Source organism: Ornithorhynchus anatinus, chromosome X5 (assembly GCF_004115215.2).
Source record: "Ornithorhynchus anatinus isolate Pmale09 chromosome X5, mOrnAna1.pri.v4, whole genome shotgun sequence".
Taxonomy (NCBI): Eukaryota; Metazoa; Chordata; class Mammalia; order Monotremata; family Ornithorhynchidae; genus Ornithorhynchus; species Ornithorhynchus anatinus.
Window position 1 is genome coordinate 23361173 of NC_041753.1, and position 141569 is coordinate 23502741.

The following is a 141569-nucleotide window of genomic DNA, read 5'->3' on the forward strand; positions in this document are numbered from 1 at the left end:
CAGGGAACAAGGAATGCGAGCTGGAAATCTAGTAAGAAAAGATTGCATTCATTTCAGTGGCCCTACCAGACAAATTTTTCATTAACACTGTGTGTTTCTGAAATCTTTCTGCTTAGAGGAAAGCATCATCATCATGCTCTCATGTTCTGCAGGTCTGTTGTTGTGGTCCCATGGTTCTCAGTAATTTTCATACAGCACCAGAATATCTCACCCATCAGATGGGGTGGGTCGGTCAGTTCTCAAGACTGCTCAATTCAACCTTTTCATATCTTTTCCAGCAGGTTTGTGGGCTCAGAGTTGAGAAATAGTGTTTCAATCCATTCACTCATCCATAATCAAAAGGAACATGTTCATATCATATTGGAGTAATGCTATTTGTCTTGTTGCTATAGTCCACCACTGCCCAAATAGCATAATTTCCTTCACCTCTTAAATCATCTCAGTAGCTTTTAATGTTGTCTGAACTTACTACTGAATAAATTTCCTTCTGTCTATACTTTTTTAGTGGTATTTGTTAAGTCCTTACTATGTGTCAGGCACTGTTTTGAGTACTGGGGTAGGTACAAGTTAATCAGGCAGGACACAGTCCCTTTCTCACCTGGGGCTCACAGTCTAGGTAGGAGGGAGAGCAGGTATTGAGTTTCCATTTTGCAGTTGAGGAAACTGAGGCACAGAGAAGTTACATGAAGTTGAGGCAAGTGATGGAGCCGAGATTAGAACCGTCCTCTGATTCCCACCCTCATGCTTTATCCATTAGGCCACACCGCTTCTTCTTGAGACTATATACTTGTGATCATATTTAATATAAATAGTCCTTCGGCTCAGTCATCAACAAAAATCTGGAAGCTGGTAATTTTTTGTTAAGCTGATGTTGATAGGAACTGAATAATTATTATTTTGTATGTATCCTGTGAAGATTTGAAGCAGAGTAATCCTCTGTATTTGGAAAAGTATTGGAGTGAAATTGCTCAATTCATTAATTAGTTTCAACCTGACGCTGTAAAAATAGTGCTTCAGTTTTTTCAGTATGGGAATTATATAGATCAAAAGTGTTAGGTTTTATTATTATTATTACTAGCATTCATTAAAAGCAAGCACTTTTCTAATTACTCCTCTTCCAACTTTTTCATTTGTCTGATTGTTTCTCTTTATTGCAGCTTTCAAGTGATCTCTCTACTGATTGTTACTAATGTCTGGAGTTGCACATAACCGCCAGGAGATCTGTTAGGCCAATTCACAATTTTCCATAACAAATGGTATCATTCTGTCCCTACATATTCTCCCTAAATGTGACTAGATGCTAAAGGGGTGAGGAGTTTCTGATGGTGCATCTGTTTTCCTGCTTGGATTTCTAGGGTGAACCCTCTCCCCTGTCCTTAGAGTCCAGGCCAAGCCTATTCTCAGGATTAACACAAACCTGTTTGAAGTTGCAAAGTCGTCGGTATTGCTCACTCTTAAGGGGGATTTCCACTCCTAGAACCCCATGAGATTTTCAGTCACCATCACATATTGGTAAATTTATCTCATGAACAGGGTTCATTTTCTGGCTCTACCTCGTGGAGTGGCAGTGCTCGGCGGGGTTTTCTATCCCCTCCTCCAGGTATGTGGTCTAGAAAAGAAGGGGCTAACCTAGAGCCTAGAGCATCCCAGTATTCCAGCTTGTGGAAGAAAGGAGAGCAAATGCATAGGTAAAGCTAAGGAGAGGCACAAGGTTTAGGTGAAATCATCACCAGTAAGCCCCTTTCAACACATGTAAATCAGATAATGGGACAGCATCAGGACTAGGTCCCCAAAGCATAATATACTCTATTCTGAATCTGGCTTGGGTGGTTGCCCTTTTCACAGAAACACAATTAATGGCTCTGAATGAGCACCCCAGTCATAGTTCCAGCCCTGGATAGCTAAGTGGTTTGACACCAAAATGGGGCAACCCCTTCCTCTCCATCAACCTGTTCTAAAGCTCCTCACCATCCACATTTCAGATTTGGGGGTGCCTGGGTCTGTCTAATTCTGGGAAAGATGAAAACCCATATCACATGGCTACAAGGAGAGTGAGGGGGAAAGAGAACAAGAATTTTCCTACTAATTTCATTACCAGAAATCCCAGCTGAACCTGCTGCTGGCGGAGCAAGGGAGGGAAATTCCTGGGGAGAGATTCCAGGGAGAAATTCCAGGGGATACCTGAATCTCCTTCTTCCGTTAGACTGAAGCTTTCATTGAGTTGGGTGGCAAGAAGTGGGTTGGGTGGGAGAGGAGTTACTCAACTTCCTGAGGAAGGAGTGGGATTTAGGCACTCTGGAATCTTTGCTGATCAACACCAAGGGGCAGAAGGAAGGGTAACAAGCAGAAACAAAGGCTAAGATGTTCTGCAGATGGGCATCATACCCTCTCGTCACACCAAAGTAGAAGACGATGGTGCCATTCAACAAATAAAAACAAACAAAGCAGCTGACCAGGAGTAGGATGGTGTGGGTGGCTTGGATCTCTGGGGAGGCTGTGGAGGAGATGATGGTGCTGTGGATGTGCTGGACTTGTTTGTGGTGTCGGTAGAGCACGATCACCATATAGCCACTGGCCCAGCTCATGAGACCCACAAAGAGGAAATCGCGGAGAGTAATGGCATTGTAACACACAAGCATTAGTACATAACTACCACTAGGTAACATAGAACAGTGTTTTGAAATAAAAGTATATTTTGAGTCACTGACATTTCTGGTGGCTTGAGTGGATGAGATAATTCCCAAATACATCAACAAGTTGAGGATGCAGAAGAAGAGGAAGGAGGGGAGAATGTACTTGGGGGCTCTTGGTTTGAGTTGGGCCCATCGGGAGGTGCTGGGACTGATGGTGACAGCCTGGAACATGCTCAGGAGACATGTGATGCAGATGGAAAGGCCCCGGGACATTCTGTAAGTGAAAAATAACACTGTGCATCCAACCTCATCCACATTGATCCTCATGCCAAGAGATACCATCGCCATTGGGACCCCACGAGTCACAGCTGCCGTTACATTGACTAGAGTTAGGAGGGTGACAATCAGGTCTGTAGGCTTCTTCTTATGGGACTGATACAGAAAGACATTGACATAGACCATAAGCAACACTGAGTTCCCCAGGATTCCAACACCAGCCTGACAGAGGAACAAAACTCCGCAGATCAGGTCACTCCAAAGCATTGTCTTGATTGCTTTGAAACTGTAGTCGCCTAGGAATAAAAACGAAAAATCAAAAAGGGATTAGCAGTGGAATAAAGAGTAGGAAGAAATATGTGAAAATGATAAAAATGTGAAGAATAAGATAAGAAGACCAGGAAATAGAAAATAGAAAATGGGCAGGGCATGGCAGAATTTATTTGGACTGTGTCCAACCTGATTATCTTGTATCTACCCCAGCACTTAGAATAGTGCTTGACACAAAATAAACACATAAGAGGAAATGAAGAAAGAATAATAATACCACTTACAGTATTTGTTAAGGGCTTCCTATGTATCAAGCCCTGTACTAAGTGCTGGAGTAGATTCAGGATAATCAGGTGGGAGACAGTCCTTGTCCTACATGGTACTCAAAGTCTAAATAGGAGGGAGCTGGATTTAATCTCCATTTTATAAATGAGGAGACTGAGGCATGAAGAAGTTAAGTGAGTTACCCAAAGCTATACAGCAGGCAAGTGGCAGAGCTGGGATTAGAACCCAAGTCCTTTGACTCTCAGGCCTAGGCTCTTTCCACTAGGCAACTAGGAAATGTAAGAGATAGGAAAGGAGAGAGACCTTGAGACATAATTAAGTAGGAGAAATAGGGATAAGAAAGGAGAAGTCAGAAAAAAGGGTAACAAGAAAAAAATAGGTGTTAAGTGGGAAAATAGAAGAGATAGGTAAATCAGTCAATCAATTAATGATATTTATTGAGCACTTACTGTGTGCAAAGCACTGTAAAGACAGAGGCAAACAAAATGAAGAAAAAAAGCAGGAGAGGTGTCAAAAATGTGTTAGAGAGAAATGAGCATGTTACATATGAAGAAGAGAAAAGAATGAGCCATGGGAAGGAGGAGAAAGAGGGAAAAAGATTCAAAGGAACAGAAAACACAAAAAAGCAAAGGCTGAGTGGAGTAAGGAAAAGAAAAACTGAGTTAGAAGGTAAAAATTGGAGATAGGTAAAATAAGTTTTCAAGGAACATAGACTGTAGTGACTTGAGGACAGGCATCCTGTAGTCTACTTTTAGTATATGCTTCTGAAGGCTCAGTACAAAGACTCTGCACATGGTAAGAAGTGAATACGTGCTAATGCTGTGGTTGCTGCAGCTGATGATAATGATGATGATGATGGTGTAGAATCCCAAGGCCAGATGGAAAAAGGTTAAAGTCAAAATGAGAGAGAGAGAGAAAAATGAAAAAATGGAGAAGAGGGAGAGGGAAATGATGTGAAAGAACAGAGAAAATGGTAAAAATTCACGGTTCTAAAGACAGCCCTGTTGAAGTCATTGGCCTGTGCATTTTCCCCAACAGCCATAGATAAAGGCTCCATCTCCTAGAAGAGCAGAACCACCCAAAAAACCAGCTCTTCTTGGCCGCAGACCGAGATCTGGCAGAGCGGAGGGGGAGCATTCAGCTGGATCAGAGGGGATAGGGAGGAGGGGTTGCATGACACTTTCCATTAGAAGGGTAGAATTTGACTCAACCTTGAATCGAAAAAGGGAATAATCAGTTTGTAAAGCTTCCTCTAGAATGACTAACTCTCGGTCAATTTGTCCAACATGAGGATGGCTCTTGAGAAAGTCTGATCACCCATTTTGCTATCATTGGTACTAGGATGGGGAGGATTATTCTGGATGACTAGGAAATTGACTTTGTAGCTGTAATGACAGACAACCCAGTTGATGACTGAGCTTTCTGTTCTATATTTGTTATCACTCACATATAACTGCAGACTTGTTTTCCATATATCAGAGCTGTATGTGGGAGAGAAGTTCAACAGAAGCAAGAGAAGACAAGCAGCATTACCTAGTGGATAGAGCATAGGCCTGGAAGTCAGGACGCCGTGGGTTTGAATCCCAGCTCTTCCATTTGTATGCTCTGTGACCTTGGGCAGGTCACTTAACTCCTCTAGGTCTCAGTAACCTCACCTGTAAAGTGGGAGTTAAAACTTTGAACCCCATGTGGGACATGGACTGTGTCTAACCTGTTTAGCTTATATCTGCCCCAGCACTTAGTAATAATAATAATAATAATGTTGGTATTTGTTAAGCGCTTACTATGTGCAGAGCACTGTTCTAAGCGCTGGGGTAGACACAGGGGAATCAGGTTGTCCCACGTGGGGCTCACAGTCTTAATCCCCATTTTACAGATGAGGGAACTGAGGCACAGAGAAGTTAAGTGACTTGCCCACAGTCACACAGCTGACAAGTGGCAGAGCTGGGATTCGAACTCATGAGCCCTGACTCCAAAGCCCATGCTCTTTCCACTGTGCCACGGACAGTTCCAGGCCCATAGTAAGTGCTTAACAAATGCCATAAAAAAGAAGAGGAAAAGGCTTTAGGGAATAGAGGTGCTTTGTAGCTAGTATTTTATCAGCTTGACCAGTGGAAGGAACACAGGTGTGGGAGTTAGAAGACTTGGGTTCTAATGCTGGCTCTGACACTAGCCCTGTTGTGTGACCTTGAGCAAGTCAGTTAACTTCTCTGTGTCTCAATTTCCTCATCTGTAAATTAGAAATTCAATACCTGTACTCCCTCCTGCTTACATTGCGAGCCCATGATGGGCAAGGAATGGGTTAAACCTGATTATCTTGTCTTTACAACAGCACTTAGAGAAGCAGCGTGGCTCACTGGAAAGAGCACGGGCTTTGGAGTCAGAGGTCATGGGTTCGAACCCCGGCTCTGCCACTTGTCAGCTGTGTGACTTTGGGCAAGTCACTTAACTTCTTGGTGCCTCAGTTACCTCATCTGTAAAAAATGGGGATTAAGACTGTGAGCCCCACGTGGGATAACCTGATTCCCCTGTGTCTACCCCAGCGCTTAGAACAGTGCTCGGCACATAGTAAGCGCTTAACAAATACCAACATTATTAATAGTTCTTGGCTCACACTAAGCATTTAACTTAAACAATTATTGTCCTTGAAGAAAAACCTGGAACAGAGGATTTTATTCTTTGGTATTCTCTCTCTGTCCAGACTCCCATGGCCAGGTTTATGCCAGGCAGTGGGGTTAAGAGGAATGGAGGAAGAGAGACTGCAAATAGACTCCATACAAGGACCTTTCTCATCACATCACCCCGTTCCCAGAACCTAGAGTCCCTGAGCCAAGCCTTTGTCCCACACCTTTCTCCAGGAGGAATTTCTGACTTGTGTCCCCCTACAGATTCAGTGTCTAAATTATTGAGAGCCACTCACCGGTGCTGATCTGTGCTGTGCTGTGGAGTTAAGGGCCTGGTCTGTCTGCAGGGACCTCTCAAGGCCGCAGTTAAAGGGAAGAGGTAAGGTGAGCTCATCTCCCCCAGTGCAGCAATTATTGTGTCACTCCCTGCTGCTGTAACACTGTCTGGAGTGGGAGTTTTCTCCCCAGTGCAAAGCTGCCTTCTCTTCAAGGCACACTGATAGTTTAATGAAGTAAATGTCCATTTATTCTCTAAACTATTTAGGTGACAAGTTCCTGACTGGATGGAAAACTCTAAGAATTGATCAGAGCAATAGGGAAATCCTTCTTAGGGATGGTTGCTATTTGAGAATTATCAAGTGGAAAGGAACTTTAAGAAACTCAAGCCCCTGCTTTTTGGCCTGACAATGAAAGGCAGAGATAAATGAATTAAACTTCCTTCTCTTTCTCCTAGTCCCTCATCTTTTCCATTTCATTTCCTCATCCTCTTCCTCCTCCTCCACCCCCTTCCTTAATCTTCCTCCTGCTCCTTCTTTTCCTTCTCTCCTCTTCTTCCTCCTTCTCCTCCTTCTCCTGCTCCTCCTCCTCCTCCTCCATCTTCTCCCCTCATCTTCTTCCTTCTCCTTCTTCATTTTCATCTTCCTATTCCTCCTCCTCATCTTCCTTCTTCCTCTCACTCTCCTTCCTTCTTCTCCTTCTCATCTCAAGGAAAATACCTCCCAGAAGAAGTAGATTTTCCAGAGGACTTTGAAGCTGGGGAGAGCTTGTGTCTTGTGGACAAGGTCCAGGTGGGAAACTGAGACAAGAGGAAGGGTGTGAACAAGGAGTCAGAAGTGGCTTAGTGGATTCAGCACAGGCCTGGGAGTCAGAAGTCAAGTCACTTAACTTCTCTGGGCCTTAGTTACCTCATCCATAAAATGGGAATTAAGAGTGTGAGCCCCATGTGGGACAGGGATTGCATCTAACATGCATAACTTGTATCTATCCCAACACTTAGAATAGTGCTTGGCACATAGTAAGTGCTTAACAAGTGTTATTATTATTATTAAATGGTATAATCAAGGATGAAGCATAGTACAGTTAGAACCTGAGCTTGAATGGAAAAAGAAAGTGAACTGGGGTGAGTGGGGAAAGGTAGCAGTCATTTCAGCTGTTCTACCAGACACTTTATTTTTATCTACAGAGTATGGTTTTGGATTTTTTCTGCTTCAAGAAAGAGCTATATCATCAAGTTCTCATAGTCCACAATGTTGTTGTCATTGTTTTGTGATTTCTTTTAATTTTCATCCAGTACCAGAGTAAATACCTTGCCAAACATGATAGGTTGGTTGCTTCTCATAACTGTCCTAATCTAACCTAACTCTGTGTTTCTCCAGCATAGCTGTGGGTCTGTAGTTGAGAAATAATGTTTCAATCCATTCACTCACTGATAATTCAATTAATTTATTTATTAGATGCTTACTATTTGCAGAGCACTATTAAGCGTTTGGGAGTGTACAAAAAGTAGAATTTGTACACTCGTTGCTCATCAATAAATGGTATTTATTGTGTGCAGAATAATGTATTAAGGGCTTGGGAAAGTACAACAGTAGACATGTATGAAGGGGAAAAGAGTTGCAGGACTGAGGGAGGATGTGGGAAAGGGGTAAGTGACAGGATTTCAGCATCTGGGTTGCCGGTTCTTTTCCAAGGAATAGGATGGCTACGCATTTCATGTCAGTGATGTGAGCCGGTATCTTTGATGGTGTGCAGGCTTGTTAGAGTGAGTGATGATAACTGCTGTAATCAGCCACAGCCCCAAAGGATTTGAAACATCTACCCAAAAGGGTCAGTCTGCAAGACATAGACAAATAGCCAGTGGTCTGGACCTCATTTTCCCTAGATGAGATACTCTAACATTCATTCTATTTATTTCCTGTCTCTAGTTTTTTTTTTTTTTTCCACCAGGATTTGCTGCATCCCCTGTAGTCTAATGAGAAACATTAGATGAGTTATAGAGAAGCAGCATGGCCTAAAGGATAGAGCACAGGCTTGGAAATCAGAAGAAACTCGGGTCTAGTCCTAGGTCTGCAACTTGTCTTCTGTGTGACCTTGGACAGGTCACTTCACTTCTCTGTATCTCAGTTACCTTATCTGAAAAATAGGGATTAAGACTGTGATCCCCATGTGAGACAGGGACTGTGTCCAACCTGATTAGCTTGTATCTATCCTAATGCTTAGTTAATAATAGTAATAATAATAATGATAACTATGGGATTTGTTAAGCGCTTACTATGTACCAAGCAATGTTCTAAGCCCTGGGGTAGGTAAAAGGTTGTCTCACATGGGGTTTACAGTCTTAATCCCCATTTTACAGATTAAGTAACTGAGGCATAGAGAAGGTAAGTGGTTGCCCAAGGTCACACAGCAGATAAGTGGCAGAAGCTGGATCAGGACCAGAGTCGTCTGACTCCCAAGCCTGTACTCTTGCCACTAAGCCACGTCAGTGCCTGGCACATAGTAAGCACTCAACAAGTACCATTAAAAAAAGGAGAGACAAGTGAATATAGGACAGGATTATAGATAAAAACATGTTAGGAGGGAAGAAAAAAGGCAGGAATAAAATAAATGTGAAAAATCAGAAAGAAAAGAGAACAGGTGAAGGAAAATGAAGCAGAGGAAATGAGGAGACTAAAGGAGATTTAGAAAAAACGGATGGAAAAGGAAAACAGTAAGGGTGGAGGAAGAAATAGAACAGAGAGGTACTGACACAATGCCATAAAGGACACTGTTAGAGAAAATAGAATGAGTCTGGAGAGAAAAGATTGGGAAGTGAAGGACTGGATTTTGAATGAAAGAAAGGAGGGAACTACATATTTAGAAAACAGATATAAATGAGGAGAGCAGGATTCATAGGGAAATGAAGCACAGAAGAGAGGAGTTTGAGGTGAACAAGTCAAGGATAGAGAGTGAAACTGAGATAGAAGTAGGAATAAATACTTTACAGATTGGGAAACTGAGGCACAGAAAAATTAAGTGACTTGCCCAAGGTCACACAGCAGACAAGTGGTGGAACTGGGATTAGAACCCAGGTCCTCCGACTCCCAGACCCATGCTCTTTCCACTAAGCCATGCTGCTTCTCAAGAGTTTTCTCGAAAACTCTTAAGTTTTCATATATATATTCTCTATCTTTCTTTCTCAAATTTCCTGCTTCCACTTTCCTCCTTTTCTTTCATTCAATAGTACTTATTGAGCACTAACTATGTGCAGAACACTGTACTAAGGACTTGGAATGTGCAATTCAGCAACAGAGACAATCCTTGCCCTTGCCCTTGGTCTCGCCTATCCCGCCGTCGACCCCTGGGCCACGTCCTCCCGCGGTCCTGGAACGCCCTCCCTCCTCACCTCCGCCAAACTGATTCTCTTCCCCTCTTCAAAACCCTACTTAAAACTCACCTCCTCCAAGAGGCTTTCCCAGACTGAGCTCCTCTTCTCCCTCTACTCCCTCTGCCACCCCCCCTTTACCTCTCCGCAGCTAAACCCTCTTTTTCCCCTTTTCCCTCTGCTCCTCCACCTCTCCCTTCCCATCCCCACAGCACTGTACTCGTCCGCTCAACTGTATATATTTCCATTACCCTATTTATTTTGTTAATGAATTGTACATCGCCTTGATTCTATTTAGTTGCCATTGTTTTTACGAGATGTTCTTCCCCTTGACTCTATTTATTGCCATTGTTCTTGTCTGTCCATCCCCCCGATTAGACTGTAAGCCCGTCAAACGGCAGGGACTGTCTCTATCTGTTGCCGACTTGTTCATCCCAAGCGCTTAGTACAGTGCTCTGCACATAGTAAGCGCTCAATAAATACTATTGAATGAATGAATGAATTGAAGGGCTCACAGTCTAAATCTCCAGTTTTACTTCCCAAAGTCAACAACTTTCTCAGTCTTTAGTTTCTTTTGTTTATTCTTTTCCTCATATAACTCCTCAATTATATTTCTTTCATATTTATCTCTCCATCTGCTCAGTGACTCTCTCAATTTCCTTTTCCCTCTTTCTCTTTCTTTTATATTATCTTTCACTCCTTTTGCTGAACCCATGTATGACCTTTGCATTTTATCATCACTCTCACTGCTACCACTGAAGCCAGGTGTTTGTTCATGTGCAATTATAAATGTTTGTCCTTGTGTGGTTACAGCGCCCGTATCACTGTGGTTATACACTGGTGGGGAAATCAATCAGTCATATTTACTGAGTGCTTACTATTTGATGAGCACTATACTGGGTTCTTGGGAGAAAACAGCCCCCCAAGGAGATTGTAGTCAGCCAGGGAGGCTAATCAGTCAATCCATCCCTTGCCCAGCCAAATGGATAGAGCATGGGCCTGGAAGTTAGAATCCCGGATCCGCCACTTGTCTGCTGTGTGACCTTGGACAGGCCACTTCACTTCTCTGTGCCTTGGTTACGTTATCTGTAAAATAGGGATTAAGACTGAGCTGCATGTGGGACATGGACTATGTCTGACCTGATTAGCTTGTTTCTACCCAAGTGCTTAGAGCAGTGCCAGGCATAGAGTAAGCACTTTACAAATAACCCTAAATAATAAAAAAATACAATAGAGTATTCTATACGACAGATTTGGTAGACGTTCTTTGAACTCACAGTCTAGGGGGCAATATGTGTGATTGTATGAATATGCATATTTGGAGTATCTGGGGGAATGTGTACAGTTGATTTAGTATTTTTCCAAATGGGTGTCAGCACCGGCGTATTTTCACATGTGGTTAAAGGATTGTCTTTGACTTCGTGAGCATTTGCATGTGGTTAGATATGTGAATGGAGAGGGGTGCTCTACTCAGAGACTTCAAAAAATTCAGAAAGGAAAACCCCCAATTAAAAATCAGCAAGAGGTCTCTCTGAATGAGAAACCATGTCAGGTAACAGATTTAGTGCCCGTCCTCGCTCTGAACCCCAGACCATCCACAGCATAGTGGCTAGAGCAAGGGCTTGGGAGTCAGAAGGTCATGGGTTCTATTCCTAATTCTGTCACTTGACTGCTGTGTGACCTTGGGCAAGTCACTTCACTTCTCTATGCCTCAGTTACCCCAGATGTAAAGTGGAAATTGAGACTGTTAGCCCCATGTGGGGCAGAGACTGTATCCAACCCAGTTTGCTTGTATTCACCCCAGCGCTTAGTACAGTGCCTGGCATATAGTAAGCGCTTAACAAATACCATAATAATAATTACTATTACTTTCATTACCTGTGCATGTCTCTTGGTTTCTCCCACAGAGAGTCTGTTGGCCCGCAGAAGAATACATAGCCCTCTGATTAACCTGTGCTGCTCCCCTGTGTCCTGTCAGAGTGGTGCAGGGCTGAACTGAGCCTGGAGAGGGTGGACAGGGGTTGTGCCAGGAGCAGAAAGAGAAGGGAAAAGAATGGAGGAAGGGTGGGGCAGTCTCAGGACAGGCTGTGACACAGTCCCTGCTGATCACAAAATTGCCTATTTTTTGGCAGAATTCTTGCAACCCAAAATAAGGTGGGGAGATATTATTTGGGATTTAAGCCTAGGGGAGAACAAAATGGAGAAGAATAAAAAAAGGAGGGTAAAAGGATGAGAAGGAAGAGAAAGGCACAAGGGCACTAAAGACTAATGTTTTACTAGTTCCCTCTCCCAAGGCCGGCTTACACTAGACACTCAATGAATTGACTCACTCTAAAACCATTTCGTGTTGTGTGCTCACTCTTCTGCTTATAATTAGGTGGTACCAACAGTAGCTTATATTTCCTCTTCTAAATGAGGATGGAACAGTGATACAAGGAAATATGGTATTATCTCAGGCATCCTGACAGCAGGATCGAGGGCTCCCCTCTGATTGAGTCATTCTACGCAGTTCCAGCTGGCCTTTCCTGCACCAGACCCAAACATGCATCCTAATAGATATTGTCAGACCAAGAACAAGTGTGCAGATCTCTAGCCTGGACAGTAAACAGAAGCAAATCAGCGTTTAAAGCAAAATTGAAATACCAGAGAAGCAGCGTGGCCTAGTGGATAGAGGAATGTTTCAGGAATCAGAAGGATCTGGGTTCTAATTCTCGCTCTGCCACTAGTCTGCTGTGTGACCTTGGGTAAGTCACTTAACTTAGTACAGTGTCTGGCAAAGAGTAAGGGCATAATGAATAGCATAAAGAAAAAAGATTAATCTTTCAGACTTCCTCGGTACTCTCCTTTTTAGGGTATTTTTTTCCTATTTTCCCCTTCTCTTTTCCATGGCCCACACAGGTGGTATCATCTTCTTTTGCCCACATTCCAATAAGTCTAGGGTTGATATTAGAACCATCACTATCATCAATCTTGCTCCCCATCCCTAGTTTCAGTGGGGTTACTGACTTTAATGTTTCTGAGCCTAGCACTATAATGAAGCTGAACTGACAATCTGATCATTCAGGGTACCAAAGCTTCATGCTGCCCTCTGTTAGAACCCTGTGCATATACCCCATTTCCCTATATACTTTACTGAAAAAAAAGATGAGAAAATGCCCTGGAGGGATTAGGTGTTGAAAGTCTGGTGACAGGGGGATGGCCCGGATGAACTTTCCCAAACTCCCCCAGTTCTGGAAATGTATAATAATTACCTTCTTTAAGAAGGACTCCTGTATCGTGCTGTTGAAGCATCAGAGCACAAGACTAAACCTTCACAATCATTAAAAAATTGCTGCAATTAATTAAGTAATTAAGACACTGAAACAACCTGACTTGGGGAGTTCTGACTGGAAAAAATAATTTTTGCTTCTTTTAAGTCCCAGTGTACCATTATAGACAGTGTCACAAGTAATCACAGTCCAGGAGGGAGATGAGCTCACAAGACCTCGGCTTTATAACTGTGGTGCCTGGCTGGGTCTCTCGGCATAGGATGAATTAAGCTCTTCACTTCCCAGGACCGAGGCAGCAGAGCTAGGCCCAGGTGAGTTACTCTTATATGTTAGACTGTGAGATCAGGAACTGGAAGGAAGGGCAGAAGCAAGAGTTAAGTCTGGATTTGGGTCTCTGGAGTTCAGGGAAGTAGTGATGTAGGGGAGAAATTTCCTGAGTGGAATCTAGCAAAGGGTATGGTTTTTAGCATCTCTCCCCCCTTGCTTTAATAATAATTAATAATTGTGCTATTTGTTAAACACATACTCTGTTCCGAGTGCTGGGTTAAATGTGACAGAATCATGTCAAACATGGTACCTGTCTCCATGTGGAGCTCATAGTCTATTGGGGAGGAAAAACCGATATTTAATCCTCAATCTACAGTTAAGGAAGCTGAGGCACAGAATATGAGAATAGGAGGGTACCCAGAACTGAACCTTGAGAGACTCCCACATTTAGGGTGTGGGAGGCAGAGGAGGAGCTTGCAGAAGAGATAGTCCTTTGGATAGTCCAACTCTCTTTCTCCGTAAATCCTCACTCTCACACCAACAACCGGGAGGTTGAGGAGATAATTAATTCTTGGGAAAAGACCCTTACTCACAATTCATTAGAGCACAGAAGGTCTTCAGCTGCAGTGTAAAAGGGAAGTTTTCAATGAAAGTACCAGTCCATTCACATAAACTGAACATCCATGAAATCATTCGTAACACTGAATTACTACTTGGCAATACCATCAGCGTTTCCTGTTTCCTGTGTTTATTGATACTGTCTCTTGATCACCATTCTGACTTGCTTATCAAGTGAATTTACATCTTTTGTTTGTCAGGGACTTGTATTGGCCTCCCAGTTTGTTTCTGGTTGAACCTCTATTCACCCAAATAGTTTCTTTGAAATGTCTGAATCTCCACCAGTGTGCAAAAGAGGTTTCAGTAGCTGTCATTATTTGATTTCAAGTTTGAGTTGTATTATTTAATCCCAGTGATTTTATTCCAGTTTTGTAACCAAAGGTAAACTCATGCTCTATTTATACTAAAAATCTTAAAATAATGTCTGCATAAGAACCTGTCAGTGATTTAGCCTTGTTATTACAGTATCTAAGGTGGACATCCCTACCTTTGGATTTTCCTGCACATCTTAGAAAGTCACTGTTCATATTGTTGCTATTTTTATGAAAGAAGGTATTGGAGGATTGGGGCAGTTTTATGTTTCCCATTGTCTATGTTCCTTAGTGACAAGACTGATTCTGAGGAGTCCCACACACAGAATCTCCACCCAGGTGCCTTCCAGTATGGAAATGTATATATCTGTGGTGCTAAGGAAAGCAGAAATTAGGAAACGCAGGTGAATCCCACCTTTATCCAAACCATCTCACTATCATCACTGTCAACAGCATCTATCAAGCACCCACAGTCATGGGAGGGAAGGTGTGAGCATGGCTGAGACATCCTCAGGAAGCAGCTCTGACTAGTAGAAAGAGCCATGGCCTGAAAGTCAGAAGTCCTGGGTTCTAATCCCAGCTCTGCCAATTGATTGCTATGTGATCTTGGGAAAGTCACTAAACTTCTCTGTGCCTCAGTTTCCTCAACTGCAAAGTGGGGTATCTAAAGCTGTTCTCCCTCCTACTTGGACTATGAGCCCCATGTGAGATAGGTCAGTGTCCAACCTGATTAACTTGTATAAAGCCCAGTGCTTAGAGCAGTGCTTGACACAAGGTAATTGCTGAACAAAATACCACAAAGATTTGAGGTTCATCCTATACTTCTCATATTACCACTTTGCAGCATTTATCACTGAAAATCCCACTGGGAATAAGAAATGATGACAATGACTTTAAACAACTTTCTACTGGGGATTTTCTTCCTCTCTCAGTTTGGTATTGGGGTTCTTGGAAACTCAGTACTGTTCTTGGTGTATGTCAATGTCTTCATCTATCAGCCCAGTAAGAAGAAACCCACGGACCTGATCCTCATCAACCTGACCCTGGTCAACATGGCGATGCTTGTCATCTGTGGGGTTCAAGTGATACTGGTGAATTTTGGGATGAAGTATGTATTGGATGATGTTGGATGTAGAGGTGTTTTGTACATTAACAGAGTGGCGCGGGGCCTTTCTATCTGCACCACGTGTCTCCTGAGTGTGTTTCAGGCCGTCACCATCAGTCCCAGCACCTCTTGCTGGGCTCGGCTCAAACCCAGAGCCCCCAGCTACATTCTCCCTTCCTTACTCTTCTTCTGGATTCTCAACCTGATGCTCTACATTGGAATAATCACATCTGTTGAAGCCACCAAAAATGTCACTCTCCCAGGACACACATTTATTTCAAAAGGCTGTTCTACAGTACCTGGGTTCAATTATGCAATCGTTGTTATAACGTTAGTGACTTTCCGAGATCTCTTTTTTGTGTTTCTCATGAGCTGGGCCAGTGGCTACATGGTGATTGTGCTCTACCGACACCGTAAACAAGTTCAGCACATCCACAGCACCAACGTCTCTCCCAGATCCTCCGTGGAAAGCAGAGTCATCCAGACCAACCTGTTCCTGGTCAATTGCTTTGTTTTCTTTTATTGGCTCAACTGCTGCATCACCCTTTATATAAGTTATATAAAGGATTACGATTCTCCTCTACAGTACAGCACAACCTTTCTGGCAGCATGTTTTCCTTCCCTGTGCCCCTGGGTGCTGATCAGAAATGATGCTCGAGTTCCGAGGCCCCAGTTTGTCTTCAAGAAGTTGGGAAGCTCTACTCCAGTGGATTCCAGGGATGAGCGGTTTACCTCCACATCTTCTCTGCCTAGCATCCTCTGTGAGGACTCCAGCCTACGAGAATAAGCAAGGGCAGGGAATTCTCCCTCCATGAATTGTATACTCCAAATCATCTGGCAGAAAGCAGCTGGGATTTATGATGATCAAACTAGTTGGAAAACTTTGTACCACTTTATTCTCCCTCTGCTATCATCCTCTCCTATTCCTGAACTCATGTCATGTTTTCCTAAAGGAAAAGTTCTGGGAATATCGTAGGAGACAGGCACCAAGGAAAAGGATGGTATATCCTGAGAAAGAGTGTCCATGTAGATGCAGTTTAGGCGGTGAGCTAGATGTGGGACAGGGACTGCATCCAGCCTGATTATATTATCTCTATCCCAGCACTTAGTACAGTGCTTGGCACAAAGTGAGTGCTTAACAAATACCACAATTATTATTACTTATATAATGATTATTATCCTTGACCACCTGGTTTCCAAACAATCTCACTTTCTTGTATTCCCTTTTCTTTATCTTCAGTCTCTGCATTACTTTCATCCAATAATATGTGCTGTCTTTTTACAGATATCAGTCAATTCAGATTTAATCCCTCATGAGTCAACTTGTCAATACATCAGTGGTATTTACTGAGCACTCATGATGTCCAGAGTACTGTATTAAGCACTTGGGAGAGTACAATACAACAGAGTTGGTAGAAGTTCCCTGCCCACAAAGAGCTTGCAGTCTATGGATTTTCAGGCAAACCAGAAACAAAGGGTGGAAAATGGTACTTATGACAAAAACAATCTGGAAACCAGAAACAACAACAAATAGAAGGACACTTGCTTTTTTCCCCCTTTCTCTAACCTGCACTGTGAATCATTTTGCATATTCTATGCTCAGCATCAGATATTAAAGATGAAACAACGTAGTCCTTGAGGTAACATGGGAAAATAATTTTGTCCCAGGTGCATGGGTTCCACAAAAGGGACAAGGCTGGAGGAAGCGCACAGACACACATAGGGCCTGGGAGGGGAAAATAGACACACATGGAGCTGGGAAGGGGGCTACACAGACACACATGGGCATGGGAAGGGTGAAACAGACACACATGGAGCAGGGGAGGAGGGAACACAGACACACATGGGCTTGGGGAGGGGAAAACACAGAAACACATGTGGCTGGAGGGACACAGAGGGAAAGCAGTCGGGGCTTGAAAGGGAGCCTGGTCCTGGTTGGAGCGAGGTGGGCCCTGGAGGGCTTGTTCACCACTGAGGCCAGGAATAGGAGAAAGAGAGCTTTGGCCCAGAGCCCTGTCAGTCTCCAGCCAGCCTCCACCTTACTGCGAGGGGTGGGGGCAGGCCAGCTATGGAATGGCTTTGTTCCCATGGTCCCAATTCTGTGGGGGTGGTGGAACCCATCGTCTCCCCCTCCACCACCCCCCACCTCATCTCCAGATCTGGTGCCCCTTCCCAGGTAATTTTTTCTTCCATTTTGACTGGATTGTCCAATGTACCATCTGAGTGCAAGCTCTTTAAAGGAAGAGGCACATTTTGTTTTTCCTTTAGTCTCTGTGCTGACTAGGACAGATTTTGGAGGCAGAGAGACCTGGATGTACACCACCAGCTGCTGATAACCAGTTAAAGGGATTTGATGTCAGTAACTATCAACGTGGGTGAGTGTGGTTGCCAAAAGAGTGGTGAAAGATATTTTTTTGCAACCACTTGGGCTACTTGCAAAATTACAACCTGCTCGAAAATGAAAGGCTTTTGGTGGTCTTTGGCCACCTTTGGTCTCAGCTTCTTTCATTTCACAGCTTTGCTTTATGATCCACCAAAGGGATCCACCACTTCCTCCTCAGATTGGTTTCTCCAGACCTGATCTGATTGATGGATAAAGCTGCTTGTAAAGAACCCCCCATGCCTCATGATCTAATTAGTCCCAATTAGATCAAGAGTGGGATTGGTCCCACGCTTCTTGCCTTATCCTCAGCTCCACTCCAAATCCCAAGTCAGCAGAGGGGGTTTAACAGGCACTCAGCAGGCAGGTTGTCCAATCAATCAGATCCAGCACGGTGGAATCAATCAGAGGAGGGGCAACCAGTGACTTGGGGGTTGGAGTGGAGCTGAGGATAAGGCAAGAAGCGTGGGGAGTGGAGAGGAATGCTTATTTCCTCTCTAGCTGCTGGGAAAACAGCTGGACAATCAAGCTTCCTCATGGAAGCTTGACACCCACTGTGGAGCAAGCAGCGATGTGGCCTAATGGAAAGAACACAGGTCTGGGAGTCAGGGGATCCAGTCTTAATCCAAGTTCCATTCATTCATTCAATCATATTTATTGAGTGCTTATTCTGTGCAGAGCACTGTACTAAGCTCCACCACTTGCCTATGTGACCTTGGGTTAAATCACTTAATTCTCTGTGCCTCTCTGTTGCCGACTTGTACATTCCAAGCACTTAGTACAGTGCTCTGCACATAGTAAGTGCTCAATAAATACTATTGAATGAATGAATGCCTCAATTTCCTCATCTGTAAAATGGAGATTCAATTCCTGTTCTCCTTTCCTCTTAGACTGGGAGCCCCAGGTGGGATGGGGACTTAGTCTGACCTGATTATCTTGTATCTACCCTAGTAGAGTGTTTCACAAACATTATTATTCTTTTCTTGCTTCTCATGGCTGTTGACACTCTGGGATGAGTGCAATTTGCTTAGATGAGACCTCTTGACATTTTTCCAGGAATTCTGTATGGCTACAATGCTCTACCTCAGCAGACCCCTGGAAAAATGGACTGGCTGCAGGGAAGGAGGGAGGATATTGGTTGAAGAAGCCAGAAAATGCAATATCTAATCATGTTGTGGGTCCATGTATTTGTGCAATAATTATGACATTTATTAAGCACTTATTACAAGCTAGACTCCTTGTTTATGTTATAATAGGGCCTGCAATCTAAGAGGGAGAGGGGGAGGAAGAGAGGGGAGGGGAACAGGGAGGGAGGGAGAGGAGGTAAGTCAGTTAGGAAGTGAGGGGCAGAACTGGGCCTAGAACCCAGGTTTCTTGAATATCAGTCCTGTGCTCTTGCCAAAAACAAAAACTCTTGGGAAAGGGGTATTAGAAGCCTTTTATCAGGTTAAATAGAACAGCTGTAAAAATCTCGAGTTAGAAAATCAACTGACTAAATGAAAGCAAGAAAAAAAAGCAATTCTAGGTGATGATATTAATTTATCTGAAACTCTAGCCCTCTTCCAGGTCCTTCCCTCCTGACTACGCCAGTCCCCTTACTTCCCTTAGTCTCCCCTCTGAAAGTCCTTACCATCAGCTTTAAGGCACTCAGACACCTCTCCCCTTCCTACCTTACTTCGCTGAACTCCTACTACAACCCAACCTGTACACTTTGCTCCTCTAACACCAACTTACTCTCTGTACCTCAACCTCATCTTTCTTGCTGCTGACCCTTTGCCTGGAAATCCTTCCCCATTCACATCTGAAAGACCACAACTCTCCCCTACCTTGAAAGCCCTATTAAAATCACATGTCCTACAAGGGGTATTCTATGGCTAAGCTTTCATTTCCTCTATTTGCCCTCCCTTCTGGGTTATCAGCGCACTTAGATCTGTACTCCTCAAGTACTTGATATTTATACCACCCCCAGCCTGAGAACACTTTTTAAAAAAATGGCACTTGTTAAACACTTACTAGGTATCAGGTGCCAGTATTAAGCACTGGGATAAATACAAGATAATCAGGTTGGATAGAGTACCTGTTCCAGGTAAGGCTCATAGTCTTAATCTCTATTTTACAGATGAGGTAACTGAGGCACAGAGAAGTTAAGTGACTTGCCCATGATCACACAGCAGACAAGTGGTGGAGTCAGGATTAGAACCCACATCCTCTGATTCTCAGACCCATGCTCTTTCCACAAGGCCACACTGCATCTCAAATCCTTGTATTCTACCTTTTCCTTTATCTGTAATTTGTTTTTTGTTGTTTGTCTCCCCATCTAGACTCTAATACCCTTTTGCCCAGAAATTGTGTCAAGCAATTCTAGTACTGTAATCTTCAAAGCACTTGGAATCTTGCTCTATGCACAATAATCACTCAATAAATACCATTGATGGATTGATTGATCACCTTTTACTTGTCTGGTCCTTATTTGGAACTGACACTAGGCTCAAGCGACATCACATCTCTTCCAGAAGGCTTTCCCTGATTGATACTGAATCTTGGTCTTATATACCTCAACTGCCATTTCAGCACTTTGGTGTTACCTCAACATTTATATATTCAACTTCCTCATAGCACTAGTGTATATATTTATTATTTCCTCCTATCTGTAATTTACTTTAGTATCAGTCTCCCTGGCTAGATTGCTACTGTGGTAGCAAAGTCTGTGTCAAGTCAAGGACGATTCAGAGTTTCTGGGTCTAAGCACAATAATCATTTACTGGAGCCCCTGTTGTCATGTGGTTGTTGTCCACGTGGACAATGCCACATTGCCAAACCAGTACAGCTAGTACAGCTCTGTTGCTGTGCCCATATGAACACTTCATTGCTCAGGGCAGCACAGACAATGTCTCTCACCACCAAACTCTAGAGATGGGACGACCTGCTACCACCAACAGACTGACCCCGAATTGTTCTGCGTTCTGGTTCTGCCTTTCAAGCTCAATTTGCTTGGGTGATGCAGCATCCTTTACACTTCCCATTCTCCTCCCCAGGTGCTGCCCAGCTCTTGCCCCCAGCCTTGTCCCTATTTCCTGTTCTTCCATCTATGTGTCGATAGCGGCCTTAAAAGGATGATATAAATTCACTTTTGTAAATTTAATCTAGGTTGGCTTATCTTGTGTGTTTCTCTTTTAGACTGTTGCCCCGTGCTAGGCTTCTTTTTCTGAAGCCTGCCTATCAGAAAAGTCCAGTCCACAGTTTGCATTGCCCTGGAGACCTGAATTCTACAGGACTTGTGGCTATCTTCCCATGAGAAGCAGGAAGTCCTGAGGGGCCTGACTTTTTCAGAACCATCCTGAGCGATATATAGATCTTCCACAAGAAGAAGGAAGCCCTAGGGACACAACGGACCCCTCCAAATCCCAAAAAGGAATCCCCACAAAGCAGCAGACCACCTTCAAACCAGTACTTTGACCCTTATCCCTTACCTCCAACAAGTGAACTCTTTAGTGCAGGGATCTGGGAGTCAGAAGGACCTGAGTTCTAATCTCAGCTCTGCCACTTGTCAGCTGTGTGACCTTGGGCAACTCACTAAATTTCTCTGTGCTTCAGTTACCTCATCTATAAAATGGGGATTAAGACTGTGAGTCCCATGGGGACATAATTACCTTGTATCTACTCCATTGCTTAGAACAGTGCCTGGCACATAGGGTTTAACAAGTATCACTTTTTTTTGGTATTTGTTAAACACTTACTATGTGCCAGGCACTGTACTAAGTGCTGGAGTAGATACAAATTAATCAGATTGGACACAGTCCATGATACACATGGGGCTCACAGTCTCTTAATCCCCATTTCTGGATGAGGTAACTGAGACACAGAAAAGGTAAGTGCCTTGCCCAAGGTCACACAGCAGGCAAGTGGCAAAGCTGGGATTAGAACTCTGTGAGGCAGACATCATTTCTACTAATTTTACTGTCCTTTCTAAAAACCCACATGTTCTATTCCTAAAGGAAAAGGGCCACTTCAGCTTCATGCTGCTTCCTGATAGATCCTTGCTTCAGATTCTGTATTTTCACTGGAAGATGTTACATAAAGAGTAGACAAGAATCTTCCCTGGAGGGCTTGGGGTTAAGTGTCTGGTGGCAGAGGGCTGGAGCAGATGAACTTTCTAAAACTCCTCCAGGTCTGGCAAGTATCTGGTGAAAATTAACTTTCCCAAGGAGGATTTCATGTAGTACTGTTAAATATCCAAAGTTGAATTATAAAACCTAATTTGCATTTGATTAATTGGTGGATTAATTGCTTAAATTACTCAGTAATTAAGAAACTGAAGTAACTTGACATGGATGATTTCCAATGGGAGAAAAGTGTTTCTGCTTGTTCAGAGATGTTTCAGGCTTTCACTGGAGACTGTGTCAGAGCAAGAGCAAGTGAACAATAATCACAGTCCAGAAGGGATATAGCCTCACACTGCCTCATCCCTATAACTATCACTCCGGGTCGAATCCCCTTCATAGTTTGCATTAAACCCTTCCCTCTGCAGGACAGTGGCTGCCAGACTTGATCCAGGTGAGTGACACAATTAGAAGTTAGACTTTGTGATCAGGAGCAAGGTGGAGGAGCAGAAGTGGGAGTCTGAGCTTGAGGCTCTGGAGCTTGGAGGTCTGGTGATGCAGCAGGGATGACCTCTGAGTGTAATCTCAAGGAGTTGCTGGGTATCCGTTTCTCCCGTCCCCACCTTTTGACTTGCTGCTTGGGATAGCTCAAGACAGGAGCATATGGGCAGGGGAAGGATGCACAGGTATAGTTTTGGTGATCTTTTATTCCAGCGTCTTCTTTGAGCAGTGATCCATCTGCCCATCCCAGTGGCCTTTTCTTTTTTTCCTCCTCTCCCTCCTGAGGTTGACCTCTAGGCATCATCTTGCCTCTTCCTCTGCTTCCAGGCAATACCCTAATCTCTAATGGCCTCTCCTTTTCTTAAACATTATCAGTGAAATGGAAATTTCCTCCTTCTTAGAACCAATATTGTTGTGCCTTAAAACCTGATAATCTGAAATCAACCAATAATATTTGATGAACAGTTACTGTGTGCAGACCACTGTGTACCACACTTGGAAGAGTATACCAATTGCAAGAGTAATACTAATAGAGCTTAATTATAATGACTATGGTATTTGTTAAGGGCTAACTATGTGAGAAGCAGTGTACTAATGGGGTAGATATGAAATAATCAGGTTATCCCTTGTCCCTTTCCCAGGTATTTAATTACCATTTTTCAGATGAGGAAATGGAGGCGGAGAGAAGTTATGTGACTTATACAAGGCCACACAGAAGGCAAGTGGGAGAGCCTGGATTAGAATCCAGCTCCTCTGATTCCCAAACCAGTGTTCTTTTCAAGAGGTCAAGCACTGTACTCAACACTAAGGTAGATACAAGATAATAACCTTGTCCCCGTCCCTCATGGAATTCACAGGCTAAGTAGGAGGGAGAATAAGAATTGAACCTTCATTTTACAGATGAGGAAACTGAGGCATAGAGAAGCAGCGTGGCTCAGTGGAAAGAGTCCGGGCTTGGGAGTCAGAGGTCATGGGTTCTAATCCCGGCTCTGCCGCTTGCCAGCTGTGTGACTTGGGGCAAGTCACTTCACTTCTCTGTGCCTCAGTTACCTCATCTGTAAAATGGGGATTAAGACTGTGAGCCCCACGTGGGACAACCTGATCACCTTATAGACTCCCCAGTGCTTAGAACAGTGCTTTGTACATAGTAAGCACTTAACAAATATCACCATTATTATTATAAGGTAAGTGATTTGCCCGAAGTTGCAGAACATTCATTCATTCAATAGTATTTAGGCAAGTGATGTAGACAAAATTAGAACCCCAGTCCTCTTATTCTTAGGCTTGTGCTTGCTATCCTCTAAGCCACACTGCTTCTCAAAAAGCCCCAATATTTTAAGGAGCTTAAAGTATTTCTTAATTATGTTTAACCCAAATCTCTGATGTCCATCTCTGCTAGGCTAGTCCCTGGTGACCTTTACATCTTCATTGAGATGCCCGGGTCAGCCATAGAGTAGTGGCAGAAAGAAAGGTGCAGGGGCTTTGGAGGGCAGTGAGTAGGGTTCCCCAAAATCTGAGGTTAAAGAATGAGAAATAAAGAGAGCTTTAGGACCCAGAGGACGCTGACCAAAATCCAGACACTCCTAAAGTTACACAGGGGGCTCTTTTTTCGTGGATTCATGAGTGAAAACCCCAAGTAATGTCACCAGACACAGAAAAATCTCAACGATAACAACACAATGGACAATGTTTTTGTATATACAGTATGGCTAGGCTTATGGCCATACATGCATTCATAGGTGAATTTCACTATCAGTGGTATCTTCTTCAAATATGAAGGATAACTGCACACCCCCCCCCCCCATAATATGGTATGTACATAGAGGTATATGGCCCATATGGCCTCCTTTGAGGCTGGTGGTTCACCCATCTTGACTAGCCTGTGCTTTAACTCTTTGGTAGTAATAGTAGTTCAAAATTAATTCAAGTATGCTGCGTAAATAAAATGCTTTTTCATTCATTCATTCAACCATATTTATTGAGTGCTTACTGTGTGCAAAGCACTGTACTAAGCACTTGGGAGAGTACAGTATAACAACAAACTAGAAACTGCCCACAGTGAGCTCACAGTCTAGAGGGGGAGACAGACATTAATATAAACAAATAAATAAATAGATAAATTTTGGTGCCTGAATAATTCTTCAGCATGCGTGAGTTTCCACGAATACTCAATAGAGGTTTTATAGCTTCTCTCCCTTGTTTTCAGCTTGGAGCTATTTTTCTTAATTCCATTCTAGTCCTTTTGTTTCAGGATTACACCATCAGTGAGTGAAAGTATACTCTATTTCACATTAGAAATCTGACAAAAACTATCTGAAGGGGGATTTGTCACAGTAGTTGAGCCTGGTTATTGCAACAATTGAAGTGAGTTTCACATCTGAGTGAATGCTATTGCATTATTATTATTAATGTGATTTTGCCAAAGAGAGTATTGGAAGACTGGGGTTAGTGTTGTGTTGAGTTCATCATCTATGTTCCTTAGGGACATGACAGGAAATGGTCCCGAGTCTGTGACATCCCACAAATGAAAGCTCCCCCGGTTGCTTTTCATCATGAAAATGAGCACATCCATGGTCCTAAGGAAAGAAGCAGTTGGGAAAGCAGGTGAGCTCTGCCTCTTCCCTGACCATCTCACCGTCACCACTGTCAACAGCACCTTTCAAGTGCCTGCAGTCGTGGTCACGAGATAGTCCACCTAATGACTCGACATCATGGTAATTTGTCCTACAAGTGTGTCATGTCTAGATTTGCTGAGACCTGTCTTATATTTCTTAAATTCCATTCTGTCGGTATTTACTGTTTATAATCCCTGTGGGCTTTAGCTGAAGAAATGATAGCAATGACTTTAAGCGACCTGATACTGGGAACTTTCTTCATCTCTCAGGTTAGTGTTGGGGTCCTGGGGAACTCAGCATTGCTCTTGGTGTATTTCAATATCTTCATCTATCAGCCCGGTAAGAAGAAACCCACAGATCTGATCCTCTCCCACCTGACTATGGCCAACATGGCGATACTAGCTATCTGTGTGGTCCAAGTGATGGTGACTTTTGGGGTGAAGGATGTTCTGGATGATATTGGGTGTAAAAGTGCTTTGTACATTAATAGAGTGTCACGAGGCCTTTCCATCTGCACCACGTGTCTCCTGAGTGTGTTCCAGGCCATCACCATCAGTCCCAGCACCTCCCGCTGGGCCCGGCTCAAACCCAAGGCTACTGGTTACATCATCCCTTCTTTCCTCTTCTTTTGGCTCCTTAACATGGCACTATACACCGGATTGATTACATCTATTCAGGCCACCAAAAATGTTACCATCACAGGACACACTTTTCTTTCCAAAGGCTGTTCTACTATATCAAGCGTGAATTATGTGATTGTCACGGTAAGTTTCACATTTGTGACTTTTCGAGATGTCTTCTTTGTGCTCATCATGATGTGTGCCAGCGTCTACATGGTGACTGTGCTGTATCGACACCGTAAACAAGTTCAACACATCCACAGCACCAGCCTCTCCCCCAAATCCTCGGTGGAGATTCAAGCCATCAAAACCATCCTGCTCCTGGTCAGCTGCTTTGTTTTCTTTTATTGGATCAACTGCTGCATCACCCTCTATTTGAGTTTTACGAAGAACGATACCCAGCTACAGAGCACTACGGCCTTTCTGTCGGTCTGTTATCCCTCCCTCTGCCCCTGGGTACTGATCCGAAATGATGCTCGTGTTCCCGGGCCCCAGTATATCCTTGGGAAGTTGAGAAGCTCTTCTCCAATGGCTTCCAGGGATGAAGAGGAAACCTCCCAACCATCTTGTCCACCTGGGGTTCTCAGTGAAGACTCCAGCCTATGGAACTAATAGCTTCAGAGACAACAGAGCTTGGCCTAGTGTTCTTTCCACAGGACTGGGAGTCAGAGGACCTGGGTTCTAATCCCTGCTCTGCCACTTGTCTGTTGTGTGATCCCAGGCAAGCCACTTAACTTCTCTGTGCCTCAATTGCCTCATCTGTAAAATGGGGATTACGATTATGAGCCCTATGAGGGACAGGGACTGTGTTCAACCCGATTAGCTTGTATTTACCCCATCACTTACTACAGTGCCTGGCACATAGTAAGTACTTAACAAGAACCATTAAGAAAAGAAAAAAATTGCAGATAGGGGCAATAACAGAGAATGAGGATATCAATCAATCAATGGTATTTATTGAGTGCTTACTGTGTGCAGAGCACTGTACTAAGCACTTGGGAAAATATAATACAATAAAAAGAGAAGCAGCGTGACTCAGTGGAAAGAGCACGGGCTGGGGAGACAGAGGTCATGAGTTCAACTCCCTACTCTCCCGCTTGTCAGCTGTGTGACTTTGGGCAAGTCACTTAACCTCTCTGTGCCTCAGTTACCCCATCTGTATAATGGGCATTAAGACTGTGAGCCCCACGTGAGACAACCTGATCACCTTGTATCCTCCCAGTGCGTAGAACAGTGCTTTGCACATAGTAAGCACTTAACAAACGTCATCTTTTTTTTTTAAGGTGGTTATACATAATCTCTACCCACAAGGAGTTTACAGCCTAGAGGGGGTTGCAGACATTAAAATAAATTACAGATAGGGGGAGTAGCAGATAATGAAGATGTGTACCTAAGTCATCTGGGTTTGGGTTGGGGTGAGTATTCAAGGGCATAAGCGATACAGAAGGGAAGGCAAATAGGGTGGAGAAATGGGGGGTTAGTTGGGAAAGGCTTCTGGGTAGAGATATGATCTTAGTAGGGCTTTGAAGATGAGGAGAGTGGTGGTCTGTCAGATATGATGGCGGAGGGTGTTCCAGGCCAGAGGGAGGGCATAAAGGTATCAGCGGTGAGGGAGATGACACTGTGGCACGATTGATAGGTTGGTGCTACAGGGGCAAAGTGTGCAGGATGAGTTGTAGTAGAGAAGCAGCATGGCTCATTGGAAAGAGCACGGGCTTTGGAGTCAGAGGTCATGAGTTCGAATCCCAGCTCTGCCACGTGTCAGCTGTGTGACAGTGGGCAAGTCACTTAACTTCTCTGTGCCTCAGTTACCTCATCTGTAAAATGGGGATTAAGACTGTGAGCCCCACGTGGGACAACCTGATTCCCCTGTGTCCACCCCAGCACTTAGAACAGTGCTCTGCACATAGTAAGCACTTAACAAATACCAACATTATTATTATTATTATTATATTAATGGGGTTAGGTAGGAGAGGGAGAGCTGACTTAGTGTCTGAAAACCGATGGTGAGGAGTTTCCATTTGATGTGGAGGTGGATGGACAGCCAGTGGACTTTTGAGAGGTGGGGAGATATGGAATGAACACTTCTTTAGAAAAATGATCCGGGCAATAGATTTAAGTATGGACTGGGGTGGGGAGAGACTGGAGGAAGGGAAGGTGGTGAGGAGGCTGATGCAGTAGTGAAACAGGATATGATAAGTGCTTGAAATGGTATTGTAGAAGTTAGCATGGAAAAGAAAGGGCAGATTCTAGAGATGTTGTGAAGTTAATCCCTAATCCAGGCATAATTATCTATTTGAAGTCTCTCATTTCGCACTTGACTCCATTCCTAAAAAAACTCCAGTGGCTATCAGTATCTCTCCACATCAAGCAGGGGCTGGGGAGATAGATTTGTGGTCTTCCTCATAGTTGAAACTGTGGGAACAAATGAGCTCTCCAAAGAAGTGGGTATAGCTGGAGAACAGAGAATCAGCATGGCCAAGTGGAAAGAGCATGGGCCTGGGAGTCAAAGAACCTGAATTCTAATCTTGGCTCCATCGCTTGTTTGCTGGGTGACCTTGGGAAAGTCACTTAACTTACCTGTGCCTCAGTTACCTCATCTGTAAAATAGGATTATGACTCTGAGCCCCTTGTGGGACATGGACTGTGTCCAACCTAATTATCTGGTATCTATCCCAGAGTTTAGTACATTGTCTGGTACACAGTAAGTACTCAACAAATTACATTCAAAAAACTAAAACAAAACAGGAAAGGACAGTGTTAGTAAAGCCAAAATTAGATTGTGTTTTCAGGAAAAGGGGTGATCCACACTATCAGGAGCAGCTGAGAGGTGGAGGAGGATTAAGATGGAGAAGAGGTCTTTGGATTTGACAAGCAGGAAGTCTTTAGTGACCTAAGGGAAGGCAGTTTCTGAGGAGTGAAGGGGGCCGAAGCCAGATTGCAGGGAGTTAAGGGAAGAATGGAAGGAGAGGAAGTGGAGGCAGTGGGTGTAAACAGTTTACTCAAGGAGTTTGGAAAGGAATGGTAGGAGAGAGATAGGGAAATAACTGGAAGATGTCATGGGGTCAAGGGAGCTCTGCAAACTTATCTGCCCAAGCCTGAAGGAAGGGGAGCATGTCCAACAGACTGAGTTGGAATTACAATATAATTTAAAGAGAAGCCTCAAAACTTATACCGAACATCCATGGGCCATTCCATCTCACCCCTGTTCTCTTCACATAATGCTTGGAGAGGTGTTGATCCCAACAAGTGTGGTGGGAGGAAAGGGAAGGGGTCAAATGGGATAGCTCTCTGAAGTTCCTGCAGCCTGGGGAGGAGGGCCTGGGCTCCCTGAAGTTTGATGAGGCTGATGCTGGAGGAGGAGAAGGATAAAGATGCAACTTCTTCTGGGCCTTCTCCATTCCTCTATCCCTAGAGGACATGGGGCAGCATGCCTCACTGGTTTGGATCCTCTCACCCTGACCCCAGAGGTCTGCAAGGTAGAGGTGGTACAAAGTGAGTGGGGAAAGAGACCCTAGGTAATTAAGGGCTGGAAGGCAGGGATATTCCAGGGAGAATGAGATAGGAAATGGAGAGAGATACCAGGAACTGTGGGTGATATGTTTTCCGGGTTGGGGGTGGGGGGGTCAGTGTGTGAACTGAGATCTCAAAGCTCCTTATCAGTCTTCTTAGCTCTACCCCTCTTCCTTTACCCTAAAGATGATAACAATAATAATAAAATTATGGTATTTGTTAAATCCTGACAGCAAGGAGTGCAGGACATATGGCCCGGACCCTGCCATAATTAAAGTTGGCCCTCTATCATTTCAGGGGTACAGAGGGAGAGAGACAGGTAGAGTCCAGACTCAGAGCCACTCTAACACCGAGCTCAGATGTAAATAGAACCAAATCTTAATTTGAGTCTGGGTGAAAATTTGAGAGCTCAGTGGATGTATTCTCTGCTCTGCTGCCTGGGATAACCATGACCGGAGGAGCCTGAAATATGAGAGTAACAGAAACAGAAGCAAGAATTTCTCTATCGATGTCCGCTCAGAATTGCTCTACCAAATATTTTGAATCAATCAGTCATATTTATTGAGCACTTTCTGTGTGCAGAGCACTTTACTAAGCACCTGAGAGATGATGATAAAACATTATAACAGAAACGTTCCCTGCCCACAATGAGCTTACAGTCTAAAGGGGGAGAGAGACCTTGATATAAAGAAATAAATTACGGATAGGGATGCAAGTGCTGAGAGGCTGAGGGGGAGGAGGGTGAATAAAGGAATCAAATCAGGGCAATAGCAAAGGGAGTTGGAGAAAAGGTTATGAGGGCTTAGTTAGGGAAGACCTCTTGGAGGAAGTGTGCTTTCAATAAGACTTTGAAGGTGGGGAGAGTAAATGTCTGTAGGATATGAAGAGGGAGGGAGTTCAAGGCCAAAGGCAGGTTGTGGGTGAGAGGTCAGCGGCAAGAAAGTTGAGATCGAGGTGCAGCATTAAAGGAATGAAGTATGCAGGCTGGGTAGGAGAATAGAGAGGTGAGGTAGGAGGGGGTAATGCAACTGAGTGCTTTAAAGCCCATAGTAAGGGGTTTCTGTTTGATGCAGAAGTGGATGGGCAACCACCGTAGGTTCTTGAGGAGTGGGAAAACATGGACTAAATGTTTTGTTGAAAAATGATCTGGGAAACAGAGTGAAGTATGGACTAGAATGAGGAGAGTCAGGAGGAAGGGAAATCAGCAAGGAAGCTGATCCAAGGCGGGATAGGACAAACACTTGGATTAATGGGGTAGCAGTTTGGAAGGAAGGAGAAGGGCAGATTTTAGTGATATTATGAAGGTTGAACAGACAAGATTTAGTGATAGATAGAATATGTGCATTGAATAAGAAAGGATTCAAGGATAATGCCAAGGTTACAGGCTTGTGAGACAGGAAGGATGGTTGTGAAGCAGCGTGGCTCAGTGGAAAGAGCACGGGCTTTGGAGTCAGGGGTCATGAGTTCGAAACCCAGCTCTGCCACTTGTCAGCTGTGTGACTTAGGGCAAGTCACTTAACTTCTCTGTGTCTCAGTTACCTCATCTATAAAATGGGGATTAAGATTGTGAGCCCCATGTGAGACAACCTGATTCCCCTGTGTCTACCCCAGCGCTTAGAACAGTGCTCTGCACATAGTAAGCGCTTAACAAATACCAACATTATTGTGCTGTCTACAGTGATGGGAAAGTCAGGAAGAGGACAGGGTTTGTGTGGGAAGATAGAGAGCTCTGTTTTGGATTTGTTAAGTTTGAGGTAACAGCAAGACATCCCAGTAGAGATATCTTGAAAGTAGGAAGAAATGAGAGACTGCAGAGAGGGAGGGAGAGAGATCAGGGCTGGAGATGTAGATCCTCATTACAGGTGGTAGTTGAAGCTATGGAAGTAAATGAGTTTTCTAAGAGAGTGGGTGCACATGGAGAATAGAAGGGGATCCAGAAATGAGCCTTGAGAGAAACCCACAATTAAGGAGTGGGAGGCAGAGGAGGAGCCTGCAAAAGCGACTGAGAATGAGCTGCCAGAGAGATAGGAAGAGAACCAGGAAACCATGTCCTGGTCTCTTTGCTTGTTTATCCCTCTGCTGCCAGAAAGGACTGAATTTCAACCATCATAATTATCTAGATGTCCCATTCAATCAATCAATTGTATTTATTGAGAACTTACACTGTGCTAAGCACCTGGGAGAGAGTATAATACAATATAGCTGGTAGACAAGATTCCTGCAGGCAAGGAATTTACAGTCTAGAGAGGAACTTACAGTCTTGAGAAGACTTTCCCAAGTGCTTAGTATAATGCTCTGCACACAGTAAGCCCTCAGTAAATACCATTAATTGGTTGATTGATTGATTAATTGATATCCTCATTCTCTGCTATTTTCCCCTATTTGCAATTTATTTTAATATCTGCCTCCCCCTCTAGACTCTATGATCCTTGTGGGCAGGGAGTGTGTATAACAACACTTTTGTATTGTACTTTTCCAAGTGTTTAATACAGTGCTCTGCACACAGTAAGTGCTCAATAAATACTATTGATTGATTGACTCAGTTGCATCACTCCACTCACTAAGTGGCTGATTTGGAGAATTATGTTCTTGGATACAAGTTTCCCTCAGATTATAACTTCAAGGCCATGCTCATCAAGGCCATTCTCAGAATCTGTAATCTTCCTTTTGATTGGAGCCTTCCCAAGTGTACATGAGGCAGAGGATGGTACTGGGAAGGGACTGGTTCAATCACAGGACTGATGGGAGAAGAGCAGCTTCTAACCTTCTCTGTGACACATATGAAGATCATTGCTGATCAGTACAAGGGGGCAAAGGGCGGGATAGCAGCCTGAGAGAAAAACAGAGATGCTCTCCAGCTGAGGGTCTTTTTCAACTGCAAACACCAAATTCAAGGTAACAAAGGTGTTTATCCAGTAAAAACAAGCAAAGCAGGTGACCAGGAGCAGGATGGTCTTCGTGGCTCTGTTTTCTGCAGAGGACTTTGGGAAGTGGCTGGTGCTGTGGATGTGTTGAACTTGTCTGCGGTGTCGGTAGAGCACAATCACCATGTAGCCACTGGCCCAGCTCATGAGGAGCACAAAGAAGAGATCTCGGATGGTGATGGCAATAAGAAAGGTAACTGAGTGAATAACATTGCCATCAGGGACAGTGTAACATAATTTTGAAACGTATACTTCTTCTGAAATGTTGATATTTCTGATGGCTCGATTGCATGTAATCAATCTGATGTAGATCAGCATGTTGAGGATCCAGAAGAAGAGGAAGGAAGGGACAATACAGTTAGAGGCTCTGGTTTTGAACTGGGCCCAACGGGAGGTGCTGGGACTGATGGTGACAGCCTGGAACATGCTAAGAAGACACGTGGTGCAGATGGAAAGGCCACGGGACACACGGTTGATGTACATGAGACTCTGACACCCAACATCGTTTAGAATGTCCCTCATCCCGAAGGCCACCATCGTCTCTGGGATCCCACGGGTGAGAAGGGTCACTATGTTGGCCATGGTCAGGTGAGTGAGGATCAGGTCTGTGGGTTTCTTCTTCTGGGGTTGAGAGATGAAAATGCTCATGTACACTGCAAACATTATTGAGTTTCCTAGGAACCCAAAGACTGACTGATTGAGGAAGAAAATACCAAAGACAAAGTCACTTTCCTGCATCTTCAAATAGTCTTCTCCACCCCAAAACACAAAGATCCCTAAAGAGAAATGCAAAGTTTTGTTTTTTTATCAATAGTAGTCATGCTTTGATAGATGTGTGTGTATATATATATATATATGTGTGTGTGTGTATGTAATTTCCAAACCACCACTAGATACAAGTTATTCAAATAAAAACACAGTCCCTAACCACCTGGAGTTTGAAGTCTAAGCAAGGTATAATGGATAGAGCACAGCCTTGGGAGTTAGAAGGGTATGGGTTCTAATCCTGACTCTGTTGCTTGTCTAATGTGTGACCTTGGCCAAGTCACTTTATTTCTCTGGGCGTCAGTACCCTCATCTGTAAAATGGGGATTGAGACTGTGAGCCCTACATGGGACAGGGACTGGTTCCAACCTGATTTGCTTGTATCTACCCCAGTGTTTACTAAAGAGCCTGGCACATAGTAAGCACTTAAGTGCCATTATTATTATTATTATTATTATTATTAAGAAGGCAAACAAGTATTTAATCCCTATTTCACAGATGAGGAAACTGAAGCCCAGAGAATTTAAGTAACTTGCTTAAGTTGCTAAGACCTTAAGCAGAGAAGTAGCAGAGCTGAGATTAGAACCCAGTTCTTCTGACTCCCATGCTCATGCTCTTTCCACAAGTCCATACTGCTTCCCTTCACATCAATTATATGGAAATGGAATAGGAAAGATAACAAAAACAGGAGAATAGAGAAGACACTTTTATACGAGAAGAGTTTTAAAAAAATGAGTACTCTTCAGTCAAACCAGATTAAGGTTAATCAATCAGTCAGTCATATTTATTGAGCACTTACTAGGTGCATAGTATTGTACTATGGGACAGTACAATATAACAAAGTTGGTAGACATGTTCCCTGTCCTCAGCTGGCTTACAGTCTTGAGGGGGAGACAGACATCAATAATAATAATAATAATAGTTATGGTATTTAAGTGCTCACTATTTGCCAAGCACTGTTCTAAGCAATGGGGTGGATTCACGGTAATTAGGTTGACCCACGTGGGGCTCACAGTCTTAATCCCCATTTTCCAGATGAGGTAACTGAGGCACAGAGAAGTTAAGAGACTTGTCCAAGGTCACACAGCAGACAGGTGGCAGTCTGCGGATTAGAACTCCCATCCTTTGACTCCCAAGCCCGTGCTCTTTCCACTGGGCCATGATAAATCAATTACAGATATATACATAGTGCTCTGGGGTTGAGGGAGGGGTCAGTAAAGAAAAGGTGCAAAACCAATTGCAAGGATGAGGCAGAAGGGAGTGGGAGGAGAGGAAATGGCTTAATTGAGGAAGATCTCAGAGGAGATGTGCATTTAATAAGGCTTTGAAGGTGGGGAGAGTGATCGTCTGTCAGATATGAAGAGGCAGGACTTGAAATATAGTCATTCATTCATTCATTCAATAGTATTTATTGAGCGCTTACTATGTGCAGAGCACTGTACTAAGCGCTTGGGATGAACAAGTCGGCAACAGATAGAGACAGTCCCTGCCGTTTGACGGGCTTACAGTCTAATCGGGGGAGACGGACAGACAAGAACAATGGCAATAAATATGTACCATCCTTCCATCCTTAAGGAAACTGCTTCTCCTTCCATCCAACCTCAGTCAACTGCAAACTCTATTCTTGCCACTCCTAGGGTGAGAGTCCAGGGGTTGTCTACCAGGAAGTCAACACGGGTTGAGGTGACAGTGGTGGTGGTCGCCACAGTGGCTGCTAATTGGAAGGTTAGACAAAGGGCTGAAAAGTAACCAGAGAGCACAGCTCAGCAGCCAGGCAGCAGGGGGGAGGTGAGAAAGTGGCCAGGACTAGGGGAGGGAGAAGCAGGGCAGAGAGCGGGCAAGCAGTGGGAGCCCTCCCACCTAGCAGAGGCCATTCTGAGCAGTGGGGTTGCTTGACAGCAAAGAAAAGTCACTGAGCCACTGGGTAACTGTGAAATCTCAGTATTAGGGTGAGGACATTATGCCTCTTCTTTTTTAAAATTTGCTTTATGTTGAAAGCTGCATCTACCCTATTGCTTAGTACTTGGAACCAAATAAGCATTTAACAAGCACCACGATTATAATTACTTCTTATTTTGAATTTCTTTAATAAAGTTTAACAATAGCTCAGTGACCAATCAGTGATATTTATTGAGCACCTGTTATGTGCAGAACACTGTACTAAGCACTTGGGAGAGTCTCATACAACAGAGTTGGCAGACATGAACCCCTCCCATAAATGATGTTAAAAATTTCAGCATATAATGTGGGGAGTGTCATTTTGTCAGGGAAACTCTGGAATAGAACTTAATTCCTAAATTGTTAAGACTATAGGCAAACGTACCCCATGATGCAGTCACAAGTTAAATGAACGTGACCTCACTACCTCTAGTAACTTTAGAAATCAAAGGGCATAGTTTGATTCTCAGGAATAGTATTATTACTTCTGACAGTATTATTATTATTATGGTAGCATTATTATTTCTTAAGTTTCTTCTTTCTAATTCCTTTTCATTCACCTGTAATTCCTACTGAGGATTCCCTCCAGTGGTAGAATCCAGGACATTTTTTCTCAAGTTGTCCTGCCCTATTTAGCCTCCTTATCCAAACTACCTTCTCTTGATGACCAAATTGACACCCTCAACACCACCCTCTCTACTGAACTCAACTTACTCTCTCCCCTATCCATTCACTGATCTCTTACCACTATTCCACAGCCCTGGATCACCTCCACTGTCTGCTTCCTTCATTTCTGTGCATGAGCTGCAGAATACTGCTGGTGGAAATCTAGATAACAGGCTGAACTTGTACACTTCAAGTTTGTCCTTGCATGCTTTAACTCTGCCCTCTCCTCTGCCTGGCAAAATTATTTCCCCATCCTACTGACATTCATGTGCAGATGAGAAGCAGTGTGGCTCAGTGGAAAGAGCCTGGGCTTGGGAGTCAGAGGTCATGGGTTTGAATCCCGGCTCTGCCACTTGTCAGTTGTGTGACTGTGGGCAAGTCACTTAACTTCTCTGGGCCTCAGTTACCTCATCTGTAAAATGGGGATTAAGACTGTGAGCCTCACGTGGGACAACCTGATTACTCTGTATCTAACCCAGCGCTTAGAACAATGCTCTGCACATAGTAAGCACTTAGCAAATACCAACATTATTATTATTGTTATTATTTATTATTACCCTCACCAATTGTTCCAGATGTTTAACTCCCTCCTTTAAAACCCCTGTCCCCTTCCTCCCCAATTTCTTTCCCTTAGTGACCTGGCCACATATTTTATTGAGAAAATTGAAACTATCAGGTGTGATCTCCCTAGTATCTCCTCTCCATTCCTTCCTTCTGCCCTTTCTTCAACTCTCCCATTTTTCCTAGCAGTATCTCAAGAGATCTCCTGTCTTCTCCCCAAATCTACTCCCTCTACTTGTGGACCGTACCTCAATCCTTTGCCCATTATCAAAACACTTGCCCTCTCCTTTCTTCCCTCCCTGACTGCCAGCTTCAACTGTTTGCTCTCCAGTGGCTTCTTCCCCACTACTTTCAAACATGCCCATGTCTCCCCTTTCCTAAATCCCCACCACCTTAACCCCACAGTTCCCTCCAGTTATCACCCCATCTCCCTCCTACTATTCCTCTCCAAACTCCTCGAGCAAGTTGTCTGTACCTGCTATCTCAAGTTCATCTCCTCCAATTCTCTCCTCAACTCCCTCCAATCTGACTTCCATCCCCTTCACTCCATAGAAACTGCCCTCTCAATGGTCACAGATGATCTCCTTCTCCCCAAATCCAATGGCCTTGACTCCATCCTAATCCTCCTCAATCTCTCAGCTGCCTTTGACACTGTTGACCACCCCCTTCTCCTGGAAACATCCAACCTCAACTTCACTGGCACTGTCTTCTCCTGTTTCTCTTCCTATCACTCTGGCTGCTCATTCTCAATCTCATTTATGGACTCCTCCTCTGCCTCCTATCCTCTAACTGTGGGAGTCCCTCAGTGCTCAGTACTGGGTCCACTTCTATTAGAACTCATCGACTCCCGTGGCTTCAACTACCACTTCTATACTGATGAATCCCAAATCTACATCTCTGGCCTGGACCTCTCTCCCTCTCTGCAGTCTCGTATTTCCTCCTGCCTTCAAGACTTGGATATTCTGCTGACATATCAAAATTAAAATGTCCAAAACATATCTTTCCACCCAAACCCTGCCCTCCCTCTGATTTTCCCAGCACTGTACACAGCACCATCATTCTTCCTGCCAAGCCCATAATCTTGGTGTCCTTCAGTCCATGTATTCATTCTATCACTAAATTCTGCTGGTGAACCTTCACAACATTGCTAAAACCCACCCTTTTCTCTCCCTTCAAACCGTTATCATGTTAATCCAGGCACTTATCCTATCCCATCTTGGTTAGTTGGTCAGTCAGTCATATTTATTGAGCACTTACTGTGTACAGAGAACCATACTAAACACTTGGGAGAGTAACAGGCAAATTCCCTGCCCACAACAAGCTTAAAGTCTAGATGGGGAGACAGACATTAATATAAATAAATAAAATTACAGATATGTACATATTTGCTGTGGGGCTAGGAAGGGTGATGAATAAAGGGAACAAGTCAGGGCAACACAGAAGGGAGTAGGAAAAGAGCAAAGAAGGGCTTAGTCAGGGAAGGCTTCTTGGAGGAGATGTGCCTTCAATAAGGCTTTGAAGATGAAGAGAGTAATTGTCTGCCTGATATGAAGAGGGAGGACATTCCAGGCCAGAGACAGGATGTGGGTGAGACGATGGCAGCAAAATAGACTTGATTGAGATACAGCAAGAAGGTTAGCATTAGAGGAGTGAAGTATGTGGGCTGGGTCGTAGTAGGAGAGTAGTGAGGTGAGGTAGGAGATAGGATTGAGTACTTTAAAGTCTGTAATGCAGAGGTGGTTGAGCAACCACTGGAGTTTCTTGAGGACTGGGGAAATATGGTCTGAATGTTTTTGTAGAAAAATGATCTGGGCAGCAGAGTGAAGTATGGACTGGAGTGGAGAGAGATAGGAGGCAGAGAGGTCTGCAAGGAGGCTGAAACGCAGTTTGAAGGGAAAGGAAAGGGTGGGTTTTAGCAATCAAGGTGGGATAGGATAGGTGCTTGAAATCAGTACTAGATCAGCCTCCTTGCTGACCTCTTTGCCTCCTGTCTCTCCCCACTCCAGTTCATACTTCACCTTTTAATGGTATTTGTTATGTGCTTACTATGTGCCAGGCACTGTCCTAAATGCTGGGGTAGATACAAGGTAATCAGGTTGGACAAAGTCCATGACCCACATGGGGCTCACAGTAATAATCCCCATTTTACAGATGAGGTAATTGAGGTACAGAGAAGTTAAGTGACTTGCCCAAGGTCACAGAGCATTCATTCATTCAATTGTATTTATTGAGAGGTTACTGTGTGCAGAGCACTGTACTAAGTGCTTGGAAAGTACAATTTGGCAACAGATGGAGACAATCCCTACCCAACAACGGGCTCACAGCCTAGAAGATGGGCTCACAGCCTAGAAGATGGGCTCACAGTCTAGAAAACAAGTCACAGCAGACAAGTGACGGAGCTGGGGCTATAACGCAGCTGGGGCTATAACGCAGGTTCTTCTGAGTCCCAGGCCCTTACTCTATCCACTAGGTGATGCTGTTTCCCAAGAATTGCACCCTCTGCTGCCCAGATCGTTTTTCTACAAAAACGTTCAATCCATGTTCCCCCACTCCTCAAGAACCTCCTGTCAGTCATTGCCCATCCACCTCCTCATCAATCAGAAATTCCTTACTAATGGCTCTAAAGCACTCAATCACCTTCCCCCTTTCTACCTCACCTCACTGCTCTCCTGCTACAACCCAACCCACATAATTTACTCCTCTAATGCCAACCTACTCGCTGTACGCCGATTTCGTCTATCTCATTGCCGACCTCTCACCCATGTCCTGCCTCTGGCCTGGAACATTCTCCTTCTTCATATTTGACAGATAATTACAAACCCTCACTGAAGGCACATCTCCCATGAGAGACTTTCCCTGACTAAGCCCTCATTTCCTTTTTTCCCCCACTCCCTTCTGTGTTGCCTGGATTTGCTCTCTTCATTCACCCCTTCCTCATCCTCACAGCACTTACGTACCTATATATAATGTATTTAGGGATATTAATATCTGTCCCCCCCAACCCCATCTCCCTCCCCGGCCTTGACTGTGAGCTTGTTGCGGGCAGGAAATGTATCTACCAACTCTCTTGTTTTGTTCTCTCCCAAGTACTTAGTGCAGTGCTCTGCAAACAGTGAGCACTCAATAAATATGATTGATTGATAAAAAGGAAACACTTCAGAAACCTTACGCGAAGAATCGATCAGCATACTGTCTACCAAGGGTCATAGGATGGACTGATTCTCCTTCCCAGAATCCACCCTCAGCACAGGCTCCTCTGACTGAGCTTAACCCAAGCAGACAGGCAGAGGCAGGCAGGGCAGAAACACTGAAAACTCAGCTCCTCACACGGACTCCATTCAGGTATCTCTCCTGTTACATCACCACATCCCCATGGCTCTGAGCCTAGACTCTGCTTCTCTCCATTCCTTCTTTCTCCTAGAGGAGCTCCTGAGACTTAACAGGTACTTACCAGGGCTTGACCGCGCTTTCACTGGGTTGGGAAATGGAAAGCTTGTCCTATTTCTGCCTTGTGGGGACAGTCTTGAGCAGTGAAGCTTATAAGGACAGGATGAGGAGAGCTCATATTCCCCAAGGGCTGTGATTATTCTGTCACTTGTCTCTGCTGTGTCACTGTACGGAGTCATGATTTTAGGTGTCCCAAAGAATGAGCAATTTTCCCTCCCTATGGCAAACCTTCCTTCTGGTAAACTCATTGATGACCAATTACATAACTCAGGAATTAATGTGTGAACTCATTAATCCTAAAGTGGCATAAAGGGAGTAAATTTTTTAAGTTTTGTCAATAGTGTTCAGTAGAGAATCCTATAGCTGTAAGGGAACAAAAGAGGTCATTCAAGTCATTCCCATACATCTAGCTTAGTGAATACCTTACATATACAGGAGGATAGGGAGAGATGTGCATTCCTGAGGCCTTCATGCAAACTTTAAAGTAAATTGAACCGGTTTCCTTTTCTCACCATGTCTCTCACACTCTCTCTCTCTAGCCATTCTAATGGTTTTGTGTCTACCCTAGAGTTCAGCACAGTGCTTGGCACATAGAAAGTGCTTAACAAATACCATGACTCATGTCATTTGTGCACTTTCAGACCTGAACCACTATTTTAAATAGTTTAGTTGTCCTTCCTGGCTCATCTGCTTAGAAACATGTGGCAATATCTCGAGTACACACACATGGACAAATACACACACTGGCCCACACATGCCTACTTCACCATTTGGGTTTGTGTTATCTCTTCTGCCTTCCCTCAGCCCCAGGTGACTGTGTTTTGGGGAGCTCAGATGGACAGAGGAGAATGGGGCTGCTACTGAGTGAAGCTGAAAAGCCAGGAAAGGAAGACAAGGATCAGACTGCAAAAGACAGGAGATGAATGAAGAGAAGAGGTAGAAAGGGAGCACATGCAGCTTTTAACTTCAGGACCATTCTCTTGAAACCTTATCCCTGTTGGTAGATGTAACAGTGTTCACAGCCTTAAAGGCCCTTGGTATTAAAGCTCTCAATTGGTGCCATATCTCTCCTTGCTCCTTTCTCACGACATCCCAGACTACCCACTTTGCTCCTCTAACACCAACCTACTCACTCTTCCTCATTCTCGTCTCTTTCCCCCCCGACCTCTTGATTCCTGCCCCACCTTTCTGCCTGGAACTCCCTCCCTGTTCATACCTGCAGATGAACTGTTCTTATTTTCAAAGTGCTTCAAAAATTCCCAGCTCGTCCAGCAGACCTTTCCTGATTAATTTCTTGACTCCCCATCCTATTTCCTCCAACTACTTCAGCATTTCCTCATCGACTATTCACTTTATCCCCCTAAACCCTCAGGTTCTCATTCCACCTTCTCTCCCCCACATCACAAATGTACACGTTTTAAAACTCTATTGCTTCCTCCTCCCGGCAATTTATTTTACTGTCTACCTCTCCCACTAGATTGTAAACTCGTTAAGGATGGGGATCATGTCTACTAATTTTATTGTATTTTTCCAAGCATTTAGTGCTATGCTGTGGCAGAATAAATTCAATCCATGTTCCCCCACTCCTCAAGAACCTCCAGTCAGTCATTGCCCATCCACCTCCTCATCAATCAGAAATTCCTTACCAATGGCTCTAAAGCACTCATTACAATACTAATACTACATACAATACTAATTTTATTGTATTTTTCCAAGCACTTAGTGCTATGCTGTGGCAGAATAATTGTATGATAAATATTATTCATCATCAGTGGTATTTGTTGAACGCTTACTGTGTGCAGATCAGAGGACCTGGGTTCTAGTGCTGCCTTTGCCACTTGTCTGACATGTGACCTTAGAGAAGTCACTTTACTTCTCTGTGCTTCAGTTCCCTCATCTGTAAAATGGAGATTAAGACTGTGAGCCCCATGTGCGGGGACAGACTGTGTCCAACCTGATTATCTTATATAATAATAATAATAATGTTGGTATTTGTTAAGCGCTTACTATGTGCCGAGCACTGTTCTAAGCACTGGGGTAGACACAGGGAATCAGGTTGTCCCACGTGGGGCTCACAGTCTTAATCCCCATTTCCAGATGAGGTAACTGAGGCACCGAGAAGTTAAGTGACTTGCCCAAAGTCACACAGCTTACAAATGGCTGAGCCGGGATTTGAACCCATGACCTCTGACTCCAAAGCCCGTGCTCTTTCCACTGAGCCACACTGCTTCTCTATATCTACCCCAGAGCTTAGAACAGTGCCCGGGACATAGTAAGCACTTAGCGGCAAAAGTACGGGCTTGGAAGTCCGAGGTCGTGGGTCCTAATCCTGGCTCCACTGCTTATCGGCCATGTGGCTTTGAGCCAGTCACTTAACTTCTCTGTGCCTCAGTTACCTCAACTGTAAAATGGGGATTAAGATTGCGAGCCCCACCTGGGACAACTCCCTTACCTTGTATTTATCCCAGTGCTTAGAACAGTGCTTGGCACATAGTAAGTACTTAACAATTGCCATCATTATTATTATTATTAACCAATGCCATCAAAATAATAATAGTATTGGTATCACTAAACATAATTTTGGGAGACACTAAGCACTGATTTAGAAGCAGTCAATCAATCAGTCAATAACTGGAATTTATTTAGCACTTACTAAGTACAATGCACTAGTAAATGATTGGGAGAGTACAATAAAATACAGTTGAACCCTGCCTATAAGGACCTTAGACTGTACACAGTCTCTGACCCTCTGAGCCTCTGTCTCCTTTGCCTCCTCCTGGTCTCCTGGTTCCTTTAAGTCTCTCTGCTTCTAAATGAGTGTGAAGGATACAGACATATTGTTTTACTCTTTTTTTATTGGTACTTGTTAAGCACTCACTATGGCCTAATTATTCCTAATAGGAAGAGTACCAAGACAGTAGTGATGGTTAGGCTGCCAACATGCAGGAAGGGAAGATGGGTAAGGAAGGGGTAAGCACCCCTATCCAATAAAAGGAATTTGTCTCCATAGCAACCAGAAGATGGAGAGCTTCCTGACTGATTAATTGATTCAACACTGGACAAGCATCCTGATTAGAAGAGAGGTGAATGTGCCTGGCGAGCAATCCATGTGCTGAAGTGAAAGGTAAGATCTCTTTCTCCTGGATGATTTCTTCTTCCTTGTAGATATTTGCGAGGATGCAGTGGTTGTCATCTGGGTGGCCAGACCATAAGCCTGAACAATCCCCATTCTACTAATGACAATAAAAATAACAATATTAATAATAATTGAGGTATTTGTTAAGCACCTACTATATGCCAAGCATCTTACTAAGCACTGGGGTAGATACAAGATAATCAGCTGACAAACCTGAGTCACAGAGACTTGGCCAAGTAACTTGCACAAGTGACTTGCCCACGGTCATACCCTAAGCAAGAGTTTGAAAGTCTCCTCTGCCTCTTTCTGTTTCTGATAGGTTCAGTGGGGAGGTTAGTCTGGAAATATGAGTGGGAAACTCCTAAAGACTACCCTGCCCCAGAAATGAGCAAAGTCTTGAGAGATTTGGGGGCTCCCAAGAGCCCTCTCTTTTTAGTGGACTTTGGGTTCTCTTAAATAGGAGAAGGGTGGCAGGAACCCCCAGGTTTTCCATTCTCAGTATCTGCCTTCTTTTGTGATTGAACCATTCACTGGTGGGCCCATGGCAGAGGTTAGTTCTTGACAATGACCTGGTTAGCCGTAGGGCTCTTGAAAAGGGAGGGATGTCTCTCTTTCCCCAGGATGCAGTGATTCTTGGTGATACGGGGATCACTGCTGATCAGGACCAGGGGGCAGAGGGCAGGGTAACAGGCAGAGAAGAATGTTGCAGCACTTTCCAAATCAGCATCCTTTGGGATCACATATGTCACGTATAGGGTAATGCAGCTACTGATGCAATAAAAACAAATGAAGCAGGAGACCAGAAGCAGGATGGTGTGGGCAGCTCTGGTCTCTGCAGAGGATCTGGGGGAGAGGCTGTCTCTGTGGATGTGCTGGACTTGTTTCCGGTGTCGGTAGAGCACAGTCACCATGTAGCCACTGGCACAGCTCATGAGGAACACAAAGAGGAGATCTCGGAAAGTCATGGCACATAGAAAGGTAACCGAGTGAATAAAATTCCCATTAGGGATAGTGGAACAGTACTTTGAGACATATCCATGACCCAAGATGGTGACATTTCTAATGCTTTGAATGGAGGTAATCACTCTGATGTAGATTGACATGTTGAGCATCCAGAAGAAGAGGAAGGAAGGGAGGATGTAGTTGGGGGCTCTGGATTTGAGCCAAGCCCAGGAGGAGGTGTTTGGACTGATGGTGATGGCCTGGAACACGCTTAAGAGACAAGTGGTGCAGATGGAAAGACCACGGCACACTCTGTTAATGTACATGAGACTCTGACACCCAACATCGTTCAGAATGTGCTTCATCCCAAAGGCAACCAAAGTCTCTGGGACCCCACGGGTGAGAAGTGTCACAGTGTTGACCACGGTCAAGTGGATGAGGATCGCATCTATGCTTTTCTTCTGCTGGGGTTGATTTATGAAAATGTTGATATACACCATTGACAACGTTGAGTTTCCTAGAAAGCCAAAGGCAGTCTGGTAGAAAAAGAAGATCCCAAAGACCGAGTCATTAGACCACATTTTCAGAGAAATTCTTCTAACTAGGAAGTCCAAAGATCTCTAGAGAGAAATTCAAAGATATTTTTAATTAAATAATAATCATGGTTTCATATTTCAAAAATGTTTTATAATGCTTTTATATCAATAATCAGGAGAGGGTATAAAGAAGGTTAGTGAAGCTGGCCAAATAGTAGTAGTAATATTTATTAAGCAAACTGCATGGAAACCACTGTATTATGCACTCGGAGAGTATGCAAAGGTGGGAATTAGACATGGTCCCTGTTCCTCAGGAAGCTCCCAATTTAAGAGTTTAAGAAAGGGGAGTGACTGGAGACAGACACATCAGGAATGATGAGACATGACAATCCATTGCTTTTATATCAATCATCAGGAGAGGCTATAAAGAAGGTCAGCCAAGTTGGCCAAATAGTAGTAGTAATAGTAATAATATTTATTAAGCAAACTGCATGGAAACCACTGTCCTCACCTCAAACCTTCCTCTGGTCTTTCGGTCCCCTGTGCTCCTTTCTCAGGGCCCCTAAATCTTTTGTCCCATGGTCAAGCCTTCCCCTCAAGGTCTTAGACCCCTTTTGGTAGTGTTGGAAGGAAGGGAAGCACTGGGGTGATGGGTACAGGGGAGAGTTCCATGACTGACTTGTCCCAAAGCTGACTCCATTTCAGTGGCTGCCAGACTCTGAGGTCTCTTACAGGGGATTATTACTGACCACTCGGTTAATTAGTAGAGCAGTGGGAGAGAGGCCGGGGGTTAGTGGTGGCACACAGAAAGTAGTAATAGTATTCAGAAACAGCACAAGAGCAGACAAAGAATACTGTGGAGGTGATCCAGGGCTGTGGGCTGGTGGTACAAGATCAGTGGAGGGAGAGAGTTTCAATCATCATCAATGGTATTTATTGATAAGATAACATTTGGGCTATTGATAATCATCAGTGGTATTTATTGAGCACTTACTATATGCAGACCACTGTACTAAGTGCTTGAGCACTGTTTTAAGAGAGTTCGGTTCATTAGAGAGGGTGGAGCTGACCTTCATACTGAGCAAGTCACTTAATTTTTCAGTGCCTCAGCTTCCTTGTCTATAAAATGGGGACTCATATTTTTTTTTGTGTGAGTCCCATGTGGGACAGGGACTGTGTTCGACCTGGAAGACTGGGAGGAGGGGATGGAAAAGACTGTACTGGAAACCCTCTACCGCTTAACCACATTCTGAGGATGATAGCTGGAGCAGATGGCTAACTTGTAGATGGAGGGAGATTGTGTGTTAACAGGATTTGGGGTTCTGATCCCCACTCCAGTGTGGTTGGCCCCCAAGATGTGAAGGGTGGGGGAGTGTCAGGAGTTGAGCATGGTCAGGGGCTCGAGTTCTTGTTTTCCCCACAGTGGCTGGGGGAATGAGTGAACCATCAGAGGAGAATTGATTGGAGACTCTCTATTTCTCTCTCAAGCCAACATCCGAGGGCAGCAGTTTGCCACCAACTGTTTAGTATAGTGCACTGCCCAGAATAAGGGCGTGATAAATAGATTTGATTGATTGAATGATTTATGGACTGCAAGAGGTGAGGGGAGCACATTGACATTTGGGAGGGAGGGAGCACTCCCCAAAAGCTTTTCCCTACTGCCATAGACTCCCTGGATCCTCTGCCTTGAATCTCTCTTAACCCCAATAGAACCCTCCAGTCTCCATCCCCACTGCCATTCATTCAGTCATTCATTCAATCGTATTTATTGAGCACTTACTTTGTGCAGAGAACTGTACTGAGCGCTTGGAAAGTACAATTCGGCAACAAACAGAGACAATCCCTACCCAACAGGCTCACAGTCTAGAAGGGGGGAGATAGACAAGAAAACAAAGCAAGTGGGCAAGCATCAAGTGCATCACTGTAAATAAATAGAATTATGGATATATATATATGTCATTAATAAAATTAATAGAATAATAAATATGTACATATACAAACAAGTGCTGTGGGGCAGGGAGGGGGGTAGAGCAGAAGGAGGGAGTAGGGGTGATGAGGAGGGAAGGAGGAGCAGAGGAAAGGGGGGGTCATTCTGGGAAGGCCTCCTGGAGGAGGTGAGCTCTGTAGGGCTTTGAAGGGGGGGAAGTGTGCTAGTTTGGCAGATGTGAGGAGGGAGGGCATTCCAGGCCATAGGTAGGATGTTGACTGGGAGTCGATGGTGAGACAGGCGAGAACGAGGCCCACTGAGAAGGTTAGAGACTGAGGAGTGGAGTGTACAGGCTGGACTGTAGAAGGAGAGAAGGGAGATGAGGTAGGAGGGGGCAAGGTGATGGACAGCTTTGAAGCCTATAGTGAGGAGTTTTTGCTCGATTCATTCATTCAAACTGTCCTATACCAGACATTCTCCCTTCTCCTCTGCCCCCCTTGAAATGTTTATGGGTAAAATGGGGAGAATTGAGTGTCTTTATCTTTGCTAGTAGAAGTCAAATTTGAAATCAAATGTGACTGACTCAGTGAAAGAAATGAGAAAATGGAGTTTGGTTTTTCTCTCTCATACACCCATGGAGTCTGCACACCCAGTGATGTCCACAAGCCTTTACTTCTCTACACACCCAGGTCACTATGAGACTGCCACCCACAACATGCCCACCCGCACTGTGATAGATAGCAAAGACAGCCCATGGTTGGCAAGGTGAATTTGCTGAAGTGGAGACCCAAGCATCAATCTTTTGAACATCCAGAAAAATCATTTCCTGTATGGTTGGTTGGGAACCTCTGAAAAGTTAGTTCTTACTCCAAAGAAAAGCCCTCTAGGATCCCTTCAAAGATAAAACCTCAATCCCCCAGGCTTTATTTCAATTAATCAAACAGTGGTATTTATCGAGCACTTAATATGTGCAGATCCCTTAAGATCTTGGGAGGGTACATAAAGTTGGAAGGCCTTACTGTCACATTACTCCATTGGATTCTCAAGTGCCATTGAGTCATTCCCAACCCATAGCGACTCCAAGGACACACCCTCTCCAGAACATCCCGTCTTCTGCCATAAAGTCATTCTGATAGGTGTATCCACATTGTCTTCTTGGTAAAGAGACAGAAGTGGTTTACCAGTGGTAGTGGATAGAGCACGGACCTGGGAGTCAGAAGGTCATGTGTTCTAATCTCAGCTCCACCACTTGCCTGCTGTGTGACCTTGGGCAAGACACTTTACTTTTCTGTGCCTCAGTTAGTACATCTGTAAAATGGGGATTGAGACTGTGAGCCCCACATGGGACAGGAACTGTGTCCAACTCGATTTGCTCACATCCACCCCATTTCTTAGTACAGAGCCTAGCACAGAGTAAGCACTTAACAAATACTGTCATTATTATCATTCTTCCATGCAGTAAAATCTTGAGTCTCTGATTAACATTTTGATCACTTAATCACCTGCCTTTGATTCTTTCCCATGCTGCTGCTGCCCAGCACAGGTGAATCCATTTTGTCTAATGCTTCGACTTACAGCTTTCCACTATGGGTAACCCTATATGGAATAGCTCTAGGCTTCATCAGCATACACGGACTCTCCTGCCTCGATAAGATGTCGATCCATAGGATAGGATAGGATAGGAAGAAACAGTTTCAGCAACCCCCACATATCTGGCCACACAATTTGGTGGCAAGTTTCCAAACAGTAAATCATTCTGAGTTTTAGTCCTCCCTCTGTCTCTGATGTACTGCCCGAGCTGGACCAAGGCACTTGGCCATTGAACCCATTGTTATCATAGAGATAATCTGCACCTCACTGTGATGTGAAGACAAAATGCCAAAAATGTCACTCTCATTTCTAGGAAAAAATTGCACCTTAGAACTCAAAAGATGCAGTTTTAATTTTGGGAGTAGTTATTATTGCTATTCTCATTTCTTGAATTTCTTCCTCAATATTCATTCTCAGACATCCATGAACACTACCCAGGTTTTCCTGCAGGATAAATATGTAGGACCTGTAGGGAGGCAAAAGAATCAGTGCAAACATGACAAAAATGTAGGCGTTTACGGAGATCTTACATCTAGAATTGATCTGTACCTGCCGTCCACCGAGGGCCAAGGGACAGAATGCTTCTGCTTCCCAGAATCCTCCCTTGGTACAGGCTCCCCTAATTGAGCTTAGCCCAAGGAGCCAGGCGGAAAGAGAATCTGAGAATTCAGCTGCTCAAACAGATTCCTATTACAACACCACATTCCCATCACTTTGAGCTTAGCTGCTGCTCTCCTCTTTAACCCTCGCCCTGCAGTATGAGCTCCTGAAACCTAAAAGAAACTCACCTGCGCTTTCCTGACCTCCCACTGGGTCTTGCAATGAAAGACTTGATTTGGATGGGCCTTGAGAGAACCCGCTTAGACAGCATTATAGGAGTGAGTAAACATTAGTTCATCTCCCCCAGGGCTGTGAGTACTGTGTCACTTAGTGTGGCTGAGACAGTGACTTCAGGGGAAGTCTGAGGGATCACCAGAGACCGAATTAGCCTCTCTTCCCATTGGACATCTTTCATCTCTTCAAGTGACGTTGACGATTTCATTGTGTAACTGAGGAATTAATGAATTAACTTAGTGAACTTAAAGAGGCCTTATGAGAGTAAAATGCTTCAGTGATGAACTAGTGGTGCATTCAAGCCCTTTGTAGAGTATTTTGCACATAGTGAGCACTCATTAAATACCACTGACTGATTGATAGTGGTGTGCACTGAAGCAGTAGTCATGGTATTTATTGTCTACTGAGTGCAACACACCGTAAACACCGTAAACTGTTCCTGAGTATGCTCCCTACGTTCAGAGTTCCCTGGCCCCGCCTGTCATCAGGAGGAAGACAAAGAAGAATTTGTGGAGAGACTCTCGTAACTAACTTGGTCACACAGACACCTTAGATAAACCTTCTGTGTACCAGCATCATTTCCACCGCCAAGCAGAGTCCTTGATGCGGGACTTTGGTCCCCCCCTCTGTTTCTCCCTCATCAGAAACAAACCCTCGATAAGACGATGTATTTAGTGCTTCTCAATCTCAAATTTCTCACCCCTAACCCCTTGCTCACATTCTCCCTCCTGTCTGGAACTTCCTCCCCGTTAATACCTGACAGACCACCACTCTCCCCAGTCTTCAAATCCCTACTAAAATCATATCTCTTCCAAGAAGCCCTTCCTGACTAACCTTTATCTTCCAACCCTATTCACCCTCCCTTCTGTTGCCTATGGGTCATCTATCCCCCAAGCACTTTGATATTAATCCCATCTCCAGTTTGAAAGCACTGACAGTCATATCCTATTACTCAGCTGCTTCCCCTATAATAATAATCATAATGATGGTATTTGTTAAGCGCTTACTATGTGCCAAGCATTGTCCTAAGCACCGGGGGAGATACAAGGTAATCAGGTTGTCCCAAGTGGGGCTCACAGTCTTAATCCCCATTTTGCGGATGAGGTACCTAGGCACAGAAAAATGAAGTGACTTGTCCAAAGTCACACAGCAGACAAGTGGGGGTCAACTTCTGACTCCCAAGCCTGAGCCTTTTTCCAATGAGCCATGTTGCTTCTCCATCTGTAACAGTTTGAAGAATTCCTGGAGGACAGGGATTATGTCTTCCAACTCCACTGTACTGAATTCCTCCAAGAGCTTAGTATGCTGCTCTATGTCCACAGTTGACACTCAATAAATGGATTGATTTTTCAACAGTTATTTGAGGTTACCTATGCTACTTTGGAGTCAAGGATGTACCCCATGCACAACTGGACTCATCTCTCTCATTCAGCACACGGTGGGAAGGATAAAAAGGGCTAAGACACCACTGGAATGGTTAAAAGTGTAGTAGGAAACAGTAAATGAATCAGAGTGAGCACAATTGAGTAGCTCCTCTGATAAAATAACCAAAATGAGGTATGGCTAGCCATAATGAGGAGGTACACCTAGATGGGGGAGCGAAGAATGACAACTGACAATGTGACCTTTACGGGTACCGACCTTTATTAATAATAATAATAATGATGATGGTATTTGTTAACCGCTTACTATGTGCCAAGCACTGTTCTAAGCACTGGGGTAGATACAAGGTCATCAGGTTGTCCCACGTGGGGCTCACAGTCTTAATCCCCATTTTCCAGATGAGGTAACTGAGGCCCAGAGAAGTTAAGTGACTTGCCCAAGGTCACACAGCAGAGAAGTGGCTGAGTCCAAATTAGAACTCACAACCTCTGACTCCCAAGCCCAGGCTCTTTCCACTGAGCCTCGCTGCTTCTATTAGTGAGCCTTCAGTAAATAGTGGCATCCATGAGTGGGGATCTAAAGAAGGGCCATCATTACAGAGGCGGGGAAAACTAAGCCTAAAAGGTGGAATGTAGATCTGATCAGTCTGCCAGGTAGGGATGGCGATGTGGGACTTCAATAAACAATGATTGGGTTTAGACCCAGAGACTCCTAGTCTTCCTTGACTCCACTTTGATTCAGCAACTTCAACAGCCCGCAGCATTCAATCTATCAGAAAATCCTGTTATTTCCACCTTCGCAACTTCTCTAGAATCTACTCTTTCCTCTCCATCCCAAAAGCTACCACGCTGATTCAAACATTCGTTACAACCTGCCTTGACTATTGAATCAGCCTCCCACCTCTCTTCCTAGAAAAAGAAACTAGAGAATGTACTGGTATTGTTTCCATTAAAAGTGACTCTGAGATGCTGAAGAAGGCTGTTAGGTGCATTAGCCACCTCCTTCTCCTTGCTTGGTGGCACAGTGATCACCTGATACTATCCATATGGGTTCCAAGTTCTCTTATTTCCAGTGGGATGATCGAGTCAGGAAATAACGAGACGCAGTGTGGTCTAGTGGAACGAGCATGTGCCTGGAGTCAAAGATCCGGAGTTTTAATCCCAACTCTACCACCTGCCTGTGCTGTTGCCCTGGGTAAGTTATTTAACTTTTCTGTATCTCAGTTTCTGCCACTGTAAAATGGGGAATCAATTCCTGTCCTCCCTCCTACTTTGACTGTTAGCTCTATGTGGGACAGGGGCAGTGTCTGGCCTGATTATCTTGTATCTTCCTCAGTGCTTAGAACAGTGCTTGACATATCCTTAAGGCTTAACAGCTTAATAAATACTATTTTTTTAAAAAAAGAGAAGCCTCCCCAGGCCCTCTTACAAGAGGCCCTAATGGTCATTGTTCTCTGGAAATGAGGAGCGTGAAACTCTCCTACTAAGACTGTGAGTTCCATGTGAAACAGGGATGGTGTCCAACCTGATTAACTTGTATCTACCCCTGTGGTTAGAGCAGTGCTTGACACATAGTAAGCACTTAACAAATAAATATTGTGGTATTTGTTAAGCACTTACTTTATGCCAACTACTCTACTGAGTGCTGGGGTAAATTCTAGATAATCAGGTCCCACATGGGACTCACAGTCTAAGTAGGAGGGAGTGTTGAATCCCCATTTTGCAGATGCAGGAACTGAGGCCCAGAGAAGTTAAGTGACTTGCCCAAATTCACACAGCAGGTAAGTGGTGGGACTGGGTTTAGAGCTCGGGGCTTCTGACTCCCAGGTCTGGGCTCTTTCCACTAAGCTGTGATGCTTATGAAATATAATGCTAATAATATTAAGATCCTTTTCTCAGAACTTGTTTCTTCTCCCCTCTGATCGGATCCTTCATTGAGGGATCTTGGGTGGAAAATAAGGCAAGGAACTGAATGAGAGTAAAGAAGAAGCCTCTCCCCTTCTCAAGGACACACTGGATCTTGGGGACACGTGGTTCACTGTTGATTAGCACCAGGGGGCACACGGAGGGGTAACAGGCCCCCAGAAACGTTGCAGTGTTATTCAGCCGGAAGTCATCTTCTTCCAGAAAACTGGAGGCCAGGTTAATGCTGCAGTTGATCCAGTAAAAGCAAACGAAGCAGGAGACCAGGAGCAGGATGGTGTGGGTGGCTCTAGTTTCTGCAGAGGATTTGGAGGAGCTGCTGGTGCTGTGGATGTGCTGAACTTGTTTGCGGTGTCGGTAGAGCACGGTCACCATGTAACAGCTGGCCCAGCTCATGAGGAGCACAAAGAGGACATCTCGAAGAGTTATGGCACTTAGAAAAGTCTCATAATTTAAATAATGCATCCAGAAAATATTGAAACAGTATTTGATATTACAACTCTTAACCGTGATGTTTACATTTTTGGTAGCAACTTCCACCCTTAGTAGATCTGTGTACATCAAGAGATTGAGGATCCAAAAGAAGAGAAAGGAGGGGAGGATGTAGTTGGGTGCACGGTATTTGATTGTGGCCCAGAGAGAGGTGCTGGGACTGATGGTGACAGCTTGGAACACACTCAGAAGGCAGGTGGTGCAGATGGACAGGCCCCGGGACACTCTCCGGATGTACAGAATGACCCGGCAGCCATTTTCCTCCATGTGATTCTCCATCTGAAAGGTCAACATCGATGCCAGGGTTCCCTGGGTGAGGAGTGTAACTGTATTGGCTACAATCAGGTGGCTGAGGATCAGGTCTGTGGGCTTCTTTCTCTGGGTCTGGGAAATGAAGCCCTTGACATACACTATTAGTAATGCTGAGTTTCCCAGGAGCCCGATGCCTGTCTGCAAGAGGGAGAAAATCCCCAGGCCAAGGTCACTCCAAAGCATTTTATGGTTTTCTTCAGAACTCCACAGCTCAGATCACCTTAAAGGGAAACCCAAAGGGCTCATCACTGCTATATCCTCAAATGCAGCCTCCCGAGAAACATTATACCATGTAAGGGAAATTCCCAGGTTACCACTCCCAGAGTTGAGACTCCCTCTAGTAGGGATTCTACAAGGGATTGGTGGACTGATGGGAGAAAAAGGATCAGTGGATGGGGGTGGTGGTTTATTGAGTGTTATCTTGATCAGATGGCATACGGGACTCAGGATCCTTTCCTGAAAAAAGTAGGCACTTTCCTGCAAATTGCCCTGCATTTGCCCTTCTGCAAACTGATATAATCTAACCCCTTAAATGACAGAAAGGAGCCTGAGAGCTATTGGGATATTTCTTAAATCCTGATGAATAAGAGTTTTTCTATTTGATTATAAAGATGGCCTAGGATGACAATTCACATCTTCCATCAGAAACTGAACTCAGAGACCAACAATATCATTGCATCTAGGAAGACTCTCCTCTTATCTCCCTTGAAAGCATTCTATCGCACCTCACTTCCATTCATTATTTGGTTTTCTTGTTTCTTACTTTCACAAAATATAGGCTCAAGGCAAAGAGTAATATAATTTTGCCTCCTCTTTTCTTAATTGATCAGTGGTATTCACTGAGCTCTATATTCAGAGCACTATGCCTTGTACCTGATCGAGTACCCTAAGGTAGGTAGAAATGGTCCCTGCCCTCAAGGAGCTTACAATCCTAGCAGTCATCCAGAAAGTGTCAACTGAACATTTATAAAGTCCTGGGGATTTCTCAGTGTAATAGAGGGTCTTCAGCCATGACAAAGGTAGGTTCTTGAACACTTCCCAGGTGAGGTGAATCCAATTGCCCTATAATGTCATTGTGGAGGATTAGACCAAACTGTATGCAGTGAAGAAGTAAATACAAATTTTATTTTCAATAAAATATTTGCTTTTTGCCAGATGTGAGGGGTTTGGAGGGGTGCAGGGCAGAGGGCAAGGAGGAGATGAGGGTGTGCTCCTTGATTAACTTGGAGTTAGGGTTGCTGACCAATGGATTTTGTAAAGTCAGAGAAGCCAGAACAGTGAACCTTACCTGGGCCTACATTTAGGTATTAGAATAGGGATGTTTGCTGATCAGATAAGGCAATGAGCTCCTGCTGAAATGGCAGCTGCACAGCAAACTTGGTCATGGTCAAGGTAGCAGCAGTAATTGTGTTAATAGTACTGCCAGGACACCGTACCTAGCTCTTGGGAGGGAACAGAGGGATACAAACAAGCATTTGGGAATGCGTCGTGATGGAAATAAAGGAAAGAAAGTAATCAACCGTACATAGTCAGTCTCTCACAAAATCCTATCAGTTCTATCTTCACAACATCGCTAGAATCCTCCTGTTTCTTCATCATCGAACTTCTACCACAATGATCGAAACCCTCCTTGCTGACTTCCATCTCCATAGAGAAGCAGCATGGCTCAGTGGAAAGAGCCTGGGCTTGGGAGTCAGGGGTCATGGGTTCTAATCCTGGCTCCGCTGCTTGTCAGCTATGTGACTTTGGGCAAGTCACTTAACTTCTCTGTGCCTCAGTTACCTCATCTGTAAAATAGGGATTGATTGTGAGCCCCACGTGGGGCAACCTGATCACCTTGTATCCCCCAGTGCCTAGAATAGTGCTTTGCACATAGTAAGCGCTTAACAAATACCATCATTATTATCTCCTGTCTCTCTTCTCTCCATTCCATACTTCACTCTGCAACTTGGATCATTTTTCTCCAAAGCCCGGCAGCCCACTTGTCCCCAGTCCTCAAAACCCTCCAGTGGTTTAGCATGGCCTAGTGGAAAGAGCATGGGCCCAGAAGTCAGAGGACCTGGATTCTAATACTGGCTCCGCCACTTGTCTGCTGTGTGACCTAGGGGAAATCACTGAACTTCTCTGTGCCTCAGTCACCTCATCTGAAAAATGGGGAGTAAGACTGTGAGACCCATGTGGAACATGGACTGTGTCCAACCTGATTAGTTTGTATCTACCCCAGTGCGTAGTACAGTGCCTGGCACATAGTAAGCGCTTAACAAATACCATTTAAAAAGAAGAAAAAAAAAGAAACATACCCATGAAGGACAGGGGGACCTGTGGACGATGAAGGACTGTTGATGATTGTTGGGGGCCTTAAAAGAAATCCAAAAATGATAGAACAGAGAGGGAAAATGAATTCAGGAGGGAAGCGAAGGAAGCAGACAATTAGGGAGGACCAGAATTTGTTGATAAAGGGGAAAAATAAGAGAGAAAAACTAAAGACAAAGACATAAAACCATAAAAAAGAAAACATGACAAGAAAGAAGGAACTCTTGGAAAGTGGTAAGGGAAAGGAGCGAAGAAACATTGAGAGAGACAGAACCACGGCCTTTTAGTCAGAGGAATAGACAGGCAGAGAGAGGAAGATGGAGACAGATCTAGAGGAATCTTAGAAATGGAGGGAATAGGACATCCAGACTCCCTTCGTAGGCTGGGAAACTTGACATGGCAGAGAGAAAAGTCTCAGGCCCGCAGGAGGACAAAAGTGCATCTCTGCCATACCTGATAATGCATTACCTTTGGCCTCTTCTGAAAAGAGGTGGCAGAGAGAAAGAAGCCCGACTTCTAATGGTTTGTCATTTCTGGGGTGATCATCGCAAGCAGGGAGAGGGGGATAGTAAAAATAATGATTGTGTCAATAGAAAGTTTACTATGTGTCAAGCACTGGGAGGGATACAAGATGATCAGATTGGATTCAGTTCCTCTCCCAGATGATGCGCACAGTCTAAGGGGAGGGGAGTACAGCTATTTAATCCCCATTTAGCAGATGAGAAAATTGAGGCACAGAGATTTGGTGACTTGCCCAAGGTCAGACAGCAGGCAAATGGCAAAGATGGGATGAGGAACCTAGGTCGGTCCTGAGGCCTGTGCTTTTTTCACTAGACCACACTGCTTCTCGAGAGATGTAAACCCTATTTTCAGGTTACATAAAGTATAGGAAGAAGCAGCGGCTCATAGTTTAGTGGATCCACAGACCAGCTGTGTCCCTGGAACCTTGGCTTGGGGATGTGGCTAGAGTCGGAGGCTGCAGTGGTTCAGAAACGGGGACTGTGGACTGAGATTGGGGATTGGGTTTAAACAGAGGGGAGATGGGAAGATGGGGATTTGGTCAAGGAAAGTCCAGATGAAGGAGGCCTGGTGGGGTGATCTTGAGGAGAAGCTGTTTTGGGTGAAAGCACATGACAGGTGAGACAGAGGTCTTGCAGCAAACATGCACAGAAGCACTAAACACATAAATGTTTGAGACTGTAGAATCCTATTCCAGGTTACCATAGTGGAGGAAAGGAACATGCTTGTGACTGGATTTTGTTTTATGCCCTTTTAACCTATTGCCTCCAGGTATCTATCACCTTTGTCAACACTCATTTGCCTTATGCTTAAATATCCTGAGAGCTTCAGCAGTAGTCTTCTATGTTTCTTTTCAACAAAATACAAAATAGAATCTCTGTCTATGTCCTGACAACACCTTAAACTCAACCTGCCAAGAATGAACTTCTCATTTTCCCTCCTAAACCTCCTTCGAGAAAGGTTTACATTCCCTTCTCTGTTGACTGCACCGCAAACCTCCCTGGGCCTCATATCCACCACACTGGGGTTAAACTCAAGTCTTTTAAGGCCTTAGCTCTTGCTGTCAATGTGACCTAGTGGAAAAGGAATGTGTATAGGGAGCCAGAAGCCCCAGATTCTAAACCCTTATTTGCCACTTTTTTGTTTTTAATGGTATTTGTTAAGTGCTTACTATGTGCCGAGCACTGGTCTAAGCACTTCCTTGCTGTGTGACTTTGGGCAAATCACTGAACATCTTTGTGACTTAGTTTCCTCATCTATAAAATGGGAATTAAATACCTGTTCTCTCTCCCCCTTAAACTACATGCAGCCCAGGGATTGTGTCAAATTTGGATTTTATCTTCCCCACCTCTTAGTATATAGTAGTGCATGGCATATACCAAGTGCTTAAGTACATTATTTTTCTTATCATTCTTACTATTATCATTTTTTTGTTAAGCACTTACTATGTGTCAGGCACCATTCTAAGCACTGGGGTAGATACAAGTTAATCAGGTGGGACAAAATCCTTGTCCCACATGGGGCTCAGAGTCTAAAAGTAAGAGAGAGTAGGATAAAATCCCCATTTTACAGTTTTGAAAACTGAGGCACAAAGAAGTTAAGTGACTTACCCAAGGTCACACTGCAAAGAATTGGCAGAGATGGGAGTAGAACCCAGTCCTCTGACTCCCAGACCTGTGCTCTTTTCACTAGGTCATTCTGTGTCTCATTATTATTGTTATTATTATTATTATTATCATTATTATTATATCCTGCTGATCTTTCCTCAGCATATTTCCTGGATCCAGTCTTTCTTCTCCACCTGAACAGTCATCACCCTGACAGATGTCAGAGAACAGCCTCCTCACTTATCTCCCTCTCTCCTATTTTTGATCCCTAATCCATGATGCCACACATAACATTTTCTGTGTCACAATTCACACTTTTCTTTACACCAAAAAAGTTTTCACTGACATCTTCTGTCTCTGCACATCAAGTAGAAACTCCTTAACAATGGCTTCAAGTCTCTCTGCTAGCTTTGACCATCTTACATATTGGCTCTCTTCACATGCTACTACCCATTTTACAGTCTTTACTCCTCTCATTCTCATTCTCTAACTGTACCTCTCTCTGAATCTCCTGCCTCTGATTCAGTGATTACACTGCTTCCTCAGCCTTGAACTCCTTTCCCTCTTATGTCTGCTAGGCCATGGCTCTTTCCATTTTTAAGGCACTACTAATATCTCATCTCCTCCAGCAAGCTTTCCCAAATATTTTGTAACACCCTACTCAGATCAACCCCACATCTTACCTTAGCATGTGTTTATTTCTTTCCTCTTACCTTAAATGCTTAAGCATATTTTAAATTCTAAATGCATTCATATGCATTTAAGTATGCTGAAATATTCAGCCCTCGCAAGCTGATATTTGTGAACCACTTCCTGCTGTAAACTTCTTCCTCATACTCCCACTATTCGCAAGTGAATTTTGTCTCTCCAAGTCCTTCATTACATTGAAAGAAGCTTGAAGGCAGAGATTGTGTTTCTTGCTTCTTCTGTGCTTAGTACACTACTCTTACTCTGTAGGTGCTCAATAAATAACACTGATTGATTGATTGATTACCTTTATTTGGATATTCAACTGAGGGAAGGGTCAGAAAATAGCTGGTTTTTGAGGTTTAAGGCAGGGCTAGACAGGGCCATAATTAGAGTCAGAGCTTCGAAGGGAGGCAGGATAATTGCGCCAGACTCTGACTGGATAGAGAACACACACTATTTACTCCGGATGTTTCAGCCACGGGGCTTTAGGGGGAGAACGAGTCAATTGGCAAGGAGGATCAATCCTTAGATGGTTTTCCCTGGTGGCGAAGGTTGTGGTTAAAGTAAATCAACCCAGAGAATCCACATCCCTAATGCCATTCCTGGGGCTAGACTGTGAACTCCAAAATCTCTGGGGTGAGGGGGATGGCACTTAGCAAGTAAGCTCAGCGTGAACTCAGTAATACTTAGCCGCAAATCGAGGAAGAGGGTTGAGGAAACACTTTTTCACGTTCTATCCCCTTTCCTCCCCTCTTCCATTTTCTCCTCTCCTTCCCACCTCAGAACCGAACACATAGGCAGACTCTCACCTGTGCTTGTCTCTGCTGTTGCCACACTGTGAGATGGAGAACTCTGCACCTCTGTGTGTGGAGGGGCCGGGCTAGCAGTTATAGGGGCAGGATGATGTGAGCTCATCTCCCCACATGGCCGTAATTACCGTGTCATCTGCCATTGCTGTGATGCTGTCTGGGTGGGGAGTTTGAGACATCTCTAAAGAGGGAGAAACTTTCCTCTCCACTGCAAGTTCTCCTACAGATCACACTGTTCATGCCATCAATCAATTGCTCATGATTCAGGGAAGCAGCCTGTCCCAGTGGAAAGACCATAGGGTTGGGATTCAGAGGAGCTGGATTCTAATTTCAGCTCCACCACTTATCTGCTGTGTGACCTGAGGCAAGTCTCTGTGCTTCAGTTACTTCATTTGTAAAATGGGGATTAAGGCTGTGCACCCCCTGTGGAATGTGGACTGTGTCCAACTTGATTAGCTTGTAAAGTGCCTGGCACACAGTAAGCCCTTTACAAATATCGATAATAATAATAATAATAATGATAATAATAATGGAGCTATGTGGCTGCCAAGTGTTATTCTGGGTGGTAAACACTGGAGTCTATAATTGATACTGTGTCCTCATGCTAGACGTTTGATGAAGCAAGGTTCCTCTGCTTTGGGTTTCGGGATTTGGGTGGTGTGGTGAAGAGATTCTTTTAGGTTTGTAACATTTTCCATTATACTAGTTCCCTTTCTGAGTACCACCTGATGCAGGATTTTGGATCACTAGACTTTAGCTTTCTTCCATCTGCATTTCCTGAAGGGCCCAGTTTACCCTAGGTTTCCAAGACCACATTTATAGACTTTATTTGCCTTTGAGAAGTCAAAGTAGCATTGACCAAATAGGAAGTGAGTTGGATGCTGCTCCTGATGTTGAGAATAATACATATCAAATTGGTTCTGAGGAAAATTAGATGGAGCCTATCCAGAGGGAAGGGATGGTCACTCCAGTGCCAGTCTCCCAGTGTCCAGAATATTGGGACAATGGAGTCAGAAAATATTCTTGGGGGAGGGGAGTTAAGGAGAGACATTCCATCCCTGGGGTAGAGTAAGAGAGAGGATGTGAATTTTCCTTCTAGGTTCTCTCACCAGAGATTCCAGCTGCCGTTGTTTCCTGGCTTGTGGTTCTCAAATCTCTTCCCAGAAGCTGCTGTTTCTCTTTGACTGGGACCATCATAGCGGGACCTTGGGCAGAGGATAAGATAAGGAACTGACCTGCTATACATCACAGAGATCCAGGGGAGGAGAGGGACTTCTCTCCTTCTTCAGGATGCAGTGGGGCTTGGGGACCCGTGGGTCACTGCTGATTAGCACCCAGGGACAAAGGGCGGGGTAACACGCTCCCAGAACAGTCATGGCATCAGTCAACCTGATGTCTTTATACTCCAAAAAAGTTAATGACAGAATAATGATGCAGTTGCTAGAATAAAAGAACACAAAGCAGGTGACAAGGAGCAGGATGGTGCAGGTGGCTCTGGTCTCGGGGGAGGATCTGGGGGAGAGGTTGGTGCTGTGGATGTGCCGAACTTGTATATGATGTTGATAGAGCACAAGGACCATGTCGCCACTGGCCCAGGTCATGAGGAGCACAAAGACAACATCTCGCAAAGTAATCACAACTACAAAAGCCATATTTGTCAAATATTTCTGTAAGAACATGTCAGAACAGTATTTTATATTAAGACGATTAACTGTGCCAGTGACATTATAGGTAGGTATTGTTGCCGTTAGTATATTCATGTACATTGAAAGGTGGAGAATCCAGAAGAAAACTAAAGAAGGGGTGATGCAACCAGTGGCTTGGGGCTTGAGCCGGGTGATGGCCTGGAAGACACTCAGGAGACACGTGGTGCAGATGGAGAGGCCTCGTGTCACTCTCCTGAAGTAGCTTATGATATGACACCCAACATCTTCCAATTTATTCTCTATCCCAGTGGCAAATATCAGCACTGTGGCACCATGGATGAGCATTGTAACCACGTTGATAGTAGACAGGTGGGTGAAAATCAGGTCTGTCGGCTTCCTACGATTGGGCTGAGAAATGAAGATTCTGCTGTACACCACCAGCAATACTGAATTCCCCAAGAGCCCCATCCAAGCTTGAGTGAGCAAGACAAATATCAAGATCAGCTCACTCAATAGCATTTTTTAGTTTTCATCAGAACTGAAGAGGTCAGAGCACCTTGAAGAGAAACCAGAAGTGGCTTATCAGTGTTATATCCTCAACAATTGGAATTTGAGCAATGTAAGTCAAGGCTCATACTTTTCTCTGCCCACCATGCCAAACAAATTCCCAGTCTACCATTCCCCTAGCAGAAAGGCTCACTGGAAGGACTTCCAGGGATCTTTCATGTCCTATGTGATGTCTGAATTTGATAGGACACAGGAAGCAATCGATCAAGTTATTTGAGTACTTGGTGCAGTGAAGAGTAGCAAGTTTCTGGGAGAGTACAAGGGACTAAGTAGATATGACCTTGACCTTACAGAGTCTACATTCTAATGGAGGAGACAGACATTAAAATAAATTACAGGTAGGAGGTAAGCAACAGAGCATATAAAGTTGTATGCATAAGTGAAAAGGAGTACTTAGTACAGTGTTCTGCATATAGTAAGCACTCGTTGAAAGCTATTGATAGATTGGGTGTGAGTATTAAGTGATTAGGTGACCCAAACATGCTGAAGTGTCAGTAGGGATTCCATTTTTCTAGTAAAGCAAGTGTTCCCCTGTTCAAACCTTACACATGAGCTATATTATCTGTAATGATCCAACTCCCATCATTAGACAGAAGCAGTGAACCCTCAGACCTACTGGTGGTTGTCCCATGTTCCAAGAATTGTAGTATTTCTTAAGTGTATCTCTATGGAATCCCTGAGATCGGGGAATTACTCCTTTCCTCCTCCCAACCATTCCCCACCTCAGAGATCAAGCCCAGTGCCTAACCTCCCTGACAACCTTCCTGAGTAATTCCTGATAATTTAAATCATTTCTTTACCTTTCATGTCTGTGAACAAATTTGATTTTCTATCTTCTCTAATAAAAGAAAAATTTCAAGGCTGAGAAAAATATGTTTTTTTCTCCAACATCCTAGATCAGGTGTTATCAATTAGGCACCTCTTAGACACTGGTGACTCTTCCTAGCATTAAATGGAGAATAGCCATTTTTATACATGGCAGTGGTGAATGGCACAGGATTTTCTTGATGACATTTCCCCTTGGCATATTTTACCCCCCTCTGATTCTCATTCTTCCTACTGATCCAACTATTAGTATTCATTTTGTTAATCTGTCTTCCCCATTAGCTTGGAAGCTTCTACAGGTAGGAAATTTGTGATTGACTTCTGTCACACTTATTAGTAATAGCATTTATGGAACACCCACTTGGAGTATAGCACTGTACGAGGAACTTGGGAAGTACAGAATAGTAAAGGAGTGTGGCTCAGTGGAAAGAGCCTGGGCTTCGGAGTCAGAGGTCATGAGTTTGACTCCCGGCTCTGCCATTTGTCAGCTGTGTGACTGTGGGCAAGTCACTTCGCTTCTCTGTGCCTCAGTTACCTCATCTGTAAAATGGGGATTAACTGTGAGCCTCATGTGGGACGACCTGATTACCCTGTATCTACCCCAGCGCTCTGCACATAGTAAGTGCTTAACAAATGCCAACATTATTATTAAAGAGACACATTCCCTACCCACAAGCCGCTTACACTCTACTCAAGAGACTAGCAAATATACCTACATCCAGAGGGTTCAAAATCAATGAACTGAGCAGGCATATATACATGAATACTAAGGAAGCTATCAATAAGTTCATAAGTGATAGAGATGGCTGAGAGGTGGTGTGGCTCGGGAGCTGGAAAATTGCTTGGTGAAGGCTAGTTAGAGGTGGTATGAATTTAAGAGGGAGTTTAATGTGGGCAAATCAATCAATTAAACTTATTTATTGAGCACTTACTGTTTGCAGAGCACTGTATTAAGCATTTGGGAGAGTACGACACAACAATGTAATGAACACATTCCTCACCCACAATGAGCTTACAGTCCAGAGGGTGAGTCAGACATTAATATAAATAAATAAATTAGGGGTACTTACATAAATGCTATGGGACTGGGGTGGGGGCAGTGGTGAGTAAAGGAAGTAAGTCAGAGTGACACCAAAGGGAGTGGGAAAAGAGGGAATTAAGGCTTAGTTAGGGAAGGCCTCTTGAAGATGTGCCTTCAATAAGGCTTTGAAGTTTGGGAAAGTAATTGTCTGTTGGATACAAAAAGGGAGGACGTACCAGGACAGAGTCAGGATGTGGATGAGAGATCAGTGGCGAGATAGACAAGATAGAGGTATAATAAGTTGGCATTAGAGGAGTGAAGTGTGTGGGCTGGGTTGTAGTAGGAGAGTAGCGAGGTGAGGTAGGAAGGGGCAAGGTGATTGAGTGACTTAAAGCCGATGGTAAGGAGTTTCTCTCTGATGCAGAGGTGGGTGGGCAACCACTAGAGGTTCTTGAGGAGTGGGGAAACATGGATTAAATAGTTCTGTAGAAAAATGATCCGGGCAGCAGAATGAAGTAAGGACTGGAGTGGGGAGAGGCTGAGGGCAGGGAGGTCAGGAAGGAGACTGATGCAGTAATTAAGGCAGGATAAGATAAGTATTTGGATTAACGTGGTAGCAGTTTGGATAGAGAGGAAAGGGCAGATTTTAGCGATGTGAAGCTTGAACTGACAGGTGTTAGTGACAGAATGAATATGTGGGTTGAATGAAAGAAATGAGTTGAGGATAATGCCAAGTTTATGGACTCGTGAGACAGGGAGGATGGTGGTGCTGATGGTGCTGATGGTGCTGATGGTGGTGATGATGGTGTCAGTGGGAGGACACTCATTCCCTCATTGAAGATGAGAGGACAATGGAGTGGAGCCATTCAGCAAAAGACTGACCATCTACCATCCTGTGCAGTGGTTAGCAGAGTCATATCTCAGCCTGGAAGGGAGCACTAAGCCAAGAAGATTCTTCTGTCAACTATCCCTTTTCTTCCTCCATCCCAATCCCTCAACCTACTCTCTCTGGAAATAATCCATCCAGGTTTTACTGTGTACTGACTCGGTGTGGGTTCCTCACTCACTCTTTCTCCTCCTTCTTCCCTTCAATTCTTGCTTTTCATATGGAAATAAAATACTTCAGTATGTTCAGAATGTTCTTGGAGCCCTTGACCATAATCCAGATGGTGCTGATGACCAGGTGGAAATGAAGGCAAATGCTTGTGGTCCGGGACCACTTGTTGGATCAAGAAATGGATTTAAGAGATCTTTTGTCTTCACTGGACTGATGCTAAGATCATTTTATTAGATATCAATTGCAGCCACCTATCTCCTATTACAACCCAGCCCACACACTTTGTTCCTCTAATGCTAACCTTCTCACCATACCTCTATCTCCTCTATTTCACTGCCGACCTCTCACCCACATCCAGCCTCTGTCCTGGAACACCCTCCCTCCTCATATCAGACAGATAATTGCTCTCCCCCACTTCAAAGCTTTATTGAAGGCACGCCTCCTCCAAGAAATCTTCCCTGACTAAGCCCTCTGTGTCACCCTGACTTGCTCCCTTCATTTATCCTCCCTCCCGACCCACAGCACATATGTATATATCCGTAATGTATTTATTTATTTACGTATATTAATGGCTGTCTATCCCTCTAGACTGTGAGCTCTTTGTGGGCAGAGAATGTGTCTGTTAGTTTTTGCATCGTGCTCTCCCAAGTGCTTAGTACAGTGCTTTGCACACAGTAAGCGCTCAGTAAATACGATTGAATGAATGAATGAAGTTAAATGACTTGCCCAATCAGACAAGTGGTGGATCTGGGATTAAAACCCAGGTCCTTCTGACTTCAGGCCTATGCTCTATCAACTAGGCCACATTGCTTCCTGAAAGAGGTATGATTAATTATAGTAGGACTTTCAAGATGAGAAGAGTGCTGGTCTCTTGGATATAATGTTGGAGGGAGATCAAGGGGTTGATGGTCGGTAAAGTGAGAGCAAAGCACAGCTATCACAGCATTCCAGGAGAAGGGCATTCCTGAGGCGACTCCCTCTCAGTGCAGGCTCTCCAGTCCGAGCCTATCCCAAGCAGCAAGGCAGAGTAGAGGGGGGAGAGAACCTGAGCACTCAGCTGCTTTCACAGAGCCTCTTCAGAAACTTCTCCCATTACAGCATTACATACCTAACTCCTGTGTCTCTCAACCTTTACTTTGCTCCTTTTCTGTTTCTATGCCCCCGCCCGCATCAGAACCAGGTCATAGAGGAAGACACTCACCTGGGCTTGTCTGTGCTCCTGCCACACTGTGAGCTGAAGTACTCGGCCAGCCTGTGGGTGCATAGGGTCCAGGCCGGGGTAACAGTTATAGGGACGAGGCAGGGTGAGCTCATCTCCCTCCAGTGTAGCAATTATTGTCTCATTTGCTCTGGCAGTGACAGTCTCTGCAGCTAGAATCAGTGCTGTCGTCATAAAGAAACAAACTTCCCTCCCTCCCGCAAACCCTTTTGTAAACCACAGTGGTGATTTAATTCATTGAGCAATGAAACATGGAACTAAGTGAATGAAAAGTGTCAGCCTGGGTGGAAAAAATGGGACTCGGATGGTCATAGTATCCTCTAGCTGGAATCCACAGGCCTTCACATTTTGGCCAGTTTTCCAGGCTGAGAAGCAGTGTGCCCTAGTGGACAGAGAGTGGGCCTGGGAGTCAATAGGACCTGGGTTCTAATCCTAGCTTTGCCACTTGTGACAAGTCATTTAGCTTCTCTGTGCTTCAGTTACCTCATCTATAAAATGGGAATTAAGACTGTGAGTCCCATGTGAGACATGGACTCTGACAACCTTGTTATCTCGTATCTACCCCAGTGCTTAGTACAGTGCCTGGGACATAGTTAGTGCTTAACAAATATCATTTAAAAAATACATCAGTTCAGGGGTTTCTGAAGGCAAGAATATGGGAGCCTGCTCCTCTTGCAACCCACTTCAGCCTGGCAGGGTGAGGATGCAGCAGCAGCTTGAAACCCCAGAAACTCTTTCAACCTTGGTCAAGACCCAGTGACCCAGATAGAGACCAATTAGCCCCGATAGGCCCAGCAATAGCTGGGCAGAGGGAGGACACAGTGGTTACAAGAGGCCCTCCAAACCCGTAGAGTGTTGGGGTCACTGTGGCTGTAACTGCAATATGATGAATGCTGGACTAAACAGCTCTGTTTTACAGATATTCATTTTTCTTTTTTCCTTATATGTCTGTCACAGTCACTCACATCTCCTTATTATTTCTAGATTGCGAGCTTCTTTGGGATCAGGGTCCGTGTCTACTTCTCATCTCTGGATTTTTTATCCGTTGCCTAGTCTAGTGTTTTGCATATAGTAGGCACTCAAAAACAGTACTAAATAAATGAGTAAATCAATTAGACATGTGAAATAAGAATACCTCTGCAAAATTAAATGAGTACCTACTGAAAATATGAGGAGCAGGGTTGCCTAGTGGAGAGAGCACAGGGCAGGGAGTCAGAAGACCTGGGTACTAATCCCAGCTCTTCCACTTGTCAACTGTCTACCCTTTGGCAAGTTACTAAGCTTTTCTGTGCCTCAATTTCCTCATCTGTAAAATGGTGGGGTTCAATACCTGTTCTCCCTCTTACTTAGATTGTGAGCCCTATGTAGGACTGGAACTGTGTCTGACTAGATTATCTTGTATCTACCCCAGTGTTTAGTGCAGGGCTTCACACATAGTAAGCGCCTAATAAATACCACAGTTATTTTTATTATTATGAATATGATTAGAATAAGGATCCACATCCATAGGTTCTTGAGTCTTGCTGGTGAACACTTCTTGCCATTTGACATTATTTTCTCTATGCAGGGTCCAGATGCCTTTGCTCTCTGGGGCAAGTCAATGTCAGAGACTATCAGTCAATCAATCAAACAATGGTGTATATTGAGCACTTACTGGGTGGGGAGTACCATACTAAGCTCTTGGAAGAGTATAATACAGTAGAGTTGGTAGACCTGGTTCCTGCCTATAAGAAATGTACAGACTTGATGTGGGGACACATATTAAAATAAATTACACATAGGGGACATTGCAGAGTATAAGGATACATAACTAAGTGCTGCGGGGCTGAGGGTAGGATAAATTTCAGAGTAATTAAGGGGTACAGACATAAGTCCATAGGCAATGCAGAATTAAAGGGGAATAAGGTGGAGAAATGAGGGCATAGTCAGGGCAGACCTCTTGGAGCAGTTATGATTAAATAGGCCTTTCTGTGATATGAAGGGGTAGGGAGTTTCAAGCCAAAAGGAGGAAATGGGCAAGGTGTTGGTGCTAAGACAGAAAAGATTTAAACATACATTGAGTAGGTTGTAGTTAGAAGAGGAAATGGTGTGGGCTGAGCTGTAGTGGATTAGCAGGGTAAAGTAGGAGGGGAGAGCTGATGGAGTGACTTAAAGCTAATGGTAAGGAGTATTGTTTTGATGTGGAGTTTGATCAGTAATGTGGATTGAAGTTTTTTTAGAAAAATGATCTGGACAAGAGAGTGGAGAATGGAATGAAGTGGGGAGCGATTGGAGGCAGGTTGGTCAGTGGAGAGGCTGATGTGGCAGTCGAGGCTGGAAACGATAAATGCTTGGATCAGCACAGCAACAGTTTGGAAGGAGAGGAAAAGGTGGATTCTAGAGATGTTGTGAAATTAGAACTGATAGGATTTGGTGATAGACTGGATGAAAGAGATGAGTCAAGGATAATGTCAAAGTTATGGGCTTTTGAGACGGAGAGGGTGGTGGTGCTTTTGTCTACAGTGATGGGAAAGTCTGGGGGAGGACAGCATTTTCCTATAGGATATCCTGCTTCTTTCCACTGACATGAGTCTTCACAGTGGAGCCATGGGCAGAAAATTGGATAGAGAGGTGACCCGTTCCGTATCTCTGAGTTCCAAGCGGGGAAAGAGCCTTCTCAGCATCTTGAGGATCCAGGGGGATCTGGGGACTCGAGACTCATTTCTGATCATCACTAAAGGGCAGAGGAAGGCGTAACAGGCACCGAGAAATGTTGCAGGGTCATAGAGCCTCAAAACATCCTCCACAAAATTTAAAGAAAAGTTAATGCTGAAATTGATGCAGTAAAAGCAAACAAAGCAGGTGACGAGGAGCAGGATGGTCTGGGTGGCTCTGGTCTCCGGGGAGGATTTGGGGGAGAGGCTGGTGCTGTGGATGTGCTGGACTTGCTTGTGATGTTGGTGTAGCACCATCACCATGTAGCCACTGGACCAGCTCATGAGGAACACAAAGAAGAGATCTCGGAAAGTCATGGCACTTTGAAAAACAACATTATTTAAATAATTTGCCCTGAGTATACTACCACAACATTTACTATTATAACTGTTGACTACAGTAGTGACATTTATGCTTGGTGCGATGGTTTTTAAAATGTTCCCGTCTAACGTTAGGTTGAGGATCCAGAAAAAAAGGAAGGAAGGGACGATGCAGTTGCGGGCTCTGGGTTTGAACTGGGCCCAGCAGGAGGTGCTGGGACTGATGGTGATGGCCTGGAACACACTCAGGAGACACATGGTGCAGATGGAAAGGCCCCTGGCCACTCTCCTCATGTACAGAGCTATCTGGCATGCAACAATATCCAGATTATTCTCCCACCTGAAGGCCATCACCATCCATGGGGCAGCCTGAGTGAGCAGTGTCACTGCATTGGCCATGGTCAAGTGAGTGAGGATCAGGTCAGCAGGCTTTATCTGATTGGGTTGGTTTATGAAGACATTGACATACACCATGAGCAATGCTGAGTTTCCTAGGAGCCCAATCCCAGTCTGAAAGAGGAAGAATATGGCAACCACATTCATCAAAATAATCTTCTTCTTGACCTCAGAAGTGTAGAGTTCATATAATCTTCAAGGGAAATCCCAAAGAGATTATTAACCACCAAATCTTCAAATTAAAGAAGGGAAAAGCCTCAGGCTGTGATCAGATATTCTTCCAGGCACTCGAAATCTGTATTATGCCAGTTCACTGGGTGGAGACTCCACTACAAGAGCTCATTAATAATAATAACAATAGCGATACTATTAATAAAAATAACATTTGTTAAATGCTTACTATGTATCAGAAACTGAACTAAGTACAGGGGTAGATTTGATCCCTGTCCGACATGGGGCCCACAGCCTAAGAAGGTGGGAATATTGGTACTTAAGCCTCATTTTACAGATAAGGAAACGGAGGCCCAGAGAAATGAAGTGACTTAACCAAAGCCATCCAGCAAGCAAGTGGCAGAGCTAGAATTACAACTCACGTTTCCTGGCTCAGGGGCCTTTCATTCATTCATTCACTCATTCATTCATTCATATTTATTGAGCCCTTACTGTGTCCAGAGCACTCTACTAAGCACTTGGAAGAGTACAATACAGTGATAAACAGCCACATTTCCTGCCTACGAGCTTACAGTCTAGAGTGGGGGAAAGAGACATCAATATAAATACATAAAATTACAGATATGTACAAAAGTGATGTGGGGCTGGGATGGGGAAGAGCAAAGGGAACAGGTCAGGGTGACACAGAAAGGAATAGGAGATGAGGAAAAGTGGGACTTAGTCTGGGAAGGCCTCTTGGAGAAGATGTGCCTCCAATAAGGCTTTGAAGCGGGGGAGAGTAACTGTCTGCCAGATATGAGGAGGGAGGGCATTCCAGTCCAGAGGCAGGATGTAGGCTAGGGGTCAACAGTGAGACTGGTGAGACGGAGGCACAGTGAGAAGGTGAGCACTAGAGGAACTAAGTGTGTGGGCTGAGTTGAAGAAGGAGAGAAGAGAGCTGAGGTAGGAGGCCGTCTTTCCATTAGGCCACGCAGCTTGGAATCGGTGGCACCAGTCATGACATTTTAATGGAGCAGGATAGAGACCCTAATCAATCTTTGCAGATAGATTTGTATCCCTTTGCTGGCCATTTTGATTTTGTGTTTCAATGATGTCCAGATAGCAACCAGTTCTTCATTTTTGAAGCTGACATTGGTGGTAGTGAGGTTCTATCAACAGTGGATATGAAGACTGTTGTGGGCAGATACTCCCTCTCATATTAGTTAAAATCTCTTGTGGCTCTGAGATTCTCAAACTGCACTTGGCTTATCTCTGCTTCTCCCCTTCTAGACTGTATGCTCACTGTGGGCAGGTGTGTCGGGTTGGGCTTAATTATAGGTCAGTTATGCCTGCTCCAGACCAAAGAGAGTCACCTAGCTCTATTCTAGGTCAAGGGCAGGAGATACTTACATTCCTAGTGGGTTCCTTGTGGCCATCAAAGAGCAAGCGTCCCATACTCTGGGTAAGGGTAAGTGTCAGCATTCTCGTCCCACTAAATTCTAGGTTTGAAAGAAGATAATGTTAAAGTCCCTTTCCCATTCAGGGCTCACAGTTTGGGAAGTAGATGAGTGCATTTATTTCAAAAATTAGTAAACTGAGGCCCAGAGAGGTTAAGTGACTTGTCCAAGGTCAAATAGCAGACTAGAGGCAGAAATGGGATTAGAACCAGGGTCTCTTGATTCCCAGTCCTAAAATATTCCATCAGGGCATGTGTCATCTCCTCAATTTAACATGTGCAGTATTGAGTACAATATGTGTAAAACTGAGTATAATGTGAGCAAGTGCAAGGAAATTCACGGATGGAAAAATAATAATAATAATGATGATAATAATAATAATTATAATAAATATGATGTTTGCTAAGCACTTATTGTGTACCAGGCACAGTACTAAGCGCTGGGGTGGATACAAGCAAATCAAGTTGGACACATGGGCTCACACTCTAATCCCCATTTTACAGATGTGAGTTAAATGAGGCACCGAGAAGTTAAGAGACTTACCCAAGGTCACATAGCAGACAAGAGGTGGAGCTAGGATTGGAACCCATGACCTTCTGACTCCCAGGCCTGTGAATTTCTATTTTAACTAAATGATGATGATCGCTTAGCTTTCAGTCATGACTGATCCAAACAATCATGGGGTCATTGTAAACAAGTGCTTGGGAGAGCACAATACAAGAGAGTTGTACAATAGAGAACCGTGCATGACACTTAGTAAGTGCTTAACAAATACCATACAAAGATGGAGTTGATAGACATGATCCTTGCCCTCAGAGACCTTATAATCTAGTGGGGGAGTCAGATATTAAAATGAATTAGAGATATGAGAAGCAGCAGAGTATAAGGATGTCCACATAGTACTGTGGGACTGGGAAAGAGGTGAGAGTATCATATGTTTAAGGGGTACAGATCCAAATGCACAGATGTAGGGAGAGAGAATGGGCTGGGAACACGAGAGGTTAGTCAGGGAAGGCTTTTTGGAAAAGATACAATTTTAGTAGGATTTTGAAGACGGTGAGAGTGGTGATCAGTCGGATATGAAGAGGGAAGGAGTTCTGGGCAAGAAAGAAGGTGTGAGCAACAGGTCTATGGTGAGAGAGATGAAGGTGAGGGACAGGAAGTAGTTGGGTGTTAGAGGAACGAAGTGTACGGGCTGGGTTTAAGTAGGAGAGGAACAAAATTAGGTAGGAGAAGCAGAGCTGATTGAGTACCTTAAAGTTCATTCATTCATTCATTCATTCATTCATTCATTCATTCATTCGTATTTATCGAATGCTTCCTCTGACCTGGAACACCCTCCTTCTTCATATTCAACAGACTATCTCTTTCCCTACATTCAAAGCATTGTACTAAGTGTTGGAGAGGGTACAAAGGTAGCAGAGTTGGGAGATGTGTTCCATGCCCACAGCTGGGAAGAATCACTGGTGGTTAGAATTACTCAAAAAGGACCACTAAAAACTCCTTTTCCTGAAATCTCTACCTCTGAATGGGCTCCCTGGACATCCTCTGTTGGCTAAGGGGCAGAGAGCAGGATGGGGAGAAATACTAAGCATGCTGTGCTCCCACAGATTCCATCCAAAGTCTTTTTACTACATGATACCAGACTCAGCACCCAGCCCGAGCTCCTTCAGAATTTCTCCCTCCCCGATTCCATACCTGAGCCAAACAACTAAGGAGATACTCACTTAGGTCAGTCTTTCTGTCCGCTGTGCAGAGATGGGCTTGTCTAGTCAGTGTCTGGAGGGACCCAGGCCCAGTCTGGGCAGCAGTTATAGGGAGGAGGTGGTGTGACCTCATCTCCCTCCAGGGCAGTCAATCCCAGGTCGCTTGCCATTCTGTGACACTTTCTTTGGGAGGAGTATCAGGCATTCAAAGAAGAGCCAAATTCCCTCTTGACTACAAGTCTTTCCCCCCAGTATACTGATAAATAGAACAATTAATCTAGTCATTTACTAAAAGCCAAGTGACCATCTGGGAGTAAACTCTCATTTCCCCTACCCGCCCTCCCTTTTGCATCACCTATGCACTTGGATCTGTATCCCTTAAGCATTTTGCTACTGATTCCAGCCCCACTGCACTTATGTGCATATCCTTAAACTGCTAATCCACTTCTCCGTAATTTATTTTATTCATTCATTCAATAGAATTTATTGAGCACTTACTGTGTGTTGTACTAAGCGATTGGAATGCACAATTTGGCAACAGAGACAATCCCTGCCCATTTATTTCCTGTCTCCCCATCTTGACTGTGAGGTCTTTGAGGGCAGAGATTGTGTCTATCAACTCCATTCTCCACCAGCTTAGTCCAGTGTGCTCTGCATACAGTAAGCACTTAATAAACACCACAGATTGATGTATTGCTCAAAGTAGGCCATTTAGAGGGCTGAACAGAGGTTCACGTGAGTGATTATGATTTCCAGAAGGAATTGCAGCTAAATGTAACTTAATACCCCTTCTGGTCAATCTCCTGACTCCCAGTAATGGAATCCTAAACCATCCAATAATGATAATAGTAGTAGTACAGTGCTTTGCACATAGTAAGCACTCAATACATACCACGGATTGAGTACAGTAGCAGTGATAATAGCAGCAGCAGAATATTTTGAGCTCCCAGCTGGTGCGAGGTACTGTAATAAGTTCTTAGGAAGCACAGAATGATAGATCATATACTTGTCTGGTTCATCAGTGCCCTTTTGGGCATGGCTAAGGAGGAAGAAAGATGTGTTACCCTAAAAAGGATGGGGAAGAGAATAGAGGTGTGGTATTTTGTCTACTTTGCCAGCTCCTCGAGGACAGGTATCGAGTATTCTAATAATAATAATAATGTTGGTATTTGTTAAGTGCTTACTATGTGCAGAGCACTGTTCTAAGCGCTGGGGTAGATGCAGGGTAATCAGGTTGTCCCACGTGAGGCTCACAGTCTTCATCCTCATTTTACAGATGAGGGAACTGAGGCACAAAGAAGTGAAGTGACTTGCCCACAGTCACACAGCTGACAAGTGGCAGAGCCAGGATTCGAACACATGACCTCTGACTCCCAAGACCGGGCTCTTTCCACGGAGCCACGCTGCTTCTCATTGCACTCTCCCAACTGTTTAGTGCAGTGTCCTGTCCATAGTAAGAGTTCAGTAAATACCCTTGATTGATTACTGTGTACTGTCTTCAAGGTTAAAGTGCGGGCTTCCTGGGAGCTGGGAGGGATGGTGGAATGGGCCAGTCAGGGCTTGGCTCTTTCCCTGACTGGAGGCTGACTGGAACTTAGTGCTAAGAGGGAGAAAATCTTCTGCATAGGATAACTTTTACCAAACCCTCATTGTTCACTTACTCAATAATTAACACTGATAGATTGTTTGCTAAATAATAATAATGTTGGTATTTGTTAAGCGCTTACTATGTGCCAAGCACTGTTCTAAGCGCTGGGGTAGATACAAGGTAATCAGGTTGTCCCACGTAGAACTCACAATCTTCATCCCCATTTTACATATGAGATAACTGAGGCACAGAGAAGTTAAGTGACTTGCCCAAGGTCACACAGCTGACAAACAGAGCCGAGTTAGAACCCATGACCTCTGATTCCCAAGCCCGGGCTCTTTCCACTGAGCCACGCTGTTTGCTGAAGAGGCAGCAGCACTATTTTGCAGCACTCAGTGTGTCTCCCCAATCCATCAATCAATCAATCAGTGGTATTTATTATGCACTTTTTATGTGTGGAGTGCTGTACTAAGTTCCTGGGAGAACAATACAGCAGAATTAGCAGACGAATTCACTGCCCGTAATGAGCTTACAGTCTAGGGGGGAGACATATACTAATATAAATATATAAGTGATGGTCTATCAGGTATGAAGGGGAAGGGAGTGCTAGGCCAGAGGCAGACCTTGGACAAGGAGTCATCAGCAAGATAGTTGATATCGAGGTTCAGAGTAGGTTGGTGTTAGAGGAGCGAACTGAATGTGCATAATCACATTTAGCACGTGTCAAACACTACACTGTGCACTGGGAAAGTTATGAGAAAATCACATTGGACATAGTCACTGTCCCACATGGGGCTCACAGTCTAAGGGAAAGAGATAAAACATATTTAATCTCTATTTTACAGATGAGAAAATGGTGAAATTTAAGTGACTTGCCCAAGGTCACACAGCAGGCAGGTGGCAGAGCTGGGATTTGAACCCAAGTCTTCTGACTTTTGGGCCTGTGCTCATTCTATTAGGCCTGGCTGCTCCTCTGAGATGCAGCTGTAGAGCCTCCCTAAATGTCTGGGAGGACTGCACCCTTCGGGAAGGTGAGTTTTTGAGTTTTCTCATTCTCCTATCCCCATGAATAATCAGGATTGGACTAAAAATGGAAAAAATGAATGACCAAACCATGTGACAGTTCACCAACAGAGAAAACTTTCCTTTCGTGTTTAATAGGACCTTCACCATGATTACCTGTCTCCCACAGAGGAGGACATAGAGAGTCATCAAGGCAATGAATCTCTTGGCTGCTCTGACCTCAGTCATCACCCCAGGAGAGCGGCCGGGCCCGTGAAGGTGCTTGACCATCCTGTGGTGTCTTTGCAGGACAAACACCATGTAGCCACTGGACAGACACATGAGCCCCACAAAAAGCAGGTCCCAGATACAGTACACAGCTACATTTATCAGAGAAGTTTGTACACTGACAGCAGTTATAGAACAGTATTTAAGATCGTATAGGATTTGGGTGTTAGTATTCCTTGGGGCCGCTGTATATGGGACTTCTTCACCTGGACTTTCCTAGGCCAGATCCCCATAGCTTCTCCATCAGAGTTGCAGTGGTATTTGTTAAGCACCTATGTGTCAAGCACTGTTCTAAGCCCTGGGGTAGATACAAGATAATCAGTTTAGGCACAGTCTCTGTCCCATATGGAGCTCCCAATCTAAGTAGGAGGGAGAAAATATATTGAATCCCCATTTTGCAGATGAGGAAACGGACGAGCAGAGAAGTGACGAGATTTGCCCAAGTTCACACAGCAGGCAAATGGCAGAGACATTTATCCCAAATCCTCATCCTTGCCCTCAGGCCCTGTTTCTGAACTACTAGTGCCTCAACCTCCAGTGATATCACCTAGGCAAAGGCCAGTGAATAGTGCTCTTTCCCTGACGTTATTCCACTAAATCAGACAGCAATTTGGATCCTGTGGATTCACAAATGTTCTGTAGCTTCCTCCCCTCTTTCCCTGGTCTTCCTCCATGACTGCCTGCTCGTAACAAAAATGATAATAATCAATTAAATTTATTGAGCACTTACCGTGTGCCAAGCTCTGTACTAAGCGCTTGGGAGAGTACAATAAAACATTATAAGACACATTCCCTTCCCACAGTGAGCTTACAGTACAAAGGAGGAGACAGACACTAATATAAATGAATAAATTATGGATATGTGCCTAAGTGCTGTGGGGCTGAGGATGAAGGGAGAAAAAAGGGAGCAAATTAGGGCAAAACAGAGGGAAGTGGGGAAAAAAGGAAATGAGGGCTTGGTTAAAGAAAGCCCCTTGGAGGAGATGTGCCTTCAATAAGGCTTTGAAGATGGGAAGAGTAATTTTCTGTTAGATATGAAGAGGGAGGGCATCCTAGGCCAAAGGCAGAATGTGGGCAAAAGGTCCATTGGCAAGATAGTTGAGATTGAGGTACAGTAAGTAGGTTGGCATTAGAAGAATGAAGTGTGAGGGCTGGGTTGTAGTCCGACAGCCAGGTGAGGTAGGAGGGGGCAAGGTGATTGAGTGCTTTAAAGCCAGTGGAAAGGGGTTTTGATGTGGAGGTAGATGGGCAACTGCTGGAGGTTCTTGAAGAGTGGAGAAACAGGGACTGAATGTTTTTGTAGAAAAATGATCTGGGCAGCAGAGTGAAATATGGACTGAAGTGGGGAAAGACAGGGAGTGGGGAGATCAGCAAGGAGGCTGGTAGCAATCACTGAAGTGGGATAAGATAAATATTTGGATTAACATCATAGCAGTTTAGAAGGAGAGAAAAGGGAAGATTTTAGCCATGTTGTGAAGATTGAACTGAGGATTTACTGATAGGTTGATATTTGAGTTGAATGAGAGAGATTAGTCAAAGATAATGCCTTTGGGGTTTGTGAGACAGGAAGGATGGCAGTGCTGCCTACAGTGATGGGTTGTGGGAGGACAGGGTTTGAGTGGGAAAATAAGGAGTTCTCTTTTGGACATGTTAAGTTGGAGGTGATGATGGGACATCCAAGTAGAGATGTATTGAAATCAGGGGGAAATGTGAGACTGCAGAGAGGGAAGGAGAGAGATCAAGGCTGGAGATGTAGATTTGGGAGTCATCCACAAAGAGATGGTAGTTGAAGCCATGATAGTAAATGAGTTCTCCAAGAGAGTATGTGTAATAATACTACTACTACTAACACTAATAATAATAATAATAATTTTGGTATTTGAATCTATGCTATGTCCTGGGACAGGTACAATAAATTCAGTTCGGGCCCAGTCCCTTTCACCTGGCCTCCCAGCCTAAGGGAGAGGAGAGAGCAAATATTAATCTCCATTTTACAAATGGAGTAACTGAAGCACAGAGAAGTTGCATGACTTTCTAAATGGCACAAAGCAGGCAGACACATAATTACATTCCAGGTGTTCTGATTGTGCTCTTTCCACTAGGGAACCCTGCTGTCTTCTATAAACAATTTCCTGACAAAGAGAAAAGTTATGATGCACATCTTACAGGAACATCCACTCCAGTAATTTAGATGCTGGATTTCAACCTCAAAGAGATCTGGCCTGTCCACTGCAAAACCCATCTGTCTCCATAATGTCTCCAGATCTGGCTCCTCAGGAATATCTAATTCATCTGTTCATTTCCTTCTGAGCAGCTATACCAGGGCAAGGCACACATGAGTCACATGCTATTGCTAATATGACCATTTTCCTGGAAACACAGAGCTGAATGAGCTGTTTCTATTTACTTCTGGAACTATAGCACAAAGACAGAGACAAACTCCAGCTCTGGGCACCCAGAACTTTGGACTCAGCGATTTGTTAATTACTCCATTCATTTATTGTATCACTAATTCAAATTGTGGAAGGTTTGGCAGTTTGGAGAGAAGTTTGGAATTTCCATTCAGTTGTCTCAGACTCCCCCAGCGGAGAGTGTTATGGCAGTGGCAAGTGACACGGTAATTGCTGTGCTAGAGGGAGATGAGCTGAACCTGTCTTGTCCCTATAACTGCTGCCCCGGCCAGGACCGTCCACATCCACAGAAAGGCTGTGTCCACTGACTCCCAGAGAGGCAGAAGTAGAGACAAGCCCAGGTGAGTGTCTGCTTATGTGTCCACGCTGATGGGGGGAGAGGATGTAGAAACAGCAGAAGATGTAGTTGAGGCTAAGAAATCCAGGACTGAGAAATGGGCTGATGTAATGGGGAAGTTTCTTAATGGAATCTCAGAGCAGCTGGGTCCTCCCCTGCTCTCAGTTCTGCAAGGGGTCATTGGTGAGACAGACAAGACTGAGGTACAGTGAGTAGGATGGTACTGAAGAAGTGAAGTGTGCTGGCTGGGTTGTAGCAGGGAATCAGTGAGGTAGGTTAGGCCAGGGTGAGCAGATTGATTGGTTTAAAAAGCCAATGCTAAGGCGTTTCTGTTTGATATGGAGGTGGATGGGCAACTATTGGAGGTTTTTGAGGAATGGGGAGATGTGAACTGAATTTTTTATTAGAAAAATGACCTGTGCAGCAGAGTGAAGTAAGGCCTGAAGTGGGGAGAGAAAGGAAGGGGGAGGCCATCGAGGAGTCAGATGCTGTAGTCAATAAGTGATATGATAAGGGCTTGGATCAGTAGCATAGTAGCAGTTTGGGTGGAGAGGAAAGGGAGGATTTTAGTGATGTTGTCAGAGTAGAATAGGCAGAATTTGGTAATAGATTGAATATGTGGAATGAATCTGAGTCATGAGTTGAGAATAATACCAGGGTTACAGGCTTGTGAGATGGGGAGGATAGTGGTGTTGTCTGCATTGATGGAAAAGACAAGGGGAGGACAGGATTTAGCTGGGAATATGAGGAGTTTTGTTCTTGTGGAGAAGAAAAACACAAAAATGAATTATTGATAGGCCGAAGAAAGGAAAAGTTAGTTCTTAAGTAGAAGGGTATGTCAGATACATTCATAACTTTACCCTTTTCATAGTATTTGTTGTGTTTACTGTGTGTCAAGCACTGTTCTTGGTCCTGGGGTAGATGAAAGTTAATCAGGTCAGGCACAGTCCCTGTCCCACATGGACCTTGCAATCTAAGTAGGAGGGAGAACAGGAATTGAATCCCCAGTTTAAATTTGTGGAAACTGAGGCAAATAGCTGACAACTGACTTGTCCGAGGTCACACAGTAGGCAAGTGGCAGATCTAGGATTAGAACCCAAGTCCTCTGAATCTTGGGTCCATGCTCTTTCTTCTAGGCTATTGTGCTTCTTCCCTTTTTTAATGGAGGCAAATTCTAAGAATGTTTGCCTTTCCACAATTTTCATTTCATTTTTTTGTCATTATCTCAATGCAAAATCCTCTCTGTCCTTGAATTCGATTCTCAATCTGTTGCACTTACAGTTCTGACTTTCCTCTTGAATCATAACTCTGCTTGTAACCATCCAATGATCAAAATACTAGTTGAATAATTTGATAATACCTAATGGGGCTGCTTCTTAAGGGCAGGGAATGTGTCGACCCATTCTGTGGCTACCAACTCTCCCACAAAGCTCTACACACAGTAAGCACTCAGTGAATACCTTTGATTGATTGACTGTGGCTCCACTCTGGACTGCCTTTTCCTTTTCTTAGATCCCTTACCTCTTCCCCTCTCCCCTCTCCCCTCCTAAAGATAAATGCACCAACTCTTTTTTCCTTTACTTCTGTCTTCAAACTTTGATTCTTTATCTCGTCCTACAAGTCTCTCCTCTATTGAAAAGCCTTTTCTGAATCCCACAGTTCCCTCTAGCTAATGCCCTACTCCCTGCTCCAATTCCTATCCATACACCTTCTCTTCTGCTCCACCATCTTTCTTCTTGACCTACTACAATCATGTTTCCACCCATGCCATCCCACTGAGGCACACTTTCCAAAGTCATCACTGACCTCATAGCCAAATCCACTGGTTTTCTGCCCTAACGTAATACTCCTTGATTTGTCTGCTGCCATTCACAGTGGGAGCCATCAGGTTTCCTTGGGTCATGAGCTGATCTTGATTTGGCTGACATTTTATTCCCCTGGTTCTCCTCCTGCCTTTCTGACCTCTCCTTCTCTAGTGGTTAGTGAATATGACTGATTGATTTGTGGCCCAAGCAATATTTTGGTAAGATGAGCTAGGCAGTAAATAAATATATATATATAGAGATATATATAGATATAGGCTGAAGAGAGGAGATGTTGGGGTAAAGAAAACCTTTGAAGAGACAGTTATAATAGTTGAACTATGTTATATAACTGCTTGAATGAGGATGGTGGCTTTTTGAGTAAAATTTAACAGTTCATTGAATGTGAGAGCTGGAAGCCAGTGAACTGTCAAGGATAATGTTGAGGTCATATGCTTGTGGACAGGAAGGATGGTGATGGTGTCAACAAAGATGGGAAAGTTAGGAGGAAAAATTGGTTTCCTGGAAATTTCCTGGAGACTAGGCAATGTAAAATCAATAGCAAGAGAGAGGTAGATTAGGGAGTGATCCACACAGAGGAGGAGGCTGAATCAATGTGAGCAGATGATCTCCCCAAGAAAATGAGAGAAGAAAAAGAACAGAGGGCCCAGAACAGAGCTTTGTGGTATACTCACAGCTAGTGGATAAGTGACAGAACTGGAAGCTATGAAGAAAACTGAGAAAGAGCGAAAAGAAGTAGGAGAAGCAGGCAACTACTCTGTCAGTGACACCAATGGTATCATTCCCTGGAGGTCTCAAGATCACAAAGAGACCCACATAAATACTATGTCTTCAGGCCTTTTCAAGTCACTGTGGGGGCTCTCTGAGTGAGCAGTGTCACTGTGTTGGCCATGGTCAGGTGGGTAAGGATCAGGTCAGTGAGCTTCCTGTGATGAGGCTGGGGAATGAAAACAGCCCCAAAAGTCCTTGTCTTTCCCTCAAAGAGGGGAGTTTCTTCAGATACAGAAGGCACATATAAGATAATTAACCAGGGACCACTTGTGGTCTGGGAAAAGATGACTGGATCAATCAATCAATTAATCAGTGGTATTAATTGAGTGCTTACTGTGTGCAAAACACTGTACTCAGCGCTAGGGAAAGTACTGAGACATCACCTATGACCTCAATAACTGCAGAAATCATTCTAGTTAGACCTTCAACCAAAGGGAGTGGGATCCTAGGAAATTTTGTGGAAGGGTGGACAGAGAATGTCTGAACCTGGTTTCATTGTTTCCCAACTGCCATCATGTGAATGACAGGTCCTTTCTTGCTTCTCCTTAGGGTGCTCGGTCCTCTTCCGATGCTGCAGGAAATGAGATGATGCGCTTGGAAGAGTTGCTCGTTGTAATAGTTTCTTTCATGCAGACTGGGATGGGGCTACTGGGAAATGCAGCGTTACTCATGGTGTACTTTGGAATTTTCATTTCCCAGCCCCATCACAGGAAGCCCACTGACCTGATCCTCACCCACCTGACCGTGGCCAACACAGTGACACTGCTCACTCAGGGAGCCCCCACAGTGATTTTTGCCACCGGCTTAGAGAATAAATTAGAAGATGTTGGGTGTCATATCCTAAGCTACTTCAGGAGAGTGACACGAGGCTTGTCCATCTGTATTACGTGTCTCCTGAGCGTATTCCAGGCCATCACCATCAGTCCCAGCACCTCCTGCTGGGCCTGGCTCAAACCCAAGGCCACTGGCTACGTCATTCCTTCCTTAATTTTCTTTTGGATCCTCCACCTCTCAATGTACATGAATATACTAACTGCAACAGTACCCATCTACAATGTCACTAGTACAGTTAATCGTTTAAATATGAAGTACTGTTCTGATATGTTCTCGAAGAAATATTTGACTAATGTAGCATTCGTAAGTGTGATAACTCTCAGGGATGTTTTCTTTGTGTTCCTCATGAGCTGGGCCAGTGGTTACATGGTGTTTGTGCTCTACCGACACCAAAAACAAGTTCAACACATCCACAGCACCAGCCTCTCCCCCAAATCCTCCCCCGAGACCCAAGCCACCCACACTATCCTGCTCCTGGTCACCTGCTTCGTTACCTTTTACTGTACCAACTGCATCATTATCCTGACATCAACACTGGTTGAAGATAAAAACTTCAGGATGATGGATGCTATGACTAATCTGAGTGCTTTTTACCCAGCCCTCTGCCCCTGGGTGCTAATCAAAAATGATCCCCGAGTTCCCAGGCCTCAGTGTTTCCTTGGCAATGTGAGAAGTTCCTCTACACCCCTGGATCTCAGTGGTGAACAACAGATCAGCTCTTTGCCCATTTCTTTTCCAGAGGCCCACTATGAGGCATCCTGTCAGAAGGAAGTAGAACTTTATGGGAACATGCTACCCCAGAAGACCACACTCTCTTTGCAAGAGTACGGTGACTGTTGGAAACTAGGGTAGCGAACCTGAGAGACTTGGTTCTCCTCTCTCTGACTCCACATCTGGAATGAAACGTTTCCCCTAATCTCATGGTTTGTTTTTGGACTCAAATCAATCAATCAATGGCTTTTATTGAGCACTCAGTGCAGAGGAATGTACTAAGCACTTAGGAGAATACAGTACAACAGAGTTAGTAGACATGTCCACAAAGAGCTTACAGTCTAGTGGGGGAGACATACATTAAAATGAATTATGGATATTTACATAAGTGCTGTGAACCTGAGGGTAGGGTGAATATCAAATGGTTAAAGGGTATAAACTCCATTACCTCAGTGAAGACAATACTATTCTGAGCACCAAGTGGAACGATCATGCATTCTCTTTATCATCCTCCATCTAATCTTCCTGGGAGGGAATTTGATATGGACCCATTCTCAATAACAGCATGAGTCAGTATGATCTATTGGAAAGAACATGGTCCTGGGAATCAGAGGTCCTCGGTTCTAATCCCAGCTCTACCACTTGTCTGCTGTGAGAACTTGAGCAAGTTATTAAACTTCTTTGTGCCTCAGTTACCTCAGTAAAATGGGCATTCAGTCCTCCTCCCTCCAACTTAGACTTTGAGCTTTATGTGGGGCAGGGTCTGTGTCCAGGCTGATTATCTTGTATCTACCCCGGTGCTTACTACAATGCCTGGCACATGGAAAGCACACTTATAAAGTATCATAAAAGTCAGGAAAGTAGAGCCAGGATCAATGAAGACACTAATTAGTATTCTGAATATTCTGAGCACGAGGTAGAGTGAACAGTCTTCCCCTCTTCAAAGCCCTACTGAGGCTTCACCTCCTCCAGGAGGCCTTCCCAGACTGAACCTTCCCTTTCCCTTTGCTCCTCCTCCCCTTCCCATTGCCCCTACTTCCTCCCTCTCCTCTACCCCCTTCCCCTCCCCACAGCGCTTGTGCATATTTTTACACATTTATTACTCTATTTTATCAATGGTGTGTATATAGCTATGATTCTATTTATCTATTTTGATGGTATTGATGCCTGTCTAAATGTTTTGGGTTTTTTTGTTGTCTGTCTCCCCCTTCTAGACTGTGAGCCCATGGTTGGGTAGGTTTGTCTCTGCTGCCGAATTGTACTTTCCAAGTATTTAATACAGTGCTCTGCACACAGTAAGCACTCAATAAATATGATTGAATGAATGTGTCCTCTTAGGACAGCCTCCATCTAATCTTTCCAGGGGTAGATTTAATATAAAATCATTCTTAACAGGAGCCAAACAGCAGCAGGATTAGCTCCTCTTCCACTTCTTCAACTGTAATCTCATCAGAAGAAGATAAAGGTTATGAATAAAAACTGGGCCCATTGAGGTAAACTGTGCTCTTGAGGAAATGCTAATAGAAAGATGGAAAAAGTTTCAAATTCAATCAGTAATCCTAAATGTTGTGCCAATTACTATAATACAATTCTGTGGATTTGCCTGCCAGTGATATGTCTCTGTTGTACTCTCCCAAGCACTTAGTAGAGTGTTCTGTACATAGTAAGTGCTGAATAAATATTGACTGGTTGACTGATAGGTGTTTCTGTACATTCAGTTGTTAGTTCAGCTGTTTCATCCTGATATGTTTGTCCTGCTTCCTCCTCTTGCCTTGCTTTTCTCCTCCTCTCACTTTGTAAATAATTAAACCTTAAAGTCCTTGAGGACAAGCAACGGGCTACTTTTTTCTATGGTATTCTCTCTTAGATTTTCAAAAGTGCCCAATACCTAATAGGTGCTCAATGAACACCATTGATCAACTGATTACATTTCTACATGAAGAGATGGAAAAGATGGATGAAGTATCAGAAAAGCCATTTTTGCCTTGCAAATGATTCAGATTTTTCCCAAACATCACAGGGTCATTGGTTATTCTCTGTCACTACCCAGTTACTGGAGCCACTTAATTCTCCCAACCAGCATGGGAATTAGCTGTCATTCTCTTATCTAACCTATTCCTGTGTCTGGAAAAAAACAAACTGCTTTTCCAAAGGGCTTTAAAAATGACCCAAGCAGCTGAGTGAAGTAGGGACTGGAGTGGGGAGATACAGGTGGCAAGGAGTTCTGAATGGTTATTACCTCAGCTTCCTGGGCAATGATCAATCCTAGTGCCTTTGGTTTTTCTTTTGTTGTCCCTTTTTCTCTAGTTGTTTTTTTGCTTCCTTAAACCATGCACTAGTTTGAAGCCTGTCAATGGTCTGTAGCCCTCTCAATCGCATCTACCACTCCTCCTACCCCTTGTTCACATCTTCCACCTGGTCTGGAACTTCCTCTGTCTTCCTATAAACAGACTGCCACTCTCCCCATCTTCAAAGCCTTATTAGAATAACATTTCCAAGAAGCCCTCCCCAACTAAGCCCTCATTTCACCATCTCTTGCTTACTTCTGCATCACTTATGCACTTGGATCTGTACCCTCTAAGCACTTGATATGCACTCTGCCCTCAGCCCCTCCAAAATTATGATGCTAATAATAATAATAATTATAATAATAATGGCATTTATTAAGTGCTTACTATGTGCCAAGCACTATTCTAAGCGCTGGGGGGAAACAGGGTCATCAGGTTGTCCCACGTGGGGCTCACAGTCATAATCCCCACTTTACAGATGAGGTAACTGAGGGACAGAGAAGTGAAGTGACTTGTCCAAAGTCACACATCTGACAACTGGCAGCGCTGGGATTAGAACCCATGACCTCTGACTCCCAAGCCTGGACTTCTTCCACTGAGCCACGCTGCTTCTCTTATGCACATAGCCATAGTTTATTTTAAAGTCTATCTCTCCTCTAGATTGTAAGTGCCTTCATCAATCATCCTATCATCAGTGATATTTTCTGAGTGCTTACTATGGGCAGAGCACTGTACTAAACACTTGGAAGTAAACACTCAGTAAATACCAGGATCAATTGAATGATTATGTAAATATTCTTATGCTCCCCTATTTTCCCTATCTCTTTAATCTATTTTAATATCTGTCTCTCCCTGTCGACTTTAGATCCTTGCGGGCAGGGATCACAGCAATCGACTCTGTTGTATTGTACATTTCCAAGCATTAAGTACAGTTCTCTGTGCAGAGTAAGTGCTCAATAAATATTGTTGATCAATTGATTAACTGACAACATGGGACTTGTGAGACTCCTGGTTGGGCCTGGACCATTGGCTGCAGTAGCTGAGAGAAGCAGGCAGCAGCCACCTTCATGGTCCATCAGCCCCAGAACGGGCCTCTTCCAGGCAGATGATGGGAAATTCTAGGCTGGCTGGAACTGGGCAAAGGGAAAGGCTCCTGAGATGCTCAGGGAAGCACTGTGGGCTCTTCTATGTCAGCATCAATGGCCCTTGTTGACGGAGTCCTCAACTCTGGTTCAGAGCTGCCCCGAGTGGAACTTCTGCTCATCCAAAGGATTCTGGGTGAGGGCAGGGCCTTCCCTGGAACCCTATGAAGGATCTGTGTGGGTAACAGATGACTCCTTTTTCCAGAATGTCTTTATTCTCCTGTCACTGTGAATCAGCAAGAACGGACTAATGAAAGAGAAGGTGAATGACAGCACTTCATGACTTCTCAGCAGCAGATAAGGCTTTTCTTTCATATGTATTATGATACTCAGCATGATGGACTGTCGTCCATAGAGGAGGACATAGAGAGTCACCAATGCAATGACCCTCTTGGCTGCTCTGACCTCGGGCATCGCCCCGGGGGGGCGGTCTGGCCGATGAAGGTGCTGGACCTGCCGGTGGTGTCTGCGCAGGACGAAGACCATGTAGCTGCTGGTCACACTCATGAGCCCCACAAAGAACAGATCTCGGACAGAGAAGATGACTGCGATTACCATGTTGATTTCTGCACTATAACTGACTTTTGTGCAGTATTTGAGATCCAACATGATTTGAACACTGTTGCTGTTCTGAGGACCTGTCATGTTCATCAGGGTATCAAACTCTATGAGCAGATTGAGGAACCAGGAGAGGAGGCAGCAGGGGATGATGCACCTGGGTAATCTGGCTTTGACTCCTGCCCAGCGGGAGGTGCCGGGACTGATGGTGATGGCTTGGAAGACACTCAGGAGGCAGGTGGTGCAGATGGCCAGGCCCCGGGCCACACGATACCAATAATTGAGGATCTTACATCCTGCATCGTCTAGGAAATTTTTCCATCCCCAGGCAGAAATGGTCTCTGGGATTCCGAGGGTGAGCAGAACTATGGTGTTGGCCAAGGCCAGCTGGGTGAGGATCACATCAGAGGAACTGAATTTGGGGCTGACAGAGACCAAGTGAGCATAGAAAAGGAGAAGGAATCCATTCACTGAGACTCCAGTGCTGATCTGTAAAAGAAACAACATCGCAAAAGAGATCTCGGTGGCATCCATTTTCCCGAATATCAGAGGAGACCTCCAGTCTTGCCACCTGTGAGGGATGAGAGATAAAGAGGTGAAGAGAAGAGAAAGAAAAAGGGAGAGAGAGGGAGCAAAAGAGAGAAAGGTCATTGAAAATTGCATATATTTCATTCATTTGATTCCGTCATATTTGTTGAGCACTTACTGTGTGCCGAGCACTGTACAAAGCACTTGGGAGAGTTCAGTATAGCAATGAACAGACACATTCCCACCCAGAATGAGCTTAAGTCACTTTATATCTCTGTACAATGGAGGTTCATTACCTATTCCCCTTACTTCTTAGGCTGTGAGCCCAATGAGGGACAGAGAAAGTGTGTGACCTGATTATTTTGTATATACCCCAGTGCTTAGTACAGTGCTTGGCATATAGTGGGAACTTAACAAATACCACAGCTATTATCAGTGATGATGCTTCCATTGGCACCAACAGGGAAATACAGGACACAGTAGATAGTTGCCACCATCAGGCCCGTACCATAAGGTTCATATACTTGTACTCTGCCCCTTCCCTTATCTGTCATGAGTTTTAATTTCTCCCTCCCTCACTAGACTGTAAGTTCCTGAGGACAGGGATGATATTCACCAACTCTACTGTACTCTCCCTAGTGCTTAGAACAGTGGTATTCACACAGTAAGAGCACAATAAATGGTATTGATTTATTGACCGACTGAAAGAGGGATACATCGCACAGTCTCTCCAACAGTATGGAAAGAGCATGGTCTACTGGAAAGAGTATTGGTTTGGGAGTCTGAAGATCTGGCTTCTCTTTCCAACTCTGACACTTTCCTGCTGTGTGACCTGGGCAATTCAGTTAACTTCTCTGTGCCTCAGTTACCTCATCTGTAAAAGAAGGTTTAAGTGTCTGTTCTCATCCTCCTCCCTTAGACAGTGAGCCCCATTGTAAGGACTTAACGAATAACAATAATAAAAAACATAAGTAACAATTGCTATTATCATTATTATTATTATTATTATTATTAATGGACAACCATTTTACAGATGAGGCAAATGGGGCTCAGAGAAGTGAAGTGATATGGTCACAAACCAGGCTAGTGGAAGAGCTGGGATTAGAACTCAGAGTCTCAGATCCCCAGGCCCATGTGTTTTCCACTAGGTCACACTGCTTCCAGAAGATGTCTCCGCCATCCTCTCCCCTCTCTTCGCTGTTCTTTAAGAAAGGAGCCCAGAAACACGATGGGAGGCAGGGCTTGGCACACAGTGCTTAGTGCAGTGGCTGGCACATGGTGAGTGCTTAACAAATACCATTATTACTATTAATATTATTCTTATTGATAATAAACTGCGATATTCAGTATCACAGAAAGAAAGGATTTCTGAACATACAGAGACGCATCAAGTGCAAAGGATCCTGCTTCTAAGACCTCAACCCAGGGGCAATGAGATCTCTGCCACTATGGAAGCCCTCAGCCTAGGGGTCTTGAGGATATTCTTGAGAATATCCTCCCGCGGTATGATCAGTCCCATTGTTCAGGGCCTTAAGGGCCTGGCCCGGTCCGGGCATTCCCCAGCCAAAAGGTCTTCCACCCAGGCTGTGCTCCTCCCATCCTTCCCCTCTCAGTCCAGCGAGCAGCCAAGTAGGGGCTGAGAGCAGTGCAGGCATCCCCTCGGATGGTCCCCTGGGCCCTGGTGGATTTGGTTGGCCCTTCTTTCCCAGAAGGGTGAGCAGCAGCAGCAGCCACAGGCATCTCCCCCAGCCTTTCTAATCTGCTACTGGTGAGTATTACTTCCAGGGAGCAGCAGCAGCCACAGGCATTTCCCCCAGCCTTTCTAATCTGCTACTGGTTAAGTATTACTTCCAGCTTCCTCTGGACCAGTTACAGTCCCATTGTCTTCTGCTCTTAGAAGACAGCTCTCCCAGACCCCGGTGGGGTGGGAGGGTGTCAACATTTAGATCTTCCCTTGGAGGCAATAGGTCCAGCTCACCTGGGATCTCAGGAAGCGATATGCCTAAGGGCATTTGATTGAATCTGGTGTTTAGTGAGGAGCCAACTGCAGGCTTCAGAGAGGCAGGGCTTTCCTCTGCTGAGAAGCCTCCTCTGCTGAGAAGCCAGAAGCTGGGCCTTGCAGTCACTTTCACCTGTTCTCTGACCTTTTCCTTTTTCTTTTTAGTTTACACTGGTGTTTGTTAAGCATTTGTTCTGAGCCAGGCACTGTACTAGGCACTGAGGTAGAAACAAAGCTGATCGCTTACTATGCCAGGCACAGTCCTGAGCTCTGGTGTGGATCCAAGTTAATTGGGTTGGACACAGTCCCTGTCCCCTAAGGGGCTCACAGTCTTCATCCCCATTTTCCAGATGAGGGAACTGAGGCCCAGAGAGGTGAAGTGACCTCGCCAAGGTCAAACAGCAACAGGCAAGTGGCAGTGACCGGATTAGAACCCAGGTCCTTCTGACTCCCAGGCCCTTGGCGACTCCATTTGGAATGATGCTCTCCACATCTGGGGATTTCTAAACCAGCATCACTCGGGAAAGCCAGACTTTTTGATTCCCAAAACCGCAGCGGAGGAGGAGGGAGAGAGACTCGTTTGCTTGTTGTCTGTCTTTCATTTTGTTATCTGTCACCCCTTCTAGACTGTGAGCCTGTTGTTGGGTAGGGATTGTCTCTATCTGTTCATTCATTCATTCAATAGTATTTATTGAGTGCTTACTTTGTGCAGAGCACTGTACTAAGTGCTTGGAATGAACAAGTCGGCAACAGATAGAGATAGTCCCTGCCCTTTGATGGGCTTATTGTACTTTCCACGCTCCTAGTACAGTGCTCTGCACACAGTAAGTGCTCAATAAATATGATTGAATTGAATGAATGAATGAATGAACAACTGTCACAGAGACCAGGACAGGGAGTCCAGAGGACAGGGACAGCTGGTTCTGTGCTGTATGATCCAGAGTGAAGGAAAGGGATTTGGAAGGATGGGGGGTGCAGGGGAGAGAGGTTTGGGGGTTGGAGTAAAGAAGCAAGAGAGATGGGGAGATCTGGAGTGGCGTTGGATAGGAGCACAAGCAAGAGTTCACTTACCTTTGCTGTTTTACTCCCTAGTGTCTTCACCTCCAGTGTGGCCACCAAGATTGAAGTGGAAGCCTCTGCTATTCTCTGCCACCATCCCTGCCTTGCACCTATGGGAGGTGGGATCACAGCTGTGGCACTGGTTGTCTGGTGGGTGGCTGAACGGGGAGAAGAACAGGCATTTTCAAGGCCACTGTGGCTGCAGTCCCACTCTCCTGGGAGACACGGCTTCAGAAGGTGGGGGGGGATATTTAGGGGAAATTGATGGGATCGGTGGAAGAAGCAGCACAGTCTAGAGGAAGAAATGGGCTTGGGAGTCAGAGAGCCTAGGTTCTACTCCTGGCTCCACCATTTTTCTGCTGGGTGACCTTGGGAAAGACACTTAACTTCTCTGTGATTCAGTGTTTTCATATGTAAAATGAGAATTTAATTCCTGTTCTCCCTAATTCTAGGCTGTGAGCCCCATGAGAAGCAGTGTGGTTTAGTGGAAAGAGCACGGGCTTGGGAGTCAGAGAATCCTGGCTCTGCTGCTTATCAGCTGTGTGACTTTGGGCAAGTCTTTTAACTTCTCTGGGCCTCGGTTACCTCATCTGTAAAATGGGGATGAAGACTGTGAGTCCCACGGGGGACAACCTGATTACCTTGTATCAACCCCAGCGCTTGGAACAATGCTTTATGCATAGTAAGCACTTAACAAATACCATAATAATTGTTATTGTTAACAAGTCTGTCTCTGAGCTATCTTGTTTCTACCCCAAGTGCTGAATAGTGTGAGCTGTGCACGAGAAATACTATTGATTGATCTACCTCAGTGCTTAGTATAGTGCTTAGTGCATGGTGCCGATGCTATCACTATAGTTTTATGTATTATTATCATTATCATATTATCATATTATTATTATCATTATTATTATTGTGAAAGACCAGGAAATATTTTACAGGTGCTCCCAGACTATCAACAGCAGCAAAACCACTCTCAGTAGCTTACACATAACCACAAAAATCCTCTGTCTAAATCCCAACCAAAAATTGTCCTGATTATCCACTTGGGCCCCCTGCTTATTCCCAGGCCTCAGTGACAAACTTGAGGCTTCTCGCTCCTCTGTGATTTTAATCCTGCTTTTCTCAGCCTACCAGAGAGAAATCATCACCCTCCTTTATTGAGCATTTACTGTGTGCAGAGCACTGTACTAAGCAGTTGGGAGAATACAATACAGTTGGTAGACGCGCTCCCTGAGACCAAGGAAATAACAATCCAGCTAATAGAGAGTTTTCTGCTCTAAATCAGAAACTAAGATATAGAATTTCACTCCCCATGGAAGGACATGAAAGCTCTGCATAGAGTAAGCTCTCAATAAATACGCTTGAACAAAATACAATCGAATGAATGACTTCCACTCTGCACACAGAAAGCACTCAATAAATGCCCCTGATGGATTGATTTTTCCAATCTTTCCCCTACCCCCAGCTCCTGTCCCTCACCACTTGCTCCACTGGTCAGGTGGTAGAGGCGATATGAAATTAATGGGGAAAGACCCCTGCCAATCTGTGATTCAGAGCCCAAAGGTATTTGATCTTGAATTCTCCTGGTGGATTGTCAAAGAGAATTTATTTACTGAAAAGATAATCTCTTTTATAATAATTATGGTGTTTGTAAAACTCTTGATATGTGCCAAGTATTGAGTTAGATACAAGTCTCCCTACAGACTAAGGGGGAGGGAGAACAGATATTTAATCTCTATTTTATGGATGGGAAAATTGAAGTCCAAAGAAGTTAAGTGACTCACCTAAAATCACACATCAGACAAGTGACAGAGCTGAGAATAGAACCCAGGTCCTCTGACTCACAGTCCTGTACTCCTCCTACTTGGCCTCTTCTCACTGTTTTTTAATTTACAGTGAACATCAATGGAAACCATTCACTGCACAGTACAACCACTCGTTAATATCATCAGCTTGAACCTCAAGATTCATGACTCCTGTACCTTGAGCTTTGGGTGATGCCTTCTGTTCCCCATTCCTGGATGATTGTCAAAGAAAATTCAACATTTGCTCATCACTGGAAGTTACTTCTGTTATCTTCTCTCTGGTTTGTCTCTGGCTTCTCCAACTGAACCCCTGTTTGCCTCAAATAGTTTCTTTGAAATGTCTGACTCTATTCTAGTAATTGATAGAGCTTTTATAGCTGCCACCCTTCACCTTTAATTCTGAGCCCCATTACTTAATCCCAGTTTCTGAATTTTATTCCAACCTTGTTCCCCGCAGGGATGTGTGCTGCTGTGCTGATCTCTGTAATTCATTTTAATCTATATAGAATTCATTCTCATCTCTCTGTGATTTCTTTTAATGTCTGCCTCACCCACTAAATAGTAAGCTCCTAGAGAGCAGGGATCATGTCTACTAACCTTACTGTACTCTCCCAAGCACTTAGTATGGTGTTCTGCACCTAGTGTGGGCTCAATAAATACCATTGATTAACTGGATTTTCTCTGCCTCAGCTCATCTGCCACTGTAGTCAAGTCCATCTATATGGCAGCGTTTTGCCCTTGAAGTCCCGAGATTCAAACGTACTCTTTTAGAGACCTCTGACAGGTGATCCAGTCTAATGGTGCGGAGCGTCTGCTTTGAAGGTCCTGTGAATGGCAAGATGGAAGAGGCTTGGCAGGAGGCTCTTGTTGGGTCGATGGGCCACAGAATCCACATCAGACTCTCAACCCTGGAACTCTACTGGCAGAGAGATGCTCGATCTCATTCACCCATCTCCCTTGCTCCTAACTGCTGGGAAGGCAGCTTGTGGACAGTCAGACTGTGCCAGAACTAGGCTGAGTCTGCATTTATCAGCTGCTTTTTTCATAGCTCTCATCCCTCAGCCAGTCTGTGTGCACATGTGTATGTGTGTGAATGAAGGAATCCTTGAACATTTATTCATTCTGACATGCTTACTGGGAAATGTCTGGAAATGCCCAGACTCTCTTTGATCTCCCAAATCCCCAAACCCCAAACTAGGTGAGCCCAAATCTATCCCTCAGTGATTTATTGTTAATTGATCCATCAGTACTTCCCTGCTGACCTATAGTGGTGTTATTTTTCTGCAGCCTGCAGCCCCAGTTGCATTGTGAACCTATCAACAGCTGAGCTTTGCCGAGAGCCAAGCCCAGGCCACTAGCGTTTGTTTGACATGCTCACCTCCAAGATCATTAGAACCAGTGTTTCCTAGTGGAAAGAGCACGAGCCTGAAAGTCAGATCTAGGTTCTAATCCTGGCTCTACCATTTGCCTGCTGTGTGACCCTGGATAAGTCACTTTTCTGGGCCTCAGTTTTCTCATCTGCATAATACGCCTTTTCTCCCTTCTACTTAGAGTGTGAGCCGCATCTGTGGCAAGGATTGTGTCTGACCTGATTTTCAAAATATATATATACACATGGACATGTTGAGTGCTTACTATTTAAAGAGTACTATATTAAGCACTGGGGCAGATCAAGATAATCAGGTCGGACACAGTTTCTGACCCCTCACAGGGCTCACAGTTTAAGTAAGAGGGTGTATGATTAAATTCCCATTTTACAGATGAGGAAACTGAGGCACGGAGAATTTAGGCGAGTTGCTCTAGATCACACGGCAGACGAGGGGTGGATGAGAGCTTTCGTCCTCTGAATTGCAAACTTGTGCTCTTTCCACTAGGCCATGGTCCCTCTCATTATCTTGTATCTACCACAATTTTTGGCACAAGCAAGCGCTTACCAAATGCCATTATAATTATCATGCCTGGTCACCCAGATCCTCTGGGGCCACAATCTCCTTCCTGCATCCATGTCTCCTTTCCATCACTGTGCTCAGTGAGAGGAAGTAGAAGTTTGGAGAGGGAGACTGTAGTGTCCAGTTTCTCCCTTCTCACTCCCTTCTCTCCCCCTACATCCCCCCAAATTAATTTCACAAGCTGACAGAAGCCCTGTGGGGAGGGGGGTGGGGGTGCTGGCCATTTCATCCTCATCAGTCACTCAATCAATCAATCATATTTATTGAGTGCCAACCCTAGCACAAGGGAATGTCTAGGGCAGGGAGAATATATGCTGTGACCAGATTTTATTACATGCCTTCTGGATTTTGTATTGCTCCTATTTTCTTACATGTACACCTGCTTTGCAGTGCTCAGCATTTGATGTGAGAGCCAGAGAAGGAAGTACATCTGCCCTCCCCTGTTGCCCTACTGGCCTGCATTTCTCTGGCTCCAATTTCTTCTGCTCCTAGTGCCTGGACACCTCCCCACAGTGAAGAGTAAAGGATGGTCCGGAAAGGAAAACTGGCAAACAGCAATGCAAAATCCTATCAGTCAGTCATACCACCTATCATTGATATTGCCAGCTGAGAAGAGATGCCCAGAACACTATCTTGTCCAGGAAGTGAAGCCATTACTCACCACTCTGCCACCAATTCTCACAGCCAGATTGTGCCCTAAATGTTATGCCAGTTAATATAATACAATTCTGGGGACTTGCCTGCCAGTGATCTATGTTCTCTGGGGCACTGCTGTGATATTTCCTTGGAAGTACATATCCTTACAATCCCTGCTCTGGGGTCAGGTAAGTGATAACTCAGTCTATCTGAGAGCTAAAGTGGGCAGTGGCTTCAAAGGTTCCCAGCAAGTTTCTATGGGTCAGTAGATTCGGATTGTAGTCCTGGGTCATTCTCCTGCACCTGGTGGGGACCATACCAGTGGTCATTTAACACTTCTCTCTGAGCTTCCCTCTTTTAGTATGTAAAATTTTAATAATATTAATGTCTTCCCCTCCAAATACCACAGGGACAACATCACTCTAGAGGAAACCAGTACCTGGAAAAAAAACTTTGGAAAATTCAAGTGCCTTCTCCTAGTAATTCAAACCCCAATCACATCCTCCCAGCAGCTCTCCTTTCCACTCTGATTCATCCCACCCCCATTAGCACTTATGAACATATCTTTCAATTATATATTACAAATTATTTATTTATACAAATGTCAGTCTCCCTGTCTAGACTGTAGACTTGTGATGGAAGATTGTTATGGACAGGGAGCATGTCTGCTAATTCTGTTGTATCATACTCTCCCAAGCACTCAGTAGGGTGCTCTGTACATAGTAAGTGCTGAATAAATATTGACTGATTGACTGATATGTGTTTCTGTACATTCAGTTGTTTGTTCAAATGTTTCATCCTGATATGTTTGTCCTGCTTCCTCCTCTTGCCTTGCTTTTCTCCTCCTCTCACTTTGTAAATAATTAAACCTTAAAGTCCTTGAGGACAAGCAACGGGCTACTTTTTTCTATGGTATTCTCTCTTAGATTTTCAAAAGTGCCCAATACCTAATAGGTGCTCAATGAACACCATTGATCAACTGATTACATTTCTACATGAAGAGATGGAAAAGATGGATGAAGTATCAGAAAAGCCATTTTTGCCTTGCAAATGATTCAGATTTTTCCCAAACATCACAGGGTCATTGGTTATTCTCTGTCACTACCCAGTTACTGGAGCCACTTAATTCTCCCAACCAGCATGGGAATTAGCTGTCATTCTCTTATCTAACCTATTCCTGTGTCTGGAAAAAAACAAACTGCTTTTCCAAAGGGCTTTAAAAATGACCCAAGCAGCTGAGTGAAGTAGGGACTGGAGTGGGGAGATACAGGTGGCAAGGAGTTCTGAACGGCTATTACCTCAGGTTCCGGGGCAGTGATCAATCCTAGTGCCTTTGGCTTTTCTTTGTTGTCCCTTTTTCTCTAGTTGTTTTTTTGCTTCCTTAAACCATGCACCAGTTTGAAGCCTGTCAATGGTCTGTAGCCCTCTCAATCTCATCTACCACATCTCCTACCCCTTGTTCACATCTTCCACCTGGTCTGGAACTTCCTCTGTCTTCCTATAAACAGACTGCCACTCTCCCCATCTTCAAAGCCTTATTAGAATAACATCTCCAAGAAGCCCTCCCCAACTAAGCCCTCATTTCACCAACATCCTCTTACTTCTGCATCACTTATGCACTTGGATCTGTACCCTCTAAGCACTTGATATGCACTCTGCCCTCAGCCCCCCAAAACAAACACATAGCCATAATTTATTTTAAAATTTATCTCTCCTCTAGATTGTAAGTCTCTTCATCGATCATCCTATCATCAATGATATTTACTGAGTGCTTACTAGGGGCAGAGCACTGTACTAAACACTTGGAAGTAAGTGCTCAATAAATACCAGGATCAATGGAAAGATTATTTAAATATTCTTATGCGCCCCTATTTCCCCTATCTTTAATCTATTTTAATATCTGTCTCTCCCTGTAGACTTTAGATCCTTGCGGGCAGGGATCACAGCAATCGACTCTGTTATATTGTACATTTCCAAGCATTAAGTACACTTCTCTGTGCAGAGTAAGTGCTCAATAAATATTGTTGATCAATTGATTAACTGACAACATGGGACTTGGGAGACTCCTGGTTGGGCCTGGATCATTGGCTGCAGTAGCTGAAAGAAGCAGGCAGCAGCCACCTTCATGGTCCATCAGCCCCAGAACGGGCCTCTTCCAGGCAGATGATGGGAAATTCTAGGCTGGCTGGAACTGAGCAAAGGGAAAGGCTCCTGAGATGCTCAGGGAAGCACTGTGGGCTCTTCTATGTCAGCATCAACAGCCCTTGTTGACGGAGTCCTCAACTCTGGTTCAGAGCTGCCCCGAGTGGAACTTCTGCTCATCCAAAGGATTCTGGATGAGGGCAGGGCCTTCCCTGGAACCCTATGAAGGATCTGTGTGGGCAACAGATGACTCCTTTTTCCAGAATGTCTTTATTCTCCTGTCACTGTGAATCAGCAAGAACGGACTAATGAAAGAGAAGGTGAATGACAGCACTTCATGACTTCTCAGCAGCAGATAAGGCTTTTCTTTCATATGTATTATGATACTCAGCATGATGGACTGTCGCCCATAGAGGAGGACATAGAGAGTCACCAAGGCAACGACCCTCTTGGCCGCTCTGACCTCGGGCATCGCCCCGGGAAGGCGGTCTGGCCGATGAAGATGCTGGACCTGCCGGTGGTGTCTGTGCAGGACGAAGACCATGTAGCCGCTGGTCACACTCATTAGCCCCACAAAGAACAGATCTCGGACAGAGAAGATGACTGCGATTACCATGTTGATTTCTGCACTATAACTGACTTTTGTGCAGTATTTGAGGTCCAAAACGATTTGAACACTGTTGCTGTTCTGAGGTGCTGTCATGCTAATCAGGGTATCAGACTCTATGAGCAGATTGAGGAACCAGGAGAGGAGGCAGCAGGGGATGATGCACCTGGGTAATCTGGCTTTGACTCCTGCCCAGCGGGAGGTCCCAGGACTGATGGTGATGGCCTGGAAGACACTTAGGAGGCAGGTGGTGCAGATGGCCAGGCCCCGGGCCACACGATACAAATAATTGAGGATCTTACATCCTGTATCGTCTAGGAAATTTTTCCATCCCCAGGCAGAAATGGTCTCTGGGATTCCGAGGGTGAGCAGAACTATGGTGTTGGCCAAGGCCAGCTGGGTGAGGATCACATCGGAGAAACTGAATTTGGGGCTGACAGAGACCAAGTGAACATAGAAAAGGTGGAGGAATCCATTCACTGAGACTCCAGTGCTGATCTGTAAAAGAAACAGCATCGCAAAAGAGGTCTCGGTGGCATCCATTTTCCCAAATATCAGAGGAGACCTCCAGTCTTGCCACCTGTGAGGGATGAGAGATAAAGAGGTGAAGAGAAGAGAAAGGAAAAGGGAGAGAGAGGGAGCAAAAGAGAGAAAGGTCATTGAAAATTGCATATATTTCATTCATTTGATTCCGTCATATTTGTTGAGCACTTACTGTGTGCCGAGCACTGTACAAAGCACTTGGGAGAGTTCAGTATAACAATGAACAGACACATTCCCACCCAGAACGAGCTTAAGTCACTTTACATCTCTGTACAACGGAGGTTCATTACCTATTCCCCTTACTTCTTAGGCTGTGAGCCCAATGAGGGACAGAGAAAGTGTGTGACCTGATTATTTTGTATATACCCCAGTGCTTAGTACAGTGCTTGGCATATAGTGGGAACTTAACAAATACCACAGCTATTATCAGTGATGATGCTTCCATTGGCACCAACAGGGAAATACAGGACACAGTAGATAGTTGCCACCATCAGGCCCGTACCATAAGGTTCATATACTTGTACTCTGCCCCTTCCCTTATCTGTCATGAGTTTTAATTTCTCCCTCCCTCACTAGACTGTAAGTTCCTGAGGACAGGGATGATATTCACCAACTCTACTGTACTCTCCCTAGTGCTTAGAACAGTGGTATTCACACAGTAAGAGCACAATAAATGGTATTGATTTATTGACCGACTGAAAGAGGGATACATCGCACAGTCTCTCCAACAGTATGGAAAGAGCATGGTCTACTGGAAAGAGTATTGGTTTGGGAGTCTGAAGATCTGGCTTCTCTTTCCAACTCTGACACTTTCCTGCTGTGTGACCTGGGCAATTCAGTTAACTTCTCTGTGCCTCAGTTACCTCATCTGTAAAAGAAGGGTTAAGTGTCTGTTCTCATCCTCCTCCCATAGACAGTGAGCCTCATTGTAAGGACTTAACAAATAACAATAATAATAAAAAATCATAAGTAACAATTGCTATTATCATTATTGTTATTATTATTAATGGAAAAATAGATCAGTGTGTAAGATTGAGTTAATGGGAGAGCTTCCTATTCCTGTGAAAACCTTTGGTTCCACAAATCTGGGGACAAAGCACGTTTACACAAGAAAAGTCCCAAAGTAAAATGGGTGGCTGCATCTGCAGCCTGATTCTGGGTCCTTCAAGGCTTTGCATTTTTGGAGACATGGAGGGTGAATCAGAGGCCATCGATCACTGGGCAGTGACATCACATCACAGAGAGCACATTGAGCATGCTCAGTCCCCACAGGCTAGCCTGGGCCCAGACCACAAATGGAGCTTCCGTTCTAAAGAAAATGCCCTCCACCTGCCTGCACCCCCAAACTGTGAAGATTTTACTATCAATTTTACTATTATTTTATTGTTATTATCATCTTTATTATTATATTTGTTAAGTGCTCCCTATATGTCCAGCATTGTTCTGCATGCTGAGGTAGATTCTGGTCAATCAGGTCGGGCACAGTCACTGTTCCACAAGAGGCTTACAGACTAAGTATTGAATCCCCATTTTACAGATGAGGCAAATGGGGCTCAGAGAAGTGAAGTGATTTGCCCAAGTTTAAAAACCAGGTTAGTGGCAGAGCTGGGATTAGAATTCAGAGCCTCTGACCCCCAGGCCCATATGTTTTCCACTAGGTCACATTGCTTCCTGAGGATGTATCCACCATACCCTCCCCTCCCGTTGCTGTTCTTTGAGAGAGGAGCCCAGAGACAAGATGGGAGGCAGGGCTTGGCATACAGTGCTTAGTGCAGTGTCTGGCACATAGTAAGCACTTAAATAATAATGTTGGTATTTGTTTTGTATTTGTTAAGCGCTTACTATGTGCAGAGCACTGTTCTAATCACTGGGGTAGATACAAGGTAATCAGATTTCCCCACGTGAGTCTCACAGTCTTCATCCCCATTTTACATATGAGGGAACTGAGGCCCAGAGAAGTTAAGTGACTTGCCCACAGCCACACAGCTGACAAGGGGCAGATCTGGGATTCGAACCCATGACCTCTGACTCCCAAGCCTGGTCTCTTTCCACCATTATTACTATTATTATTGATAATAACAAACCATGATATTCAGTATCACAGAAAGAAAGGATTTCTGAACATACAGAGACACATCAAGTGCAAAGGATCCTGCTTCTGTTAAGTCCTCAACCCAGGGGCAATGAGATCTCTGCCACTATGGAAACCCTCAGCTAGGGGTCTTGAGAATATCCTCCCATGGTATGATCAGTCCCATTGTTCAGGGCCTTAAGGGCCTGGCCCGGCCCGGGTATTCCCTGGCCAAAAGGTCTTCCGCCCGGGCTATCCTCCTCTCATCCTTCCCTTCGCAGTCCAGCGAGCAGCCAAGTAGGAGCTGAGAGCAGTGAGGGCATCCCCTCAAACGGTCCCCTGGGCCCTGGTGGATTTGGTTGGCCCTTCTTTCCCAGAAGGGCAAGCAGCAGCAGCAGCCACAGGCATTTCCCCCAGCCTTTCTAATCTGCTACTGGTTAAGTATTACTTCCAGCTTCCTCTGGACCAGTTACAGTCCCATTGTCTTCTGCTCTTAGAAGACAGCTCTCCCAGACCCCGGTGGGGTGGGAGGGTGTCAACATTTAGGTCTTCCCTTGGAGGCAATAGGTCCAGCTCACCTGGGATCTCAGGAAGTGATATGCCTAAGGGCATTCGATTGAATCTGGTGTTTAGTGAGGAGCCAACTGCAGGCTTCAGAGAGGCAGGGCTTTCCCCTGCTGAGAAGCCAGAAGCTGGGCCTTGCAGTCACTTTCACCTGTTCCCTGACCCTTTCCTTTTTCTTTTTAGTTTCACTGGTGTTTGTTTAGCACTTGCTCTGAGCCAGGTACTGTACTAGGTACTGAGGTACAGACAGAGCTGATTGCTTACTATAACAGGCACAGTCCTGAGCTCTGGTGTGGATCCAAGCTAATCAGGTTGGACACAGTCCCTGTCCCCCATGGGGCTCACAGTCTTCATCCCCATTTTACAGATGAGGTAACTGGGGCCCAGAGAGGTGAGGTGATTTGCCCAAGGTGAAATGGCAGCAGGCAAATAGCAGTGACTGGATTAGAAACCAGGTCCTTCTGATTACCAGGCCCTTGATGACTCCATTTGGAATGATGCTCTCCACATCTGGGGATTTCTAAACCAGCATCACCTGGGAAAGCCGAGCTTTTCGATTCCCAAAACCGCAGCAGAGGAGGAGGGAGAGAGACTTGTTTGATTGTTGTCTGTCTTTCGTTTTGTTGTCTGTCTCCCCCTTCGAGACTGTGAGCCTGTTGTTGGGTAGGGATTGTCTCTGTTGCCGGATTGTACTTTCCATGCTCCTAGTACAGTGCTCTGCACACAGTAAGTGCTCAATAAATATGATTGAACTGAATGAATGAATGAAGGACTGACAGGGAGTCCAGGGGACAGGGACAGCTGGTTCTGTGATGCATGATCCAGAGTGACGGAAAGGGATTTGGAATGACAGGGGGTGTAAGGGAGAGAGGGTTGGGGATTGGAGTAAAAAAGCAGGAGAGATGGGGAGATCTGGAGTGGCGTTGGATAGGAGCACAAGCAAGAGTTCACTTACCTTTGCTGTTTTACTCCCTAGTGTCTTCACCTCCAGTGTGGCCACCAAGATTGAAGCGGAAGCCTCTGCTATTCCCTGCCACCATCCCTGCCTTGCACCTATGGGAGGTGGGATCACAGCTGTGGCACTGGTTGTCTGGTGGGTGGCTGAACAGGGAGAAGAACAGGCATTTCCAGGGCCACTGTGGCTGCAGTCCCACTCTGCTGGGAGACACGGCTGCAGAAGGAGGTCGGGGGGGGGGAAATTTAGGGGAAATTGATGAGATTGGTGGAAGAAGCAGCACTGTCTAAAAGAAGAAATGGGCTTGGGAGTCAGAGGGCCAGGGTTCTACTCCTGGCTCCACCATTTTTCTGCTGGGTGACCTTGGGAAAGACACTTAACTTCTCTGTGATTCAGTGTTTTCATATGTAAAATGAGAATTAAATTCCTGTTCTCCCTAATTCTAGGCTGTGAGCCCCATAAGAAGCAGTGTGGTTTAGTGGAAAGAGCGTGGGCCTGGGAGTCAGAGGTTGTGGGTTCTAATCCTGTCTCCACAGCTTATCAGCTATGTGACTTTGGACAAGTCACTTAACTTCTCTGGGCCTCAGTTACCTCATCTGTAAAATGGAGATGAAGACTGTGAGTCCCACATGGGACATTCTGATTACCTTGTACCAACCCCAGCGCTTAGAACAGTGCTTTGCACATAGTAAGCACTTAACAAATACCATAATAATTATTATTGTTAACAAGTCTGTCTCTGAGCTATCTTGTTTCTACCCCAAGTGCTGAATAGTGTGAGCTGTGCACGAGAAATACTATTGATTGATCTACCTCAGTGCTTAGTATAGTGCTTAGTGCATGGTGCCGATGCTATCACTATAATTTTATGTATTATTATCATCATCATATTATCATATTATTATTATCATTATTATTATTGTGAAAGACCAGGAAATATTTTACAGGTGCTCCCAGACTATCAACAGCAGCAAAACCACTCTCAGTAGCTTACACATAACCACAAAAATCCTCTGTCTAAATCCCAACCAAAAATTGTCCTGATTATCCACTTGGGCCCCCTGCTTATTCCCAGGCCTCAGTGACAAACTTGAGGCTTCTCGCTCCTCTGTGATTTTAATCCTGCTTTTCTCAGCCTACCAGAGAGAAATCATCACCCTCCTTTATTGAGCATTTACTGTGTGCAGAGCACTGTACTAAGCAGTTGGGAGAATACAATACAGTTGGTAGACGCGCTCCCTGAGACCAAGGAAATAACAATCCAGCTAATAGAGAGTTTTCTGCTCTAAATCAGAAACTAAGATATAGAATTTCACTCCCCATGGTAGGACATGAAAGCTCTGCATAGAGTAAGCTCTCAATAAATACGCTTGAACAAAATACAATCGAATGAATGACTTCCACTCTGCACACAGAAAGCACTCAATAAATGCCCCTGATGGATTGATTTTTCCAATCTTTCCCCTACCCCCAGCTCCTGTCCCTCACCACTTGCTCCACTGGTCAGGTGGTAGAGGCGATATGAAATTAATGGGGAAAGACCCCTGCCAATCTGTGATTCAGAGCCCAGAGGTATTTGATCTTGAATTCTCCTGGTGGATTGTCAAAGAGAATTTATTTACTGAAAGCAGAATCCTTTTTATAATAATTGTGCTGTTTGTAAAACTCTTGATATGTGCCAAGTATTGAGTTAGATACAAGTTCTGTCCTACATTCATTCATTCATTCAATAGTATTTCTTGAGCACTCACTATGTGCAGAGCACTGTACTAAGCGCTTGGAATGTACAAATCGGCAACAGATAGAGACAGTCCCTGCCCATTGATGGGCTTACAGTCTAATTGGGGGAGACAGACAAAAACAATAGCAATAAATAGAATCAAGGGGATATACATCTTATTAAAACAATAGAAATAAATAGAATCAAGGGGATGTACATCTCATTAACAAAATAAATAGGGTAATAAAAATATATACAAATGAGCAGACGAGCACAGTGCTGAGGGGAGGGGAACGGAGAGGGGGAGGAGCAGAGGGAAAGGGGGGGAAAGGGGGCTTAGCTGAGGGGAGGTGAGGGCGGGGTAGAGAGGCAGCAGAGGGAGCAGAGGGAAAAGGGGAAACTCAGTCTGGGAAGGCCTCTTGGAGGAGGTGAGCTCTCAGTAGGGCTTTGAAGAGGGGAAGAGAATTAGTTTGGTGGAGGTGAGGAGGGGGGGCATTCCAGGACAGCGGGAGGACGTGGCCCAGGGGTCGGCGACGGGATAGGCGAGAATGGGGGATGGTGAGGTGGTGGGCGGCAGAAGAGCGGAGCCTGCGGGGTGGGCAGTAGAAAGAGAGAAGGGAGGAGAGGTAGGAGGGGGCAAGGTGATGGAGAGCCTTGTAGCCAAGAGTGAGAAGTTTTTGTTTTGTGCGGAGGTTGATAGGCAACTACTGGAGGGGGGAGAGACAGGAGGAAGGGAGATCAGAGAGAAGGCTGAGACAATAATCCAGCCGGGATATTATGAGAGCCTGTACCAGTAAGGTAGCCTTTTGGGTGGAGAGGAAAGGGTGGATCTTGGTGATATTATAAAGGTGAGACCGACAGGTCTCGGTGTCGGATTGGATATGTGAGGTGAATGAGAGAGCCGAGTCAAAGATGACACCAAGGTTGTGTGCATGAGAGACGGGAAGGATGGTCATACCATCCACAGTGATAGGGAAGTCAGGAAGAGGACAAGGTTTGGGAGGGAAGATAAGGAGCTCAGTTTTGGACATGTTGAGTTTTAGGTGCCAGGCAGACATCCAGGTAGAGACGTCCTGGAGACAGGAGGAGATACGAGCCTGAAGGGAGCCTACGGACTAAGGGAGAGGGAAAACAGGTATTTAATCTCTATTTTATGGATGGGATAATTGAGGTCCAAAGAAGTTAAGTGACTCACCTAAAATCACACACCAGACAAGTGACAGAGCTGAGAATAGAACCCAGGTCCTCTGACTCACAGTCCTGTACTCTTTCTACTTGGCCTCTTCTCACTGCTTTTTAATTTACAGTGAACATCAATGGAAACCATTCACTGCACAGTACAACCACTCGTTAGTATCATCAGCTTGAACCTCAAGATTCATGACTCCTGTACCTTGAGCTTTGGGTGATGCCTTCTGTTCCCCATTCCTGGATGATTGTCAAAGAAAATTCAACATTTGCTCATCACTGGAAGTTACTTCTGTATCTTCTCTCTGGTTTGTCTCTGGCTTCTCCAACTGAACCCCTGTTTGCCTCAAATAGATTATTTGAAATGTCTGACTCTATTCTAGTAATTGATAGAGATTTTATAGCTGCCACCCCTCACCTTTAATTCTGAGCCCCATTACTTAATCCCAATTTCTGAATTTTATTCCAACCTTGTTCCCCGCAGGGATGTGTGCAGCTGTGCTGACATCTCTCTGTAATTCATTTTAATCTATATAGAATTTATTCTCATCTCTCTGTGATTTCTTTTAATGTCTACCTCACCCACTAAATAGTAAGCTCCTAGAGGGCAGGGAACACGTCTACCAATCTTACTGTACTCTCCCAAGCACTTAGTATGGTGTTCTGCACCTAGTGTGGGCTCAATAAATACCATTGATTAACTGGATTTTCTCTGCCTCAGCTCATCTGCCACTGTAGTCAAGTCCATCTATATGGCAGCGTTTTGCCCTTGAAGTCCCGAGATTCAAACTTACTCTTTTAGAGACCCCTGACAGGTGATCCAGTCTAATGGTGTGGAGCATCTGCTTTGAAGGTCCTGTGAATGGCGGGATGGAAGAGGCTTGGCAGGAGGCTCTTGTTGGGTCAATGGGCCACAGAATCCACATCAGACTCTCAACCCTGGAACTCTACTGGCAGAGAGATGCTCGATCTCATTCACCCATCTCCCTTGCTCCTAACTGCTGGGAAGGCAGCTTGTGGACAGTCAGACTGTGCCAGAGCAAGGCTGAGGCTGCATTTATCAGCTGCTTTTTTCATAACTCTCCTCCCTCAGCCAGTGATGTGTGTGTGTGTGTGTGTGTGTGTGTGAATGAGGGAATCACTGAACATTTATTCATTCTGACATGTTTACTGGGAAATGTCTGGAAATGCCCAGACTCTCTTTGATCTCCCAAATCTCCAAACCCCAAACTAGGTGAGCCCAAATCTGTCGCTCAATGATTTATTGTTAATTGATCTATCTGTACATCCCTGCTGACCTATAGTGGTGTTATTTTTCTGCAGCCTGCAGCCCCAGTTGCATTGTGAGCCTATCAACAGCTGAGCTCTGCCGAGAGCCGAGCGCGGGACCCTAGCATTTGCTTGACATGCTCACCTCCAGGATCATTAGAACCAGTGTTTCATAGTGGAAAGGGCACAGGCCTGAGAGTCAGAGGACTTAGGTTCTAAACCTGGCTCTACCATTTACCTGCTGTGTGACCCTGGATAAGTCACTTTTCTGGGCCTCAGTCCTTCTCACTTCTGGGGAAGTGACCTTGGTGACAGTGTGATCAACTGGTCAAGGTGGAGGACTCTTAATCCAACACCCTCTGCAGACATGTGTTCAAATCTGGTCCTTGATGTGTTCTCATGACTCCTTCAGTTTCTAGTCTTGAAAATAACATGGCTAACAGCCTTCGATGGCAGATCTGGTGAATTGACAAGGCGCTTTTGCTAAGATCTGGAAATACACTGCCCAATCCCTTGACTTGATGGGCCAGATTGAAAGTATAGATATGCGTCACACCCGTGGTTGCAATTTCACCATTTCCAGCATTGTCTTAGATCAGAGGAAAACTCAACCCATTAGTGGATTTCCAGGCCTTCACTGTCCATCTGGAAGTAGGAAGGGATTGAGGTTACAGGACAGTTTGATAGAATCTGCCCTCATTCCAGATTGGAAAGTTCTTCCTGATGGCAAAACCTATCTTACCCAGGGAAATGATTGTCACCATGTTCTTGATAATTGCCCATATCAAGTATCTAGGTTTTTATCTTTCTGGTCAGTATGCCTGAGATTAAGCCGTTATTGTGAGGAGGGCTCTTTACTGAGTGCTCAGGATAGAATGACAGATGTAGGAATACAGTAGATATAGGAGACATGATCCCTGCCCACAAGGAGTTTAGCATATAATAGGGAGGCATGAGATGACCTCACTCCCCAAGGTACGAGAAAAACACTGTCCTTGCCCCTCCTCTGCACTGTTTTCTGGTCATATCCCCCATCTCCCTCCCCCGTCCACACTGGCCAAATCTTGGAGATTTCAGCCTAATCAGGGAAACTGATATCATAATAGATGTCTTGGTCACCATGTTAGCTTGAGCAGCATTCTTCCCTCCTGCCTATTGTCTCGATCCCAGATCCTCCAACTCCCAGGTCTGGGCTCTTTCCATCAGGACACACTTCTTCTCTGCCTTTGGGGGTTTTATTGCTTTATATTTGCCTTATGCGTTTGTCGCTGGTCCGATTCCCCTTTCATTCATAGATTGCAAACCCCCGGGGCGGTAGAAGCCTTCCTTCTCCAGAGTTTTAGCCTTTGGACCCCAAACCTCAGAGATCACATCTTCATCAATCAATGTTATTTATTGAGTGTTTACCATGTGCAGAGTACTATCATGCTCATCTGCCCTCCAAATGACTGACATGCTCCTTCCCTCACCTCCAGGCCCCTCCACTTCATCCTTCCCAATCCTTCTCTCTGATTGGTTGGGTTGCAAGTCAAAATATTAAAGGACTTTCCTACCTGCTACAATACCCTTCCCTCAGGGAAGAGTACTTTGGAATCAGATTCTTCTTTGGTTTCTCCTCCCCCACTTGATTGGAGCGGATTAGAGAAAGGGTTGGAGACAAGTTCCAGCCAGCCACAGCCAATTAAGGTTACCCACAAGTCTAATACTAATTAATACTAACTGGTATTTATTAAGTCTTACTTTGTGCCAGGCACTGTACTAAGCTCAGGGGTAGATACAAGTTTATTGGGTTGGACACAGTCCCTGTCCCAATGGTCTAAATCCCCATTTTACAGGCAAGGTAACTGAGGCCCAGAGAATAATATTAATAATGATAATTATAATATTTGTTAAGCACTTACTATGTGCCAGGCACTGTACTAAGTGCTGGGGTGGCTACTAGCTAATGGGGTTGGACACAGCCCCTGTTCCACATGGGGCTCGTAGTCTCAATCTCCATTTTACAAATGAGGTAACTGAGGTAAAGAGAAGTGAAGTGACTTGCTTAAGGTCACAGAAAAGGGCAGAGCCAGGATTAGAACTCATCACCTTCTGACTCCCAGGCCAATGCTCTATCCACTACACCAAACGACGTCTCATGCTGTCCTCGAGAGTTAAAACAACTGGGGTTTCCAGTTGAAGCTTGTTACAGAGAATGTTGGAGACAGTTAGGTTCCATTTGGCAGTAGCCAATCAGGACTATCCAAAAGCCCACAGTTGAAGACATCAAGTGGAGTGAAGTTACAGTTGGTGACCAATCAGAGGGGGCCAACGTTAGAGGGACGGGTATATAGAAGAGACAGTTGAACTGAACTGTAGTCATTTGAAGAGAGCTGTGGAGGTGGGAGGAGAGGGTGGTGGGAACAGGGGTGGGCCTTGAGGGGCTGGGGAAAATGGAAGGATTGGCCTGATGGGGTAGGAAGATGCCTAGCTGAGGGGGGACACCTGAACCTCTCACAAGAAAGTGGACACAGCACCCACATCCCCCATTCTGGACAAAGGTTCAGGCTAGGGGAAATCAGTTTTTACCTCCCTCCAATGTATTTACCATTTGGGGAACCAAGCCCAACCTCTTATATCATTATGCTTAGCATAAATATGATAATTATGATTGTTAGGATTTCTGTGAAAACTAATGAACTCTGGGGAGAAGTAAGGAAATCATTAAGATAAGAGACTCCAGCCAACAAATGGTTCACAGTCACAATGGGAAGGATAGGCGCATAGAAGAGAATATTTTGCAAAAAGAGAGAAAGATAGGTTGAAGTTGAGCAATATAGACAGATTTTGAAAGTACGTACCGCAGACAGGTCTCACCACCTCTGGCAAATAGTCTTCGGACTAAGGGGGACACAGTAAGCGCTCAATAAATATGACTGAATGAATGAATGAAAGTCATTTGAAACAATTCCTGGCTCACAGGGGCCTCCCAATCAGAATGGGCACAAAAGAGCAAGGATATCATCTTCTTTGAGCAAAATAGGTTGAAGGTTCAGCAACTCAACATGGACAGAAAAAAACAGGTACCTTCTTTGAGTCAGTGTGAATCTATAGGCAACAGCAGGGCTGATTAGATTCATCCAACTAGACTGTTTCTCATTTTGACCAGGGATCATATTTATCAACTTAACTCTTTTCTACCTGCTCAGATGATTAGTATAGTTCTCTACCTATAGGATGCACTCAGCAAATATCATCAACTGATTGATGGAAACAGGATGGATTTCACTTGGGGTGGTGTTGAGCTGGGAAGAGCTACCACCCCATTTTCGCTGAGGTTGGGGGGACCTCATCTCTTCAGGATAGAAGTTCAGAAAGCAGGATGGCACCTGCTTTGCCCAACACCTCTCCTTCCCCTCCCTCTAATACTTAACATAATTCCTCCTGCGGGAACAAAGCCTGAACTCTTGCTATGATTATTATTAGCGTGTATTAAGCATTTATGGACAAAGTTCTCTAATAAAACCTGGAAAGGAGCACAATTAAGATACAATCCTCTGCCAGTCCTCCTCAGAGAGATGAGGGGGTCAGGAATGTGACTAGGCCAGATTATAGCAGTATCATTGAAATGGTTAAGTTCAGTGTCCATCACATATGACCAGTAGCCATAGGGAGTTTGTTCAGTGTTGTTTTAAAGTCTCAGAGCAAAATGTCCTTCTCTCTCCCATTTCTTTCCTGACTTCTACAGACAGAGATACTCAGCGTTGGTCCTGTAGTTTACAGTAGGCTAGACTGGAAATATTTTGATGCCCTGCTCAGATTTTTAAAAATTGACCCCATCTAGTCGGTTAACGGACACACCGGAAAAAGATATCATTTTACCGAGTCTACTTTGACAGAGAAATGTGAATCTTAAAAAATCCACGCCATAGTAAATTGCATTGTGTTTCCTAATTAGGCAGAATAGTATTTTTTCCTGGATTTTTAAATCAGAAGATGTATGTGTCGCTTCCAAGAAAAGGGATTAAGGAAGCAATTTTATGTATACCCAAATGGCTCAATTATTGATTAATTTGGTCATAATTAATCGAACATTGACTTCAAATAGTTGAGTTTGCTACAACTTCTATCCCAACAGTCAATGGAATTGTCATTTCTTAAGGTGACCATACGTTAGGCAGTCTAACATGGAATCCTTTAGTGTGGATAAAATTTTAAGTGGCCAAAACAATGCTGATGTTTTCTGGGATTCTGCATTTTATGGTTTCCATTTGGTGGCAGAACATTTTTTCCATTGCAAACATTTTCAGCTTCACCCTCATCCCAGTTGCCTCGTTTTAGAGGCAGGAATTTTTACACATTTTCAATAATATCATGACCTATTTCTGCTTTTATATTATTCCAAAATGCCCAGATATCACTAGATTGTTTAGTGGTCTGGGGAGAAATGGTTACACTTAGAAGAGGATCCAAAGCATTCAATAAATACGATGGATTGATGGATCGAACAAGAGATTGGGATAGGCCATGGGTGCGGCAGAATTTATGGCCATTCAGTGGGTCTACCCTTTGTTTGGCACCAAGGACTGGGGGATGGCATTGGTCAAGGGATTGAATGCTGTCAATGGCAACCCTAGATGGACACTCTGCTGTTTGGAGTTGGGGGAATGGGGGAATGGGGGACTACCCAAAGACTGATCTTCTGGACAAAGGGACTCTGAACTCTCTGGAACTGCACCTTCCTTACCAATCTCCTTGTCCCCAGCTGACAGGGATTTGCTTTTCTAAAGGAAGATCAGGGCTGATTAATACATGCATTTCCCTTCCTCAGAGAAGGTCCTAAATACAATCTGGCTCTCAACCTTAGTGGCCTTCCACCGTTTTCCCAGCTGTCTGTCTTTCCTCCCCACCCACTAGGGGAGATCAAGGTGAATCAAGAAAGTGGGGAGATCAGGTGAATGGCGGGGAGGAATTGGTCTGGCTCCCAAGTAAATGGGATACCACACTCTCATGACTCAAACCCCACTGGGGAGAGACAGAGTTGCAGCTAATTACTGTGACAGAGATTGCTGATGTCCTGCTGGAGGAAAGCTGAAATGAGCCCGTGGACGTGTTTTCAGGCCGGCGGTGGCCCCAGTCAGGAGCTGAGGCACCAATCTGGGCTGAGCCAGATATGGAGTGACTCAGGCAGGAAAACAAAGGTGTACAGTGGCTGGATGACTTCAAAGATTAGGAGAGGGTGAAAGTTTAATGAAAAGAAGCAATCAGGATAGGGCCGGGTGGAGGTGCGGCTACAGGCAGTGGCAGAGGGAATGTAGTGGCTGCCTTGCCTTGGAGAGAGGAGGCCGAGTCTATGATATCAGTACCACGGGCTGGGGGTGGAAGGGTGAGTGGCAACCTCTTAGGTTGATGCACTGGCCTCCAGCTGGGGGTAGTGAAGAATCCTCCAGGAAGAAAGCATTTTATGACTTTTACGGGAGTTTTGTCATTTCCCTGCTTCAGTCCCCTTCCACCCCAACATTCATCCCCAACCCTCAGGTCGGTCTAAGTCTGTTGACCCGTTTTGAGCCTAAGAAGAGAAGTATTTTGATTAATAGATACTCTGGGAGGCTCTCAGGGTAATGAGGCTAATACTCAGTTTTCAGCCTCAGCTCCAAGTAAGTGAAGGCTTTCTAATCGGCACTCAGACCGGATGGCAAGGAATCGGAAACTTCAAGGCCATAGCCCCAGTGCCTGGGGAAGACAAGGAGGGGAGGTCCGGGCTCCAAGGCTTATCCCCGGGGTCCCCCTAACTCTGAAAGGATGGACCCCGATTTTCCTTAGCCCTGATCCGGGCAGCCAGGGCCAACCAATGAGTGGCTTGTTGCCCCACCGCCTTTGATTCAGCAGACCTTGTTGTTAGATATTCCAAGAGGATGGGGGGAGAGGGTCGTAGATCTGAGGGGGCTAGATGTGGTGTGAAAGGTGACCCAGAAAGGCCCAGACATGCAGGCAGAGGGAATTTCTGTGAAGACACCTCTGAGCCTCCTTGCACTTCTAGCTGGGCCTTTTTGGCCAACCCTTTTCACAGACTCCTCCCCATGGGTCTACAGCCAACATGGATGGCAGAGTCTACAAATATGACCCCCCTTCTTCTCTGGGGATGAAGAGATCCCAGGGCCTGATGGACTCACCTTGAAGGGTCCCTGCCCATATCTCTGCTTGGTACCCTTTACCCAGGCCTGCCCCATGCTGACTGTGTGCTCCCCACATGAGCAGAAAGGGAAATATGTGGTACCCCACGGACTGTTTTCAGTCCTGACCCTGGGCCCCCCAAGTGTCTTCTCTTCCGTCTATGCTTTTGATCTGTCTTTCTGGTTCTCTGGTGTATATTCTCGTGAATACTTTCCTTGAGAACACTGGATGTACGGATCACTGGAAAATAATGGTATTGATGGACGATTTTAATTCCAGCTGTGCCCAGATTGAGGTGGACCTGGGGAGAGGGGGAGGGAGGAGAGTCTCCTGGAGACAAAGACCGTATCCTACGGTTAAATGGAGCTCAGGCATCTCGTGTTAGCATTGATGCTAGCAACCCAGGGTTGGCCGGGCTTATATGGGAAACTCCCTGCTTTGTCTGCTCATGCCCGTTTGGCCTTTTCCCAGGCTTCAAGGCCCCGAAGGTCTGTAACTGAAAAGCCAGGATCGGGAGGAGGGTCCTGAGGAATCCCAAGGAGCCTCCTCCACATCTCTAGAGGAAATCTGATTCTGACTTGAACCCAACACTAACTCTAGATCCCTAGCCTTCCCAGACCCGGAATCATGGACCTCAGCTTCCAGGAACCTCACACCAGACCTCCTCCCTATTCTCCCCCTCAACTTTCACTAATCCCCAACCCTCAGGTCGGGCTAAGGCTGTTGACCCATTTGGAGCCTAAGAAGAGAAGTATTTTGATTAATAGATACTCTGGGAGGCTCTCAGGGTAATGAGGCTAATACTCAGTTTTCAGCCTTAGCTCCAAGTAAGTGAAGGCTTTCTAATCGGCACGCAGACTGGATGGCAAGGAATCGGAAACTTCAAGGCCATAGCCCCAGTGCCTGGGGAAGACAAGGAGGGGAGGTCCGGGCTCCAAGGCTTATCACCGGGGTCCCCCTAAATCTGAAAGGATGGACCCCGATTTTCCTTAGCCCTGATCCGGGCAGCCAGGGCCAACCAATGAGTGGCTTGTTGCCCCAAAGCCTTTGATTCAGCAGACTTTGCTGTTAGATGTTCCAAGAGGATGGGGGGACAGGGTCGTAGATCTGAGGGGGCTAGATGTGGTGTGAAAGGTGACCCAGAAAGGCCCAGACATGCAGGCAGAGGGAATTTCTGTGAAGACACCTCTGAGCCTCCTTGCACTTCTAACTGGGCCTTTTTGGCCAACCCTTTTCACAGACTCCTCCCCATGGGTCTACAGCCAACATGGATGGCAGAGTCTACAAATATGACCCCCCTTTTTCTCTGGGGATGACGAGATCCCAGGGCCTGATGGACTCACCTTGAAGGGTCCCTGCCCATATCTCTGCTTGGTACCCTTTACCCAGGCCTGCCCCATGCTGACTGTGGGCTCCCCACATGAGCAGAAAGGGAAATATGTTGTATCCCACGGACTGTTTTCAGTCCTGACCCTGGGCCCCCCAAGTGTCTTCACTTCCGTCTATGCTTTTGATCTGTCTTTCTGGTTCTCTGGTGTATATTCTCGTGAATACTTTCCTTGAGAACACTGGATGTACGGATCATTGGAAAATAATGATATTGATGGACCATTTCAATGCCAACTGTGCCCAGATTGAGGTGGACTTGGGGAGAGGGGGAGGGAGGAGAGTCTCCTGGAGACCAAGACCGTATCCTCCCGTTAAATGGAGCTCAGGCATCTCGTGTTAGCATTGACGCTAGCAACCCAGGGTTGGCCGGGCTTATATGGGAAACTCCCTGCTTTGTCTGCTCATGCCCGTTTGGCCATTTCCCAGGCTTCATGCCTCGAAAGTCTGTAACTGAAAAGCCAGGATCGGGAGGAGGGTCCTGAGGAATCCCAAGGAGCCTCCTCCACATCTCTAGAGGAAATCTGATTCTGACTTGAACCCAACACTAACTCTAGATCCCTAGCCTTCCCAGACCCGGAATCATGGACCTCAGCTTCCAGGAACCTCACACCAGACCTCCTCCCTATTCTCCCCCGCAACCTTCACTAATCCCCAAGCCTCAGGTCGGTCTGAGTCTGTTGACCCGTTTGGAGCCTAAGAAGAGAAGTATTTTGATTAATAGATACTCTGGGAAGCTCTCAGGGCAATGAGGCTAATACTCAGTTTTCAGCCTCAGCTCCAAGTAAGTGAAGGCTTTCTAATCGGCACGCAGACCGGATGGCAAGGAATCGGAAACTTCAAGGCCATAGCCCCAGTGCCTGGGGAAGACAAGGAGGGGAGGTCCGGGCTCCAAGGCTTATCCCCGGGGTCCCCCTAATTCTGAAAGGATGGACCCGGATTTTCCTTAGCCCTGATCCGGGCAGCCAGGGCCAACCAATGAGTGGCTTGTTGCCCCAAAGCCTTTGATTCAGCAGACTTTGTTGTTAGATGTTCCAAGAGGCTAGATGTGATGTGAAAGGTGACCCAGAAAGGCCCAGACATGCAGGCAGAGGGAATTTCTGTGAAGACACCTCTGAGCCTCCTTGCACTTCTAGCTGGGCCTTTTTGGCCAACCCTTTTCACAGACTCCTCCCCATGGGTCTACAGCCAACATGGATGGCAGAGTCTACAAATATGACCCCCCTTTTTCTCTGGGGATGAAGAGATCCCAGGGCCTGATGGACTCACCTTGAAGGGTCCCTGCCCATATCTCTGCTTGGTACCCTTTACCCAGGCCTGCCCCATGCTGACTGTGGGCTCCCCACATGAGCAGAAAGGGAAATATGTTGTATCCCACGGACTGTTTTCAGTCCTGACCCTGGGCCCCCCAAGTGTCTTCACTTCCGTCTATGCTTTTGATCTGTCTTTCTGGTTCTCTGGTGTATATTCTCGTGAATACTTTCCTTGAGAACACTGGATTTACGGATCATTGGAAAATAATGATATTGATGGACCATTTCAATGCCAACTGTGCCCAGATTGAGGTGGACTTGGGGAGAGGGGGAGGGAGGAGAGTCTCCTGGAGACCAAGACCGTATCCTACCGTTAAATGGAGCTCAGGCATCTCGTGTTAGCATTGACGCTAGCAACCCAGGGTTGGCCGGGCTTATATGGGAAACTCCCTGCTTTGTCTGCTCATGCCCGTTTGGCCATTTCCCAGGCTTCATGCCTCGAAAGTCTGTAACTGAAAAGCCAGGATCGGGAGGAGGGTCCTGAGGAATCCCAAGGAGCCTCCTCCACATCTCTAGAGGAAATCTGATTCTGACTTGAACCCAACACTAACTCTAGATCCCTAGCCTTCCCAGACCCGGAATCATGGACCTCAGCTTCCAGGAACCTCACACCAGACCTCCTCCCTATTCTCCCCCGCAACCTTCACTAATCCCCAAGCCTCAGGTCGGTCTGAGTCTGTTGACCCGTTTGGAGCCTAAGAAGAGAAGTATTTTGATTAATAGATACTCTGGGAAGCTCTCAGGGCAATGAGGCTAATACTCAGTTTTCAGCCTCAGCTCCAAGTAAGTGAAGGCTTTCTAATCGGCACGCAGACCGGATGGCAAGGAATCGGAAACTTCAAGGCCATAGCCCCAGTGCCTGGGGAAGACAAGGAGGGGAGGTCCGGGCTCCAAGGCTTATCCCCGGGGTCCCCCTAACTCTGAAAGGATGGACCCGGATTTTCCTTAGCCCTGATCCGGGCAGCCAGGGCCAGCCAATGAGTGGCTTGTTGCCCCACCGCCTTTGATTCAGCAGACTTTGCTGTTAGATGTTCCAAGAGGATGGGGGGACAGGGTCGTAGATCTGAGGGGGCTAGATGTGGTGTGAAAGGTGACCCAGAAAGGCCCAGACATGCAGGGAGAGGGAATTTCTGTGAAGACACCTCTGAGCCTCCTTGCTCTTCTAGCTGGGCCTTTTTGGCCAACCCTTTTCACAGACTCCTCCCCATGGGTCTACAGCCAACATGGATGGCAGAGTCTACAAATATGACCCCCCTTCTTCTCTGGGGATGAAGAGATCCCAGGGCCTGATGGACTCACCTTAAAGGGTCTCTGCCCATATCTCTGCTTGGTACCCTTTACCCAGGCCTGCCCCATGCTGAGTGTGGGCTCCCCACATGAGCAGAAAGGGAAATATGTTGTATCCCACGGACTGTTTTCAGTCCTGACCCTGGGCCCCCCAAGTGTCTTCTCTTCCGTCTATGCTTTTGATCTGTCTTTCTGGTTCTCTGGTGTATATTCTCGTGAATACTTTCCTTGAGAGCACTGGATGTACGGATCATTGGAAAATAATGGTATTGATGGACCATTTCAATGCCAACTGTGCCCAGATTGAGGTGGACCTGGGGAGAGGGGGAGGGAGGAGAGTCTCCTGGAGACAAAGACCGTATCCTACGGTTAAATGGAGCTCAGGCATCTCGTGTTAGCATTGACGCTAGCAACCCAGGGTTGGCCGGGCTTATATGGGAAACGCCCTGCTTTGTCTGCTCATGCCCGTTTGGCCTTTTCCCAGGCTTCAAGGCCCAAAGGTTCTGTAACTGAAAGGCCAGGATCGGGAGGAGGGTCCTGAGGAATCCCAAGGAGCCTCCTCCACATCTCTAGAGGAAATCTGATTCTGACTTGAACCCAACACTAACTCTAGATCCCTAGCCTTCCCAGACCCGGAATCATGGACCTCAGCTTCCAGGAACCTCACACCAGACCTCCTCCCTATCTGTCTCCTCAACCTTCACTAATCCCCAACCCTCAGGTCGGTCTAAGTCTGTTGACCCGTTTGGAGTGTAAGAAGAGAAGTGTTTTGATTAATAGATACTCTGGGAGGCTCTCAGGGCAATGAGGCTAATACTCAGTTTTCAGCCTCAGCTCCAAGTAAGTGAAGGCTTTCTAATCGGCACGCAGACCGGATGGCAAGGAATAGGAAACTTCAAGGCCATAGCCCCAGTGCCTGGGGAAGACAAGGGGGGGAGGTCTGGGCTCCAAGGCTTATCCCCGGGGTCCCCCTAACTCTGAAAGGATGGACCCGGATTTTCCTTAGCCCTGATCCGGGCAGCCAGGGCCAACCAATGAGTGGCTTGTTGCCCCAAAGCCTTTGATTCAGCAGACTTTGCTGTTAGATGTTCCAAGAGGATGGGGGGACAGGGTCGTAGATCTGAGGGGGCTAGATGTGGTGTGAAAGGTGACCCAGAAAGGCCCAGACATGCAGGCAGAGGGAATTTCTGTGAAGACACCTCTGAGCCTCCTTGCACTTCTAACTGGGCCTTTTTGGCCAACCCTTTTCACAGACTCCTCCCCATGGGTCTACAGCCAACATGGATGGCAGAGTCTACAAATATGACCCCCCTTCTTCTCTGGGGATGAAGAGATCCCAGGGCCTGATGGACTCACCTTAAAGGGTCTCTGCCCATATCTCTGCTTGGTACCCTTTACCCAGGCCTGCCCCATGCTGACTGTGGGCTCCCCACATGAGCAGAAAGGGAAATATGTTGTATCCCACGGACTGTTTTCAGTCCTGACCCTGGGCCCCCCCAAGTGTCTTCACTTCCGTCTATGCTTTTGATCTGTCTTTCTGGTTCTCTGGTGTATATTCTCGTGAATACTTTCCTTGAGAACACTGGATTTACGGATCATTGGAAAATAATGATATTGATGGACCATTTCAATGCCAACTGTGCCCAGATTGAGGTGGACTTGGGGAGAGGGGGAGGGAGGAGAGTCTCCTGGAGACAAAGACCGTATCCTACGGTTAAATGGAGCTCAGGCATCTCGTGTTAGCATTGATGCTAGCAACCCAGGGTTGGCCGGGTTTATATGGGAAACTCCCTGCTTTGTCTGCTCATGCCCGTTTGGCCTTTTCCCAGGCTTCAAGGCCCCAAAGTTCTGTAACTGAAAAGCCAGGATCGGGAGGAGGGTCCTGAGGAATCCCAAGGAGCCTCGTCCACATCTCTAGAGGAAATCTGAATCTGACTTGAACCCAACACTAACTCTAGATCCCTAGCCTTCCCAGACCCGGAATCATGGACCTCAGCTTCCAGGAACCTCACACCAGACCTCCTCCCTATCCGTCCCCTCAACCTTCACTAATCCCCAAGCCTCAGGTCGGTCTGAGTCTGTTGACCCGTTTGGAGCCTAAGAAGAGAAGTATTTTGATTAATAGATACTCTGGGAGGCTCTGAGGGCAATGAGGCTAATACTCAGTTTTCAGCCTCAGCTCCAAGTATGTGAAGGCTTTCTAATCGTCACGCAGACCGGATGGCAAGTAACCGGAAACTTCAAGGCCATAGCCCCAGTGCCTGGGGAAGACAAGGAGGGGAGGTCTGGGCTCCAAGGCTTATCCCCGGGGTTCCCCTAACTCTGAAAGGATGGACCCTGATTTTCCTTAGCCCTGATCCGGGCAGCCAGGGCCAGCCAATGAGTGGCTTGTTGCCCCACCGCCTTTGATTCAGGAGACTTTGTTGTTAGATGTTCCAAGAGGCTAGATGTCATGTGAAAGGTGACCCAGAAAGGCCCAGACATGCAGGCAGAGGGAATTTCTGTGAAGACACCTCTGTGCCTCCTTGCAATTCTAGCTGGGTCTTTTTGGCCAACCCTTTTCACAGACTCCTCCCCATGGGTGTACAGCCAACATGGATGGCAGAGTCTACAAATATTCCCTCCCTGCTTCTCTGGGGATGAAGAGATCCCAGGGCCTGATGGACTCACCTTAAAGGGTCTCTGCCCATATCTCTGCTTGGTACCCTTTACCCAGGCCTGCCCCATGCTGACTGTGGGCTCCCCACATGAGCAGAAAGGGAAATATGTTGTATCCCACGGACTGTTTTCAGTCCTGACCCTGGGCCCCCCAAGTGTCTTCACTTCCGTCTATGCTTTTGATCTGTCTTTCTGGTTCTCTGGTGTATATTCTCGTGAATACTTTCCTTGAGAACACTGGATTTACGGATCATTGGAAAATAATGATATTGATGGACCATTTCAATGCCAACTGTGCCCAGATTGAGGTGGACTTGGGGAGAGGGGGAGGGAGGAGAGTCTCCTGGAGACAAAGACCGTATCCTACGGTTAAATGGAGCTCAGGCATCTCGTGTTAGCATTGATGCTAGCAACCCAGGGTTGGCCGGGTTTATATGGGAAACTCCCTGCTTTGTCTGCTCATGCCCGTTTGGCCTTTTCCCAGGCTTCAAGGCCCCAAAGTTCTGTAACTGAAAAGCCAGGATCGGGAGGAGGGTCCTGAGGAATCCCAAGGAGCCTCGTCCACATCTCTAGAGGAAATCTGAATCTGACTTGAACCCAACACTAACTCTAGATCCCTAGCCTTCCCAGACCCGGAATCATGGACCTCAGCTTCCAGGAACCTCACACCAGACCTCCTCCCTATCCGTCCCCTCAACCTTCACTAATCCCCAAGCCTCAGGTCGGTCTGAGTCTGTTGACCCGTTTGGAGCCTAAGAAGAGAAGTATTTTGATTAATAGATACTCTGGGAGGCTCTGAGGGCAATGAGGCTAATACTCAGTTTTCAGCCTCAGCTCCAAGTATGTGAAGGCTTTCTAATCGTCACGCAGACCGGATGGCAAGTAACCGGAAACTTCAAGGCCATAGCCCCAGTGCCTGGGGAAGACAAGGAGGGGAGGTCTGGGCTCCAAGGCTTATCCCCGGGGTTCCCCTAACTCTGAAAGGATGGACCCTGATTTTCCTTAGCCCTGATCCGGGCAGCCAGGGCCAGCCAATGAGTGGCTTGTTGCCCCACCGCCTTTGATTCAGGAGACTTTGTTGTTAGATGTTCCAAGAGGCTAGATGTCATGTGAAAGGTGACCCAGAAAGGCCCAGACATGCAGGCAGAGGGAATTTCTGTGAAGACACCTCTGTGCCTCCTTGCAATTCTAGCTGGGTCTTTTTGGCCAACCCTTTTCACAGACTCCTCCCCATGGGTGTACAGCCAACATGGATGGCAGAGTCTACAAATATTCCCTCCCTGCTTCTCTGGGGATGAAGAGATCCCAGGGCCTGATGGACTCACCTTGAAGGGTCCCTGCCCATATCTCTGCTTGGTACCCTTTACCCAGGCCTGCCCCATGCTGACTGTGGGCTCCCCACATGAGCAGAAAGGGAAATATGTGGTACCCCACGGACTGTTTTCAGTCCTGACCCTGGGCCCCCCAAGTGTCTTCACTTCCGTCTATGCTTTTGATCTGTCTTTCTGGTTCTCTGGTGTGTATTCTCCTGAATACTTTCCTTGAGAACACTGGATGTACGGATCATTGGAAAATAATAGTATTGATGGACCATTTTAATGCCAGCTTTGCCCAGATTGTGGTGGACTTGGGGAGAAGGGGAGGGAGGAGCGTCTCCTGGAGACAAAGACCGTATCCTCCCGTTAAATGGAGCTCAGGCATCTCGTGTTGGCATTGACGCTAGCAGCCCAGGGTTGGCAGGGCTAATGGGGAGACTCCCTGCTTTGTCTGCTCATGCCCATTTGGCCTTTTCCCAGGCTTCAAGGCCCCAAAGTTCTGTAACTGAAAAGCCAGGAGTGGGAGGAGGGTCCTGAGGAATCCCAAGGAGCCTCCTCCACATCTCTAGAGGAAATCTGATTCTGACCTGAACCCAACACTAACTCTAGATCCCTAGCCTTCCCAGACCCGGAATCATGGACCTCAGCTTCCACGAACATCACACCAGACCTCCTCCCTATTCGCCCCCTCAACCTTCGCTAATCCCCAAGCCTCAGGTCGGTCTAAGTCTGTTCACCCGTTTTGAGCCTAAGAAGGGAAGTATTTTGATTAATAGATACTCTGGGAGGCTCTCAGGGCAATGAGGCTAATACCGAGTTTTCAGTCTCAGCTCCAAGTATGTGAAGGCTTTCTAATCGGCACGCAGACTGGATGGCAAGGAACCGGAAACTTCAAGGCCATGGCCCCAGTGCCTGGGGAAGACAAGGAGGGGAGGTCTGGGCTCCAAGGCTTATCCCCGGGGTCCCCCTTACTCTGAAAGGATGGACCCTGATTTTCCTTAGTCCTGATCCGGGCAGCCAGGGCCAACCAATGAGTGGCTTGTTGCCCCAAAGCCTTTGATTCAGCAGACTTTGTTGTTAGATGTTCCAAGAGGCTAGATGTGATGTGAAAGGTGACCCAGAAAGGCCCAGACATGCAGGCAGAGGGAATTTCTGTGAAGACACCTCTGAGCCTCCTTGCACTTCTAACTGGGCCTTTTTGGCCAACCCTTTTCACAGACCCCTCCCCATGGGTCTACAGCCAACATGGATGGCAGAGTCTACAAATATGACCCCCCTTCTTCTCTGGGGATGACGAGATCCCAGGGCCTGATGGATTCACCTTGAAGGGTCCCTGCCCATATCTCTGCTTGGTACCCTTTACCCAGGCCTGCCCCATGCTGACTGTGGGCTCCCCACATGAGCAGAAAGGGAAATATGTTGTATCCCACGGACTGTTTTCAGTCCTGACCCTGGGCCCCCCAAGTGTCTTCTCTTCCGTCTATGCTTTTGATCTGTCTTTCTGGTTCTCTGGTGTATATTCTCGTGAATACTTTCCTTGAGAACACTGGATGTACGGATCATTGGAAAATAATGGTATTGATGGACCATTTCAATGCCAACTGTGCCCAGATTGAGGTGGACCTGGGGAGAGGGGGAGGGAGGAGAGTCTCCTGGAGACAAAGACCGTATCCTACGGTTAAATGGAGCTCAGGCATCTCGTGTTAGCATTGATGCTAGCAACCCAGGGTTGGCCGGGCTTATATGGGAAACTCCCTGCTTTGTCTGCTCATGCCCGTTTGGCCATTTCCCAGGCTTCATGCCTCGAAAGTCTGTAACTGAAAAGCCAGGATCAGGAGGAGGGTCCTGAGGAATCCCAAGGAGCCTCCTCCACATCTCTAGAGGAAATCTGATTCTGACTTGAACCCAACACTAACTCTAGATCCCTAGCCTTCCCAGACCCGGAATCATGGACCTCAGCTTCCAGGAACCTCACACCAGACCTCCTCCCTATTCTCCCCCTCAACCTTCACTAATCCCCAACCCTCAGGTCGGTCTAAGTCTGTTGACCCGTTTTGAGCCTAAGAAGAGAAGTATTTTGATTAATAGATACTCTGGGAGGCTCTCAGGGCAAAGAGGCTAATACTCAGTTTTCAGCCTTAGCTCCAAGTAAGTGAAGGCTTTCTAATCGTCACGCAGATCGGATGGCAAGGAACCGGAAACTTCAAGGCCATAGCCCCAGTGCCTGGGGAAGACAAGGAGGGGAGGTCTGGGCTCCAAGGCTTATCCCCGGGGTCCCCCTAACTCTGAAAGGATGGACGCTGATTTTCCTTAGCCCTGATCCGGGCAGCCAGGGCCAGCCAATGAGTGGCTTGTTGCCCCACCGCCTTTGATTCAGCAGACTTTGCTGTTAGATGTTCCAAGAGGATGGGGGGACAGGGTCGTAGATCTGAGGGGGCTAGATGTGGTGTGAAAGGTGACCCAGAAAGGCCCAGACATGCAGGCAGAGGGAATTTCTGTGAAGACACCTCTGAGCCTCCTTGCACTTCTAGCTGGGCCTTTTTGGCCAACCCTTTTCACAGACTCCTCCCCATGGGTCTACAGCCAACATGGATGGCAAAGTCTACAAAGATTCCCTCCCTGCTTCTCTGGGGATGAAGAGATCCCAGGGCCTGATGGACTCACCTTGAAGGGTCCCTGCCCATATCTCTGCTTGGTACCCTTTACCCAGGCCTGCCCCATGCTGACTGTGGGCTCCCCACATGAGCAGAAAGGGAAATATGTGGTACCCCACCGACTGTTTTCAGTCCTGACCCTGGGCCCCCCAAGTGTCTTCTCTTCCGTCTATGCTTTTGATCTGTCTTTCTGGTTCTCTGGTGTATATTCTCGTGAATACTTTCCTTGAGAGCACTGGATGTACGGATCATTGGAAAATAATAGTATTGATGGACCATTTTAATGACAGCTGTGCCCAGATTGAGGTGGACTTGGGGAGAAGGGGAGGGAGGAGCGTCTCCTGGAGACAAAGACCATATCCTCCCATTAAATGGAGCTCAGGCATCTCGTCTTGGCATTGACGCTAGCAGCCCAGGGTTGGCAGGGCTAATAGGGGAGTCTCCCTGCTTTGTCTGCTCATGCCCGTTTGGCCATTTCCCAGGCTTCAAGGCCCCGAAAGTCTGTAACTGAAAAGCCAGGATCGAGAGGAGGGTCCTGAGGAATCCCAAGGAGCCTCCTCCACATCTCTAGAGGAAATCTGATTCTGACTTGAACTCAACACTAACTCTAGATCCCTAGCCTTCCCAGACCCGGAATCACGGACCTCAGCTTCCAGCAACCTCACACCAGACCTCCTCCCTATCCGCCTCCTCAACATTAACTAATTTTGATCGCCTCCCCACGGTGGCCCAAATGGGGGACCCAGACACTTATAGAGGACTATTAAGCAAGCCATGGTGCTACGAGGTTGAAGGTCACTACTGGCCTTATGAGCTGTGATAGGCCTTTGGTGATCAGTAACCTTAACTCAGAATCGGAGAACCTGAGTTCATACAAAACCCTGAGTAGCCACTTAGGCCATTTGCTTAGTCTCTGATTGACCTCCACAGGCTGAGCCTTCTCACTGATGTGTCTCTTCTACCTGCATCACCGGCATTCTGATATTCTTAAATATTAATATTTTAATAGTAAAAAGTGCTATTTTCAACCAGCTCACAAAATATTTATGTTTTTTAGTAAACCCTGGGAAGAAACACAATTAAGATACAATCCTCTGCACGTCCTCCCTAGGCAGATGGGAGTCAGGGATGTGACTGGACCAGATTATAATAGTATCATTGAAATGGTTCAGTTCAGAGCCTATGGCATATGACTAGGGGAAACAACGTGGTTTAGTGGAAAGAACATGGGCCTGGGAGTCAGAGGTGGTGGGTTCTAATCCTGGCTCTGCCGCTTATCAGTTGTTTGACTTTGGGCAAGTCACTTAACTTCTCTGTGCCTCAGTTACCTCATCTGTAAAATGGGGATTGAAACTGTGAGCCCCACGTGAGACAATCTGATTACCCTCTCTCTACCCCAGCCCTTACAATGGTGTTTGGCACATAGAGAGCACTTAACAAACATCATTATTATTATTACTATTATTAAAAACTGGAGGGAATTTGTTCAGTCTTGTTTTAAAGAGTCAGAGCAAAATGTCCTTCTCTCTCCCATTTCTTTCCTGACTTCCACAGATAGAGATACTCAGCGTTGGTCCTGTAGTTTACAGTTGGCTAGACAGGAAATATTTTGATGCCCTGCTCAGATTTTTAAAAATTGACCCCATCTATTCGGTCAACGGACACACTGGAAAAAGTTATCGTTTTACAGAGTCTACTTTGACAGAGAAATGTGAATCTTAAAAAATCCACGCCATAGTAAATTGCATTGTGTTTCCTAATTAGGCAGAATAGTATTTTTTCCTGGATTTTTAAATCAGAAGATGTATGTGTCGCTTCCAAGAGAAAGGATTAAGGAAACAATTTTATGTATACCCAAATGGCTCAATTACTGATTAATTTGGTCATAATTAATCGAACATTGACTTCAAATAGTTGAGTTTGCTACAACTTCTATCCCAACAGTCATTGGAATTGTCATTTCTTAAGGTGACCATACATTAGGCAGTCTAACATGGAATCCTTTAGTGTTTTAAGTGGCCACAACAATGCCGACATTTTCTGGGATTCTGCATTTTTATGGTTTCCATTTTCTGGCAGAACATTTATCCCATTGGAATCATTTTCAGTTTCACCCTCATCCTGATTGCTTGGTTTTAGAGGCAGGAATTTTTTACACATTTACAATAATATCATGATTTATGTCTGTTTTCATATCATTCCAAAATGCCCAGGTATCACTAGATTGTTTAATTGGCTAGTGCTCCTGGGGAGAAATGGTTACACTTAGGAGAGGATCCTAACTCTGACCTGGTCCATCCTTCCTTCTTTTTGAGGGAAAAAGGGAGGAGAAAAGAGAGTATATTGTTCCCTCCCGAGGGCTTAGTACAGTGCTGTGCACATAGTGAGCATTCAATAAATACGATCCAATTGATGGATCGAGCAAGGGATTGGGTAAAGCCACGGTTGCGGCAGAATTTATGGCCATTCAGTGGGTCTACCCCTTGTTCGGTACTGATGGGGCATTGGTCAAGGTATGGCCAGTAATGAATGCTGTCAGTGGCCACCCTAGATGGTCACCCTGTGTTTTGAGTATGGTGAATGGGGGAATATCCAAAAGGCTGATCTTTTGGACAAAGGGACTCTGAGCTCTCTGGAACTGCACCTTTATTTCTAATCTCCTTGCCCTCAACTGACAAGGGATTGCTTCCTAAAAGGAAGATGAGGGCCAATAGATACATATATTTCCCATTCTCATAGAGAAGATCCTAAATACAATCTGGCTCTCAACCTTAGTGGCCTTCCAGCTTTTTCCTAGCTGTCTTTCCTTCCTCCCCACCCACTGTGGGAGATCAAGGTGATTCAAAAAAGTGGGGAGATCAGGTGAATGGTGGGGGGCGGGGGTTAGAGTTGGTCTGGCTCCCAAGTAAATGGGAGACCACACTTTCATGACTCAAGCCTCACTGGGGAGAGACAGAGCTGCAGCTAAACATTGTCTGGAGATTGTCGATGTCCTGCTGGAGGAAACCTGACGTGAACCTTTGGACGTGCCTTCTGGGCATTGGTGGCACCAGTCAGGAGTTGAGGTTCCAGTCTGGGCTGAGCCAGATAAGCGATTACTGGGTGGGAGGGGATCTCAAGAGGACACAGACCATGTCCTACTAGTAAGTGGAGGTCAGGTGTCTTGTGTGGGTGCTGATGCTAGCAGCCCATAGTTGGCGGGGCCCACAGGGGAAACTCCCTGCTTTCTTTGCTCATGCCTATTTGGTCTTTTCCCCAGGCTTGAGGGTCCTGAAAGGCTGCAGTGGAGAAAATAGGATGGGGAGGTGGGTCCAGGGTGATTCCAAGGAGCCTCCTCCATATCTCTAGAGAAGACATACTAACTCTGAATCCAACTTGAACCCAACATTAACTCAAGATCCCTCGCCTTCCCAGGCCCAGAATGATGACCTTTAGTCTCCAGTAACCTCAAACCAAACCTTTTCCCCCACCTCTCTCTCAACCTTAACCCTTTAATACTATTATCTGTTGTTTCCATGCACCTGCCTTTGCAACCCCAGAGCTAGTGCCATAAAGGGGGATAATTCTGGGAAGTCAAAACTTCAGTGTGTAAAGTTGCAATGCCACAAAACTAGAGATGTTTTAAGTGCTGTATTTCACAACTCAAAATATCTTACTTATTCGGACAACCCGGGATGAACAAAAGATGGGTTGGTGGTCTTCGTTGCTGCACAGGTGCAAACCTTTTGACAAGTTCCTTTTGCCGCTTCCTGAAGCTACTGGTTTTTCCTAAAAGATGGATTTTCCTTTGCTGGCTGAGATGTCCTCACGCCCGTGAGGGACAGGTTGGAAGCTATGCTAATTAAAGATAATGAGGGTGAGCTCAATTGGAGTTGATGCATGCTGGGTGGTGAATGGATTCAATAGCATTCAGGCCTCGTTCCCCCAAGGCATCTCCATCACCTCTTCCCCGGCCCGCCTTGGATGGTGTCCATGAACACTGGCCCCTGCAAAGGATCCTGGGGAAAATTGGGGGTGAAAGAGGGTGGATGGCCCAGATTAAACAGACGTGATGATGGGCAGAGGCAAGGCCAAAGGAAGTTTCTGAACTGTCCAGAACATTTCGACCTTTGCAAACCAGTAGATGAATCAGAGATTCAATCACTCAATCAGGGGTAATTATTGAGCAATTGAACCCTTACTGTGTCCAGAGTGCGGTACTAAGAACTTGGGAAAGTACAATACAATAGAGTTGGTAGGCATGTTCCCTGCCCATGACGAGCTTAAAGTCTAGAGGAGGAAACAGACATTAATACAAATTTTAAAAAATATATAATTAATAGGTATGCACACTCACCTGTGCAACCTCTATTGTCTTTAAAAAACTGAAATAAACATTTGGGAAAGTGCAACAGAAGCAAGACAGACATTCTCTGCCCTCCAGGAGCTCACAATCTAATTGGGAGGCAGACAAAATTAATTGCAAATAGCGTGAGTAGGACAATTTAAAGGGAAGTAGTTCAACTATTTCAGAATGAAGTGGCAGAGCAGGGAATTGTATGACAATATGAAAATCCACGAGCCACCCTGGAGGTTCCAGGGGCAGAGAGAGTGTGACAGCCCCTTAGTGCTTAGTACAGTGCTTTGCACACAGTAAGTGCTCAATATGATTGATTGCCAGCCTTAGGCTTCATACCCACACATTTTTCTTGAAGTCAGTTTCTCTCTGGGCACCCCCAGCAGTCACCCCCAGAGGCCCTGCCCTCAGAGGCCCTGCCCTCTCAATATGCCCCTCCCCCAGAGGTCCCACCCCACTCAAGCCATTTGTTGGAGAGACATTATGTTTCCCACTGGCACCTTACAAGTGGCTCAGTGGCCTGAGGACAGTCAGTGAAATCACAAGGAGATGCATTCCTCCCAGGCATGTGTCAATTGCCCTGAGGGCCTCGCAGATGCCCAGAGGGAAGAGAGAGGGGAGAGGAAGGAGAAAACCCAATTGGGTCCCCTGCAGTCCCACCCTGCCTCCGTCTACTGTCTGCAGAGTGGAAATGAACCACGTTCAAACCATTGAACCACCTGTCAGCCAGCCTAGAGAGCACCCAAGAGGGCCATTCCCTTTATGACAGGATGCAAATTCTGGTTAGTGGGAGCCTGACGGTTCCAGCTTGTCTCTTTGGGCCAGAGTGGCCTGAGGTCCTGAGGTCTCGTTGTGATCAGTAATTGCCCCCCCCCCCGCCTCCCCCCCCCCCGCCTCCCCCCCCCCCCCCGCCTCCCCCCCCCCCCCGCCCCCAACTATTAGAAAAGTGCTTAACTCATAGTAAGCACTTAATGGATACAGTTAAAAAAAATTAACTGTGTCCTCCCCTCAACACAAACCTGTCACCCCTGAAGTGGTGAGTGAGGCCCGGACCCCAGGGAGGGGGCAGAAGACCAGGGGCTACAGCCATTAGGATTCCAGGAGGGATGCGACCCAGGGACCCTGTGATGCTGCAGTCCACTGGGGACACCCCCAGAGATGCTCCTGTCCTGGGGGGCTCCGGAAGCCCCACTGAAACCTTCACTGGTCCCTGTTGGGGGCACTGCTGCCCTGGGAGAGACCCCAGGCTTGGCCATCTTTAATTTCCTTCTCACCTCTCTCCTTTCTGGCTCCTTGCCTCCAGCACCCCAGGACTAAATATGTGGGTTTTTCCTCAGCTACCACTCAACTGAGATAGGAGACCCTCCCCCGCAAAGACAAGAGCAGGCGGCAGAGGGTGGGAAAATAAAGGCCAGAGGTGCCAGGAACTGCTATCCGGGGGTGTCTACCCCTAGGCCTCCTGGGAAAGATCCCCCACTAAGTCCCGGTACCTTCAAGTTTTCCCTCCCTCTGTCTAATGAGGGACTATGATCTCCTCCAGCCCCTCAAACACTTCCTTGTCAAAATCGCCTTTCTTGCTTGGGAGTCAGAGGTTGCGGGTTCTAATCCTTGCTCCACCACTTGTCAGCTGTGTGACTCTAGGCAAGTCATTTAACCTCTCTGTGCCTCAGTTACCCCATCTGTAAAATGGGATTAAGACTGTGAGCCCCAAGTGGGACAACCTGATCATCTTGTATCCTCCCCAGTGCTTAGAATAGTGCTTTGCACATAGTAAGGGCTTAACAAATGCCATTATTACTATTATTATTATTATTCCCCCTCCTCGGACCCTGCTTTCCCAATCAATAAGTGATATTGATTAAAGGCCTACTGTGTACTAGACACTTTACCTAGAGCCTGGGAGAACATAACAGCAAGAGACATGCTCCTTGTCCCCAAGGAGCTTGCAATTGTTAATGGGAACAGATTAAAATCATTTGCAGATAAGGCAAGAAGAAAAACAGGATTAAAATAGGAAGAAATACCAATCAATCAGTGGTATTTATTGAGTGCTTACTATGTGCTATGTACTGTACTAAGTGCTTGGGATAGTAAAGTGCTACAGAGTTAGCGGACATTTTCCCTGCCCAACACAGGTTTACAGTCTGGAGGACACATCAGTTTGAAATCTTTCAACGGCATTTACCAATAAATGTCTAATAAATAAAACAGACCTATGTACAAAGTAGTAAATTCGTTTTAACCTGAGTTTCTGGCCCTTCTCATCTCTTTCCTTTCTCCCTATCTTGAGGTTCCTTTGTCCCTTCTTTTCTCCCACTACCAACTCCGACCCATCCCATACTGACACACTGTCTTTGCTGCCAGCCATCTGCTACCACTCCCAGTAAGGTGTAGCATAGGGAACACAGAGAAAAGAGTTCATTCCAAGTCAGAAGCCTTTAATCCCACTCCCTACTGGGTGGTCTCAACACATGACTGCCTGTCCAGACACCGAGCGGTACATGAACTGAGTGCAGGCCGCTTACGTGGGTAGAGTTTTAAGACACCTGTTCAATTGCATAATCCGGTCCCTAGCTGCCATAGTCAGCTCCCCTTAGCCCTCCCGAAGATGCTCGCCCCCCTGGAGCAAACCCTCATTAGTCCCCGTGCTGTCAGTGGGGTTCCATGACTTCTCACTGGTTGTTGAGCAGAAGCTTACATCCCTCATTCTCTGATGGCCCCTGTTCATCACTCTTAGCTTCTTCTCCAGTAGTCTGTTGATCTCCGTCTTGTGGCCTGATCCAGCATCTGGGAGCCACGTGGCCTGGGTTGGGGTGTTGGGGGGAAAGCAGGTGTGTTGGGGAAATACCAAGGTGTTGGGGAAACATGAGGCGCTAGGGTCAATCCCCAGCTGTGGAGGTCGGAGGTTGGGCTGCACTCTGGAACTAGGGCTGGGGGACATGCCGAGATACCTCAGTGTTGGGGAGTGTGTGGGGGGCGTGTGCCGGTCCTGGGCTGCTGGAACCTGACAGCGGAGCTGTGCCCTGGGACTGTTAGTGGTTGGGAGGTGGTGTGTGCAGGCCAGAGGCCTCTGCTGAATGCTGAGGAGGCACTCTGAAGTAATGGCAGCTTAGGCCCCCAGAAGGTGCCACAGATGAGAGGGAACAAGGAGGGGGAGGGGTGTTGTCAGCGGGTGGGTGTTGTCAGCGGGTTGGAGCCCCCTCTATGTGCTGCGGGGCACTCCTCTGGATTGCAGGGGCAAAAACGCGGCTTGCTTCTCCCTCCACACGCTGCAGAATTCAACCCAGACTAGGGTTTGGAGCTGGGGAGGGCATGAAGCTGCAGGGAAAAACCACTATGGCAGCTCGGAGAAGGCCCACTGCAGCAAAGACTCTATGCATGTGGCTCTGTGTTAGAGAATGCCTGGGGCTCATGTCTCTGCCCTGGAGCTTGAGCCTGAGGAGGGCAGGGGTAACCCCATCCCGTATACATTCCCTGATCCACCCCTTCCACCACATTACCTCCAACTTGCCTCCCATATGGAATATTTAGCTTTCCCTCACCCATCCACATCTTTTGTTGAACCTTCTGGTTGCTTTTTCTCACCTGAATTTCTACAGTAAAGAATTCCATTTACTTTTTCACCTGTTATATGAAGAAATGATTCCTTCTGTCATTTTTTATGGTATCTGTTAGGTACTTACTCTGTACCAGGCACTGTATTAAGTGCTGGGGAAGATGAAAGCTAATCAGGTTGGATAGAGTCTGTGTGTCCCACATGGGACTCACAGTATTTCTTCCCATTTTACAGATGAGGTAACTGAGGCACAGAGAAGTTAAGCAATTTGCCCAAGGTCACACAGCAGACAAGTGGAAGAGCTGGGATTAGAACCCGGGTCCTTCTGACTCCCAGGTCCATGCTCTATCCATTAGGCTATGCCTCTTCTCATTTTCTAAATACTACCTTCGAGGGGTGTCCTGTTAACCTGATGGTGTTAGGTGTGGGGAAGGGTGACTCTGAGTGTGCCCCATATCTACTTCTAATGATTTTTTTTAAACTCCATTCTTGTCCCCACCATGGGTGGAAGTAAAGATCTTCAGGCTGGAACTCCCTTCTGGTAGAAGAAATCTTCCTAGAAGAGCCATTCTGGTATGAAAATCATCCAGCGTGTAAAACTGTGCTTGGCACATAGTAAGCACTTAACAAATACCAATATTATTATTATTATTTTACGATGGTGCCATCAGCCAGTGGGGAAGAGCATCCTTGGTCTATGTGTGCCCAGGCTAGGGAGGACTTGGAGCATCTGGTACCCTACCTTGGCCCCCCTCATAGCTGCTACTATAAATTATTGCCCCTTAGTTTGGTTACTTTCCTGGGTGGGGGGAGTGTTGGCATTTCATAAGCACTTATTATGTGCCAGGCACTATACTAAGTGCTGGGGTAGATAAAAGCTAAGCAGGTTGGACACAGTCTAATGCCCCACATGGGACTAACAGTCTTAATCCTCATTTCACAAATGAGGTCACTGAGGCCCAGAGAAGTGAAGTGACTTGCACAGAGTCACACAGCAGGGAAGTGGTAAAGCAGGGATTAGAACTCAGGTCCTTTGACTCCCAGGACCATGCTCTCTCCACTAGGCCATGCTGCTTCCCCTTACCTTCATCCATTGTGGGTTTATTTACGTGACATGAACTGGGCACTGAACATGACCCTACAACTGAGCCACAGAAGGGTTGACCAGAGGAGGGAGGGGAGAAGGAGTTGACATGGACCAGGACAGGCCAAGAAGGACATAAAGGGGGAGAGGATGCCTGAAACTACTTTGGGATTGTGGGCCTGGAACATCCAGCCCTTGCGACTGCAACACGAGTAGCATCTCTGATACTGAATGGAGTCTGCAGATGGAATCCATTTGGCAATAAAGCCCTGCCCTTCTAAAACCCAGACACATTGTGCTTTCTTAGGGGAGGGTGTGTTGGGGCTTTGGGCTAAAAGGTGGCTCTATACACCAAGGAGGCTTCAGAAACTTTTTCCTGCTTCTTGAGTTTCTTTCATTTTCCTTCACCCTCTTCATGACACTGTCTTCCCACCTACCTTTTTATCTCCTGCTCATATCCCAACTAGTTTCCAAAAGCATTTACTGAGCACCCACATGGTATAGTACACCACTGTACTGGATACTTGGGAAGTAAAAAATGAAGACACGACATGCCCCTGCCCACCCAGAGCTCACATTATAATAATAATAATAATAGCAATCATTATTGTGGTATTTGTTAAGTGCTTACTATGTGTCAGGCATTGTACTAAGTGCTGGGATGAATTCAAGTAAATTGGGTTGCACACAGTCTCTGTCCCACATGGAGCTAACAGTCTGAATCCCCACTTTACAGATGAGGTAACTGAGGAACAGAGAGGTGAAATGACTTGGTTAAGGTCACACCACAGACAAGTGGCAGAGCCGGGATTGTCAGCTCTGTGAAGATAGGGTCTAGTGCTGAGTCCAATATCCTATAAGCAGTAGGTTTCAATCAATATTATTGATGGACTGCTTGATTACAATAAAGAATACCCATTAGGCTACTGGAAATTGCTACAGTCAGCTATACTATAATCTCTCACAGGTTAGATCTTTTTCAGTACATGCAGCTTATGGTGATTAGGCAGGCTGCCCGTGGCTAATAAGAGCACCATTGATGCCTCTGGAATTCTAGAAATGGAAGATCTGCCCAACTGCTCTGAGACCTTGGCCAAGTCACCTAACATCTCAACTTCATTTTCTTTATCTGCGAGAAGGGGATAAGATCCCTGCTCTCCCTCTCCATTTAGACTATGAGCATGTATGGGGCAAGAACTGAGTGGGATCTGTGCTCAATACAGAGCTCAATGCATAGGAAGTGCTCAGTAAATACCAGCATTATTATTAGTGATTTCAAAAAGCCACTAAAAGATCCCTGGACAAGCTCAGTGGGGCACTCTAGGGAGGCAGCTCTAGGTGGATGGTGAAACTATAGCAATGATATGGCAACTGAGGCAGCTACAATCAATCCAATCATATTTATTGACCTCAGGTGTGCAGAACACAGCACTAACTTCTTAGGAGAGGCGAATACTACAGTCATGTGCCCTGCCCTCAAGGAGTTAACGTTCTAGTGGAGCAGTTGCATTATATTTGGGGGCATCACCTTGGCCACTGTCAGAGAGAGAGGAGATCCTGGGAGGCAAGACTTGTGTGAGAAGGTGAGGGTGAAGTAGACAACATGGTTTCATGGCTTCTAACACATCTCTGGTACAGGCAGAGGGAAGGCAGGTTGTGCATCCCATTGTGATGGTGGGTGGGGAAATGCCTGCAAGAAGGGTGTTAGTAATTGAGCAAGCCACCACTTAAATGAGGTTCGTTCCCTCTGTGCTTCTTCTCACAGGGCCCCTAACCAATGAGTCGGGGAGTGGAATGGGTCACAGCTGTGTTTTCTTGCTAGGTAGCTCCCCTCCCATGGCTCATAATCAATGTGGGAGGGGAGAGGAGTGGGCTTCAGTTGTGTCCATAGCTCAAAATGGACCAGTAGGCACAGACGGGGCCGGGGGAGGGGGGTGGGGCAGACACCCATGAGAGAAACAGATTGGGATTGTGGCAGAGCGGGAAGTTGAGTTGAGTACTTGGGGCCTGCTGCACATCTCCCTGTCAAGTTAATCAGCAATGTGGTGGGGTGGGAAGATGTTCTGGGACCAACTCCTTCCAGACAGTGGGCCAGCAGGAGAGGAGCTTGGACATTTCCAGAGATGTCAGAGTGGATTAATGCTCAGAGATTCACTCGTTCACATGTGTGCCTAATCAGCCCCTGAGGGAAAGGAGCAGTGACAAGAACGCTTGTTATAATTGTGGCTTCAGCCTTGTTCCAGGAAAGCATGACTGCCCATGAGGTAGAGATGGGTGAGTAGGCCCTCGTATCTTTCTGTCAGTGGGCATCCGGGGTCAGAGACTGAATGAGCAAGGTCTATTGTATGGGTGTTTGGGGATTGCAGACCCTGAGTCTGTTAGTGGGGTTCAGAAGCTTGATTGGGAAGATGGGGGTGGGGGGAAAGCTGTGAGTTAGGATGTGTTAGGAGGGCTGATGTTGAAATCAAACATAGCCCTTCATAGTGCCATAGAATCTCTTCTTATCCCAGTACCAAGAAGGTGAAGATGAGAAAGGGATGGGGGCAAGATATTTAGGTTTCTCAGTCACCCTATACTCATCTCTAATAACTGTGGTTTTTGTTAAGTGCATCTCATGTGCCAAGTTCTGGGTTAGATACGAGAAATCGGGTCAGACCCCCATCCCTGTCCCACAGTTTCAAAGGGAGGTATTTAGTGCTCTTTTTACAGATGGGGAAACTGAAGCTCAGAGAAGTTGTGACTCGTTCAAGGTCACAAGGCAGGCAAAGAGCAGAGTAGGGATTAGAGCCCAGGTCCTCCCACTCCCACACTGCTTCTCCTGCCCCTTGCTCTACTCCACAACAGCCTCCTATCTAAGTCTCTCCCACTCCCTCCTGAGCCCTCTTATTATCTAATAGACAGTAATCACGGTTGTACCGATCATTAGACTGAAACCATTCCTATGACAGATCTCTGATTGCCAGCCATTTCCAACCCACACAAGGAGCTTGGAAAACATTGTCTGGCCCAGGCTCCAGCAAATGATCTATCTCTCAGATGAAGGATCCTAGGAGGGTAAGAAATGGTTCTTAAAGCCTCTCCTTCATATAGCTGCTATTGAACTGGACTGGTGAGCAAAAGGGAGAAGGGTGTGGGGGGAGTGTTGGGTCAGTGGAATACCCTCCTTCACAGCCAGAAAACCACTTCACTCACCTTCTTCAGAGCTTTAATAAAAATCCCATCTCTTCCCAGAAGCCTTCCCTGATTAATCTCCCATCTCATTTCCCTCCTAACTCCTTCAAAAGTGCACTTGAGTCATCCTCCCTCAAATTCAAACTCACCTCATCCCACAGCACTTATGGACATGATCTAAAACTCTGTTATTTTCCCCTACCTGTACATTATTTTATACCTATATCCCCCACTATAATGTGAGATCTTTGAGGTCAGGAACTGAGTCAGAGGTCATGGGTTCAAATCCTGACTCTGCCACCTGTCAGCTGTGTGACTGTGGGCAAGTCACTTCACTTCTCTGTGCCTCAGTTACCTCATCTGTAAAATGGGGATTAAGACTGTGAGCCTCAAGTGGGACAACCTGATTACCCTGTATCTACCTCAGTGTTTAGAACAGTGCTCTGTACATGGTAAGTGCTTAACAAATACCAACATTATTATTATTATCAGTTGTATTTAAGTGCTTACCATATGCAGAGCACTATACTAAGAGCATGGGAGAGTCCAGTGTAACAGAGCTGATAGACACGTTCTCTGCTCCAAGACTCACAGTCTAGCGAGGGAGACAGATGTTAATGTGAATGAATAAATTATTCATTCAATCATTTATTGAGTGCTTACTGTATGCAGAGCACTGTACTAAATGCTTGGGAAGTACAATTCAGCAACAAATAGAGACAATCCCTGCCCACAACAGGCTCACAGTCTAGAAGGGGGAGACAGACATCAGAACAAGTAAAGAGACATCAGTGACATCATTATAAATAAAGAATTATAGATATATACACATCAATAAAAATATAAATATGTACATATACACATAAGTGCTGTGTGGGGGAGGCGGGTAGAGCAAAAGGAGTGTTGGGGTGATGGGGTGGGGGAGGAGAGGAAAAGGGGGGAAAAGAGGAAAATTAGGGATATGTACTGAAGTTTTGTGGAGCTATGGGTTGGGAGAATAAAGGGTGAAAACCCAAGTTCAAGGGGGCTGCAGGACAGAGTGGGAGAAGAGGAAATGAGGGCTTAGGAAGCCCTTTAGGAGGAGGTGTGCTTTTAATTAGGCTTTGAAGGTAGGGAGAAGGGTCGTCTGTCGGATGTGAAGAGGTGGGGAATTCCAGACGAGAAGCCGGACACGGGCTAGAAGTCGGCGGTGAGATTGATGGACACTGAGGTACAGTGAGTGGGTTGTTGTTAGACAAGGAAATGATGTGGACTGGGATGGAGTAAGAAATACAAGAGGTAAGGTAGGAGGGGGCAAGATGATTTGAGTGCTTAGAATTAGTGGTAAGGAGTTTCTGCTTGATACAGAGGTGGATGGGCAACCACTGGAATGTCTTTCAGTCAATCAATCACTGGTATTTAGTGCTGACTATATGCAGAACCCGGAACTAAGTGCTTAGCAGAATACAATACGAGTTGGTAGACACGATCCCTGCCATCAAGAAACTTAGTCTAATCTAATGTACTCCCTCAAGCACTTAATACAATACTCTGCACAGAGTAAAAGCTCAATAAATACTACTGGTTGATTTGAACAAATAAGGAGGGAAGGGGTTGGCTATCAATTGTGATTTTAAATGTTTTTTTATATCTAAATAAAAGCTTCTCTGTCCTCCCTCTTCTCACTGCCTCTCTTTTCCTTCCCTTTATTTCTCTTCCTTTCCTCTCTCCTCTTCCCTCTCTCCATGTATCTTTCTCTTTCCTTTTATCTCTTTCTCTGTTTTCTATTCTTTCTCTCTGCCTCTCTTCCTTTTCCTTCTCTCTTTGCCCCCCACCTATTTCTCTCCCTATCTTCTTTAACTCCCATTCTTTTTGCCTCTCCTTCTCTCCCTCTTGCCATATACCCTCCCTGTGTTGTCCTTTACATTATTTAAGTTCTTACTGTGTGTCAAACGTGCTGAGGTAGCTACAACTTAATTAGGTTGGTCACAGACTCTCTCCCTCATGGGGCTTCCAGTCTAAGTACGAGGAAGAATAGGAGAACTGAAGCATAGAGGTTGTGACTTGCCCAAGGTCACTCAGCAAGCAATTGGCAGAGCTGGGATTAAAACACAGGTCCTCTGATTCCCAGACCCATGCTCTTTCCATTAGGCCATGCTGCTTCCGTTTTGTTTCTTTCTCTGACTCTCTTCTCTTTCCCTTTCCTTCTCTCTCTTTCTCTCTCTTCCTTGTTCAGCAGGAGTTCCTTTTTCTTTTTTAGCCCTGAGTATCCATGTGAATGGGCACCCTTGACATTTCCTTTGGGATTGCGATGCTCCTACAGATCAGCATCGGGGCTTCAGTGAATGTCTTCCTTCTCCTGTTTTATATCTATGTGGTCTCCATCAGCCACAAGTTCAGCTCTTCAGACTTGATCTTTGCCCACCTGGCCTTGGCCAACACCATCATCCTTCTCACCAATGGAATCCCGGAGACCATGTCGGCCTGGGGACTGAGGAATTTCTTAGATGATGCCGAATGTAAAATCGTCATGTACCTTTACCGAGTGGCCCGGGGCCTGGCTATCTGCACCACCTGCCTTCTGAGCGTCTTCCAGGCTGTCACCATCAGTCCTGGCACCACCCGCTGGGCTGGAGTCAAATCCATATTACCCAAGTGCATCATCCCCTCCTGTGTCCTTTTCTGGGTCCTCGGTCTGCTGATCGACGTTAATGCGGTGATATACGTGACAGGCCCTCGGAACAGCACCAGTGTGCACGTCACGTTTGACCTTAAATATTGTGTGGTAACCTCTCTCAGTGCAGAAGCTGCCCTGGCAAACGCAGTTATGGTCTCCTTCCGAGACCTGTTCTTTGTGGGGATCATGGGCGCGGCCAGCGGTTACATGATGTTTGTCCTGCACGGACACCACCGGCGGGTCCAGCACCTTCACAGGCCCAGCCACTCCCCCAGGGTGATGCCCGAGGTCAGAGCGGCCAAGAGGGTCATTGCCCTGGTGACGCTTTATGTCATCCTCTATGGACGACAGTCAATCATGTTGAGTGTTTTACTAAATAGGAAAGAGAAGTCTCCTCTCTTGGTAAATATCCACATGGTGCTGTCATTCACCTTCTCCACCCTCAGTCCATTCCTGGTGATTCACAGTGACTGGAGGATGAGGACGTTTTGGAAAAGGGACTCTCCTATCTCTCAGGTGGATCCCTTGTAGTGTCTGAGGGAAGCTTTCCCTCACCATGCTTTCCGTGGGATTGCAGGTGGGAGGGTGTTGGAGAGCAGCTGGTTGGAAATACACACGAGTGCCCCATGTGGTCAGAGACTCATCTGTCTTAAGGTCACTGTCCACTCTGGCCCTGGGTGAGGAGAGGGGGAAGAGGAGACAACCTGGTTCCTACACAGTGATGCAACGGTTATCAATGATATTTATTGAAAGCTTACTGTGTGCAGGACACTGTACCAAGAGCTTCCTTGAGTACAACAGTTATGACCTCATTGCATCCGCTCAATCACAGAAGCAGTAAAACCTAGCCATAGGTCAGCTTCAGTAAGGACCTTTGGCACTGACTCTCAATTCTAATGTCTGAGAAGCAGTGCGGCATAGTAGAAGGGGCACGGTTTGAGAGTCAAAGGTCCCGGTTTTTAATCCTGACTCTGCCACTTGCCTGCTGGATGAATTTAGGCAAGTCCCTTTACTTCACTGTAGAACGGAGGTTCAATATCTTGTTCCTCTTACTCCTTAGTCTATGAGCCCTATGTGGGGCAGGGACTGTCTGATCTGATTATCTTGTACCTACTTCAGAGCTTGACACAGAGTAAGCAAGTAAAGAGTACCATCGTTATTATTATTATTATTGTTACAACTGCTTAGTACAGTGTTCTGCACACAGCAAGTGCTCAATAAATACGATTGAATGAATATTACAACCATGCAATTAATCATTTTGGTTGAGCTCGTACTAAGTCCAGACCTCTAGAGAAGACACAGTCCTTGCCACAAGGAACTCCCAGGTCTAGGAATGAAGTCAGCCCCGAGACAAATTAGAAAAAGGAGGAAGAGAAGGGCAAGATGGAGATGAGTACATGCTTAGAGGGGTCAAGTTTATAGGGACAGAACTGTTAGATGTGAAGGTGGGTCTACCGGAGTGGAAGGGGGAGGAAACGTACCCAGTGGGAAGTTGGGGTGTTATGACCTGCAGAGAATAAACATTAATCAGGAAAGGACTCCTGGAGGAGGTGGCATTTCAAGAGGGCTTTGAAGATGGGAAGAGCTGTGGATTTGGAAAGGAGGGAGCTCAGGCAGGAAGAAGGGCTGGGGGATCACATTTAGTTACCCCAAATGGCTCAAAAATGGACTAAAGACTGGAGGAAAAAGAGAGAAGGGGAGGAGAATGAAGCTCAGATCAGTTTTCCTAAATATTTCCTTTTGAAATCAGAGTGCATTCTATCATCTGGAGTACTCACTAGATGGCAAATTCCTTGAGGGCAGGGATTGTGTCTCTACCAACTCTATTGCACATTCCCAGAGCTTATTACAGTGCTTTGCACCCACAGTAGATGTTCAGTAAATACCAGAGATTGTCACTCATTTGGAGAAAGAAGAGAAATGAGAAAGCAGAGGGAGGAAGAGGACAGATAAGGTTAAATGGCATTAAGAAGGAACAGATTAAGCTGCAAAAGAGGTAAAGGGAGCAGGGGATGGAGGAGAGACAGCAAGCAGACATTCCTGCCCAACCAGAGGACTGGGCTTCTAGGGAGCAAATCTCCCAAATAATAATGGAATCAAACCTACAAAATGAAAGGGAGCAGTTGTGGAGGCAGCAGAGAGCTGAGGGAAGCTGCTCTGGTCATAGACTTCCTCCTTCCCTTTGCCTCCAATTCTCTCCTGCCCATCAGTCAGTCAATCAATGCCATTTAGTGAGGGCCTACTATGTACTGAGCACCCTACTACACATTTGAATGAACACCATAGAAGTAAAATAATAATAATAATTATGGTATTTGTTAAGTGCTTACTATGTACCTGGCATTGTGCTAAGTGCTGGGTTGGACACAGTCCCTGTCCCATGGTGGGCTCACAGTCTCAATCCCCATTTTGTACATGAGGTAAATCTTCAACCAATCATATTTGGTGAGTTCCTACTAAGTGCAGATTGCCACATGTAGTACTTGGGGGCATGCAGTAGAGTTAATAGACATAATCTCCATCCTCAAGGAGATTACAGTCTAGGACATGAGACAGACAATTTAAAGATAGAAGGAAAGGAGGAACTCAGGGCTCAGAGTTCAGGTCACACCTGGAGCGACCACTATAGCAGCCACCAATCTTCCTCGCTTTTCTGGAAGCCTCATTCTGTGGGTGTTTTTTACTCTCCCATCAGGTTGATGCAAGACAGGATGGGATGGAGTCCTCTTGGTGGCACGGAGGAGAGACGATGCTGATTCTGGAGAGGCAGCATGGCTAGCTGAATAGTCTGAGGAAGCCAAGGGTATGCAGGAGAAGCTTTTATCCCCTGCATCAGCACCGTACTAAGAGCTGGGGTAGAGAAAAGAAAATCAGGTGGGTCACAGTACCTGTCCACATGGAGCGTAGAGTCTTGGGGGAAGGAGAACAGGTTTTTTTTATTATTATTATTCCTATTTCACAGGTGAGGAAATTAAAGCCCAGAGAAGTTAAGTGATGGGCTCAAGATTATGCAACAGGATTAAAACCCAGGCCCTGTGACCTCCAGACCCTTTCCCAGTGCTGCTGCCAGCTTGTGGAGTGGCTGTGGGAAGGGAGGGGAATGCACTGGGCAGGGGAGGAGAGCAACTTCAAACTCCTTTCCCAGCTTTTCCTCCCTCTTACATGTAGACAGGAGGTTGCTGTTAGAGGCAGTGACACAGGAATCTCTGTGGTCAGGCAGGATTCTGGGGGTGTCCAAGAGTCTATGTTTGGTTTCTGGAAGAATTGGCCTATGTCAGGGATATGAGTGCGAGATGCAGTGGTGATGCTGATATGTCTTTCTGGGTGTTTCTCTGACAAGCCACTTAGCAGCAGATACTCAAGGACAGGGGCCTAGGTTCATTCATTTAATCGTATTTATTGAGTGCTTACTGTATGCAAAGCCCTGTACTAAGCGCTTGGAAAGTACAATTCAGTAACAGAGAAAATCCCTACCCAGAAACATACAGTCTAGAAGGGGGAGATGGACAACAGAACAAAGCAAGTAGACAGGCATCAGTAGCCTCAAAACAGATAAATAGAATTGTAGATATATACACATCATTAATAAAAGAGTAATCAATATGCACAAATATACACAAGTGCTGTGGGGCAGGGAAGGGGGTAGAATAGAGGGAGGGAGTAGGGGTGAAGGGGAGGGGAGGAGGAGCAGAGGAAAAGGGGGTCTCAGTCTGGGAAGGCCTCCTGGAAGAGGCAAGCTCTCAGGGCTATGAAGAGGGGAAGAGAGCCAGTTTGGCAGGGGTGAGGAGGGAAGGCATTCCAGGCCAGTGGTAGGATGTGGGCCAAGGGTCCACGACAGGACAGGTGAGAAGGACAGGGGCCTAGATATTTTCAGAGGCATCTCAGTGTCAGGGTGGATTAAGGTTCAGTGATTCACTCATCTACATACACACACAAACACAGTAATCACCCCCCAAGGGAGGGGAGTGATGCGGAAAGCAGCTAATATAAATGCTGCCTCAGTTTGGCTCTCCTGGAGAATGACTGTCCATAAGCTCCCTTCCAAGCTGGCTGGAGTGGTGGAGATGGGTAAGTAGGATAAAGCCATCTCTTCATTAATGGTTTTATAGGGTTTTCCATCGATAATTTGTGGCTTCTGCCTGGAGAGCTGAGGTTGGTGGGGAGCCGGGACTGCTCACCCACGAAGAGCCTTTTCTAGGGATCTTCCATCCTGCCCTTCCCAGGGTCTTTGGAGCAAAGGTCTCTTGACATTGGCCTGGTTTGAAATCTTGGGCCTGAGAGTCAGAGGTCCTGAGTTCTAATCCTGCCTCCAACACTGGCCTACTGCGTGACCTTGGGCAAGTCACTTAGGTTCTCTGCTCCTCAAATTGCTTGATATAAAATGGAGATTCAACATCTGTTCTCTCTCCTACATAGACTGTGAGACAGGACTTCGAAGGACCTGTTGATCTTGTTTCTAACTTGGTGCTTAGTATAGTGCTTGGCACATAGTAAATGCTTCCATATTTCACAATCATCATCATGATGATCAGCATTGCCTCTTAACTGAATTTACAGAAAAGAATCCATTAAAATCTCTGCCGGTAAAAAGCAAAGTGTTGGAAGGTCCCTGTGAGCCCCTGAAAGGATACGGACTAGGGCAGTGAGCTCTGCCCACCCAGAACCTCTCTCCCCTTTACCCCAAGCTTACCCCCTCCCTCCCTTGATAGCCACATCTCCTGAGGCAGCAGAGCTGCAGTGACGCAGCCTGGGAGAGATTGGCTCCAGTTCCTCATCAGCCACTCTCCAGGCCACTACTGCCATAACCACTCCCACAGGAGAGGGCGGTGAACAGGTCAGCAGGCCCACAGAGACCCCACTGTTGGTCTCGATGCCACATTGAGGGTGGAGACAATAGGGTAGGAGTGAAGCAGCAATGGGGGAATGCCCTGTTCTTTTTTTTTAATGCCATTTATTAAGTGCATGGGGCTCACAGTCTTAGTCCCCATTTTACTGATGAGGTAACTGAGGCACAGAGAAGTGAAGTGATTTGCCCAAGGTCACAAAGCAGATAAATCGTGGAGCAGGGATTAGAACCGAGGTTCTTCTGACTCCCAGGCCTGTGTTCCAGCCACTAGGCCATGCTGCTTCTAATTAATATAGAGGGCCACCCCCTTCTCCTGGAAACATTACCCAACCTTTGCTTCACTAACTCAGTCCTCTCCTCATTCTCCTCTTATCTCTCTGGCTGTTCATTCTCAGTCTCCTTCATGGGCTCCTTCTCTGCCTCCCAACTCCTGCCTGTGGGAGCCCCTCAAGGTTCAATTTTGGGTCCCCTTTTAATCTTCATCTACATCCTTGCCCTTGGAGAATTCATTTGCTCTCATTGCTTCAATACCACCTCTATGCATATGATACCCAAATCTACATCTGTAGCCCTGATCTCTCTCCCTCCCTTCAGGCTCACATTTCCTCTTGCCTTCAAGACATCTCTACTTGAGAAGCAGCATGGCTTAGTGGAAAGAGCCTGGGATTGGGACTCAGGTCGTGGGTTCTAATCCCGGCTCTGCCACTTGTCTGCTGTGTGACCTTGGGCAAGTCACTTAACTTCTCTGTGCCTCAGTTACCTCATCTGTAAAAATGGGGATTAAAAAATGTGAGCCCCACGTGGGACAATCTGATTATCTTGTATCTACCCCAGCACTTAGAACAGTGCTCTGCACATAGTAAACACTTAACAAATACCATAACTATTATTATTATTATTGTTACTTGGATGTCTTCCCATCACCTCAAGCTCAATGTGTCCAAAACAGAACTCCTTA

General features: G+C 45.6%; 11 protein-coding genes and 4 pseudogenes across 11 annotated transcripts; 4 read left to right on the forward strand and 11 right to left on the reverse strand.

Moving 5' to 3' along the window:
- Positions 1-2213: 2213 nt before the first annotated feature.
- ORNANAV1R3049 (vomeronasal 1 receptor ornAnaV1R3049) lies at positions 2214-3176 on the reverse strand. The gene has a single exon (NM_001253441.2). The coding sequence runs from the start codon at positions 3174-3176 to the stop codon at positions 2214-2216; it is 963 nt and encodes a 320-aa protein (NP_001240370.1).
- On the forward strand, positions 15078-15500 carry ORNANAV1R-PS3088 (vomeronasal 1 receptor ornAnaV1R-ps3088 pseudogene; annotated as a pseudogene).
- ORNANAV1R3123 (vomeronasal 1 receptor ornAnaV1R3123) lies at positions 25122-26129 on the forward strand. Its single transcript, NM_001253515.1, has one exon. It carries the CDS (start codon positions 25122-25124, stop codon positions 26127-26129), a length of 1008 nt encoding a protein of 335 aa, NP_001240444.1.
- Positions 26130-31789: 5660 nt separating this feature from the next.
- Positions 31790-32692, reverse strand: ORNANAV1R3198 (vomeronasal 1 receptor ornAnaV1R3198). Its single transcript, NM_001253590.1, has one exon. It carries the CDS (start codon positions 32690-32692, stop codon positions 31790-31792), a length of 903 nt encoding a protein of 300 aa, NP_001240519.1.
- A 10326-nt stretch (positions 32693-43018) lies between these two features.
- On the reverse strand, positions 43019-43990 carry ORNANAV1R3255 (vomeronasal 1 receptor ornAnaV1R3255). Its single transcript, NM_001253647.2, has one exon. The coding sequence runs from the start codon at positions 43988-43990 to the stop codon at positions 43019-43021; it is 972 nt and encodes a 323-aa protein (NP_001240576.1).
- Positions 43991-51559: 7569 nt separating this feature from the next.
- On the reverse strand, positions 51560-52588 carry ORNANAV1R3256 (vomeronasal 1 receptor ornAnaV1R3256). Its single transcript, NM_001253648.2, has one exon. It carries the CDS (start codon positions 52586-52588, stop codon positions 51560-51562), a length of 1029 nt encoding a protein of 342 aa, NP_001240577.2.
- A 6993-nt stretch (positions 52589-59581) lies between these two features.
- LOC114807875 (vomeronasal type-1 receptor 4-like) lies at positions 59582-60508 on the reverse strand. Its single transcript, XM_029054634.1, has one exon. It carries the CDS (start codon positions 60506-60508, stop codon positions 59582-59584), a length of 927 nt encoding a protein of 308 aa, XP_028910467.1.
- Positions 60509-67251: 6743 nt separating this feature from the next.
- Positions 67252-68235, reverse strand: ORNANAV1R3164 (vomeronasal 1 receptor ornAnaV1R3164). The gene has a single exon (NM_001253556.2). It carries the CDS (start codon positions 68233-68235, stop codon positions 67252-67254), a length of 984 nt encoding a protein of 327 aa, NP_001240485.2.
- ORNANAV1R-PS3502 (vomeronasal 1 receptor ornAnaV1R-ps3502 pseudogene) lies at positions 73995-74465 on the reverse strand (annotated as a pseudogene).
- Positions 79644-79838, reverse strand: ORNANAV1R-PS3501 (vomeronasal 1 receptor ornAnaV1R-ps3501 pseudogene; annotated as a pseudogene).
- Positions 80210-81307, forward strand: LOC114807876 (vomeronasal type-1 receptor 4-like). Its single transcript, XM_029054635.1, has one exon. It carries the CDS (start codon positions 80210-80212, stop codon positions 81305-81307), a length of 1098 nt encoding a protein of 365 aa, XP_028910468.1.
- A 3451-nt stretch (positions 81308-84758) lies between these two features.
- ORNANAV1R3141 (vomeronasal 1 receptor ornAnaV1R3141) lies at positions 84759-85688 on the reverse strand. The gene has a single exon (NM_001253533.1). The coding sequence runs from the start codon at positions 85686-85688 to the stop codon at positions 84759-84761; it is 930 nt and encodes a 309-aa protein (NP_001240462.1).
- A 9807-nt stretch (positions 85689-95495) lies between these two features.
- ORNANAV1R3140 (vomeronasal 1 receptor ornAnaV1R3140) lies at positions 95496-96425 on the reverse strand. Its single transcript, NM_001253532.1, is given in 1 exon segment — positions 95496-96425. A coding segment is annotated over 1 exon segment (930 nt).
- On the reverse strand, positions 95868-96425 carry ORNANAV1R-PS4046 (vomeronasal 1 receptor ornAnaV1R-ps4046 pseudogene; annotated as a pseudogene).
- ORNANAV1R3254 (vomeronasal 1 receptor ornAnaV1R3254) lies at positions 135364-136293 on the forward strand. Its single transcript, NM_001253646.1, has one exon. It carries the CDS (start codon positions 135364-135366, stop codon positions 136291-136293), a length of 930 nt encoding a protein of 309 aa, NP_001240575.1.
- Positions 136294-141569: the final 5276 nt, after the last annotated feature.

Bases quoted from the DNA above. Each gene is read 5' to 3' on its own strand.
- ORNANAV1R3256 (NM_001253648.2), bottom strand. From the start codon at position 52,588: ATGCTTTGGAGTGACCTTGGCCTGGGGATTTTCTCCCTCTTGCAGACA.
- ORNANAV1R3049 (NM_001253441.2), bottom strand. From the start codon at position 3,176: ATGCTTTGGAGTGACCTGATCTGCGGAGTTTTGTTCCTCTGTCAGGCT.
- ORNANAV1R3164 (NM_001253556.2), bottom strand. From the start codon at position 68,235: ATGAATGTGGTTGCCATATTCTTCCTCTTTCAGACTGGGATTGGGCTC.
- ORNANAV1R3141 (NM_001253533.1), bottom strand. From the start codon at position 85,688: ATGGATGCCACCGAGATCTCTTTTGCGATGTTGTTTCTTTTACAGATC.
- ORNANAV1R3255 (NM_001253647.2), bottom strand. From the start codon at position 43,990: ATGTGGTCTAATGACTCGGTCTTTGGGATCTTCTTTTTCTACCAGACT.
- ORNANAV1R3123 (NM_001253515.1), top strand. From the start codon at position 25,122: ATGACTTTAAGCGACCTGATACTGGGAACTTTCTTCATCTCTCAGGTT.
- LOC114807876 (XM_029054635.1), top strand. From the start codon at position 80,210: ATGCGCTTGGAAGAGTTGCTCGTTGTAATAGTTTCTTTCATGCAGACT.
- LOC114807875 (XM_029054634.1), bottom strand. From the start codon at position 60,508: ATGCTATTGAGTGAGCTGATCTTGATATTTGTCTTGCTCACTCAAGCT.
- ORNANAV1R3198 (NM_001253590.1), bottom strand. From the start codon at position 32,692: ATGCAGGAAAGTGACTTTGTCTTTGGTATTTTCTTCCTCAATCAGTCA.
- ORNANAV1R3254 (NM_001253646.1), top strand. From the start codon at position 135,364: ATGGGCACCCTTGACATTTCCTTTGGGATTGCGATGCTCCTACAGATC.